Raw genomic sequence first — 144,179 nt, forward strand, 5'->3', positions numbered from 1 at the left:
AAAATGCTGCTACACAATGCCAGAGCATTTAAATAAAACAGAAGATTGCAGGGGGTGAGGGAGGGAAGTCTTGAGAATTCTCCAAAGGCAGTTTAAATCCACAAAAAAAAAAAAAGGCGTGTGTGATGGACGTTTTTTGAACAGTGTTATCAAGAAGTTGAAGGAACCACACAATAATATTTTGCCAAGCTACAAAAAACCAACAGACTCGTGTAATTACTCAGTTTCCAGAGATGAACAGATGGCACTAGTAACAGAAATGGAAAAGGCAATAGCTGAAATGAAAGCAGAGGAAGTTGACGCAAACTCTACCAAAGAGCAGAGACGCGCACAAACCTGATGAACAAGCTTGTACGCAAGCACAAGTCACAAATCAAACAGGGGCAGAGACGATACACTGAGGAGAAAGGGGCAAGCAACATGGAAAATACACCAGCACTCAGTCAATAGCAAACGTACAAAATGCAAAATGAACACAAGAAGAAAATCGGTGATGTTGTGTAGAAAACTTGATGGAAAAACCTTATACATTGAATCGTGTCAAGGGTTTCAGAAACAAATACACCTGTCAGTGACTTCGAGATTTCTCACATAAGACATTAATGAAACACAAAAATAAAAAGCAAAGGTTTGTCAGTCCCAAGTAAAAAATAAGACAGCAGTAAATGAACAGGAAATCAGAAGCCAAAGAGAGAAAAATCAATGCTTTTTTTCCATGCTGAAGTCTGTACTAAATAGTGCAAATTAAAACTGTACAATAAGATGAGACTGGGATCCTTATTAGAAACAACAGTTAGACACATGAAAAGATATAAAGATTGAAATTTCACACGGGGAGGAAAAGTCACAGCTTCCAACTAAAAAGAAGAGCATAGATTCACTTGCACTAAACTTAAAAGCATACAACAAGTAAATATAAAATTGAGTAAAAACAGGATATTTATGAGTCATTCACAAGTTCTTAAGTGACACATTTGTTTATCACTGACCCTGAAAAAGTAAAAATGATGCTGCAGATATCCATCCTTAGCATTATCAGTGCAATAATCATTAGGATTTTAAACTATCTGGTGTTTTCTCAAAGACCTCAATTATGTTCACCACCTTAGACAACAAATGGAATAAGCTTCTACAGGATACTGCCTTAGCACGCTGTAACTAGAATGTTGATAGGAGTTGGAAGCCAGCTACCACGTCCTGAAAAATAAAGTGGTGAATGAAAAGCAATCAGCATACAGCATAAGATCAGCCAGGAAGAGCAGAAGTACCACTCCAGCAAAAGGCAATGAGCTGCAGGATTGCACACCAGCTTCATTATCAACAGATGGTCAAGAAATACTTGGAAAGAACATCTTAAAACAAATGTCTGCTTCACAGAATTCTAGAAAAAAATTTTAAGAGTAGGTAGAAACTAGTAGCAAAGGATAATAGCCAGTGACGAGAGGCTTCCCCCCACCCCCCTTAGTTGATTAGTGGGTTGTGGGAGTTTTGGCGTGTAATTTTTTGGTTTGTTTTGAACAAAAAATATCACAATCAAAACAGGTACTTCATCAAAATGACTGAGAGGTAGCTAGCTAACTGCTGAGGCAGAGTGGCCTTGCTATATGTGAAAACACATCAACTGAACGTTGAACTCACAATCAAATGGAAAGTGCCAGCCCAATTGAGAGTTTTAAGGCAGGCACTAGAAGGAAACAGGAAAATAAAGCAGAGGTATCCAAGTGCTTGTATTTGTTATTCTGTCAGGCTGCCCCGGCGGGGGGAAGAATTCTTCTCTGGGCCCATAAAGACAAGAACCACAGAGACAAGCTGAACCAGCTTGAAGGCGTAACTTAAAAGGTAAAGTGGATCATCGAGAACAAAATTGTTGTCAAAATTCAGAGCCACCGTCAGAGAGAAGGCTATTTCTGAAAAGCCAGAATTGCCAAACTCAGCCAAGTATACTGGGGTGAGTGGTCATGATACTTGCAGAGGTTAAGCTAAGTGGCAAAGAGATAATGACAGCTCATAGCACTAGCAGCAGGTCATGGAACAAAGCTGAAATGGGATTTTGCTGCAAAACTACAAGGATCTACCTCTCTATAACATGAAACAATATTCAAAATTGAGATTTTTAGGGTATTGCTGGTCCCAGAGAAATCATTACAGAAAGAAAAAAATAAAGAGAAAAAAAACCTAACAGCATTTCAGCAGAACAGTATCACAAACTGGCTATTGTCTTGCAGTGAGTTTGTAGAAATATGTGCAGATCACATTACCACCGTATCACCATCACATAAGGAGGAAAACCAAATCTTCTATTAAATTCCCAAAGAATGCATTTTTAAAATTGAAAGGAAAAAAGTGCACTTTTGGGTTGAGAAACTCTCCCTCAATAACATTAATGCCAAACTATTTCAACACGTGATATCAAGACAAGCATGTATTATCTATGGAGCTCACTGGCTCCAGCATGTCTACAGACAGAGACAACAGTAGGATTGATCACTCATTCAGAAGAAAGATGATTGCAAAGTGCCCAAGAAGTCCAGGCCTGCTAGAAATACAAAGACTTTGTCAGCATCAATCTTTCTCGCTGGGAGAAATTGCTACATACACGGAAGAGCTTATTTCTAATTTCCCTTCAGTGTAGAAGGACTGAGCACATTAGGGCTCAAACCATTAGTTTGGAGAGTGCTGTGTTTCTTTCAGGTTAGAGATAATTTTGTATTGACAAATACATAAAGAAGTCAGCTAATCTACCCTTGCACAATGTTACTTGGTTTTAAATTTAGTCTCAAACAAATGTGACAGAGGGACAAGTTATGCAGTCTCCCCGTACAGGGTGCTACGATCTTAAAGAAACTGGAAACAACTTTCAGGACATTTTAGCTGGTGAGGACAGGGCATGTGCAAGAAGAAACAGGACCAGGACACTGCACTCTTGTGTCTCACTCCTGTCTCACACAGAACAAGAGGGAACTGAAAGAGTCTATGGGATAACTTATCTGCTTGAAATGCTTTTAGCCACAAGAGTCCAAGCTGGTTTTCCCTGGAATTTACTCTGCTCATTTGGGAGCATTTTCTGTCATGGACATGAGTGTGTGAAGGTACATGAGAAGGGAAACGGTTCCTGATTTTGGTCTGCTCTGAATCCTGCTCTTTTACGCAGGCTGCTGCCTATACCTCCACACCATTGTCCAGGAGTTACGGTAACCTCCATGTCAAGGGACCAAGAGCATAAAATGGTTTAAGGAGAAAATAATTCTAATTGTTTTTCCTTTCTATTTGAACAAGCTTTCTGGTACTATATAATTTATACTTACTATCAAAATATCATTGGACAACCTTAACCCAGTCCTTGGTAATGTTGTTATTACTGCAAGGCAGTGTTTCAGTCAGTCTTGTATAATGCATTAAAATCCATGCAACTTAATTTTTTTTTCTCCCTCTCAGCCTGATCCAAAATGTGTTAAACCAATAGAAGAATGCCAGGGATGTTGCAAAGGCTCAATCTCGACATATTGCATGTGCAACCATAGTGCAGCTGAACTGTATCACAGCTGCATCACCACAGGAGGGTACATGAAGAAGCAGCCATACTTTCTGGAGATATTCCAGGCACAGATACTTTTGGGAAAATAGGCCTGTCAAACTGGTATCTGATTGGAATCTGGGAAGCCGCAAGAGAAATACTCTATGAGTATAGCTCAACAGGACATGGGACTCTACGGATTCATTTTCCACCTCTGCCCCACCCTTGAACTTCACAAAACTTAAGTTTTAGCTTCTCTCCCTATGAACTGCTCAACAAGGCTAAAAGGAATTTAACAGCCAGCAACTGAAATTAATCATCATTAAGCTGTCAGCAATACAATCCAAAAGAGATGTTATTAAAAATGTTAGAAATATTTAGACAAGAGTCAAAAAGCCAGTTCTTGAGTCTATTGGATGTCAATATACTGCTTCGGAGTCCAAAGCAGCATTACAAACATCCAACACTGAGCTTAGTGATGCCACTTTTAATAAGTTAATTAAAGAAATATTAAATTCCTATTCATAAAATCTTCCTTCTTCCAGAATGGACATTGATTAATTAATTCTCAATAAATAAAAGATCAACAGCTTTTATTCTGTGATAAATCCTTCAGCTGCAATGTGTTTGCACTCTCCTGTACTATCCACTGCATTTCCTCCAGCTGCTATGAGCTATTAGTAATGTTTCCAGAATGAAAACATGGAACTGTTCCTGTTTCCTTCCAAACACCAGAACTGACAAAAATGAAACAGAGAGTGACATTGCCAACAGTTGCTACCTGATCCCATCATCATTGCTGATAATGTGTACAAATAATAATGCAAGGCATAACTCAATCCTACTCCTACTTGAGTTAACCTTATTTTTCCTTTGACTGAAGTGGGAGGAGACTCTTCACATGCCAATACAGTCCCTAAACAGAGCAGATGTCTCTACAATTCTCATTTCTCATCTGTAACTTCACGGGAAGGGGGGGAAACACGGCATGACACAAAACAAAAAAAACCCAAAGAACAGGTCATGAACCCAAAAAACCAAGTCACGATCCATATATCATAGTTTAGTGAACGTCTGGCCATGATAAGCAGTGCGCAGTTGTTTACAGGACCATGTTAAACAGCAGAGTGTGTAAGTCTGTTATTTCCACATAGCCACATGCCTACCACATAATTTGGGGCTGATCATGATTCTTCCAAGCAAAAAGCTTGTGAAGCAGTAGACTAAAGCAGCTAAGTTTTACAGAGAACTATTCTGCCAAAACATTTGATTTTTCAAAATATTCCTTGGCTTTGTAGCCAGAGACTACTAAAGCAAACAGCCTTACAGTCCTTCAGGAGAACCCAGTTAGACAAAGCTGGAAAACCTACAAAGAAGCAGTGGTAAGTATAAATGTGATAAAGCAAAACATTGATTTCTAGTCCACTAAATTGCTCCTTTCAAAGGCATCCATCTCCTTACATTGGCTACACAGGGAGATTAAGTTCCTGTGCTTTCCTTACCTAAAAATACCTGATGTAGAAATCCTCTTTTCAGGGCTCCTTATCTGCAGTATACCCATCTTACAATAGTACCGATAAGAAGTCCTACTCAAAGCAGTTTGCCTTCAATAGCTCATAAATTAATTTCCTTTCCTATTTAACATTCAACACATTTTGTGCTAACAAAGCTTTAAGAGCTTGCTCACTTCCATATTTCTGTCCCTGCAGTAAGGCTTCTGAGAATCTGGGCAAGACCTCACTGCAAGCACAGAATCACAGGAATTGCAATACATATTTTATAAGGTTATACAATTAATGACATGGTAACCTGCTTTGAACTATTGTTTAAGGATAATTCTGACCACGTTGACTTTCCCTATCCACAACTCCTTTAAGAAAAGCTGAGAAGGACATATAATGCAGATTTGCGGGGAGGTGCTGAACAGAGAAACCTCCTTTCCCACTCATGAAACAGCTGAAACAAGCAAGCAAAGTCACCAGCAGTAAGTGAACTCCGACAGCTTTCCCCTAACTAACATCTTACTAACACAGAAACATGGAGGCAAGTAGGTCCTGAGGCCTCAGATAAATACCACCAGTAAAGACCCCTTTGATACATCAGTGGTGTCCCATCCAAACCGTGGGGAAGGAAAAGGCAAGACGGTACATCCCCTAAATGGAGAGAAATGGGAACACTCTCCTGAGGAAATGAAAAGGGAGTCAGATGGACTAAGACTAACGGTATTAGTTATATTCTACTTATTTGTTCTACTGGTGCATGTCCCCAAATTTAGGACTATTCCCCTTCAAAGATCCCACTGTTTGAATGCAGCCTCTGAGCACTCAAACTGGAAAGCTTGCCCCTTAAAAGTTCCTAGACAGTCCAAAGGCACATTTACTTTTCCTTTGGTGAGATAACTAGTTTGCCAAGAGGGACCCCTAGACTACAGACGTGGGTGTTGTGACTGCCAATACCATGTGAGAGAAAGGCAGCAGAAGGCAGCAGAAGACAGCCCTATGCTGACCACTGGCAAAACAAGGTGAAACAAAGAGGCTAGAGGCCTCAGTTCTTGCTTCGATGCAAGCGATGCATTTTTATTACCCAGCTTACAATAAAAATAAGAAGAAAAAAAAATCAAAAACGAATCTCCGCAAAGGTCACAGCAGTGTTCAACACACTTGGAAACAGAAGACAAATGAGAGGTTCACCTTGAGGTTCCCAGATGACGGGGCAGAGCACACCCTCAGCCAGGCTGCAGATGACACAAAGCCGGGAGGAGCGGCTGATACGCCAGAGGGTTGTGCTTCCATCCAGATGGTCCTCGACGGGCTGGAGAAACGGGCTGAGAGGAACCTCAGGAAGGTCAACACAGGGAAGTGCAAAGTCCTGCCCCTGGGAAGGGACAACCCCAGGCACCAGGACAGGCTGGGGGCTGACGGGACTGGAAAGCAGCTTGGCAGAAAAGGACCTGGGGATGCTGGTGGAGTCCAGGCTGAACACGAGCCAGCAATGCGCCCCTGTAGGGAAGAAGGCTGATGGGCTCTTGGGCTGCATTAGAAAGTGTTGCCAGGAGGTCGAGGAAGGCGATCCTTGCCCTTTACTCAGCACTGGTGAGGCCACACCTGGAGTGCTGGGTCCAGTTCTGGGCTCCTCAGTACAAGAGAGACATGGACAGACTGGAGGGTCTCCAGCCAAGGGCCCTCCAACCTCAAGCACTCTGTGATTCTGCAGTTTTACTCAATACCATTGCAACAGCAGGAGGAGCGGCAGCTATCAGTATATCACAAACAACAGCATTGTGATACTACCTGTGGTGGCTCTAAGGCTGCTCATTACCCTCAAATGGCATTTCTAATTGTGGCTCAGCTTACAGCAGGTGAAGATCTCAACTAGAAATTTCATGGCAGGTTTCTGTGTCTGCACATGTGTGTATGCCCATGTCTACAAGCGTGCACATGCTTATGCATGAAAATAATGTAACTGAGATACAGCAACAAGTACTACACAAACAAGAACAGGAAAAAAATATTTATTATCAAGCTAATACTGACAAGAGAAAAATATTTGGTTGTTATATGTTCAAAACCAGAAAAAAAAGTCCTTGTAACTTGCACTTCTAACTCCCTTTTGTGCTTAGCCCAAGTTGCCACAGATGCATCTCAGCAAGGTCAGGGGCAGATCATGAAATCTGCACCAAAAGCTACTGCACAGGCACAGAAATACCCAAGCATTCTGCAAGGTGTGAAAGTATTAGTAGAGACGTATCTATGGGAATTGTAACACACTGTAAAAAGTGACTTCATGTTGTAAAAAAGTTTGCACCAGGACAGTAGTTACCTTTATTTTACAATGGACTTAAAACCTTTGTCAATACTACGCCTTCAGCTATTGCTTGTAGCCCCTTCAGAACAAGAACAAACAGGTATTACCAAACCACTGGCAGCCCAGAGGAGCATGCTCTGGCAGCAGAGGTGCTCCCTTCAGAAAGAGGGTCAGAGAAAGAGAGGAACAAGTCCTGGTTGAAAGGAATTTCTATATAGCTGATCCCAGAAAAGCTACAGGCTCTACATGGGGCAGGAACAGGCAACTGGAAGAACTTCCAGATTCTCCTTCAGGACATGACCATAAATTTACTGCTTAACCTTAGACTAACCAACTTATTACTTGAGTGTTGATAGTCACCACCTGGAAGTTGGATAACAGTTCACAGTTATCGTACCTCACAAATATAGTGAGGCTTAATTGTCAACATTTGCAAAGCGCAGAAAGTTCAGATGAAAAGGTTCACTACCACTCAGTACGTACAGATGGAGAGAAGAGATAACACGTTAACTCTATTTGCTGAAGTGGTGCAATATAATTCAATTCTACAACTGCAAACAAATCGAATGAAGAGTTACAGCTATGCACACGTGCATGCACACACACTCTCCTTCAGCCCTGACGCTATCAGCTATTTGTGCAATACAAAGATGTGATCCTGAAAACCCCGCTGTGTTCATAGACTCAATTCCACCTTTGCAGTATGCATGAACGTGGGCAGTGCATCTTGTAAACATCTTGAAATACACACAGTGGGAAAAAGACTAAGATTCTGCTTATTTCTCCCTTCTATTGCAATAAAGGCAGCATATAGAAGGTGGGATAAACAAAAGTATCTGTATATGTGCACAGAGAAAACACAAGACAACTTTACACTTAATACATTCTTCGTATTTTTTTTCTTTTTGCTATGTATCACCTGTTGTTCCAGGTGTTGTGTCACCAGATGGCACGACCACAGTTCTCGCAACGAAGTGCTGTGCTGTCATCAGTGACATTTAGCAGAAGTGCTAAGGTCCCCTTCAGAACAAACCTGTAACATTAGACAAAAAATAGCCCCAGAAGCTCAGTCACACTGCAAGGCAGTCACAGCTGATGAATCACAATGACTGGAGAGTGCTGAGCAGGAGCAGGTAGCTAGTATTTCCCCGTGCACCTCTCATGACCTCTTCACCTACCGTACAGGGATTCTAGTCAGGCTCACGTAGCAGATATAGCTGCTGTGCTTAAAGCAAAGGGCACCTGGCATCCTCCCACCTCGAACCGCATAACCTATGAGACAGGCAGCTATTTCCTTGTAGTCAGGGTTCACTGGCTGACAAACATACGTGATATATTCCTGCAGAATTACAGGACAGTGAAATGACTAGACGAAGAAGATTCATCTTCTACTTTAATGGCACTTCACTCTGAGGAGACAGAGATCTATAAATGGTTTACCACTGTGGGAAATTAGTTGAGAATCCAGCCTCAGGTGTTGCATTCTCCGTATCTTCCTGGAATAAACTTTTAAGGGATAGGAAGGAAAAAAAAAAAGGCAAGAAATATTAAAGTATTGAGAACAATTAAAAAAGCTTTTGGGTCAATTTTCCCTGCTTACTTTCTTATTTGAGAATGTTTCATGAAAATGATGATTTTTTTTATTAGGAGAGGAGAGAGCACTGACTCTTAGGTTTCCCCCAGCTGTTCATTATTACTTGAGAGCAAATGCAGTGGGCCTGTGTAGCTTCAAAATGCCTACAGTTCTTGTTTCATACATAAAAGAAATATTTTGAGATTACTCTATAGTTACCCAAAGCATTGATTATATATAGACAGCACATAAAAGTATACTAACTTTGTGTAAATCAAGATTTTATGGTTTATTGCATTTGTTTACAATTTTTGTGGGGGATTTTTTGGTGTAGCTTGACCTGAAACCATTAGACATATCTACATAGGTTTTTTTCAAGATTCTTTTATCACACAGTGATCAATTCTCTACATTCATTTTCTGTACTCTCTCAATTCCAGTTTTCCAGAGTTCATGAGTATTGACACTACTGAAAAAGTACAAGTTCAAACACACCTATACAAACAGACAAACTAGACGGAATATTGCAGATAAGGCTACTTTTTTTTTTTCTTTTTATATATATATAAATTTGTTTAAACCAGGCACAGAGAACTTTGGAACACACAATACTGAAAGCCACCTATGATAATCTTTGAAGGTTAGGTGTTTGCAAATTCCACAGTCAAGCATTCATCCCTATAGCTTTAACAATAAATACACAGATCTTTTATTTCCTCAGCACTTCAAGTGAATTGTACCTTAAACACAGTGGTTCTAAAACTGTACCATATTTACCAGAATAAGACTATAGCTAATTAAGTGCCACCACGTTCTATTCAACTGTGTGCTTTACTTCACAACAGAGCTGACTGCTCAAAGGCCGGTCTCACAACAGTGAAAAAACATGCACAACTGAACTGAGAGCAGGCAATGGCAGGGCACTTAGGTACAGCATAGAGGTTCATCGTGGAACATGACAATAAGAAGTACTGGCCGTAACAATCAGAGAACCAGCACTTGCACACATAACTTAAGGAAAACTGCATTATCAAACTGTACTTTTACATGAAGTTCAAGCACAAACTTTTTCCAATATTCCCAATCTGCCAAAAAGCTCTGAAAAACATACCCCCCCACCAACTTTAAAGATGTATAATTCTGCACATTCAATTCCACATTAAATCACAAAATAAGCACTCGCTTTTCAGCCACCTGTGAATTTAAGGAAAAACCCTCGCAAATTAAGATTAGCAAATGCACTTCCAATCTACAGCTTCATGTAACATTACTAATAATATGTCTTGTTAAAGAAATTCTCTCAAAACATACATACAATATAGACTGTGGGTAAATGACACAGTGAACACATTATTTCCATTCTTTCTAACAAATACCTAGTGATTATGTGCAGGCTTTTAATGCTGATGTTAAAAGTTACATGATTCCTGTTCTTCCAGTCCTGTTTTACTTGTATCAAGAATTAGAACTTCTGAAGTGCACATACAACATGGACTGTGAAGAGTACGAATTAGTGCTTGTTCCACATAGGTGCTGCTATAGGTCCCTGTGGAGCCCTTTCAACAGTCACAAATTCATCAGGGTTGTCAAAAGCTTCATAGTGGATTAATAAATCTTGAATAGCACACTCCTCAATCTATAAGGAAAAAAGAACATGTATGTCAGTGTCAGATCTACGTTTACACCACTAGCACGGTTATGAACTGGCATGCATCTTGAATGCATGTCTGCTACAGACCTCCTAATCAGAAAGTACTAGTAGATGAGGCCTTCTTCAGACAACTTGAAGAAACCTCATGTTTGCAGGCCTTGCTCCTCATGGGGACCTTAAGCCACCCTGATATCTGCTCAAAAGACAACACAGCAGGGCACAAGCACTCCGGGAGGTTTGCATTGGTGAAAACTTCCTAACACAGATGACCAAGGAGCTGATGAAGGGAGACACTCTACTGTATCTCATACTTACAAGTAAAGAAGGACTGGTCAGGGATAAGAAGGCTGAGGTCAGCCTTGGCTGCAATGACCACGAGATGGAGCTCGGGATCCCGAGAGATGGGCACAAGACAAACAGCAGGATAACAACCTGGGACTTCAGAAGAGAAGACTACAATCTGTTCAGGGATCTGCTTGGAAAAATTCATGGGATATGGCCCTGGAAAGAAGAGGGGTCCAGGACAGCTGATTGATTTTAAGGATCACCTCCTCCAAGCTCAAGAATGATCCATGCCAATGAGCAGGAAGCCAAGCAAGAGTGGCAGGAGGTCTGCATGGACAAAAAAAGAGCTCCTCCAAAAACTCAAACAAAAAGGAAGCATGCAAGAGGTGGAAGCAGAGAAAGGTGACCTAGAAGGAAAACACAGACACTGTCTGAGCACACGGGAACAGAATTAGGAAAGTCATAGCCTGCCTGGAGTTGGATCTGGCAAGGGACATGAAGGCCAACAAGAAAAGCTTCTACAGCAGGAAAAAGATGACGTGGGCCCACTACTGAATGACAGAGGACATGGAGAAGGCTGGGGAACTAACAGACTTCCCTGTCTTGGTCTTTAGTGGTAAGATCAGCCTTCAGCAATCCCAGGCCCCTGAGATCAGAACTAGCCAATATGACTGCAAGCCCACTCTCAAAGAAATCTGAAAGGTTGTGGTGATAAGGGTTGGTTCCCGAGGACTGGAAGGAAGCAAATGTCATTCCTACCTTCAAGAAATGCAAGGAAGATCTGGGTGACTACTTATCAGTCACCCTCATCTTGATCCCTAGGAAAGTGGTAGAGCTTAGGTACAGACTAAGAGCTTAAGCAGACAAGCTTAAGTACAGACAATATAAATCAACAGTGAGACAGACTGAAAACTGAATAAACTAGTGATCTCAAAGGGTTGTGATAAGTGGCACAAAGTACAGCTAGAGGCCAGTCACTAGCACCAATACTGAGATGGAGACTAGGGCCAGTACTGTTTAACATCTTCATCAATTACCCACATGATGGGACGGAGTGCACCCTCAGCAAGGTTGCAGACAATACAAAATTGGAAGGAGTGGCTGATATGCCAGATGGTGGCACTGCCACTCAGAGGGACCCAGACACGCTGGAGAAACAGGCTATGAGGAACATCATGAAGTTCAACAAAGGGAAATGCAGCATCCAGCTCCTGGGAAGAATAACCACAAGAACCAGTACATACTGGGGGCCAACAGGCTGGAAAGCAGCTTAGCATAAAAGGTTCTGGGGTCCGGGTGGACAAGTTGACTATTAGCCAGCAAGGTGCTCATGTGGCAAAGAAGGGTGACAGCCTCCTGTGCTCTACGAGGGACAGCATTGCCAGCAGATTGAGACAGGTCATCCTTTTGTTCAGCACTGGTGAGATGCATTTGGAGTGCTGGGTCCACTTCTGGACTCCCCAGTGCAAGAGAGACATGGACATATTGGAGACAGTCCAGTGAAGGGACACAAAAACGATTAAGAACTTGGAGCACCTGACACACTAGGAGACGCTGAGCACACTGTAGTTTAGCATGGAGAAGAGAAGGCTTAGGGAGATCTTATCAAAGTGTATAAATATCTGATGGGAGAGCATAAAGATGACTGAGCCATGCTCTTCTCAGTGGTGCCCAGTGACAGGAGAAGAGGCAATGGGCACAGACTGAAGTAACAGAAAACTGCATTTAAATATAAAAATCTTTTTTACTATGAGAGCGGTTAGACACTGGAACAGGTTTCCCAGAGAGGCCATGGAGCGTCCATCCTTGCAGATATTCAAAAGCTGCCTGGACACAGCTTTGACCAACCTGCTCTAACTGACCTTGCTCTAAGCAGGGGTTTGGATTATACAATTTCCAGAGGTTCCTTCCAACCATTCTCTGATGCTGTGAACGCATTAATCATGGACTCAGTAGTCAATTCGACTTTAATATAGGCCTACCTTATCAAACAGCAACGTGAAGTTATTATTAAATGATATTTAATATAATTATGTAAATGATACTGTGTACCAATATATAATTAAACCTAAAAACTGATCTCTGAAACAGCCATTAGAAACTCCTTGTGTTACTTCACAGGTGCAGTAACTTAGCACTTTACCTGGATCAAAGCCAAAGGTTTTTCTCTGCTCCTAATAAGAGCAGCTTCTTGCTGGAGCTCTTCCTCTACAATAGCTGAAAACATGACAGGTGCTATCACTGGAGAGCTAGTTGGTGATCCTACTAACCAAGGACTGCAAAAAATCCAAATGACATTATGAGGCAACATCAAGAACAAGGTCACCACAACACACAGAAAACAAGCTCCAGAATCTAAGCCACTGTCAAACCTACTTATGACTCTCCAGCTGTGAGGAATCCAGAACGTGGTCTTCCAGACCTGGGCTGCTTCTAGTGGTGCTCCTGGAAAAAGATAGGAAAGGAGAGTGAAAGTCACTGACAGAGCATTCTCCTGCATCATGCTGTGAAGTACAAATTTACAGCAGGCAATTACAAATGTGTAGGGTTTTTCCAGACGAAAGGTATTAGGATGTAATGCTGAATTTGTTTTTAAGCATGATACTATGACTAGAGACACTGATGCTCATTTCTGACTACCAGAAGTTAATGGATTTTCAGCTTGGGCATTAATTCTGGCATTTCCTAACATTTGAGCCTTTGAACAAAGGTGCTTTTTTTAAAAAAAACAAGGGTTTTTTACATGTAAAATAGTCAGCTGAGTTATGCACTAACAGCATTGACTATAAATGTTTGCAATTAATATGAAAAGACTATGGCTCCAAAATAAAAAAAAAACAAACAACTGTCCTGTATTCAAATTAAGCATTTCACGTAGAAGAACCAGTGCTACAATAGCACTAGTAAATTATTTCCTCAAGTGTAAGCCCAGAAATTACAGGCTTTCAGCACATATCCCTGCAACCACCTCCCATATTAATAATAGCATAAAACTAGAACTAATCGAATTGAAAAAAAAAATCCTGAAATATCAATAGACTTCCCAACAGGAAGATATTTTATTCAGCTGCAAAATGTTAACCTCTCAACAAAAAGAGGTCACATTTGGTATATTGTATGCCTTAAGAGACAAGTATATTTGTCAGAAAGATCCTCCATCAGTAGGAAGAGATAGACCTATTCTTGTCATTTAATACCTACCTTTGGCAACTTTTGTAATTTCCAGAACTCTAAAAAAGTGTTACAGCATGCATTGTAAAAAAACTGTTAAGGGTGTTGGTATTTCAATAAATCAGTCTCAATTTTCCTTAAGGCTTTGGTAATCCTCTGTAAGTGGCCACAAACTCTTGGAAAAGAGGAAAAATGTATAGAAAGCTAAGAGTATTCCAGTAACTGCTAAGTTCTCTGCCTGGAATATTTTCCCCAGAACACAATTCCAAGAACAACAAGAACCATGATTCCTACCACTAAGCAATGAGGGCAAGATCTCAAAAAATCTTAAGTGCAACATCCATCATCCAAAATGGCATTTAAATGAACCATGCCCAGCTTTTTGTCCCAAAACATAATTTTGCCCACCAAACAGCCAACTACTCAAAGAACAGAATGAACACAAATTTAACTGCTCAAGGAAAAATATATACATATCTGCAGCAACAACTGTCAGGGCATAAGACTGGACTTCAAAAGAGGCTTTCTACAGTGTCACTCCCTTGAATCAAACCCAGCAGATAGGCCTTCTGCCAGGTCATATTGTTTCTGTGTTTCTACTGGGAAAGCACAATTCATGTTAGTCAAGACAATCCTTCCCCTCCATTTTCAGTAATGGTGATCGTATCAGTCATTAACAGGACAGCCAGTCGTAGACTGTATGGAGAGGAACCCAAAAAGGTGTGGTACTCTCCAAACTGGACGTTTCTGGGTAACTGCTATTCCAGAGCTTTGAAAGAGCTGACACAAGAAACAACAGCTCCATGGCAAGAGTGGTCAAATCTGCTGTACCCTTCTCCAGATTGAGCATCTATACAGCTGCAGTTCCTTTATTTTGACCTCACTAATATGCAATGCTTTTTCCATAGGTGTTGAAGAACAGTTAGAAATGGAAAAAGAGTAGAAAATTGGTATCTTGTAAAATTTTTTTCTCTTTTGTCTTTGGTAAAAGAAAACCAATGGCAGGTTAGAGGATCCTATTTTATTTAAGAAAGGTATTGGGTCATGCCAGATAAGTGTGATAAACAAATATGGGAATTCTGTAAGACATTGAGTCAAGAGCCACATAACCTTTTTTTTTTTTTTTTTTAAACAAGTTTCTCATACCTCTCCTTCCTAGCTAATTCCTTACTCACTTTACATCTGGGTTAATCATTATTTTAGAGAATAAGTTAACTAAAAGAAATATAACTAAGTTAACATCGGTGGACACAATAAGCAGCAAAGCTCAGACCAGTAGACAATATTAAGAGATGCTATTAATTTAGCAAAGGATAAAAATGAACAGTATGACTCTCAGCAAGGCCACAGGTGGATGGGGAGAGGGTGGGAGGCTGCCATTCAGAAGGCCCTCAAGAGGCTAGAGAAATAGGCAACCAAGAACTCATGAATTTCAAAGGCAAGCGCAAAGTCCTGCATTTGGAAGAGAATAGCCCCATGCAGCAGTACAGGCCAGGGGCTGACTGGCTAGAAAGCAGCTCCGCAGAGAAGGACCTGCGGAGTCCTGGCTGGCAGCAAGTCAAAGATGAATCGGCATGTGCCCTCGCAACAAAGGTGGCCAGCTGCTTACTGGGCTGTACTAACAAGAGCGTAGCCAGGCAGTCAAAGGAAATTATATTTCCCCTTTATGCTGTATTTGTTAGTCTAGGTACAGAGTATCATACCCAGTTATGGGCTCCTCAATACAAGGAGGATGCTGTCAGGCTGGAACAAGTCCAGTGGAGGACCACCAATATTAGAGGCTAGAGCACGCGACAGCAAGAACTGTGTTTTGTTAATCCTAAAGGAAGGCGGCAAAAGGGAGATCTCATTGCTGTCTTCAACTACCTAACTGGAGGGCAGAGAAAAGATGCAGCAAGGATCTTCTTAGATGTGCACAGTGATAGAATAAGAGGTAACATACAAAAGCTGCAAAATAGGAAATTCCGGTTAGATATAAGGAGAAAAATAAAATCCCACTATGGGGATGATCATACACTGGAACACTTTGCCCAGAAAGGTGGGGGTATCTTTATACTTGGAAGCAGTCACAATTCAACTGGACCAGGCCCTGAGCCACATAATGTAGTTTGACTTATTTTGATCAGGAGCCTGAAGTGGAGACTCTAAATTATTCTATGATTTCAACAGCAGGGGACTACTTTTTAGCTGAAGTCCAGATAAATCAGTATCGTGGTTGAACCCCAGCTAGCAACTAAGCACCACACAGTCGCTTGTTCACTCCCCAGCAGCGGTATGGGAGAGAGAATCAGAAGGGTAAAAATGATAAAACTCATGGGTTGAGATAGATAAAGACAGTTTCATAGGTAAAGCAGAAGCCGCACACACAAGCAAAGCAAACCAAGGCATCCATTCCCCCCTTCCCACGGGCAGGCAGGTGTTCAGCCATCTCCAGGACAGCAGGGCTCCATCACGCCGAACGGGGACTTGGGAAGACAAACGCCATCACTCCCAGCGTCCCCCCTTCCTTCTTCTTCCCCAGCTTTATGTGCCGAGCATGACGTCCTGTGGTCTGGGATATCCCTCGGTCAGTCGGGGTCGGCTGTCCCGGCTGTGTCCCCTCCAGTTCCTTGTGCCCCCCCAGCCTCCTCGCTGGTGGGGTGGGGTGAGGAGCAGAACAGCCCTTGGCTCTGGGTAAGCACTGCTCAGCAGGGACCAAAACAGCCCTGGGTTATCAGCACTGTTTCCAGCACAAATCCAAACCACAGCCCCATGCTAGCTACTATGAAGAAAGTTAACTCTATCCCAGCTCAAACCAGCACAATCAGCTTCCAGCTTTTACTGTACTTAAGATAACAACATAATAAAAAGCAAGAAAGAACCAGAGAAAAGGAAGGAAGGAGAAGAGAAGATGAAAGAATTTTTTTGTTTGCTGGTTTGTTTAATTAAGAGCATGTTTGTACAACTTACTAAATGCCTTTATTCTGGTGTTATCTCTCAAATTTATCTCTTTTTCCACTTGCTTTAATAATGCTCACCTTCCTGTACATTTGACAATAACGAACACCTATCCAGCCCATTTGACAGCTACACTCTTCTTCCCACTCACAATCCAAAGAACTCACAATACTGTTATAAATGAATCCAAGTAGACTGTTATACTTAACAAACCTGTTTCAGTACAGATAAAAGTTCTTTCCAGAGTAAGACTTCTAAACAAACAAACCAACCAACCAAAAAACCCAAACAACGAGCAAAAAAAACACAACAGAAACTTCCAAAAACTGGAATTAATAGTTCCAGTGTCACAGCACACTCTAGTGATCAATTAAAAGATAAGTCTAAATACCTGTGGTCACTTCCCTCAATTTAAATGTGGCTTTAAAATGTAGGAAGCAGTTCAGTTATTTTGAAGCTGTTTGTACATATGTACATCTGTGTTTCTCACTAGCAAGACACTCAGTCCAGATATTAAATCAACTGCAGATATTTCAACATGCTAGATTAATTCCTCAGCTGGCATCAAAATAACTAGGAGAAATGAAACAGACGGGAAATGGGAAGCTAGCATATACAGAAAAATGGGAAAAAAGCCTTAAAAATATAGAACTTGGAAACCTGGAAGTCTTGAAAATTAAAGACTGATGCAGAGACATAAGTGGTTCTGTATGGAAACAAACCAGCCAAGTATCACCAGTACTGAACCAACCTGATTAATTCAGTTGGCTGAACTTGCCGTGACTCCTGCACAGCCACCAAGATGTCCCAGCACTCAGCTCCCCAGTGTTTCTTGAGGATTTGTTCATTTGAAGCCAGTTCAGGTCCGGTGCCTCCCTGATCTAATGACTGCTCTCAGAAAAGGAACACAAAGCCTGGTCTCCTGCAGAACCTCTTGGGTTTTGCTGTACCATGTGAATCATGTACTACTTATTAGCTCATTATTAGCCATGCCAGAACTAGGCCATTCCCACGCGAACCCACAAAGACTTGTTTCCACTAAGACTCCTCACTGCTCCCTGGAGTAACACAGTGAAGACAACCCAGGCTGCCACAACAAAGTTAAGTCATGTCAGGCCTATGTTTTTAGCTTGGACTATGAGCTACACATGCACAGCTGCACAGCATAACTCCCAAGGCTGAGCTGTCCCTGGAAACAACGCAGCCCCATCCACATAGCCCAGCTTTTGGGCTGATCTGCCTCTGGACTGAATCTAGTTCACATCTCCACATTCATGACGTGGTTCATCTACAGAAAATTTCTGGGTTGCATAAATTAGAAGGTGACAGCATATGGAAGAGTGTTTATGCAACCAGCAAAAACCCTCATCCAGACACTTAAGAAAATTGTCAGTTTAATTACCGCACAGTTTATCCAAAATAAAAAAGACAATGCAGGAACAGTAGCCATGCAAGTATCATCAGTGTCCCATCAGTGAATCTGACATCAGCTGATGAGGGTTACTTAAGATCTACGCATATGCAATTTCCTTTCCTTAAAAAGGAAGGGGTAAGGGTGTGGATAATTAATCGTCACAGAAATAGCCCTTGAATGCCGCAGGCAAAAATCAGAGCCTACTGTGACAGGAACTGTGCAGTCAAAGGATAAAATTACCTCAAACTAGAAACTCAACTCCTAACTTTCAGATGGATGAACTAGTCACCTAGACTCTTTACATCTAATAGAAATAAGCATCTTCAGACACAGTTCAAAACAACCTGAAATAGCTCTGGAAGTGCCATCTTTTCCAACTGATTATCGTCAATCTAGTCATCTAGGCTCCCACTAGCTTAATGTATCATTTTGAGACAGCTAACATATTAGGCCTGGACTCAGCTCAAATAATCCACTTTGAGAGCATGCAGACTGGCCAGACTGCACAGACTAGACAGAGCAATGCAAAAGGAAAAGAAATTACTTTATGAAGATCACAGAGCAGGTGTGACAAAGCTAATAACAGCATCCAGTGCAAATTCCCTTATCACCAGCCCTTGCTGTCTCCCATATGATGAAGAGCTTTATTATTTCACTAGCAACAAAATTAACAATACCTGTTTTTCTGCAGAGTTGTGCTTCATGTCCCTACATCTCCACCCACCACAATAATTTCAGCTTTATCCCCCTGTTCCTGAAGAATGCCCACCCGTCGCACACACACTCTCCAAATCCCTCCTCCTCTCTCCTCCAACACCACCCCACACATGATGTTCCTGTATTTCTACCCTCATTTTGTTCTTCATCTACCAATAGGACACGTACTACTTTGGTCCTAGGGAAACTCCAGTATCTACACAAGCTGAGCAACCAAGAGGGAGGTGCAGCAGAACTTTCTTTTCCTTAGGGAGGGGACAGTTTTTGGAGGGGGATGGAACAGGCTGTGCCCTTGCCAGGGAGGCCACTGCCCGGCCAGCCCTGCTGTCACCCTCGGCTGTCCTGCTACCGTGGGGCAGCTGGCCCGCGCTGCTTCCAGACGGTGGGTAGGAAAGTCTGTAAGGTTTTCAGGCTCTCTGTCTCGTAAACGTATTTGAAGTTGATAGTATTCAAAGTTGCTGATGATAGGGGGAAGAGATGCAGGTGGGCGGGCAGCTCAATCATACAGACCTTCAGGAATAAGGCTGAGATTTCTTTCCTCAGCTTAGACAGGTATTTTAACCCAAAACAGAGGGTTTACTGCAGGTAGCAAGAGGATGCGTGGCTAAAACAATCTGACCAAAGAGCAATACTATCTAATAACTAGACATAAAATTCACGTGCACCTCAGAACAAGTTAGTTTTGTCCTTGGAATTGTAGTCCCACAGTAATTAAAATACACAGACATAACCAATGCATCAATATTTCAGTAAGCCCTCTTAAACCATGAAAAATTGCACCTAAACAATTAAGTCAGCTTATAAGAAAACTCAGATCAGGAAATGCCAGAACTGTGTTTGAATAAACTGATTTTATCCACTCAGTGGTTACACAGAAATACTCCTAAGCAAACTGTTTCATACATGTCACATCTGAATGCTAAAGAATATCTAATTTCTACAGAAGTTAGAGAATATAGGTTTATCACTTTTATACATACATACATGAATGTACACACACACACACATATATTTTGTTTGGAGCCTGAAGTGTTTGTGTCTATATATATACACACGTACGCACGTGCCCATATATACAGATGCAAACACTCTGAACCTCAAACAAAATATAAGCAGTGACATTAAACTGCTTTAGTCTTTAAGCTGCCTATTCATAATAGGATTTTATGAATGAAATGCTCTTAACAGAATTATTAAAGAATGCTTACAGGATTTTTTTTTAAATGACAATTTCATCCTTTATCATTTTAGCAGAGTTTAAACAGGTTATTGTGGTTCTTGTATAATGGTTGATCAATTAGGAAAAGACTACTCTCTTACCTTATGGTGTTTTGGACTGACGAATCCTCAGTTCCTTTATATCCAGCTCTTTTGATACCAGTACCAGGTGAATTACTTGCACTCATACATTTTTCTTCTTCCATTACAAGATCACGGAATGACTTTGGCAAAGCAGAATGTAATGAAGATGACCTTTAAAAAAAAAAAAAAGGGGGGGGGGGGGAACCCAACTCATTTTATACTTGCACTTTCCAAGACTCCATATTGTTCCATGATTCAGATAGCAAAGAGGGCCTTTTCAGTTATTAAAAATAAAAATACAATATTACATAGCTTTTGCATCTCACCATTACACCTCCTAGACCCCATTCACTAAAATGAGTCAAATAGGTAAAGATCAGAAAATAAATACCTAAATACAAGCCAGTAGTATGGAAATTTTATTAGAAGGAAAAACAAAACCCCCAACCTTATTTTCACAGACACCTTATCTTAGACGACCTGTACCTTTTCTAACAGTATTATTCCTTGAAAAATATTCTCATAAATCACACAATGCTTTAGTACTTTCATTCTAATACTGTTAGTTTACCACCATGAAAGTCAAGTATAGCTGATCTTCTTTCCCAAGATATTGAATGAGTTACTCATACCTGCTGGAGGCTCTATAAATCATTTAATCCACAGTAAAACTCATAAAACTGATATGCTTCGTTTTCTTTTAGTTGCCCAAGTATAATGTGCACTGTTACTGAACTAGAGTCTGCATATTATCTTTCAAAAATAAACAAGTATGAAAATCAAAAAAAACCAAGTATGAAAATATAGCAATTTAGCATCATAGCTATTCTGAACACTTTCTCATCCAAAAGCCTTTTTATTTAAAGAATTCAAGGCAGTTACATTAGTCTTTCCCTTATCCATCAAGACTTTGGAATTAATTCTTCATACATTCACTTACATTTAACTTTACTAAGCACAGTAGTCCCACTCATCGTCAAATATACAAAATACATATTCGAAGAATAGCTCTGCTCATTATCTACTCAAAGAAATAAGAGAATAATTATAAACACTACTGAAGTAAAACAAGCTTTCTACACAACGCTAATTGTTTGTGCAGCTACCATAACAGAAGCATCTGAAACCAAAGACTTTCAAACTACATCTATGCTGTATACAACTTAAGATAACAAATGTGAGGGACTTAAAGCATTACAACATAGTATCTGAAATCTTACAACAAAAGCATCTGAAAGTTATATATGATGTCTGAATGCCATGCAAGACCACCTGAGCTTAAGTTTGGAAGGTTTTTTGTTGTTTTGGGTTTCGTTTTTTTTTTTTCTTGGTTTGTTTTGTTTTGTTTTTTAATACTGCATGAGCAGTGTAGAAGGCATAGAAAGCAGAATGGGAACCTCCAGGTGCAGGGCCTCAGAGTCATTTTGCACATCCTCTGTTTCTACTACCAGCTGGCAGACAAGAGTCTGGGCAAGTGTTTGACCAGAACTTCCCCAAACTTACTATACCAAGTAGGCAAATGGTTCCCTTGGGATCTGCTGTCACAGAAGCTTCTTTTAACAGTTTAAGTAGCCTACCCATTTTCATGATAATTCTGTACTGCAATCAGATCCACTTGCAATACAGCACCAAAAAAAAAAAAAAAAAAAAAAATAAAAAAATCCCCAAAACCCCAAAACAACCTCCCCCAAAAACCCAACCCTGCATCATTCTCAGCTTGTGAACCTATCCAAAACAATTACCGGTATCTTAAAATGGTTTGGCTTAAACTGGTACAAATTTTCCCAACAGCAACAACTCTAAATTTCAGCATGTCCTGCCTGAAACACTGTCATTTCTATCTAATTTGTAGCATTAGAAAAGACTAACTTATACATCTTTTTTTAAAAAAGTGGAATATGACTACGTTCCTCTAAGCTGTAACTGCAAAACATCAAAGCATGAAGTTCCAAAACAGCTGTTAATGTTTCAGTATAAGCTGGAATACTGACAGACTGACAACCTAGACATTGAAATACACAACTGTTAATTTTTAAGAGAGATTTCAAATTCCTTTATGCCTCCACTCTTGAAAAGCCATAGGCTCGCCTGAGCTTCAAAAAAAAAAAAAAAAAAAAGCCAAAACAAATAACAAAAACCATCCCCCTCCCTTGAACAAACTAGATTTGGACAACTAATAAAATTAACACCTAGCTTCTTGCATGACATACTCTCAAAGTATTACTAGTGTGATTCCCCTCCACTCCCCTTCTAATTTCCACTTTTCTTCGAAGGAGGAAACATAGGTTCATTCTCCCCAAAACTATGAAAGTGGGGGTTTCTTTTGGTAGAAAAGGTAGGACGTTGTGTATGATAAGACTCTGTCTTTTAGTCAACCAAAAAAGAGCCAGAAGGTCCCACACCCTTCTGGCAACTGTGCTTATTGCACATCCAAGATGAATATCTTATTTCATTGGAACACACATTCTAAGGCTTTGACTATATTGCACGTGTGGAAAGCTCAATCTATTGCCAAATGCACTCTAACAGTCCATTGTGAATTTACGGAATATAACTTTGCAAATATAGTATTAGAGCAGATGAGTAACACTTAACCATTCTACCTTACATACAAAAATACTTCGAACAACTAGCAGGGGCAATCAAATAATTGATGGCTTGCCTAAAGCAGCTTAAAGTTTATTCAACAAATGCTCTCTTCCAACAGCTAGGCATACTTTCAAATATTCATATACCCCCACTGGTTCTTTGCTTGAACTCTTGAGCTACCGGCATTTTCCAGATCGGCAGCCAGAGGAACACTGCAGAGGAACGTACAGAATCATGCATGGTGACCACATGAGCATTAGATTGGATTCCATCCTCCTGAAGTATATCCTGGCCTTTTTGCTTAAGATGGTTTGTGTAACACAGTAGAGCCCAGCTACTTTCAAAAACTGTTTAATCAGAACCTTAAGAGCACAATGTATTTTCTGGAGACAGTTAGCTAAGCATATTCAAAAAATCAGTCCATACTTGCTTTTTAAATGCAAGGAACAGGTCGTAGGCAGTTGCTAGTTTAAAATTAAACAGCACCAATAGGTAAAGAGTTATCTATCAGAGAATAGATGAATAGCATGAATAGTCAAACTATTCAGATGTCAGATCAAGGAAGTTATGCCCCATATTTTTATATGCCTTTTATCATATAAGAGCTTCTCTTAATACCTTACTTCCTGTATTAACAAGTCAGTCATTCAACTAGAGGCATCTAGCTTGTGTGCTTCAGTCAGCCAGTACAAGTACTTCTAAAGAGTCATTTATCTTACAGTAAAGAATAGGACTTCAGGAACTAACAAAAACCTCTTCTGAAGAAGCCCAGATAACTAGGTAAGCTACACAATGTCCTTCAAAACCTACTTCAGGCTTTGCCGTATCTAAAAGTTGTGTATGAAGGGGAGAAGGGAAAGCCCAGGCTGGAGAAAGATAGATGCCCTATACAAATATCCTCCTGTGAAGGAGTTCTCATAGCCCCTTCCCTTGATACCCAAAGTCTGTCAGAGAAAAATATATAAAACTGCAGCTTAGAAAATGCCTAGTAAAACAAAAAAGGAAATTAACTGATGATATTTAAGATGACTGGTTGAAAATACCCATGAAATGCCTACACCAGTAATCATTAGCATCAGCCCAAGCCACGGCATGGCACATACGGGGAAGTTCCTTTGAAGACTCCAGAGAAGACCTCCTTGTGACCACTGCTCACAGAAAGGCCCCTGACTTTGCTGGGTGCCTGAGGAAAAGGAGTGACTCACACAGGCCCCGGTCCACCTCATTAGCAGCACCCCTGGCCAGCTGCTGCTGCTTACCCACATCAGCAAGGACACCCCTCTGAGTCACCCATCGGGTAATGCACAAGAGCATGGCTTCCCTGGTGCTCTCACACTGAGTCACTGATGGGTAAAAAGGTGGTGGGTTTGTAACAACGTGTACATTAGTATGTGAATAAGTGTGATATGTTTATGTAAGACTGTGTACATTGTCATTGTAGATGTTAGGTTACATATTGTTTATGCATAATTATAACATTCATAGTAAGATTAAAAACAGTAGATGGATTTTTTTTTTTGTTATTTAACATAATAAAGGATAGCATAAATCAGTATTTCCTGTATCGGTCACCATCTAATTTCACCTTCGGTTTCTTCCAGTACATTTAAAGCCTCAGAGCTGTAATTGCCCTGTGACACCTCTATTAGCTAAGCCAAATAACAAACTTGCTGCCTGACCTGCAGTATCAGCTGTATAAAGCAGGTAGCGTGTTCTTTGGAGCATTTGAGAGGATCAGAGTTAAGGATTCTGAAATTCATCCACTCATTAGAATTCAGAAGACAAATCTTGCAAACCTTGTTTCTCCTTTTGTGAAGGTCCCAATTACAGTTCGGAGGTCAGGTAGAGTCTGAATCCTTAGGTGCAAAGCAACTCATTCTATTTCCTCTTTAAGGCAAAATTGTGGGCTTTGCTCAGTGTTGTATCAGAATAGCTTTTGGGGGCTGGAGGAGTAAAGGAGACCCCACATTTTGGTATCAGGTGTACGTGGTTGAAAACAAATTGAGAAAACAGATATTTAAGTCCTGCTTGTATAAATCAAAACAAAAGAATTCAACCTTTTCTTAGATTCACTTGAAATATTGTGTGCTGGATATTTTTAAAACTAGGTGATCTTAGGCAGTTCATTTTTGTAAATAACTACTGTAGTAACATACCTCTATAGCTTGTAAGCTGGACACTAGAAATACATGGCATGTAACTTTTTTTTAGTTGTAATCAACCCAATCAGCAGACGCCTACCGAGAAGATTCTTGTCCCTACTTTCACTAACCCTTGGAGTAATCCCAGCCATCACTGTCAGAATCACTACTTGAAGAACACATCATGCCACACTACCTTGAATTCACCAAGCAACTGCCCATTTCAGATCAGACTGACATGATCCTTGACAGGCCCTGTAAAATACTAAAGCCCTTTAACCATAAAGCTGAATGTACTGCATAGTGTCCACTAGAGAAGCAAAGCTTGTTCTGGTGTCATGACTGGCAATAGAATACCATTTTAGGATCAATTGTTATCTGATTTAAAATAGATGATTTGGGGATGATTACAACATACTCTCACAGTTTTTCCCATAAGTTACTGACAAATATTTTGAACACCAGCTCTATTTTACCATTGTTACATTCTGGGATATTACCATTATTACTATAAACTAAAATAATAGCATACCAACAGACCTATCTCAAAAAAATCTAAAGGCACTTCAAACTCAAGGTGCTGATCATAACAGCTTCCATCCAAAAAAGAAAGATGAAATCACAGATACATGAAATGGAGCAGAGAAGCAAGCAGTTCTAGATTATTACCCTAAACCTTTTGACACAGAACGCCTCTCAGGAAGCAACTGCTGCCAGAAAGCAGCCCACCTTTTCCTCAGCCAGCTAGTGATGTGATTTTTTTTTCCTCTCTATACACTCATTAAATAGCTAACAGGCTACATGTCTTGTTTTGAACTTACAGGAGCATAGCGGAAAGGCAAAGATTCCAGCAGATGCTTACTGCTCTTATTTCTGAAAGGAGCAACCAATTCATATAAAGGATCAAAGGAAAGAGAGCCAAAAGATACAGCTCTAATTGTGGAAAATCAACCTATCCTTTGAAAGACAGACTCCTGTTTTACTTTGAAATCTACCCAACACAGAAGGAAAACTGCTACAATAGCATCTAAAACAGCTAAATTGTCTAAAAAAGACTTCATTTAAAATAGAATAACTGTGGTGGGTATGCAGCAAGCTTTGCTCCCACTGAAACACAAACAGGTAAGCTCTAGACAGAGGAGATGGACTCACAGTTCTTCTAGGGTACCCATACAGAAACAAGCTGCAATAAAAGGCTAGACCTTCTTGAACAGGGAAAGGGGGAGGACTGCCCAACATTTACCTCAAGTGAAGAGCATGCACATAGGTATCTATTCTGTAGTAAACAAACACATTAAATTTACACAGCTTGCAACTTCTACAGTTATGCCTTTATGCTTTCATCCAATACCAACTGTAAATGTGAAGAGCAAAGCATGAATTGGGCTAGCACCTCATTACATTCATTGTTGTAAACCTAGTTCATTGACCAGATGATAAACCATTTTTCCATTCAATGCGGTGATATTAACTTGAACATTTAAATTGCATGTAATCAGCATTAAAAGTCATTTTAAACCCATTATGCATCCTTCCACCATAAGAATTCTTAGCAGCATCCATCACTCCCTCCAGCTCCTAGACATGGAGATAACTCTGTTATCTATAATTTTGGTCAACTGTGCTCTACTCCAAAGTCATTCCCCTCCCTGTTAGGAAGGGCTAACGTTTTTCTTTACATTTTTGACAGAGAAAAAACAGCATTAATAATGGTTTTCAATAACCTCTTCCTGACTAAGTTTCAGAGCTTGTGCTCAGCCTTCTTTTTCTATGCTTCACTTTGATACCATCTGCAAATACCACATCACACACAGGCAAGAACCAGATGGGATGCAGTCTTCTGACACACTATAGCAAAATTTCAAAGAACTGGTAGACTGCAACCACTGCATTTCCCTGCTCCCTTTGAATTTCTAGATTACTATCAAATGTAGATAGAAATAGTTCGATGCTAGTCTTTTTAATGAACAGAACCTAGGCCATTTTTATTTAAGAAACTGCTTCTAAGAGACTATCCAATGTAAAAACCCTCCAAAGAAAAAGAAGTGATATTTGATTTGTAACATACCATGCATTCCCTAGTTTTGCAACTTTTGTAGGTGGAGGCGGTGTGGTTATTAGTGTAGCAGACTCCGTGCTGCTAATTACTGATCCATTATCTTTTGCTGCCAGGGCAATCATTTTTCTTTGCTTCTGAGAAAGCTTGATTCCATGAGACACCATTCTGCTGTGAAGTGATATTGCAGAGAGAAGATGCAAGATCAGTGTCCTTTGAGATGACTCGCCTTTAATCTTCCAAATTAAACTAAGAAATACTTCTTTCCTTGATCAAAATACTTTGTCTAGAGTGCCAAAAGCGGAGTATAGGTGGGGGGGGGGGGGAGTGGTCAGATGGCTAGGGAGCAAAAGGAGGATCAATGAATATCAAGAGTGACAAAAAGAAAAGCATCATAAAACTATTCTTTCCATAGATGTCTACAAACGAAAACATGCAGAGTAGGAATCAAGCCTCTAAAAAGAGATGGACTACCACCAGATGAAGACTATTTTCTAATTTTGTGACTTTTTAGAGACTGTTAGAAGCTTAGCTCCCTTAAATCAAAAATATTGATGCATAAAAAACGTATACAACAGCATATAGCCATTTTTTCTATTTGTAATAACTTGTTTTCTAAGTTATCGGATTCCTCAGCTTTGGCTGTTTTGTTCACGGCTTCTGAATCTAGCTAGCCAGCAACCTTTTACTAGGCTCCGGGACTACTGTCCTAGCTCTCTTTTACAAGAATGCCACACTTCAAAGGTCATGAAAGTCACCTCCAGTTTTCTTCCCATACCTTGCCAGTTAAGAAACACTAGGTTTAATCCACTGCCTCCTGAAAAAGTACATTTATCTCCCTGTGTCTTTGGGATGCTTCTCCGAGCAAGAGCCACCCTTGCTTCTGTCTGAGGAAAAATTGTTAATATCAACACATGGGTGCTGGGGATGTTCAGAGAATGCGAGACAAGAAACAAACTTCAGGTTCAATTACAGTAGTGGTCCACAAGTAATTTCTGAAGTGCTAGGGACAAGAATTAATTCTTTTTGGTTGTAAATTGGAAAGCTCAGCAGAGCAGGCCACTGATTTAAGATACTCATTTACTAGCTCTTTAGTTCACATTTCAACAGCTAAGACATGCTTTTGCAGCAGTGGACCAAACAAGACTACAGTAAAATGAAGGGATAAATTTTGTACGCTGGCAGAAAAACACCATAATGAACTGAACTAAACAAAGCTGTTCGAAAACAAATAGGACAACTTCTCTCCTGCTTTTTTTAAACTCTGAACTGCCTGAACCACTAAGTAAATTCATAATAGCCTGGTCTATCACACTTTTCTTTTATAGATTTTGGTTTTTTACCAACCCTGAATTTGCCTTTGGCATGGTTCCACATTTCTGCATACTTTCTTCAATTTCCATGATGGTTCTTAGATCCATAGCAGGAGGGCTGGCAGGGCTAAATGAAAAATAAAAAGTTACCTTACAAGGCACTCATTTTTACTTACATTCCACAGCTCCAGCCTTCACTGAAATCCTCTAAATCATACATAAGGTTGGTAACCGGATGTATAATTTATGTCTGTTTCCTCAATTATGGCAAACCTCAAATAGAATGTTTCTGACAAAACTTTTATAAATATATACATAATTAAGAGAACACTATAAAAATACTTTTCAAGACTCATTATACTATGAAACAAAAAGATGTGAACTATGATTACTTTAAAAAAATTAGATACCTAAATCCAGGATACTTATTTAGTAGTCAACTGCTCATGCTAAGTGTTAGAGAGGCATTGCTCACAGCTCTTTCATGAAGGTTGAATTAGATCTTCCTTTGAAGAACAGGATTAAAATTATTTCACATGGCAAACAGAACACTCTTTGCAAAGTTAGAGCTCTATACAAATACCAGTAACATTCTCAAACTTTAGGAATCAGTTTTGTTTTCATAAATGACCTAATTTTAAACTTCCACAGAAATGAACATGAATTAAATCCAGACATTTCCAGGCTTTACATAAAAACTATAAATTAAAACCTGTGTACTTACAAGGCATTTGCAAATTAAGCTGTTACAACTACATTCAAGGACAGGTTTTGAAATAAAATATAAGCAGCACTCTGTCCTGGTTTCAGCCGGGATGGAGTTAACTGTCTTCCTAGTAGCTGGTACAGTGCTATGTTTTGAGTTCAGTATGTGAAGAATGTTGATAACACTGATGTTTTCAGTTGTTGCTCAGTAGTGTTTAGACTATAGTCAAGGATTTTCAGCTTCTCATGCCCAGCCAGGGCACCTGACCCAAACTGGCCAACGGTGTATTCCATACCATGTGACGTCCCATCTAGTTTAGGAACTGGGAAGGGGGGGGAGGCAGTTTTTTTTGGCCGCTCGGGGACTGGCTGGGTGTCGGTCGGCGGGTGGTGAGCAATTGCCCTGTGCATCATTTGTACATTTCAATCCTTTTATTACTTACTGTTGTCATTTTATTAGTGTTATCATTATCATTATTAGTTTCTTCTTTTCTGTTCTATTAAACCATTCTTATCTCAACCCAGGAGTTTTACTTCTTTTCCTGATTTTCTCCCCCATCCCACTGGATGGGGGGGAAGTGAGTGAGCGGCTGCGTGGTGCTTAGTTGCTGGCTGGGGTTAAACCACGACAACTCCCTCTGTCTCTCCCCACATAAACCCAACTACCATAGACAAACTAGTGAATTAACCCCTGGCAGGTCACATCAAACCCTGTCGTCACTTCTCCTCCACAGTAGTTCAACCAAATACACTACAGTATCAATCCTTTAAACATTCTACATAACAGTGCTGCCTGCTTTCTCCTGACATAGCAGCAATACTAGAAAAAGTAAAGAAAGAGTACAAGGGAAACCCATAAAGGCACAGTGACATAATGACAGAGTCCTATGGTTTTATTTGTTCCCCTTCCATGTAATCCTCTAAAAAATATTCAAAAAGAACTCTAAGATAACAGGTGAAGATGGAGCTTCTTCCAACTAGTCTATAGACCAAAGAGTTGGTTATGGGATGTGTTACCCTCTCTGCATAGACTTGGCTTGCGCAAATACATAGTGAGACAAAACACAGATTCCTAATGGACCTTGCTCACCAAACAATATACTTCAGAGCTCCAACTTTTAATTTCTACAGCTGTATCACCTGTATTAACAAAGCCCATCAGCCACAAACCAATAGAGCCTGGGAAGATTGTGGGAACTTATTGCTATATGATTCCCTAAATCCTTAAACTCTTCTCTATTCAACCTTTAACAACTCTCTCAGACAGGACACCAGGCAAGACAGAACTTCAGTCTATCACAGTACTGCTCCTTTTTCATATGCAGATACGGCTACAGATAAAAATTAATAATAATTTTTTTATTACTGTATAAGTTAAACCTGTGGTGTTGATTTGCACAGACCATTTAAGTCTCCAGGCATGCCTTAAAAATGTCCAAGTACAATGGTGCTTCTAACAGCTTCAAGCATGGTCTGATTCCACTAAAAACTACCACATATTCTGGTAGCACTTTAAAAAAAAAAACCCTAAAAAAAAATAAATCTATCTAGCAATTACTTTTCTTAAAGAATAATTAAAAAATGTACCAGTTTTATTAAATAGCAAAATCTTAAATTCACGTATCAGGTAATGTGTGATAATTTTGAAGAGCAGATAACTTTTTAGCCTGAATAGAACATTACCAGCATTCACTACCAAGTGATTGTTAAGTTAGGTAGGCACCACAACAATTACTCCACCTGAAACTGGTTGCTACCCAATTGGGAGAGCTTGCAGAGTTGTTTTTGGCACTGGGAATGGACTGTGGAACAGACTGTGTCAATGCTGATGATGCCTTGTATGACTTCATCATCTCCTTGTTAGGTTGAGAGGGTTTCATACCCTGACTGCATGCTTTGTCCTTTATCTAAGAAAAAGACAGAAAAATGTAGAGTAAATATTCTCACATTTTTTCCACTTAGAAAAAAAAGAGTGATGCTACAAGCAACTTGAATGACACATGTAAGTGAAAAGATTTTAAAGGATACCTCAGAACAGCAATAATGTAGTGAATCCCTGATCAGTCTGCTGCTATTTGTACCTTTTTTTTTTTCCTCCTCACTTCACACTTTACCCTGAATCATTTAAGTCCAAATATTCATCTTGATATTGGAAAAGTCACTCCAAGATGTTCACTTCTAAAGCTTTAACACTTAACATACGCATGATTCTCTCAAATTTATTTCTCTTTGCCAGTTATGGCTCAATTATCCTGGACCGTACTTCTGTCCAACTACAATAGTTGAAGAACAGCAGGATTTTCCTGGAGTTTTTTTGGCTTCTGTTTTTGTTTTTTGGCTCTGAACTTCAGATTTGCTTTGCGTTTTAAATGAAGTAGATGGAGACCTTACGTAATTACTCTTTCAATTTGAAATTTTCTGGACACTACAGTGTACAAAAATTTTCATTATGGTACCACATGAATAAATTACCCTTAGAAGATGTAATAAGCAATATTCATTTTTGTTTGCTTTATCAGACAAATGTTGTCTACACCATTTTAAGGACAACAGCTTCTCAGAAACACTCCAAAATACAAACTCTGATTTTGATGGGCTAGATAAACACAAACGAATAAATTGATAGGAACAAATAAATCCAACCTCAGTCCTCTCTGGATGAAATCCTTTTGTGAAGTCAGGGGACTGCAAGTCTCTGGGGCTACCCACTCCTGCATAACTACCTTCAGAGTCAGATGTTAAGAGTTCTGGAAGTGATTCTACAGAGTTAGTTTTATGCAGTTTTACTGAGCCTAAGAAATAAGAAAAGAGTAGAACTATTAAATCATGAGAGCTGGACTAAACGATGCTTAAAAAAGCATCACTCTATATGATGAATACAAAATAATCAGAAGTTTACCTAGTCCAGTATACTAGACTGTAGTAAGTATAAGCAAATTTAAGACTACCTTAAATACTTTTTCAAAATAAGATTACTCCCAGTTTTCTTTCTCTGTCTCACAATATACAGTTTTGTGAAGTAACACTGAGATTTTTGTATTGAAAATGAAGGCTTCTACCACCTTTTCAGTAAACAGTGACTAACTTATTTTTTCTATTCCAGAAAAAAAACAAAACCAAAAACACACCTTAGCAGAATGTTCCACTTATTAAAACCACATGGGAAAGTGTCCGTTAATTTTATTTCATAAAATACATGCTTTTACAGAATCTGAACTTTGGGCACAAGTTTAATATGACAAAGATCCCTTCAAACAAAACTTAATCTTAAGAATCCACTATTCAAATTCAGCTATGGTGTTCACTAGAAAAGAAATAATCTTTGCAAGATATCCTTATTGAAGTATAGGCATCTCATTGCATTGCATATTAATGTTCTGTTTTGATACCTGAAAGGAACCTCTTTCCCACTGACCTGTAGAGGCTGGACTCTGAATAATATCTGATAGATTATATCCTCCAGAGCTGTCAGACCGTTTTCGTGGCTTCTTTTTTGCCTTAGTTTTTGCTCTTTTGAAAAGGGCTTCCCTATTAAAAACAAAACAACAAAAAAAACCAAAACACCCAAGATGGATTAAAGCCAAAGAAATTGAACCTCAGAACTATCAGTGTCAATGTCAAGTTTTTCAGTCAGCAGCAGCAGCAGCTATACTTCAAGCAGTAATACCTGGTCCCACCAGCTGTCACTAGCTGCTTGTTCCTGCTCTGCTTATGCACTGGCACAACTATTTAGTAAACTAATTGGGGGGGGGGGCGCGACACACAATCTAGGAGGAAAAGTTCTTTTCAATCTAGATCTAGTCTCTGGTCTAGTACACTGCACAAAGACTTCTGCTGAGACAGTGGAACATACAGCAGCTGCATAGGCTGGCACTGCCACCTAGGTGAGATTAAACCTGCTACACATCACAGCAATTGACATAAAGCAAACTACACTCAAGTCTCCACATTCTTCTCTCTTGATTTCTCCTAAATTTGTGAAGTTCAATAAAGTCTACAGTTGGTCTCACTTTTCCTCAACACAAATACTGTCACCAACATAATACTACTTCTACAATAAAGCAGGTATATGGTCATGTCACCAAAATGTCACATGTTCCTATATATGATATTAGGAAGAGTGGAATCAAATAAAAGGCATCTTTCATTTTAATAAAACTATTAGAAATTCAGAATTATTTCAAAAAGCCTCTTTGAGAAGCTTTTCGTGGAATAACTATATACATACTTATGCATTCCTGCATCAATACTGTAACCTTACGATGCTTGAGGGTTTTTTTAATCCTTGGATTGCCCTACACCCTAAAGGCTATCGTCTAGCCTTTAAAAACACTGAAAGGCTTGAAGTCTAATACCAAATAGCCTCTCCATTCCCCTGATCTACATGTACCAGTTCATTTACCACAACTTTTCTTGACACAAGTGGTCAGAACGGTACACAATACCACAGGTGAGGTCTAATCTGCACAGTGACATCTTATTTCATTATTTGGAGGAATGTTAACAAGTCATCCTATCAAATTAGCTTTTCATAGTTGTGATGTCATAGTCAATTTCTCCAGTTTAAAAACTGTACCAAAAAAAGCAGTTTAATTTTATTATTTGCTCTTCAGAGAGAAGCAGCATATTAAGTTAGTCTGGTAAGACTTTACAGATTGAGAGCAATAGCTCTCACCTCTATGTTTTCAGAACAAACATTCAAAGACAGAATAACAGAAGTCCACAAAACCATGAAGGCTGAACTACCTGATCTACAGTTGTTTGGATCACATTTTCTAACACCTCTTAAACACAGGTTTTGTTATTCTACAGCCACACAATAGCCACTTTAAACTGACAGATTAAAAACTCATGCTACAAAACTTCGTATTTTGCATGACAATTCTGTTAATATTAAGAAATTTAGATTATCACAATTTTTCCAGACAGATCTATAGTACCTTAAAGTCTGTTTTTTAATCTTTTGATTTCTTCTAATTCAGTGAAGTTCAATGAACTCCACAGTTGGTCTCATACATACACAGATACTCTCATCACATGCACAACTGCCAAACATTACTGTGAATGCTTGTTTTGCTACCTTTACTCACATGCTACTTACATACTGAAAAAAGTGCTCCACTGCAGTTCTGTAACATTTTAAAATACTTAAGGGAACTGGTAACAGTCTTTGAAATCTCCATTTCTCCTATTTCTTAATATTTGCATTCTGCACCCAAAGAGAGTCAGGCACCATCCAAAGGGTGATAAATACCATATACAGCTCACCTAGTAGAAAATGCTGATGAAAAATAGATACTTACTGAGAATTTTGTTCTGTATTCATTTCTTCCCTTAAAAAGACAAAGTTCTCTCCATCTTCAGGCTCAAAAGAACTTATGTCAGGACCATCTGGATATGGTGTAATTACTCTCCTGACCATGGCTGGAATCTGTAGTTGTAAAAGATGTTACACTAAGTTTCTCTTAAGTTGTATGCTAGCAAACATATGATCTCTTGTAAAAAGATCAAAACTGACTGTCATTTAAAACACTTTTACAGATCAAGTAATTAACTATTTAACCAACTTACAAACTTAAGTTACATCTTTAAGCAAAACAGAAGGAGAATTTAGCTGCCTATAACTCCTGACAAGAAAATGCGTACAGGTTTTACAAAAACTACTGTACAGTTAAAGAATACTGCATTATAATGTGCCTTGGTTTTCCCCTTTCCATTAAAGTTCAACTTTCACATTATCTTTCTTACTGCTTTTAAGATCTATATGATCACCCTGAACTTTACACTGAAGAAACCTAATTTACTTTCTTCTAAGTAACATACTCTCTTTTCCATAGGTTTTTCTTATGTTTTTCATGCAACAATTGTTAATTACAGAACATTAATACATTTAATATGTATAATTAATTAATTTAAAGGACACAATACTGTTGCAGCAGTGGATAGTGAATAATGAAATATGAGCTCACTAATAGCAGCAGCTAACCTTAGCTTTTAAGTCAGATGTTTCACATTCAGCCTGTCATCTACAGACCCTGCAGGTATGTATTTATTACTCCTCTGTTCTCATTTTAAACCTAATCAGCTTACACTCAAGTTGTACAACTTACCATTTTCCTGTAATAAACAGAAAGATCCTTTACAACTTCATCACTTAAGACATCCAGAGTCCTTAAAAAAAAAAATAAAAACAAATAGATTTATCTTACCAGCTTAAAAAAAAACAAACAAACCCATCACATTAATGAAAAATTCAAATGAACATTTTAGATGAATCTCACATACAGGCATTACTGCCTATTCACGGTGGTCCCAGAGTCAGAAGGAAGAAAACAAACACAAAATATAAACTAGTCAATGCCCTTGGTAAGGCAGGATTAAACCCACAACCTTTCCAGACAGCCTACCTTTACTTAAGGCCACAGCCAATACAGACCTATATAGTTAAGTTATCGTGAACTGGTCATTAGTTTATCTATTTCTAAATACTTTCAAGTCTTCTTGACATACATCTAACACTCCAAGTCTATGCAAATTCTTCTATAAAACTCAGCCACAACATTCCTTGACATTGACATTTATGCCAAAAAATAATAGTACAGCAACAAACTTTATTCAACAGAACTATCTTGCCCGTGTGAGCAGCTCTCCTTGCACAAAGCTGTCACAGATAGAAGTTCTATCTGTCTCAGGTGTCTCAGATTGAAAGTCTTGCTACCCAGTAATGACATTTTCAGATTTTCACTAAAATGCAGATAGTGTCTTAAGTGTAGTAAGATGTTTCATGTCCTTTCCAGGCTTAAGATGAAGCAAACCTGAATTCAGAATAATACTTAAGACAATGTTAGGAGATTTTTACTCTTCTCTCCAAAGTCAAAGGTTAAAATGTTTATACTTTATAAGGAAAGAGGAAAATTGCTAATATGAATGAATCCCTGTATCTGTGGTACAAGCAGAGCAGTTGTGTGACAGAGCAATGAAGTTCTGGCATTCTGAACTGGTTCAGACCTCTAAAAACTTATGTAGGTAAAAGGAAGCATGATAAAAATGCTAGGAGTGGACAGAGTGTACCAATAACAGAGATGCAGGGGCTTTTGGTTGGTTGGGTTTTGGGTGTGGTTTTTTAAAGTCTTTGCTGGAAAAGAAGTTTAATCAGTGCTGATAAGGCTTGCTCTGAGAAGATGACCTGTACTCTGGAAGCAACTTGAAGCCCTGTCCAAAAACATCAAGAGAAGAAAGGCCAGAGAACATCTTCAACTTCTTAGAACCCTAGCTGCATCATTGTGGAAAGCAAGGGTAATTAATTAATTTGTTCAGCCCTCACTGCAGACATGTAAAGCAAAGAGACTACCAGCAGGCAGGCCCATCCTCTTTAGAAAATGCACCAGCTATAATAAACCTACTTAAAATAAATTCAATTTGCATAGTAACTATGATGCTTAAAAAAAACAAAAAACAAGAAAAAAAAAAAGAGGAAAGAAAAAAAAGCAACCAACAAAAAAACCACAGCTGTTTTATATATCTTCAAAAACAATTAAAAAAAAAAAAAGAATGAACAAGATTAGGCCTAATGTCAAAGCCCACCGAAGCCAAGAGAGGTTTTTCCCCTTAATTCAGGCTCTTTGCGCCAGATTGTAACATAGAGTTTTGTACTATAGAACTGGTACAGTATGTACAGTTATTTAAGTAGTTTCTCCCTGTTTGTCAAAAACAAGTCTCCCTTTAAACTAGCAGCATTCAGTTGCATTTTAACATTTAACTGCTCATATTAGTTCTTCCAACCCTTTTGCCTTTTTGGGATGTTTGAATTCCTCCTTACCTTGCTTCAAGCAAAGCTGCCATATTGAGTCCTATGAACTGCAAGCAGGACAGTTTTAACTGTTCAGCATTATACATTGCTGAGAACTCCAACAGCTCGGCAGCATTCTTTAAAGTAACTGCAAAGAAGAAACAGAACAAACCAAATTGGACAATGTGCTGCAATATCATGCAGCAGTTTTTAAGACTTATTGCACAGCATGATCTAGTTATTGAAACATATCATATACTTCTCCATTCCTGGAAAAAATGCTAACGCTCAAATAGCCACAAACTAAAGCAAGCTCCACATAACTCTGTAGGAGCTTGAATGCAACGGCTGCTTCACAAAAATAGAAAGGCCCTACCTACAAACGTATCAGTTTCAATATATTGAAACTCAGCAGTCCAAATCAAAGGGGAAAAAGAAAAATAATAAGTTTCATATACAGCAGAAACAGTTCTTAAAGCTCCAAATGTTCCTTTAGCAGGGAGAAAGATTAAAAAAAAAAAAAAGGTGGTGAAGCAGCAGTGGGCAGGGGAGAGAGAGAGAGAAAAATGGAAGTCACTATGAAATGCCAAGGAAAAATTGTATGCTAACTTCTTGTATCAAGCTAAGCAACAATACTTAGTGTTTTCTAGAAGAGGCAGATCTTCATAGCCATATAGAAATAGCACTGTGCCAAACAAACAGCAGAAGAACTAGTAGAACTAAATACAAGGACAGAAATAGAAACACAGAATTCATTTTACCACGTTTTAAACACAAGAAGTTTACATTCCATGAAATAAAGGTTTTATAAAAGTTTGGTTTCTTTGTTGTAGTGGGTTTGGATTTTTTTTTTTCTTTTTGCTTTTTGCTTTATTTACTTTTTTTTTCCTTCTATTAAAGAGCATGAGAGGAAGACAATGATGCATAAGGAATGAAAGATCATGCTAATCTAGAACATCACCCAAACTAAAGAAGCAACTGTTAACAGCTATGCAATGAACAGCAAAAGGTAATCAGAGCGAAGGAATATAAGCAAATAATTCTGTGCTGAAACAGGCAAGAACATTAACATCTAAAAAAAGCAATTTTTATTCTCTAATGCTTTATAATACAAGCAGAACAACTCACGTTTTTCTGCAATGGCTACTTCACAGATTTCTTTGAGTCTGGATATAAGAAGTTGGTCTGCTACCACAAGAACATTACATATGAATTCCACATTTTGAGAATCTGGAAAACAAAGCATCATGTAAACACTGTGGGCAAGTCAAAAGCAACTATAACACATACAGATTCAATGAAAATTTACCAAAGGACAAATGTAATGTCTTTGCAAATTTTGATAGGATTTTCACAGCACAAGGAATAGCTTAGAAGAGCACAAACAGTCATTTTTTTGAAGGAAGAGAAGGAGGGAAAAGGAAAACTGCAGTTTGACAAACTAAAGAAAAGGTACAAAAAGACCTGAGCTATCACCTCAAAATCTAAAGCAAGAGTTACAAAAAATTAGATTTTCTACATAGAACTTCAACACAAACATATTAAGTATTGAATTTCTATTTTAAAAATATAAAAATTGCAGGAGCTACAGTTGAGTTGAAAATATATTAATGGCACCTTTTATCGCAAGAGCTTCATCTGTATACAGGTAATCTACAATTATCTGTAGTATGTCAGAATGGATTGGCATTTCCAGAGCTGAACAACAAGAAGCCTAAAAGGCAAAAGGATTAAAAAAAAAAAAAAGCTGACTACTTGGAATAAAATACAAAATTAAGAGAGCAATTATGTTTAGCAAATGACTTAGACTGAGGGTCACATTTTCAAAGTTAAACAATTATTTAAGCATTTGCACAAAATCTGTTCAAGTTCTTCAATTAAGAATTGATTGTAGCAGAGCAATTAAAATCTACCCAAACTTCTGAATACATATCCATGAAATAGTTCAGTGTTTCATTAGTTTGACCATCTTCTCTAACAATCCTCCTTGATTATAACACTTTATCCACAATTGTCTGAAAGTAGAATGACAGGAATCCCCTATGCAAGTACTGAACTGCTTTCCTTTCAAGGTAAAAGATGGAGTGAAATCACAAGTTCTCATGCAAGAATAAAATGAAAGTAGCCATTACTGTTAATCCCTCAGAAAACAAGGTCCTCAGCAAATCCTCCACTTGAAGAACCTTCTTAACCATTAAGGCAAAGCTTTTGTATGAGCAAACATTAGCCATTAAACCATGTAATTGTCACCATTTGTGTTCACGCAACATCACTGCTTAACAACTTTGGTTTATTTCAGGTGGTAGTGAAGCAAAGCTTTATACAAAAACATTTCTTTTGCTTTAGAACATGCTGCTGGTACTAACGTATTTCCTGTCTAAAGTTTGATAACCTCTTACAGAGATTAAGACTTTTATACAACATCTAGAGCATTCGATTCACAAAATATTTACTTATGAATTTAGGATGGTTTAGATTTACCTAAGAAATAATAGATAGCTTTCAAACTATACACAACTGATATAGAAATCAACTACACAAATGGACATTCAACACCAAAAAAAAAAAAAAAAAAAATCTCACTTGTCTCTCAGTGTTTTGGATATGTTTCCTCAGGGATGACTGAGGAAAAGGCAGCACAGTAACTTAGAGAACAGGTGAAGTTCTGTTACACAGCAGAAGAGAACTGCCAGTACTTTGTCAGGTTCTTAGATGTACATACTGCCAAAAAGCTATGAAAGTTGAGAAAACTCTTGCACACTGCTTCAGCTTTCAATCTCTGAAAAATGCTTCTCCATCTACACCTTTCCTCTCTTTCAACAAGCATTATCAATAGTATTCAGATACTTAAACAGAGCCATTTTGTGAAATTACTGTGTCCAGGAACAACCAGGGCATTGACATACAGCTAGCAAATGGAAACCAAGACAAATAAAAGATCTACACCTTTTGAAGCAGCAGCTGGTAAGTGGAATAGTCCTTGCTATCCTCTATTTCATTAACAGTAAAAGTCAACTAGAGATTCTACACATAGACTCTTGATTCTGCTGTATCTTTGACACAGTACATATGAAAAGCTATTCCATATTGAATACTATTTAAATTGTAAGATCTTTTACAGAAAGAAAATGAAAATTCATCCAAAGCAGTATCCCATAAGAACAGTCCAGCAGCTTTTATAAATCCATGAACTAGCTCAAAATAAACCTTTAAAACAAAAGTAATACTTTAATTTCATTTGATATACATTATGACATTTATTGCTCATTTAATATACAATCTCAATAGTCCAAATATAGAGTAACCAAAATGTGGATTTTTTTTTTTTTCTCGCAAACAGGATCCAAGCTTCCAGCCTTTCCTTTTCCCCAGTATTTAGGAAATGTTATTCTAGGAAAAACTGAAAAGCTGTCACTTATTTGATGCAACAAAACATGCCACCACACATGTTTATTGGCAAGCTTACCTCAATCCATGAGCTGCTTAACATGCTGTGAAAATAATCTGTAAAGAAAGGCATTTCAGTTCAAGATGCAAGAAAATTTCAGTTAAAAAAGACAGTATGACTCATATTTTATATATATATATAAAAATACACACACATACCAAGTCTTGCACAAAGTACACACTTATGACACGGGAATTCCTTTCCATCTAAAGATTTCAGGGTCACATCGCAGAGGTACGAACTAGAAGATATTTAATAGGATCAGAACTGTGACTATTCAGAAGAGCTACAAGTTGTAAACTCTACAAATTACATGCTTACTTTAGCAAGTTAGGATTTATCCTTTAAAATAAAACACACCTGAACTTTAATAATATCATATAAAATGAACCTAAAAGTACAGGCACAATAGTTTCAAGAGAGACATTTTTTGCTCAAAGTTGAGCGCTCAAAATTCCATACGAAGTACTTCCTTCAAAACACAGTCAATTACTGTTTCAAAATTGCTATGACCAAATAAATTAATTATGGCTAATTTTAGTCAGTCTTAAATGGTCTATGTTAGTTAGTTATTTCTTTTACATTAGTAGCTACTATAAGCTTTGACAACGCATTTTAAGAGTGAAGTAATCCAAATTCTTCGAAAAAGCTACTCTTATGCAATGTAGCTTTTACTACATAAGTAGTATTCAAGCCTTTGGGTATAAATAACCCAATCACACCAATGGAATTAAAAAACAAACATCACTGATAAAAACATAAGGAATTTTTCTGTTGAAAGATATTCCAGAGATTTTCTTAATTAGATAAAATTTTATACATTTGCTTATTTCCAATCCACAGAGTCTTATTGTCACAGAAAGCATATATACAAAAGTCATACTGCTTTTGACTGGATTACCCACAATACTTCTCTTGGCATTAGTATTCTACGACACTGTTAATCCACAGAACATGTTAATGTACAGCAAAAAGCAGCAAAAATATACCATACATAATCTATCCCAGAATACTACTTCATAGATCAGTCTGTAAGCATCTACAGAGAACTGCCAAACATGAGTTACTGTGAAAGAGACAAGTGTACCCCAGAAGTTAAAATACAGCTGATCAACCTTAGCCTACACGTAACAGATAAAGAGATGACATAAAAGGAAGATGGTGGGGGTAGAGGAAGCTTGATTTAAAAAGTTTACCATTTCTTCTGATTTAACTTTGGTTTGTTCCCATTCTTCTTGTTGACAACATTAATTTTTCCATTTTCTAACCTGACTCCATCCAACCTGCAAATCATTAACACTAGTAATAAGTAATACCATTCGTATACAGTTCAAACCATTAAGAAGAACAGTTTCACAAAGTAACAGCACTTCAGTGGGCTCGTATTGTGAATATGAAAAAGGATCTAAATCATTCATCACAGAAAACTAGAAAGGGCCAGTTGTTCCTTAAGTCTTCACTGCAGATGTAAAATGTAACTGACATTCTTTCCACATCTTAGCTATCTTATTTATTATCTTAGATGAAAGCTATACTGCTATAGTAAAGGCCAAAGTCCAACACCAGAGGGTCAAAAATCTAGGACTTAACTGACTGGTAGCAGTATATACATCTGAGCAAAAACAGTGGTTTGGAAGATATGGATGTTTCAGTACAGGCTTCTTTAGCACCCTAATTCATCAAGGAGGCTTGTGAATGGGATGGTAAAGACACAGGAGTGCTGCTGGTGGATTACAAACCAATGTGCTTTCAAAGGGAAAGTGCTCTAGCATGGAGATTTTACTTGGGAACTCAATTTTAGCAGCAGTTTCACATCTTTGCTGATTAACTTTGGCATTTGCAAAAAACACAGTGAAGAAAACTGCCCTGAAAAAGCTCACTCCCTCCTTTGAAAGGAAAAGACAAAAGCAGAAAAAAAAAAACAAAAAAAACACACGCAACCCAGTAATACAGTTCTACAGAGACATTTGGTCTCAATTCCATTAGTTTCACCACATAACATTAAAAATGCATCAGTTACACAAGAATTTAACTTTGCTTTGTGTTGTTTTACACTACTGTCCACTGCCTATAGAAAAACTGTAGACTATGGACCACAGACTAGAAATTCACAGGACTAAAACTCAATTAGATCAGCTGTCTCTAACAAAGCAAGTATGATGTTTTATGACAGTCATTCTGGAAAGTCAGATGATTTACATCAGATAAGTCTCAGAGAGCTCATGCCTTAAAAGATGCACAGGACAGATGTTTTAAATACAAATGTCCAAGAGGTTCTAGGACACAGTAAGGGCCAACAGCACATTTCCATCATATAGAAGCCTATTGAAAAATGATGCTTTACGTACATAATCATACTAAGAAAGTCTGCTTCTGATATATCGAGAAGGTCATACATGCTATCTCTTAGTGAAGAGCATCAGAACAAACTGATGTTGCTTTAAAGAGATGACATGGTGTGTGCTGTAAGCTTTTATACTTACAAACAATAAAACAAGAAAAAAAGGCAAACTTATCAACCCCAAATAGCCTTCTACTTTAATATCACCTAAAGTTAGACCACCTTAGATAAAAACACTCCGTGAAGAGCTTGCCAGAATATAAATGCATTTCCTTTCACCTACCTTCCACTTAAATTGCTGAGTCCAAACTTCTTTGCAGCACTCTGCAACATTTTTATGAGGTTAGCTTCTTCACCAGAAACTTTGCCTTTTTTAGATTTGCTCTTCTGTTTTTCATTTATAACTTGCACTTGATTATTTCTATAAATCTCATATGCAGACTTTCCATTAACATTTTCATCAAAACTCATTTTGCTCAGGTTAGAAATTAAAGTATCTTGATATTCTTCTGATTTTCCTTTATGCAGGATTTTTGGTTTATAACCATGAGTCAAAAGATCACAAGTATCAGTGTATATGAACTGCAGAAGGTATGCGAACAGATCTGGATGAACTTTCTCTATTACATAAAGATCACATCCAACAGCATCTTCGTCTTTACGGTAGATGTCTGGAGCGTCTAGCTGGTTGTCACTGGAAACAAACAGCTTCTTGAAGAAGTCAGAGCGTACAGCCAAGATGTATTTGTGCACGGGGTAAGTTCTTGTGCCAATCTGAAAAGTCACATCATGGATGCTGTCCATTTCATCTGTTTCATCTAACAGTTTGCCAAAATCCTCTCCAAAACTTGATAATGACACACTTGGAATTTCATAGAGACTAGAACAAAATGAAATCCATCAAAAAAAACCACTATTTACAAGCTCCACAAAATTTTACACAGTATGTTTAATGAAGAGGATGAGGTTGTTTCCATTGGGTTTGTTTGGGTTTTTTCTTACATTGCTGGACTACTCAACATTTCTTGTCCTATTCTTTATAAAAAGAACTAATAATATGGTACTTAGGCAATTAAACCATATATGTAAGATCTGTCTAGCTTCAGAATATAAAATATAGTATTTTGTCTTTATAATGTAGCCAATAAATATGTATTATCAGAACTATCTTATCTTCATCTTATTTTTCCAACAAGAAAACACAGAAATGTTTGCTGTATTTCATATTACAATCCAAAGCAGTAAGGAAAAAAAGCTAATATTTACTTATCAGATATATTGGAAACCATTATGAGAGCGCAAGGAACATGGTTCAGCGCTCTACTTACTCATTTTACCTGAAACGTTTTTTCCAAAGAAAGAAAGATCCAGTTTTCACTTTTATTTGAAAGCTGATTATTGGTGATCACCAAAGGGGTGAATTTCCACAGTATTTAGAGCTCAGAGTGTGTTAAGAAATACAGCGCAAATGCTTGCATTAAACACTTTAGATAAAACATCAACACTATCTATACTAATTATGCAAATATATAAGCTGAGGTCTTTGGGTAACTTCAACACAGTGTTTACTAACAAGTGCTATTCTCTAGCAGTATGGAAAACCACATTTACTGTGTCTCCTGTATGAGCCAAAAAATGGTTTTGAAAAGCAGAATGATTTAATTGCAATCACACACAAAAAAAAGAGAAAAATTACAGTTGTTGGTATTTTAAATATACCTTGTTTTAGGATCTGACTGTAAAACAGCAAAATTGCAACCATTAGGATCAGTGGCAATACTAACAGCTCGGTGGACAAAAGTAAGCTTCTGAAGTCGAATTCTTTCATACACACTGTTTGTATCATGTTCACAAGACACATCACATGAAGAATTCTGAAGGTTTGATACAAGTTCTGCTAAAACAAAAAAAAGATTGGAAAAAAAACCCCCAAAACACAGAAAGGTCCAGCTAATTAAAATGCAACTGATACAACAAAACAGCAAGATTTATGATTTCTCTAAGTCCATTGATGGAGTCACTGAGTCACTGAATAAGGCTAAATTATGCTGAAGATTTCAGCTCACTTAACTGAAATGCAGGAAGATGTTTTAACAATAAGACTTTACATTACATATAGGAGAGTTTTTATCCAGAACTTCTTGTGGAAGTGTTTTGCCACTTCATGTAAGGGAAAACACTCCATCTAACATTCAATGCGACCTCTTGTGGAATAAAACAAGCTGTGCATCAGTGTACAGCAGTGCAACATTGTTTGCTTTTCCTGTCATATCAATTACAGCAGATACAATACAATTGCCTTCAGACTTCATATTATATCAGTTTAAATTATACTCAAACTAATAAAATACTATTGAAAAAATGTGATATTCTCTGAATACTGGATTATTTTTCAAGAACTGGATAACTGAATACATACACACCGTTCACCACATTCATTAAAACCTTTCAAAAAAAACGGCTCTCATTCATTACAAATCAGTGATTAACATCAATTAGACAGATGTGTAGAATAAAAGGAAGTAGCAACAGAGTAAAACTAGTATTCAACTCTGGATTGAGCAACAGAGGAAAGATTTTTGCTGTGAAAGAATGCAAAAATGGACTGATACAACTAAAGATGGAATCTCAGTATCAAAGGAAGTAGAACTGCAATGTAAAGCTATAAAGTTCAAATACATTCCAGGTTGGAAGTAAATCCGTTTCTATCCATAGAGTTTTAAGACCCCTACATTAACAGGGCTGACAGTTTCAATTAAAATCTTGTCCTATAGTAGACAGGTATCTTCCTTGCAGAAAAACAATCAGTTGGGACCTACTCTCAGCAATATGAGCCAAGTTAATAAGGTGGAAATTGCTCTGGACCCTGTATTATGCCCAGATAAGGGTCTGGGAAACATAAGGTTTCACAGACTTAGCAGCACAAGCAAGTACATGCTCATTCTTTTATTCAATGCCAGTCTCTTAGGACTGGTCATCTAATATGTGACAAGATCACTACACAGGACCCTTGTACTACTATTACTCTTCAGAAGTACTTTTCTTCCTGGAAGTCTCCACCTGAAGGATAACTGAAGGCTGCAAACTAAGTAAATCTTAGCATTACTGAGGAAAGAGAACAGCAGTGGTCAATGCTACCAGCCGTCAGCCACAGAGGAAAGAACGAACTCACCACATAATACTGTTAGACACTGTAAAGAGTCGATTAAACTTTTATATTGATTTGAAGTACTTAAAAACCATTAAGAAATCACAGCTAACCTTTCTTTTCTGAGATTTTTTTCCCTTCTTCTAGCCACTTCCCTGTAAAGGCTTCACCATCCTGCGTGACAAACATTATTTCGTTCCCATTTAAAGCAACGTCGGACATGAAGACTTGCCGGCCATACACCCAACGACACTGCTTCATGGAGTTGTTAGATGACTTCCAGCAAAACACCTATAATACCATTTTTTCAGAGAAAAATATCATATAAATATCATATAAAAGCAGTTACATAGTACACCCTACTTTTTTAAAACACAAGAACATGCCATCTCGAAGTTGCATATAAAAGGAGAAAGATATTCTTCAAAATTATATCCTAAAGTATTACGAGCATCTGTTACACAGAAACCCACAAGTAAAACAGGGAAAATCTATCATGATATCAAGATCCATTTGCCCATAGAGGGCATTTGAAAAGCTTCTCTGAATATTCTAATATCTTCACAGCAGTCATCTATAGGAGAGTTTTTACTGACATTTCAATAAGGACAGCAAAAGGTGTCATCAAGAAAAGAAACAAGTTTAATCTAGTTCTTAATTTACAGATATGTCCAGCCAGTTTGCTTATAAATCAGGTAAAATTCAAAACTAGCACACCAAATATTTAAACCATTTTCTGTTAATTGTTTGACAAAAATCTCAAGTTTCTCTGTACCAGCTAAGGCTTTGGAATGGAGATTATGACCAAACACAAACTTCAAAACATTCAACAGAAATGTGAAGAACTGCATGCACAGCAGGACTCCAACAAGGTATACTGCAGACATCTGAAAAAAGTGAGCACGAAGCAACAATCCCACACAAGGTAAAGCCAAGATGTGGCATTAGTGGTGCTGAAGTTGGGCTTTTGTCTTCTCCATGGAAGAACCTGCACAGGTCTGTTAACACCTACATAAGGAAGGGACAAAAGAATTCGTGTAGCCTATTTCCTTTTCCCTCTCAGCCCTACAGAATCACAGAATGGTTGAGGTTGGAAGGGACCTCTGGAGGTTATCTAGTTCAACCCCCTGCTCAAGCAGGGCCACCCAAAGACAGTTGCCCAGGACCATGTCCAGAGAGCTTCGGAATATCTCCAAGGATGGAGGCTCCACAACCTCCATGGGCAACCTGTGAAAGTGCCCAATCACGCTCACAGTGAAAAAGTGCTTCCTGATATTCTGACAGAGCCTCCTTTCTTTCCTTTGTGCCCATTGCCTCTGGTTCTGCTGCCATGGGGCACCACTGAAAAGAGCCTGGCTCCATTTTCTTTACATCTTCCCATCAAGTATATATATACATCGATAAGACCCTCCTTAAGCCTTCTCTTTTCTAGGCTAAACAGTACCCACAAAGAAAGTACAATCAAGCCAGACCAGTAAGCATTGATTCAGGAAACAGAAGTATTAAGATCCCATCCCTCTCCTTACTCAATAATTTATAATGCCTAAAAGCACTAAAGATCCCAGCATTTGCCAGTATTCAGCATGGAAAGATATGAAATGTAGGTTGACACAGTTCCACTGATGCAGGAAGACAAAAGTAGTTTCTTACTGCTAAAGCAGTGTCACAAAGATGTTGAAAGAGCACTATCAATATTACAGATGCTAGAGGCTAAACCTCACATCAAGAAATACTGAACCGGAAGTTTATAATCTCCGAGACAACTAATGACCTAATAAACAGGTAAGATCATCCCAAAACATAATTAAGTTAAATGCAAGGAAAGAAAAGGAAATACCCACACTGCTCCCTATTTTGATATACAAGCTCAGTTTTTAACACTCTTTAAGGCAGTATTTCAGTAACAAAACCTTTCTGTAAACACCACTAGATGGCACTGAAGGTTTAGATTTCCCAGTGATCGGATCTGGAAAAGGCTGGTGTTTTGACAGGTCCTATAAACTGTTACTCTATGAAAGAATGAGGGAAGAAAACAATAAATCCAGCACAGTATTCCAGCTGTAAGAAAACACAGTGTCTACATTTAACTATAAATACTAAATCATTCACCAGGTTTAGCTGCAACTTTCCAACAATAAAAGGGACATCTCATCTACAGAACAGCTGCTTTTCACCAAAGGCTCTAAAAATTCAAGTTCAGAGACTACGTCTGAGACTACTTGCAAAGGGTGTAAAGGTGACTGGGTAGATGGGGTGAGTGGAGAGACAGGGGGCAAAAAAAAAAAAAAAAAACAACACAAAACACCAGACCATGTACACTATATAACCACTTATGTATGTGAAAACAAAGTTTACACATTCACTGAAAAGCCATTAGATGTTCACAGATTTAAAAATAAACTACTGTACATTACTTCCATATTCTTCGCATAGCCCTTTAAAAATAATAATACTAAAAAAAAATCACTATCAGCTATATAGAAATGAACTGGGTATTTTCTATGCACGATTTTGTCCTGTCTTATGTTTAAAGTTTGATTAATCAGTATGTAGCTTGCTATATAATTACGATTTCTAGAGACACAACTTACTCTTCCAGCTTCATCCAGCGCTAGAATGCAAATCTTCTGACCACCATTTTCTTTAAGATGCTGGGTATCTACCTTATATTCCAAATATCCCCCATTAACAAGAACTTTTTTAAGGTTCAGCTGTCTGGAAGAACACAAAAGGTTATATTAGTATTTCTTCATTGTGTACTTATGTTGCTTCTATGACAGAGTTACCTTTTTCATTTAGAGAAGCAGTAAAAAAATATAGTTGAGGTAGTGACACTGAAAAATTACTTAAGTTTAGTTTCTCCCCACTGGTATTACTAACATAACTGCTAATAAAATACTATTAGTAGATTGTAATTTTTGCTTTGCTTTTAAGTCACATCATATCCACAGGTTCTTCATAAAATTCTGTAAGTGAAAACCAGTATATGATTTAGCTTTGATCTTCAGCATTACAAAAATTATAGTTGTATAAATTTCCTTTAGGTGTTTGTATTAGAAGACCTATCCTATCCCAGTAGGCCATTTCTCAGGTTTTTGGCGGGGTTTGTTTTTTACCTGATCAAAACCATACACATTATCTCTTTTTAGTTTCTTAGTATAAGAGCGCAGTACATAGTATTAAATTTCTCCAAGTGCCAGCACCTTCATTTACAACCATGTAGAAGTAGTATAAAATAATCATTAAACTATAACCTGTCAATAAATAGTTAGAATTTGAAGTGAAGCTGAAAAGCTAACTGGGAGTTAGCTGGGGAAAAATGCTCATTACCTCTTCTAATCTGTTATTGCAAACTAAGTAAGAGAGAATGGGATCAAATAATTTCCTAAATTTACGAGTCACAGGCCCAGTTTCTTCAACAGGTTTTACATCCAGGTGTTAGCATATGGTCCAGATGATGTCACAAGGTCCCCCTTGCAACCTAAATTACCCTCTATAGCATATTAGATCCACACATTAATTATGAAATTCAGACCCCAAATTACTGATTCAAAATCATAACAACATAACTAAATAGAATAGCAGATCTTTAACACCTCTACCAAGATGCATTTATACAAGTTCAGGCTAAGAGAGGAACAAAAAATACCAGTTTCAATATTTTTAAACCTATGGCACAAAATATTTCCTCTTAGTATGTTTTTTTTAAATATCTTTGGTAAAGAGCGAGTGGCACCTTACCCTCATCTAATAACAAAAACAAATAAACAAACAAACAAAAAAGCCACCATTTATATGAAAGAACTGCAAATGAAGAAAACTCAGGAGCACTCTATTCTCTCTACTTTATGCACAAAAATCTTTAAAACAGCTTGCAGGTATAAGTCTACAGTGAAATCTTCACCTATCGTACTTCATGACAAATTAGGAAAGTAACACATACTTGGAAGCCATCTTTTTGCACTGATAGTCTGCAAGTAAATAAATATCTCCTCTTTCAGTAACGCATACTGTAGCGCCATCACTTGCAGAGACCAAGGACACAGAGATATCTTTGTGGTGTAGAGCAGAAACTTGGCGAGGTGCAGTTACGCATTTTTCTCCATTAGGATCCAGCAGATAACCTAGAAAATACAACACACCCCAAAAACATTATTTGCCATTCCACACATTGTACATTTAAAGGACACTTTGCTACACTACTTTGAAGAACCTTTAAATTCTAAAAGATATTTTAGGTAGTTAGATAATACATCTTCAAAATAATTAGATAAGAGACCCACCACACATACTTGTTAGTTCACCACAAACACGAGAAAACATTCAATATTTGATACACAAAATATGACACAAGGCATATTCTACAGGGAAAACTATTTAATGCTGTTAGACTCTGTAGTGGTACTGCTTTTGATCCCAAAGAAAGAACATTTGGTCATAGTACAGTTCAAGACACTAGAAATACTATCACACTGGCATAAATATAGATTATTTCAGCCACTGGAAGATACCAAACAGGCTTGTCATAAAAATTACTCTAAGCGCACGTAAGCATGAAGGCAGGCAGCTATGTGAAACAACAGAGAAGGCTGGAGCTGTAATGTAAGGTCTCTGAAAACATATTTTAAAAAATAAATAAATAAATAATCAGGCCATTGCTGCTCTGCAGCATCAAGAAACCTAACACAAAGAATCTCATACATAACATAACCCTGCTCTGTGTGCATTCGTATCTGCATAACAGAGTGGATCAGGGCACAAATATCCAGAACACGCAGCAGAGCTACCTCTAAAGCTGGAAGCAACTCTGTCATATCACAGTGTAGTGCTATGCCCAAACATCTTAAAGAGGCAAGGTTTATTACCACAGGTCTGTCATAGTGCCCAGCTGACACAACTATACAGCTTACCATCCAATTACTGGCTCTGTATGGTACTGCACTGGGCCATGTGCACACCAGAATAATCTCAACACCACAAGCAACCACAAAAACAACTTATGTGATGGGTACATGTAAAAAAGACCAAAAACAAACAAAATATTCACTAGTAAGATACTTCTCTGACAAAGACAAGTTTTTTCACATACCTTTGCAATCTTAAATAGGAACACAAAAAAGTGTCTGAACCTGATGCCAGAACTGATGCAGATTAACTGTAAGTATCAGAGCTAGCTAACAGTTTTGTTTGCACACAGATACAGAACTGCGGAAATGCAAATCCAAACCAACATTGCAATACCTGTTTATCAAAAAAGACAAAAGCAATTAAAATATCCCATTCATACAACAAATCAAGAAGTTCACTAGTTGGCAATACATTTTTATTAGGTTCTTTCTTGACTTCAGAATAATACTGAGTTAAGTGAAGATTCTGGTAATGGCGTTGTTGAAAAAATTCTAGATGTGGGCAAGCATTTCAGTTTACAAAGTTAGTATGGAAAAAGTTATCAGTAGCATCTTTACAGCTCCTGGTGAAAGGACATAGGCAAGAGAGCTGAATGCTAGTTTGTAATTTATTCAGGGCAGTACTAGCCAGACTGCTGGAAGGAGACAAGCATGCCTTGGGGTAATTTGCAACACAAACAGCACATTCTGTTTCCTGAAAGTCTTCAGTAGCAGGACCACACAAGATACATGGAAGGCAAAAGAATTACAGAGTTCAAATAACAGAGCTAAGCCTGACTAGCTCCCATCAACTCAAAATGTGAAAGTGACTGGCGGTAATGAAAAAATATTCTTCAAAAGAAGTGTGAAGGGATAATGTCATCAGACTGAGTTTTTTTAAAAAAAAACAACCAAAAACCACAAAAAAAACCCAAAAACCACAAAAAAAACCCAAAAACCACAAAAAAAACCCAAAAACCACAAAAAAACCCCAAAAAACACAAAAAAAAACCCAAAAAACACAAAACAAAAACAAAAAAAAAACAAAAAAAAACCCCAAAAAAAACCAAACAAAAAAAAAACAGAGAGAGAGAAGAGAAAGCTTTAACCAGGCTTCTGTTGTAAGAAGCAGATGACAGCTTTAGTACGAGTAACATCTTTTAATGGCTGGGTTTTACTTTCAGAACACTTCTACCTTACCTAGTTGGCCGCCATTCAGCCCCATGGTATACACTGCTTCCTTAGTCCATAGCACTGTATGGAATCTGCCTGCAGCCACTCCAATCACCATTCTACCTTTCAGGTTTTTTGCCTGAACCTAAGCACAAACCCAAAGTACATCTTAATATTAAGCAGCAACAGGTGAATTTCACATGTACAAACTTCTGACAACATTTAACTCCTAAAGTCATTAAGGATGAAGCACTGCTATCAATCCACATACAGTCTATTAAGACAGGATTATTTCAGAAGTTTGTCAAGTGGTGCATTATTGCACTAGTGACAAAAAGAAGTAAAATTTTTACATTATCTAATCAGAACTAGAATCAAATCTTCTTAAGCTGTCTTCATAGGTAAGATGTTGAACAAGACTGCACAGGACATGTGTAAGACAGCCAAAGAAGATTCAGGTGCTGCAAAAGTGTCAGCTGAAAAGTTTCAGCTTGGAAGTCCTAATGCCCTAAACACACTGCAGAACACTATACTACTAATTCCACCAAATTTAACTTGATTTTCCAGATCAAGATGATGAAGATCAAAGCAAATACTGCTGTCATTACACTACTGAAGAGCATCCCATTGTACCCCAAAATGCTATCCTGTTGCACTTTGGCCAATTATTCTTTCCTACTTTTATAACACTGGTAGTACAATGTTGTTCTACTCCACATGAAGCTTCCTTTCAATAAAAGGTAATGTAACTCTTTCATAAATTAGAAAAAGTTACGAGATTGAGCATAGAAATACAGTCAAGTTGCTGATGCCCATACCCTCTCTTCCCTGTCGCTGTTTTTCCCAAAGCATTATGACTCCAGAATCAACAGTGTTTCCAGCAAAGGACACAACTATCAAACCCTGAGATCCATCATCCAGTGATTCAAAAGGAATAAAGAGCATGAATCTCAAGTAACACATACCTATTACTTTTAAGTCATTTCAGCTACAGAACAATTTGGGGAAGAAAAGGCTTTTGGCTATTGTACCTTGTATCATACCTAGCACTACAAACTTTGGTACAGTTCAGGTTACAAACTAAGATGTTTATCAGGACACAGTTAAGTATTTAAGATTGAGATGTATAACAACACAGAATCAAGATTTTATCTGAGCTCACATTTGACTTTATTGTCCTGAAAAAGTTTTAAAGTTATTTCCACAATCTTCACATTTTACTTTGTTACACAAAAAAAAAAAAAAAAAAAAAAAAAAAACCACAAACCAAAATAAAAACCAACGATGCATTGACTGATGTTATTTTTACCTGTCTAGGAACACTGCAGTTAGGAGGAGGAGGAAGAATACCCAACTGATGGAAAGTATTTAAACCAAATGTGTAAACATATCCATCTTCTGTTAGAACAACAGTATGATCCTTAGCTGCAGCTATCTGGGAGCACTGATGGCTAGCTAAGCCTTCCACAAGTCTTGGAACCTGAACAAGAAAAAAATATATTGATATAAAAATATACTGGTTTGATATTAGCCAATGACCATCTATGAAACTAAAGTTACACCAACAGAAAGTCATGACCAAATACTGATCTAGAGATGAAAATGCATTTGAACATACAATACACTCATTAACATAACTACCACATCCAATGCAGTAAGATAAACTACGTTCATTTGAAATGCGTTCTCTGCTATCAGGGGAGATGATTTTTAAACTACCTGCTCTGAAATTAGGTTGGAAACTATATCTTCAGGACAGCTGGACAAACATTAACTATTACCTCTTTTGTTTTTCTTTTTAAATTACCACAAGCAATAAAGATTTCTCCCTCCAAAACCCAGGATAATCCTAAGAAAATTCCACAGAATAAGGAAACAGTTCTGTATCTTTGACTCTTCATGCACTCTAATGTAAGTTCTCCTTTGTTTAACTGGATAACATCCCAATTTCAAAACAGCAATTTGCAAAAAAATTCTGATTTCACAGAACCACATTTTTTATAAAAAAGCATTAAGAATTGAGCTCCAGTCTTCACTATAACATCCAGCAACATAATACCAAGTTCTACCAGATACTTGATATTAGAAATTTTAAAAAATTATTGTGCTGCAACCTAAATGCACACTACCAGGTAGAGTGCACAGGATAAGATACTAAAGTCTAAGAATTGTATTGTCATCATACCTTAGTCTTCCCAAATTTCGTTTCTGCATATTGCAACAACGTACTATTCCAATGAAAATGATAGGCGAGTTTTCACTTAATAGCTGTGCAAGTCTAGTCAGAAGCAACCCTACCATCACTTTTCATGCCACTACAGCTCCACGGTACTGCTGTTTCCTTTGTGCCAGGCTTGACACTCATCAGACGGCATCACAAACATATTTAAGAAGCCAGCCCAGCCAAACAACATTTATTTCCACTTATCTGGTATCAGCTAGCCTTTAAAACAAGTCAGCCATAACACAGAAGTTTGACCACAGTATCTAGCTATCTTAGATTAAAATATATTTAAATGTACATTCTTCTGCTCTCTGCCACCTCACTAGTAGTACTGGAGAGGATTTTTTCTGTTATTTGTTGAGGAGCAAGGGGGTTTGTTTGAAATCAACAGCAAACTCATTTTGAAAGTACACTCACAGAAATTCTAATTCACTTTTTAGACTTGCTGTTTGAAATAAAAGAAACATCATGCTAGACTACACGAGATAGCATAAGACAGCATACCAGGCATGTTTGTTCATCACCATGACCCAAGCGTCCTCCTTGTCCATGCCCACATGTATAAACTTGACCTTTGTGGGAAAGGAACACAGAGTGGAATTTGCAGAGTACCACCTGAAAGAAAAAGGGAAAAAAAGGGGTAGGGAGGAGGCACTACAGGACAAATGAATTTTCTTGGATAATCTGAAAACACCTGCCAAACCTACATCATAAAGAAGTTCAGCTTTAATAAAGATCTGTTCGTAAAAATATGAGTAAGATACTAGCATTAAAGCACAGGTCTGCCAAATCAAGACACAAGGAACACAAAATATTTCCTTTAAATTTATTCTGTACTGCTTTAACCTACCTGAAGAGACCTACAGTTTGTATTTATTAAAATAAGTTCAAGCATGGCCCTACAGCCTAACAGAAGCTCAAAAGATTGAGTTTTAAGGGCAACAACACTGCCTCAGAAAAGCTGAAGGAAACATGTTAAAAGACTGCAGCACAGATTGTCTGCCCTGAATGCTTGTTCAAGTGGTACTTTAAACTTTCAAACTTTCTTAAACTGAAGTCCCAAGAAGTTATCAGGGACAAAACTACTGCTACAGAAGCATGCTTAACAGCACATGCTGCTTTCAACATAAGAAGAATTTTAATTCAACATGTATCAAGCAGATTCATTGCCCCACTTCCATTCAGTATGGGAGTTGCACAGGAACTCAGAAACTCTGAACTTATTTAATGATATACCAGCCATATATACAAGGTAAACCATATTTAAAAAAAAAAAAAAAATTTCTCCCCACCAAAATAGAGAACCACAATTTCACTGAGGGTGATTGGGGCGGGGCAAGAGCAGAAAGCAGCAAAAGTATAATACAGCAGGCCTACTCTAGTACTCCTTAGCTGCTCTAAGCTGCTTGCCAGATCAATGGAAACTGCTTGCTGAGAAATAACTAGGAAGAAAGAAAAAGAGATGGGGCAGGGAGGAGGGAACAAAACACCAAAACCAAACACAACAGAAAAAAAACACAGACCCAACTTTTTTCTTCCATGCAAATTTTCACAACTTGGTAACGTCTTCGATACTTCTTCCCCCTCACACACCCCTCCCAAGTTCACCGAGAAAGGGGCCTATGTAATACATTAGGAATACCTGTTTGATATACACGCCATTCCGAGGAAAAAGGTCCACCAATTCAGGATGATGTTTACCCTGTTGACCACCATGACCCAAAGTAAAATTTATATTGTTTCCCCAGGTGTAGACTTCTGTGGGATCTGCAATGAAAAAAATTCCCTCTGCAGCTTGTAAATTTACCAGTCTTGTGCATACTGACTTTGAAAAGCAACTCCTGCTGTTTCTATTTAAAATTTTAAGAGGAAAGCTGTTTTTTTACCTAAAACTGAACTTTAAAAATATTAATTCTTATGAGCAGTAAGGTGCTATGACAAAATATTTTAACAATAATGTACAGATGATCAACATTACTTATACATATTTTCCGGTTGCGGAAAATGCAAACATTCCTCAGCAGCAGATTTACTCGCTATGCTTTCAGAAGACAACTACTACTACCACCTTAGGTTATACATGCTTTGCTTCAATTTAGTAGCATTTCCCAAAAAACATTATGCTGTCATGTACGAAAACCATAAACACTTTCAAATCAGAGATGTGGCCAAAAACTAACACTTCATATTTTTTAAATAACCTCTCAGTTACAGTGATAATCTGAACATCATTTTCTGATGAGTAAAAAACTGAAATCAATGTATATTTGATCATGTTGCACCAATATTAAAAAGATTAAAGCATTTTAACATATTTTGCAAGATAAAATTAGAAATAGCCAAAACTCAGTATCTGTGTAACCAAAATTACTTAAAATGACTGGAAATAAGCTGAAAAGAACATGTTTCACTGTACAACAAGACTGAACTTGGGGACATGGAGAAAAGGAGAAAGAAAGGGCGTAAAAAAGTATAAAACAGCACAAAAATAAATAAATCTACTAGAAAAACTACTCCCCTGTCAAAGAAAAACTTGTGTGCTCAGAGTTATTCTTACATACTCATTTCCTGTTTGGAGAAATAGTATTTAGAGTGACTGTAACTAGCTTGTATCAAGCTACCTTGTCTAAAAAATATTTTGAAGATTAAGGAACATACTCTCTCTCTTCACAAAAGACACAGAAGTGATGTAAACTACTCTATCAAATTCAAAGACATTGAAGTCTCTCTGGCAACTTGAATTGAGATAAAAGAGAAAAATGACAGAGTAACTGAGGTTGAAAGGCACCTCTGGAGACCATCTAGTCCAACACCTCTGCTAAAGCGGGGTCAGCTAGAGAAGGTTACCCAGGATGATGTTCTCTCAGGTTTTGAGTATCTCCAAGGATGGAGTGTCCAAAAATTCTTTGAGTTACCTATTATATCACTTGCTTTTTTTTTTTTTTTTTAAACCTCTAAGTCAGTCATTATTCCTTCATTTTTGCTACACATGCATCCTGTGCCTACTACCAACATTCTGCACCTGCTGTCTTATGATATTAGTGACCCCCTGTCTTCAGAAATCTCATGACTTACACAGTCCTAATCAGATACAGAAAACATTGTCTGCACTGGTACATACATTAATAGACTGTTGAAACAAATCTCCTTGTAAAATACAATTTAAGCTATTTGATTTCCTACCAGTTTTCTTGAACACCACGTGGATTGGCCTATCTTTCATCACAAGATCCAGGGCTGATAAGCCTTCTTTATCTTGAATGTACAGACTAACGCCATGCTGAAAGAGAAGGAGAGGAGTGGAATAGAAGAACAGAAGTTAATTTTAACTCCTAACAAATCTTTAAATGAAGTTTAATATTGATAAAAGAAAATCTTCAGATTCAAGTAGACTGTAAGCAAATCTCAAAAAAACAGTGCAATTCTGTTCAGCCACGCATACATCATGTTGATTTATTAACTGGGATTTTATTGTATGAATACTGATTGAGTAATAAGATGTAATCAGTGAAACACAAAGGAAACACACTTGAAGATAAAGCACTGCCATCTAGGAAGTGCAAGTATTTACCAAAAATGCATTTACCAGCTTTGAAGAACACATTTTCTTACATTGGCATATTTACAGAAACAGTTTTGACAAGCTGGAGAAGTGAGAAAAATTTAAAAAAATCTACTATGGCTTTGAAAACAAACAGGGAACAGTGGTTCACAGTTGCTGAGAAAAGGCAAGAGGACGTGAACAGACAGACAAGACAGCAGCAGGGAAGCTTCAGAAACATGGAGTATTAACAGGTCATTCCTTTAGAACTCAGAGAGATGTAGATATTCTCTGTAAATACTGTTTTCTCAATACAAAAAAGTGCTGCTACACCAGCATTGGTTTTAAAGAAGTCACATGTCATCAGTCACATCCCTGAAGTGAAGAACTGCAGATATCCCCAAGCAGAACCTAATGCATAATACAGCTGTACCCACATATCGCAGCTCTTGACTAATATAAAGGAAAACCGTAGAGAATATCACACTTAAGAGGTAAACACATGAAATACAAAAATCAAGGGAGCACAATTCATTCAAGCATGACAGAAGGACAGCTAGCCACATCTGCAGTAGGGATTTTAACCCACAACTTCATTTGGAAAAACACTAGCCAGAAGAACAACAACATACATTCTCCAAATTATAAAGGCAACCGTACTAGCAACAGTGTTGATACTAATTCACTATATGACAGAAAGACTGACCTATTTTTATGATTTAACAGGTAGCTGGATATTCTTCTCTTTGACAGTTGTGTAACTCATTTACAAGCAGAACAGAGGCTGCAGTGATATTCACATGGTCCGAATTTGTAAAAACAAAACCCAATTGCTGAGTGGCAAAACTTGTAGTCAGGTACAATCTGAGAATAAGTCATAACTGCCTCCAGCCCACAACAGAAGTCTGTCATCCACACTAGCTGAGTACCCCAGAGGTAGATTCTGGGCCCAGTACTGTTTAACAATTTCAGTGATGACCAGACGACAGGACAGAGTACACCCTCAGCAAAGCTGATAATGAAACAAGTCCAGGAGGAGCAGCTGATAAGCCAGAGGGTTGTGCTGCCATTCAGAGGGACCTTGACAGGCTGGAGCAATGGGCTGAGAGGAACCTCATGACGTTCAACAAAGGGAAATTCAAATCCTGGCCCTGGAGAGGAATAACCCAGCGTACCAACACAGCTGGAGGCCAACTGGCTGGAAAGCAGCTTGGCAGAAAAGGACCTGGGGCTCCTGGTGGACAAGCAGTTGACCACAAGCCATTAATGTGTCCTCACAGCTAAGAGCCGTGAAAGCATCCAGGGCTGCTGTGGGAGTGTTGCCAGCAGGCATTACTCAGCACTGGCAAGCCACAGCTGGAGAGCTGGGTTCAGGTCTGAACTCCCCAGTACAAGACAGACATGGACATACAGGTGCAAGTCCACCAAAAGACCATGAAAATAATGACTGAGGCATCTGACATAATAAGTAGAGGCTGCGAACTGGGATGCTTAGCTTAGAGAAGGTTGAGGGGGGAGGGGGGAGAGTCTTACCAACATGTATAATACATACCTGATAGGAGGTAAGGGGTGGGGATCGCAGTGATATCCAGTGGCAGGACAAGTGGTAATGCACACAAATTGAAATATAAGAAATTCTGTTTAAACCTAAACCCCATTTTTACTGCACTGGTATTAAAACATTGGAACCGAGATGTCTTGAGTCGCTGTTCAAAATCCAACTCGACAGCCCTAGGCAACATGCTCTAGCTGACCTTGCTCGAGCATGGGGGTTGGACTAGACAACTTTCAGAGATCTCTTTCTAGCTCAGCTATTTCGTAATTCTACTCTATAATCCCTTCCTGTTGTTGCTCTAATACTTTAAGAACATATCCTTTTTATAAGGCAGTACAGCAGAAAGACTTCAGTTAAGGAACTGGGAGGCAGAGCACTCTCCGTGAGTGGTTTCATTCTGCTTCTTAGAAGAAAATCAGCAGAGCTAGCTATCAGAAAAATCTCACTCATTTATGCAACTGACAGAAAATACGACTGGGGAAACCTGTACAGGCCTCCTGCAAGCAAATATCAAAGATACAGACATATACACACACACTAGAAGACCGATTACTTTTTCATACATCACATACACAGTTTCTAGTTTTATAGAGAACAGAATCATGTGCAATTCTCATACAAACACCTACTTTTGTTAAGTTTAATGAAAACCTCCTCACTATGAAAGGGTACAGCACATGAAATATATATTTAACAGTTATCAGACCTTTAAGAATTAAAAAAATACTGGATCCACAACCATTTTTCTTAAAATCTTGTTGAAAGCAGAGAGTTTTATATTTACAAATGGTTAGTCACTGCAATTTAAAAAGGCTGAACTCAAAATGGAAAATTCTCTGCCTTAAAAGGTTTGCTTTTAAGTAACCCTGAATCACAAACATTTCATTTTCTCATGTGGTTAAAGGGACGCTGAACATCTCAACCATATGTAGCTCTTCCCTTTGCTGTACTTGGACAGGAGGAACAGAAGGAAGAGCAAACAAAAATATACACAACTTGCTAAGTGGTAGGGAAGAAACACCAATTGCAAGAAAGGAACAAGGGGAACTGAGCAAAAGCCCTGGTTAAAATATGAATGAAATGGGGATTTGCTTAATAAAATGCTCCATATCTTGAAGTGCTTATCTCTCCAATGTAAGATTCATTTCTAATTATAACTCCACTTAAGCTTTCATTATTTTATGTTCTCTAAAAACACTAATTGGTATAATTACCTAAGAGTCTATTTTTAGAGTATCTTTAGTCTGATCACTTTCCACTTTTAAGATCCTGACCCTGATACCATCCACACAAACCAGTCTTCAGAGAAGACCACAATTCATCAGGGATCTTACTCAGTGCTGATTTCTGCACAGGCAAAGGCAGACATCTTTTATGAACACAGAGACAACCTTCAAGTAAATCAATGCACTGTGACCTAAACACAGTATTAAGACAACCCTCAACAGGCTTTCAGTCAAGTTTAAAAACCCACTTTTGCATAACCAATACAACTCTAAAAATTGTAGATACTGAAGAAAACTACAGTTGCAAATCACTTACCTTCAGTAATGACAAAACACAATCAATGTATCCATAAAATATACTTCTGTGCAAAGCTGTCCACCCAGATTCTTTGTCTTTTGCCAAGAGATCTACTCCTTTGGTCTCAGCCAACCAGTCTAGCACACCTTTTTTGCCACAAGACGAAGCAAGATGTATAACGTTTCTACCAAAGGCATCCTTTATAGTTGCAGCATTGTAGCAGTAAGAAGAGAGAAAGGCCTTGATCTGGCCTTCACTTCCTCTGGTTACTACAGAAATAACATCCAAAGCATGCTGTAGAGATCGACACTTCGAAGTGCAGTCTGGCATGAGAGAACTCATCTTCACTTCTAAAGCTGCTCCTCTCCTTAAGGGGAACAACCCTTAAGTGTATCAAGGCACTCCAATTCAGTACACAACACAGTGCCTTAAAAAATTTGTAATTCCAAGGATGTAAATCCAGTTTTATTGAGCTGCCATTAGAAATCTTTGTACTGCTGTTTGGCACTTGATCCAAATAAATATTTATAAATATATATTTTTAGAAGTCTTATTTCACCATCTTATATAACAAATATTCTTGTCCATAGAAAATTCCAAAAGTGAACTACCTCAAGTGTGCAGAGGGGGATTCCCCCTCCACACTACCTTATTCTTCTAAAACTCCATAATTGCAAGGGAGACCTGAAAGAGAACAAACCAAAATAGATTAGTAAACAAAAATTCTGTTCCCCAGCAACCGTACCAATTTAAAGGCATATCAAACTAGCGCTTGCAAGTACATGAACAACGTGGCAAGAGTTAACTGACCTGCCCCATACCATCTGAGCTTATACTCAGGCATTGAGTCAGTTTAAAAACCCATGACTCCCTTCCACACCCCAGCCTCCAAAGGCAGCTCCTCCCTTTCCTTGACATAAATCTTTGAGGTTATGTGGTGAACTGGATCCAAAAAATCATATGAAGAAAAAAAAAGCTTGCTTTCCCAGCCTTAGCATCCTTAGGACCCTGATAGTTTATTGTCTAATTATATCACTACTTTGTGATCAGAACAAGAACTGAACTAAAAGACTGCTGGGGAAGAAAAACAAAACAAAACAAAAAAAACACCCAAGCAAACAAACAAACAAAAAAACCCACAAAACCACCCACCAAGAAATCCCCACAGCTGTTGAGTACACCTTGGCTAACTTGGCTGACAGTAGCTTTGTCAGTCACACCTAGAAGGAGGGAGGGACCACCACAGTTTCCCTCAGCCACTGCCAAAAAGGATTACACCTCCCTTTCTCTTCCCTGGCCTGAATGCCTACCCATCTCCCTACTAAGTCTCTTCTGCAGAATCAACATGAAGGCTCCTCTCCACCACTCCTGGAGCTGCTGACAAAGGTGAGAGGAAGGATGGCAACAGAGCGAAGCAAAGCAACTTGTACAAGAAATGTGAATTCAGGATGTTAGCACTCATGCAGGGGTAAGGTGTAAAGCTCCTGAAATAGGCAGGAAGAAGCAAAGGTCTAGGTTGGAAAGGGTAAGGGAGGAAGAAGAGGGAAAAGGAAGCAAAGTTACAATATCTTTTCATGAGAAGATATTCATAGTCTGGGGCATACAGTCTTTCTGCTTATCTGTGCATACTTATCTTCAGCATATCCATCTTTCTCTAGCATCCACTTTCTCAAAGTAAAGAAGACCTAACAGAAGCACTCATCTAGCCCTTTAGACGCGTGCAGTTATATTTAAAAGGGTTACAGTACACGAAGCGCAGACTGCAGTGTAAAAATCACATATAAACCCATCTAAAACAGAAAAAGTGAACTATATACATCACTGATACACTCCCTAATTTAATGTGAACTACTATTCAGTCCAAAAAACCTTCACACTTCAATCTTTCAAGCATAAGTTGCAAATCAAGTGAAGTAGTAATCAGTCACGTGTTACACTCCTTGATGTTTCTGCTTGCTATGCACACCATAGTTTAAAGTTGTTCTACCCATGAGTAAAATATTCCAAAAGAAGCTGGATACTGCCATCCCAAAAGCTGAATAAATAAAACTAAAAATGTTAATAAATCATTAGGGGGCAGGGGGAGGGGGAGACGACACAACAAACAACAAAACAAACAAACACACACACACAAAAAAACCCCACCCTGCTATCTTTCCAGCTCAGCAGTCATTACAAATGTGCACACTCCACTCCTTGGCCTCCACCCCCCCCCTCAAAAAAGCCTGTTGAGGTTAGCTTCCATTGCTTTTCAGGCACTGAATGTATAACCATATTCTGTTAATGTCTCTATCTGCAAAGACATGTCAGGGAAAGATGATTTTGTTTGGAAAAGAAAACAGAAATCCCCATCCTCCTCCTATTTCAAGAATTATCACCAAGATTGCCACCAAGCTGAAAGCAATCAGTTTAGAGCAAACATTAGTAATGGCATCTAAACTTTCAAGAAAAAAAAACATTTCTAACTCAAGAGTATTCATTTAAACATCTCACAACAAAGTCTTCAACACTTCCTTTTCCACATCATTCAGAAGGGATTAAATACTTGGAATGGAAATCTACAGAACAGAAGTTTTTCAGTATGTACCTTCAAAACAACTTCAAACAGCAAGCAAATGAAGAAAATGAAAAAAGTAGGTTTTATTTGCTACAATTTAGTCCCTCATCCCTGACCAGAAGTAACATTCAGAAATATTTCAGAGACCAAAATTGACCACAACTGTTTAGCTCACATTTGTCACAGCAAGCTTCAGTTCACTCTACAGGCCATTTTACAACCAACTTACAAACTTCTGCAGTAAAACAAGAAATTTAACATATAATTGTGTGGATTCTTCTCCTTTCACCTTCTCTAAAGTCTCAAACTATAAAGAAAAGTGAATCACTGTCACAAGCTTGAAAAAAAGCTCTAGTTTCAAGAACACAGCCTGACTTGCTGCTCCAAGGAATCAAAGTGTGACAGGTCACTGCTATCAGCAGATTCAAGATTGCCAGTGCATCAAACACCCTTCTAAATAGCAATCATTTTTAAAAAAATAGTTGGAGATCTACATGAAAAACATCAGAAGTGCTATTATCCTCAAACCAATTTGTCACATTTCATCAATATGCCACTAGGCAATAAAATTATGTTGTGGACGAAGTATGAATTTTACACTTTGTAAAGCACACCTTAGATATAATTCATTGTTAAGACATTGCTGTTAGTGCTACAAAGAAAGAAAAGTAAAAATAAAAAGAACATAAAGAAAAATTACTCAAGGAAGTCATTAAATAAAAGTCATAAATAAATCTGTTAGGTAAACTAGTATGAAATGGCACCACCACCCAAGGAAGCAGTCCTGCCGTGCCCCCATGCCATACCTTCCCTTGTGGAGGTACACACCTATTTAAGACACTGAATTGCATGAGAAAATGAGTCAGAAGAAATTAAATCCTGGTTCCAAAGAAACTTGTGCCATTACAAGAAAGGAACAGAGAGGCCAGAGAAAAACTTCTTTATACCACCTGAGCTCTAGCCTCACCAAACACCAAAATACTGTGAACAACAAACCACACGTTAAAAGAATAAAGTCTGCTACTTTATAGATATACAACCCTGCCTACCTCACACTAACTCCATCATGGTGACATTTACTGCAGCTATGTGAAAACTGACTCTGCCGAATTATTTCTTCGCAAGTCATTCTAACCCAACCCTCCTTTACTATAAACATTACAACACTAGATACTATATTAGTACATTGATATATACACCTTGAGTTTCGAGACAGAAGGCTGTAGATCAAGTTTTCACCCCTCCACATTAAAGACTGGCACACCAGTAACACATGCTATCACATTATTACAATATCTGAAAAGGGTTAATAATCAGATCTGACTATTTTTAAATACAAAGGAGGTCCTTAAGTGAAACCTTAAAACTTTAAAATTGTGAATTGATGCTCATGTCTGTGTGAAAACCTTTATGCTTATTTCTAGTATATGGAGTCCCAGCTGAAAGATCAGCACCTAAAATAAGCACTAAACAGGAACAGCACCAGCACTTTTTAAACTGTGAATTGAAATGTCTAGAATACAGTGCCCTTCTGATTTTATTTGCAGCTTTTTTTTGCAGCTATTTCTGTAGGCTTCTCAGCACTAATGGTATTCATGTTATAATACCAGTGTCTTCCTAATGCTGTAATTATTAAAAGACATAAATAGCTAAATAATATTATAATCTCTCAAACATTTTTATGATACAATAGGTATCATTTGGAATTCAAATTCTTTTTAAAATTGATTCCTAATTAATATTTTCATTATAGAAAAAAGTGACAAAAAATGGAGGAATTGGAGCAGCATTCAGAGTATCCCAAAGATGTTTTATTTCAGCAGCAAGCAGATTTCTAAATTTTCCCTTAGAGACATGAGCTACTTATTATACATGTTCACAGCCCAGGAAAATTTAAAAGATTACAACCAACTTGGAAGCAATTCCTAAGTAGCAAGACAGTGTTTGTGGCATCTTGCCTCCTGGAAGTGAGTAGGTAGAGCCCTCCCACTCAGCTCTTCCCCTCAGAGTAAAAGGGAACTAAATAATGGTTTCTATTTTCCATATAAAGAAGCCTAGAGTTTTCCTTGTGAATCCTAATATGCCTCCTTAAAAAAAAACAAAAAACAAAAAAACAAACAAACCAACAGTGTAAACAATATGGCTTTTCAGAAGATGCAAAATTCATTTCCTCTTCCTTTTGATAGCAAGTTGCTAAATGAAGAGAGTTATTACTGGCAATACCATACATTTCCGGAAGGCTAAGTCCATCCTTATAAGGGTATTGTGAGTTCTTAAAGATTTCCAGGGTCTAGCGCAAGGGGGCTTGTTTTTTAAACAAGCATGCTGACATTTAATAATATTCTCCAAGTTGATCCATTCACACTTGTTTCATAACATTACAAAAGACCTGTAACCATAACAGCGTGGAAATCCTGAAAATATTTGTACCCAAAACAAACTTCACCATGCAGACTACTTGATTAGTAAGCTAATAAAAAATAATAATATAATAAAAAAACACAAATCTAAAGCTTACAGAATTAAAGCCATTGGAAGTTGCTACCACATTACTGATTTTCTGGGATTTTTTGTTGGCTGTAGTCTTACCTAAAGGCAACTTTCACTAATACATATTAAAGTAGTAGTTTAGACTCTGACATTGAAGCTGGGTAGTAATATAATAAACGTAGCACTGGCATTAAGCAACATATCCTCAAAGGAAACACAGATGAATTCCCAGATAAAGAACAGCAAACACACCCTTCAGCTATAAGCAGCACATTGTCCAAGGCTTTAAAGAACAGCTAGACTACTAATATCTACTCAGAAGACTACATATCTGCAGAGAGTTTGACTTGTTCAGAAACTCCCTGCACATTAGTCCAGGCTTTTCAACCCCTTGAACCATGTTATTTGAATACACAATATATTTGGGGGGGGGGGGGGGGGTATGATTGAATATACAAGGGAAAAAAAAGGGTAAAATCTAAGCCATGCAGCAGCTTAAAGTGGTTTGGCAGTCAGAAATTCCCAGAGCCTTTTAAAAAAATAGTTTCTTCTTGACTATATTACAGGAGCACTGCAATACAAGGAACAGAAAGCAGGGGTTCTGCTCTTCTCAATACACAAAACATCAGGCAGAGGGCTGCCTCTAGTTCAGATATCAAGTTTTAACAGAAGTAGGTAAATAGAAGAAAACTTTGGAAAGAGCAACTAAGATTCAGAAGGTTTACAAAACAACACATGAGTACAGGCTGAGCAAATTGGATCTATTTTCTCCTTCACCTGTAGTTTCTACAGACCACCCAGAGCCTCTGAATAAGGCAGCTACTACATAAAGAAGAAAAATCAAAACACTAGTCCATTTTACCCCTGACAATGGGATAAGTAGTCATTTGTTCAAATTTCCTAAAAGATTAAGATTGTATGTCAGGAAGCACCTTCAAATGATAAACTGAACGCTAGACTCTCAAAATGGGCTAGACAAGCAACCCTTTCAAGTTTTAAATAAACGTGACCTGCCTAGAAATAAAGCTATGGAGGAAAACAAACTTGCTTTAAAAAACACCACGTTCCACCATGCCCAATATGTCCCCTGGGCCATGGCAGATCCAAGCTGCTTCATTTACTGCACAGGGCCCTCTGTGCCACAGCTTGGCACAGGTACGCCCCTGGTGCAGGCAATCTTTAGAGGTCCTCCCCAGACTTTCTACAACTACTGCCTTCACAGCAACAACAGCATAATCCTTATCAGGATGAGACATTCAGTGATCCAGCAACTCTAATCCATTTGTTCCTAACAGTGCTAACAAGCACTACCAATTAAAGGCAGACACATCTGTCAAAAAAACACCAAAGTACCATTGGTAGCTAAATTCAGCTACAATGCGTCAGAGCAGATCTATTAGTCAGGAATCATAGTACATAAACAGTAAACTATGAAATACTGTGCTTGGCTTACCTAGAAATAGTCAAAACTACTTACATTTAATAACCTAACACTGTCCAAAAAATTAAAACATAAAGTGGTATAGACAAAAGTACCAGTGAGTGCAGTTACAGGCATTTCCATGATACACTGGGATCTTGGTCTAGATTTTATTATTGAAACACCTAACCCGAAGATAAGTCAAGAGCAATGATCCACGAATGTGTTCTAGAATTTCAGCACACTTAACACTGTACCTGATAAATACATGAAGTCTTAGGAAAAGCTGACTTTTCTGAATGAGCTCTGAACTTTCAGTACAGTACTATTAAGAAGTACCCACATCTGATGTTGTTGGGAAACTATTTTTTTTTTTTGTAAACCGCAAATTGTGGTCAGTTTCCATGAAGACAGACAACTACACTGACCACGTCAGCAAAAAAACAAGAGGCCGATTTCAGAGATCAGGTTGTTGGCCCCTAAGAAGACTGCACAGAAATATCCTTTTAAGCTAACTACGAGATTTCAGCTCTCTGGTGCTTACGCTGCTGCTCAAAGCCAGCAACGCTGTGAGCTGCTACCAAAAGCCACAGACAAGTATCACCAAGAAGGCCAGAAACACGACAGGCTTCCCGGGAATCTCCAGCTAAGGAAACCTGGCAGAGGCTGCTGCCAGTGTCGAGGGGGGGGAAGGTCTGAAGCGTTCCAAAGAGCCAGCCACAGGCCAGGGGCACACGGGGGCGGGGAAGCTGACCATTTTAACTCCCTCTACTCATGTCCACGTAGCCGGGAAGCGACGAGCGACAGAAAAGACTTATCAAAAGAGGCGGCCGAGCCACTCTTCTTCCGCCTCGAAACCGGTCCCCTCCCATCCTACGTGGCCGGCTGCCCTTTACCCTCCCTGGCTCTCCTGCCTGGGGCTCTCCCCATTCCTACAGCCGCCCACCGCTGCCGTCCGGTCCCGTCCCGTCCCCTCCGCGGGGCCAGCCGTGACACTGCCCTTCCCCCAGGCCCGGCTCCCCCTCCGGACACATCAGCAGGTCGCGGCCCGCCCCTCACCAGTCGCTAGATGAATGGACTCAGGCGGGCAGGGCGGGACGGGCGCTGGGCAGCGCGGGAGCTCATCCTCAGTGACACCGGGGCAGGGGCAGGGCCAGGCCGCTGCGGCTACCGCGACACCTCAGGCGGCGACGGCCGATGCCAGCGGCTCACGGCGGGGCGCAGGGACAGCAGCCGCCGCACCCCCGAAGAAGCAAGCAGCCGATTGGCCGCGGCGCCGCCGCACCTCGCACGCCGATTGGCTGCCACTGCCGCCTCGGCTCCGCCCCCCCACGGCGGAGCCCGGATTGACTGACAGGCTGGGTCAGGTGGCTAAAGGGGTGCAGGGGGCGGGGCGAGCCTGGTGGGCGTGGCCTGGCATGACGGGCTGTCCCGCGGCGTGCGAGGGTTAAATCAAAATGGCCGCCGCAGGTGGGAGGTGGCGGCCACGCACGTCGTGTCGTGGGCGAGGAAAGGGGCTGGAAATAATGGGGAGGGGGCAGGCGAAGCGGAGAGAGCTGAGGTGTTTCAGTGCCCTTTTCTGTCAGTCTTCACGAGGGGAGCAGCGTGGGCAGCGGTGAAGAAGTAGGGTGGGTTTCTGGCAAGACAACACCTCCAGGAGGACTCGAAAGCAAATAGTTGAACAGCCAGCCTGCCGGTCTCTAGAAAATAACGAAGTGACAGAAAGCATCGAGAAGGCTGTCTCGAGGCAGATCGTCTTAAGCCAATGTAATTGCTCTCTCTGGCAGAGCAAGTGGCCTCATTTATAAGATACAGCTTGATTTTTGTGAGGCTTTTGACACCAGCTCAGCAGGCAGTCTCGTAAGCAAACTTGGTACGTGCACAGGATTTGAACAACTGCCCTTGTAAAATAATTATATAGGGTTCACTTAATGTGTGTTTCAAGTAAACTCCATGAGGGCTCAATTCAATTCTACTTTTTAATTAATGTCTTGGATCATGTGATAGGTGGTACAGATGACAGATTAATCTGGAACAGGATTAGAGTGCAGCATTTTGGGGTGGGAAGCTAGGAGCCAAGAGAAGCAGTACCTACCATAAAATACAGAGTAAAAAAAATCATACATCACTTTTTCCAAAATACGGAAACACACTAGTGATGTGTTAACAGTAATGCCAATGGCCATGGTTTCTATGTGTTTCTTTAAAGCCAGTTTTATCCCCTGTGTGGTGCAAGCATTGAAAGACTTAAAAACAACCTAACTTTTTAAACCACAAAACATTTGAAGTTGAAAAAAGTTATGTGTGTTCTTCAGCAGCAGTTCACTTTGGGGAAGACTGAGTAGAAGTTGTATGTAGGTGAATCTCAGGCATTTTTACCCATGCCATCTGACCGAGTTAATGTGACTTGTGCAATCTGCTTTCTGTATTTTACTGTATAAATGTTTGGTTTGCCAGCAGTCATTCACCATTGTAACTAACCCTGCCTGCTATGTGAAATTGATTTATGCGTTATTTTCCTGGTGATAGCTTCTCTTTGCTTTAGTCATAAGCATACCTCAGAGGTGGCCTTGCTCCAAGTATGCTGCCAGCTGGCCTAAGAACAGTAATGACCATCTGGGGAGATAAGGGGGTCCAAATACAGCTGAAGTCAGTCATAAACAATACTTTGTTTTACAATAGTGAATTCAAGTGAATAGCTGGGACAGGCATCCTTTGGAGAGGTAAAGAGCACAGTGGAAAAATTAAGAGGCTTAAAGTAGAACAAGGCCCAAGACAACATGAACAGATTCTATATGAGCAAAATAATTTCTAAGAAGATGGACAGCCCCTCAGGTCTCTCATAGAAAAATACTACTGTAAAGAATAGAAAACTACAGCAAGGGACACAGAAAAGTTGGAAAATAATACTGAGTCATGAATAGCACCTGATGGAGTCCAAGTCAGCCAAAACCTTGACAGAATGACCAAAAACTTTTAGCAATGGGTTTCTATGCAAGGGTTTGATCTCCTTTACAGGACTTCTAATATTTTCATGGAGAAATAAAACATTAACTACTTCACCTATTGCTTATTGTTCAGGCCTTTCTAATTGTTCCCAGCTCTAAGTGAGTAATAGAAATTCCTGCTATCTTGTGCTGCCTCTGCAAAAGCAGCAAACTAACTAATACCATTCACAGAATCAGGATGATACAGTTTGATTTGCAGAGATACGTTGAAGTAATAACGTAACATTATAAAGCCTCTGTTTAAACTACTGGGTTTGGTTTGGGTTTTTTTTTTTTACCAGTGGAAAATGACAACATTGATGCAGAAAGATATACAATTTTAAACCTTTCAGAAGAAATTACAGGCAGTGGAGATGAAAAGCCAGTAATGAGTCACTGAAGAGTCTTTTTTAATTGGGTAGTCCAACAGCCAGATTTGTGAGTTCCTGAAGCATGTAGTACACGCCTGACAGTTAGGAGCTGTTCATCGGGGTTTTTTCAGTCTGTGGTGAAAAGGTCTGAATTATCACAAATAAACATGTAATTATCTTATAGGAAGAAAAATGTGTCTCTGCTGTTGTAGCAGCTGTAGCAGCTCTAGACTTTCAGTCAAAAATCCCTCAAAAAATGGAAAGAGCAGCACTTAAAAAGGAAAACCAGTATACTTAGCCATCTTCAGAATTTGAGGAGGAACATCAATTTTGAGAAGATTAATTAGCCTACAGAGTGTATTTTTTGCCTTAGTATGCATCTCAGTTCATTGACTGTTGGAGGGTTATAGATTGACTGTGCTCCAAATGTGTATACTCATTTAAGGTTAGGGGAGATAAATCTAGGCTGTAGGGAGGACATTACCCCATTAGGCAGCTTTCTGGCAACCTGTGGATCCTATCCATCCATCCAGAATAGTCTGCAGAAATATTGAGGTAAAGTTCCATGCCTTGTCTGCTGCACCAGACTTACGCTTATGGAGGAATTAGAGGAGAAGATGTAAGCGACAGTAAGGAAAAAATGTACTCTGCAATTTATGCCATCACTATAATGATTTTGTAACAGATTTCTGAAATTGATTCTGAATGTTGAAAAAAGATGGTAATTACTTTTATCAGCCAGTAATCAAAAAGTTCAGTCTATGTATCAAAAATGCAAATATTTAATTTTTTCCTTTTCAGCTATACTCTGTCGAGTGACAGATTTCCCCCTTCACATTTCTATTTATGTGCCTTAGCTGGCCTAATTATTACCAGTGTCCTCTGGAGTCTTGAGTAATAATTCTTATTGGCAGCAGTAATACTCTCTGCTGAAGAAAAAATTAATCAGCTCCAGTCTTACCTTCTGCTGATACTAAATAAGTTCCTCATGATCTTTCTCTTTTATGAACTTGAAAAAAAGATTATAAAATACTGGGAAATTTTTATTACAGAACTAATAGAGGAAGATTCAGTGTAACACCTCTTAGCAGGGAAGTCTTGCAAGAAACCCAGACTACTAGGCTTGCAAGAAACCCAGACTACTATTTATTTATCAGATAGACACAAAGAAGCATTTTTATACCAGTAAACTGTCTCCAAATTTATTAAAAGTGTGTGCATCTTGCTATAAGAAAGCCTATCCTCTTACTCAGAGAGGCAGGGTTACTAAATTCCATATACAAATACCATTTGAGAAAAGTGTTGAGAAGTCCAAGGATCAAATAGCACGGAAAGGAGGATGGTGAAGTATGGGGACTCCCTGAAGTCTGCTCTATCGACTTGAGAGTTCCCCTGTGAAGGTAAAGGAGGAAATGGAGATGCGGTGAGCACCCAGGAGCTTTCACTCAACAAACCATGGCTTCAGCAAAGCAGGTTCTTCATCTCGCAAGACTGAGAACACTTCCATGTAGCCATGTCATGTCAGATAGTCTGACATCTCTTCCTTAACTCGTAAGATTTCCAACGTGTCTCATTAGACCTTGGGAGCATTTCTGCCTGAGGTGTATTTTCTGTTACTATAGTAATCCAGATATCCAAAAAGGATAGTTTGTCAACGGTGATATGAGGTGTATGTGATGAGAACAGGGTTGCTGCTGACAGTTCGGTCCTGCTGCGCTCGCTCTGGGTGGCAGAGGGTGCCGACCTGCTGCCACGGGCCACGCAAAGTGCCGTGGGTCAGGATACACTTCACAGCACTGGGCACAGTGGGACGCAGCCTGTCTCTCCGAGTCTGCTAGTGTGCTCTCTGCAGGAGTTCATGGCCCAGCTGAAGTGATGCCTGGGGACCTGGAGTGTCTTGCTCCAGCTGTGTGACCCAGGGATGCCAGGAGCAGCTGGAGTCACCACTCCTGTCCATCTCTGCAGTGACCCACCACTGTTGTGGGAGGTGTCAGTTCCCAAAATGGGATAGCCCCGCATTAAATGGTGTGTTGGCAAAGATACCATGGCATTCCCTTTACATCACCTCCAGACAGGTCTCCTCTGGCCTTACCTTACTTCTTTCTAGGTCTTCTCTGGGTCTTAAAAACCTCTCTTGAGGTTTTTTTTAATCTTCCGAACACTGATTTCAGAGTGTTTGGGAGATAAAAAAAACTCAAGAGAATAAAAACTCCACAGCTACTACACACACCTTTGCACTTACCTTGCAGTGCCATCTACAGTCTAAAAACTCTGCTGACTCTCAGATGACACCACAGTATTGTTTGGTTAACAGCTCACAGGCTTAGCAAAGTAATTCTACAAGAAAAACTATAGCACCACAGTTTTTTTCACATGCGGAGCTTATCGAGCGCAGGCTCAGGACTCAAGGTAGTTCTCTTGAGCTAGTCTCAGCTGGGCCAGTGTCTCGCTGAATATTGTGTCAGGCAGTGGGGAGAATATTCATCCTTCCTCATCCCCAGCATGGTCTGTTTCCATGCAGAATCAAAATAAGCTCTACTAGGACTGCTGGAAATGGGAATTTAGCTTACCTGTTTTAAATTGTCCCTTGTATGAACCTGTTTCTGATCATTGACTCCCCTGCAAAATAGGGAGGGAATAGGGCTATCTAAAGTGTGTTGAAACCTATGAATGAAAGGCTGTATAAGAAACGGTAAATATTTCAGTACTTAAAATTTGAGATTCAGTTTGTTTTAGTGTATGAAATTACAAATGAAGATGCAAGTGAAACTATAAAAGGTACGAGTCTCTTTTTCTACAATTTTTAAAATAAAGATATGCCAAATTGTGGGGGAAAAAAAACCTTAAAAACTAAAAAGGTTCTTTTTTTCCTCTCAAGTAATTCCAATCTACCCAGCTATCGTTCAGGCCCACTTTAAAAAGATCATGCATATGTATTTTGTATTCCAGACAGAATATATCAGGAAATGTATGGAATATTTTTTTTAAAAGAAAAGCTTTATGGATTTTTGATTAATAGCTTTCAACATTAATTTTAGCAACTTTAATACATCTGTCTGAGTTTCTGCTAAGGTTTCTAATAGCAAAAGCCAAGCAGCAGCATATCTATGAACTGCCATTCTAATGGGCATAAATACTATTTTTCTATGACCTCTCACCATAGAACTGTGGTTATGGCCTTTAAGGATACTGAAGATTTATGAGCATTTTTCTATTATAAAAAAATTGCATCTTCATATGTTATTCAAAATTTATTGAAAATAAAATTAGGTGTAGTGATTAGCAGTTGTGATGGAAATGACCATTTGTATGACTTTTTCTGGTTTCACAAAGAGGATGCATGATATTTGATGGATTTCATACACTCACTGATTTGTAAGTTTTGATAAAGTAATCCCAAGTTTGATGTAATTGTTTCTGATTAATTATTTAAATTTTTTTACTTCTAGGTATGAATTCTGAAGTGGACTTCTGTCTCCTCTACCAGCATTGGTTGCTGCAGTGTGAACACCCAATATCATACTGCAGGTACAAAGGAGTGTTTTGATAGAACTGTAGGCCAAAAGATCATAAATGCCTGTGAGGCAGCATGGATTGAACAACAGTAGTATGAAAACCACCCAGCTCTCTTCTGCTTGCTTTCCCAAATGGACAGTAAATTCAGTGACCTGGTTCTAGGGCCTGAGACTAAGACCTCCAAAAAAGGGAGCCCAAGGAATACAACTGTAATGTATCTCACTGCACTCATAGTTGTATCTCCTTTTTGTAAGTTTGCTCTCAAGAATCAAGCCAGCTCCTATATTTATATTCATTCTAAACTCTTCAGTGCTGCTGGGTAACCATGTGTGCTGTCTATAGGTATGCTCCTTTCTCCTCTTCTGACTGAGAGGGTACATCTCTTGCTGCCAGATGATGAATCAAGATGATGATCCACATCTTCATGACTGGTAGGCTGTATTTTTGCAATATAGTGAACACACCAGAGCACAGTAACACAAACATAAGCAAAGTGAAGCTATTTGGAAAACAGAAAAAGGAAAAAAAAAAAGTGATTTTTTTTTCCTGTCTTTTTTAAAATATGCCAGTGGTTGAATAGTTCCTATTAGCTCTGCTGACTGAGACAACATTCTCCACTCACTATACCAGTTCCCCACAAAGCACAAATTCATAGTTCTTATACTGATGTAGTTTGACTTTCTGTGTCAGAGTAGCTTAAAGAACACTTCTTTCTTAGAAGATACCAATGTCCCTTTATGGTTTCACTACACAGGCAATATTTTTATGTGTGCAAAGGGCACATCTTTCATAGCAACTGAACTAAAAGCATAGACCTCTTCCCCCAGAGCAACATGGATGGCGTCATCATCTCCTGTGCAAACTGCTAGAAGTACTCTCTCATCTGTTCTGGATGGAAAAAGTCTTCAAGTCGCCTGCAGGGAGGCCTCCCAAAAAAGTACAAATCTGTGGATCAGTCATTAATCAGTGTGTAAAAGACGGTGCTGGCTAGCTGTCTAGCTCAGCTCAGCTGCTTCTACTGCTCTCAAGGGCTTCGTACGTATTTTGCCACTAGATGACACTGTCGAGACACATTTGTTCTCCTTTTAGCCTGCTTCAAAGGTATTCAGGAAAACGAAATTAAAAGCCGGCAAGATATATTTCTTAGCAGCATTTTGGAAAGTCTTATTCTTAAAACATGAGGGGAAAATACAATTGAAGAAGCTAAAATTTCTAGCGAATATGGTATAGTTTACTGAAGTAGAACCAGGGAAAAATTCTTTTCAGACTACTGCAAGTAAATGAGTTCATTTTGTATTTAGCTGTTTTAAATAGTTATGGTACCATTCAGAGAGAGGGTGAATTTCTTTCACCTAATCGCAAGCCTATTCAAATATTATAGAATCAAAATTAGGGAGACAAGGTGGTGTGTGAGATTTCTATTTAATTTGGCCAGGAAAAAATATAGAATATATGCTTTCCTCACTCAGCTGAGAAACCTCTATTCCTTCTCACATGAAAGACAGCTAGTAACCAACAGCCAGGAGAAAAAGGAGCCCATAAGATGGACCTTTCTTCCCTCTTGTTTTCCCAATAAGGAAGAAAATAAGAAGTCTCCCATTACCCTGAAGGTATTGTGTAGAGTAGGAAGACTCCATCCAGCTATTTGATTGGGACTACAGCAAATTTGCAATCCTATTTCTAGACCTTGAAAACTGAAATAATCCTTAGTCGTGTGCAGTTCTCCTTCTGATGCAGAATGTGTCCACATGCTCCCACATTTTTTGGTCTGGTGGTTATCTGAACAGCTATCCTTCTGCTAAATATTGCTTAGCTGCTGCCAAGATACCTGCAGGCAGCAGGACCATTTCCAGGCTCGGGCGGGCTAGCAGAACAGGGACACCAACCTGAACTGCCAACTTAGAAACAGTGACACTGCTGTAATTCTGATGCCATTTTGAGCAAACATGAGACTGTTTTAATTTGGCATAATTTGGAAGGGAAATAAAAGAACTTGTGCTCAGAATCTGTAAGTGGCAATTCAGTGAATGTTCAGTACTTCTAAAAATGAAATAAAACCTGTAATATTTGAAATGCAAAAAGATGTTGAAAATGCAGAGATGTTCATTCATTCTTCATTTTTAAAAGTCTCTTTTTAACATGGATATACATCTTCCCTAGCTGTTGCTGTTTGGGAGTTTGGTCAGCAGTAAATTGCTTCCAGAAAATGTGGCTGCTACTTCTTGAAAAACAGTCTTATCAGCTTGATGCTTTTTAAAATCTTTTTTAAACAGAATAAACCCGTGAGGGCAGATTACATACAGGATTGGATTAAGCTTTTACCAAGCCAGTAAATATTTGCTCAGGTCAGTGAAGATATTGTAGACCCACATCACTAGAAGTGATGTGGATTTCAAACACGCTCCTCTTTTTAACCCAAATCAAACCAGATCTTGTTTCCAGCAGAGTGTCACAAACCTGCTTGAGCACAACTGAGCAAACTGCAGCACAGACATGGGAATGAATGTCTAGGGCAGAGGATAGGATGGAGAGGCAGGAATTTTGTGGGCCAGCTCTACCAACAAAGAAAACATTGAGGACTACACCATAGTCTGTTACACAGCTCACAGCACCCTTCTGACACCTTTCTTTTCAGCACTAACACTGGAATACCAGCATAATACTGCCCAGACCACAAATGGATGTTTTAGCAGAGGTATGTAACGTTTTCCAGGTAAGTGGTAAAATACTTTAAAATCCCTATGAGAGCCAGGAAGCTCCAAGTCGACTCACCATACTGATCCTATTTCAGCTGCTTCACATAATGACAGTGTAAATGTAATAGGGACCACCAGGAGTACAGACTCCTTGTCCTGCAAAATAGTAGAGAAAAATATTAGGTAAGAAAAAACCACAGATGAAAATGTTTTTTTAAAAAAAGAAAGACCAGAGGCAACTCACTGCTTTAAGTGCTGGGTATCAGTTCACCCACTGATGACGTGGTTAAGAAAACCCCAGGGGCCTGCCCTGCTCTATGGCTGGGGCAGTGGGATCCCTGGCTGTGAAATTCTGCCTGTCCCAGGGGAGCCCCTGCCACTCCAGCCCTCAGCCCCACTGTGCCCTGACATTTGCTTTATCTTGAGGAAGGGCTTGGGGAAGGTAGGAAGAGCTATTTTGCCACTTTTTATTCCCCACTAATGGTCGTTTCTCTCTAAACATACCCATTTGTTTGCCAGGTACTCTTCTTCACTCCCTCAGCTCTATTTTTATAGAAAATAGTAGGAAGAAAGAAATAAAGATCATTTTTCATGCCAAAGCTCATTAAGCAAATTTGGTTCAGCTCCCAAAAAAAGAGAAAAGGAAAGGAAAAAAGTAACTCAGGAGCCTGTTTTTCCCCTTACTTCAGTAGCATCCTTAATGAGCTGACCTGTGAGAAATTATTTTTGTCTACCTTTTAGTTGCCTCAGTAAAGAGTTTGCAGCAATGTCTCACCTCAGCATTGTCTTTATGTCTTGGTTCAGCTATATGGCAGCACAACAAAACCTTTATTATGTTCTTACCAGTACAGGCACATTTTATACTAAGTGGCATTATGCTATCCTTCTACTAAAGCACATAAAAACAAGGCTGGGGCAAAAGATACTCAGAGGTGGTATTCTGAGATTAGAAACCCATTAAGGAATTTTCAGGTGATTGGTGTTGCACAGCTGTGAAAGGATTGAGACACAACACAAAATTTTTGTAATAAACAGGTCCAAATAGATGGGGTTTAACAATATCATGTAGTCAATGTGATGATTCACTGGTTACTCTGTAGGACATTGCTGTTACAAGCCCTCCTCAGGGTCCTTTTCTTTCTGCAGCCTGCTTTTATATAACTTAAAGCTTTGTGCTCAGCCTTTTTCAGCCTGAGCAAATTACAGCCAGCTTTTTCTCAACTCCTTCCAACAAAGAGCTCTGTATTACCAGTACAGGCAGTATCCTTGCACAACCGCATTTTCCCTGTCCTCACACATAGCCTAACACCAAAGCTGGCATAGCTTTATGCAAAGGACAGGCTGGAGGGGAAGAAAATAACAGAAAACTTCTTTTATAAAGGCAGCTTCTGAAAAGTAAGAAGCTTAATCTGTCTGCTCTGGTCTCTTAAGGAGTATCTCCCTTTAACAGCTAGTAAATCTCTGATCTGGGACTCAGCTGCTCCTCACATAAAAATGGCATATGCCGCTGAACCTTCAGATGCCTCAGCACCTACAGATATTTTTAACTCATAAGCACTTACAAAAAGTCATGTCCAGATGGTATAAGACTTAAACATAGTTTCTCTCTCTCCCTGGGGCTTGATTATCTCCTATCTTGCTCTTTACATTGCTTGTACTGCTTGTACCTTCTAATTTATATCTCTGTAAAGCATTGCCATTTTGGTAAGGTGACACTATACACACACCTGTAAGTGGCTGCACAGGATATAAAGCAGGAGAAGATTAGGTCTGTGGTTCCAATCTGTCCTGCAGAAGGAAAAAACAATCTAGAGAGAAAAGGAGAATAGGAATTACCAGCTGCCTAGGACAGCAGAAGATAAACAAAACTATTATTCTCCCATCAGTCAAGGAAGCACAAAAAAAAATTATGCGGTGAACTCAGACACTTCATCTAGGATTGCTTTTCTTAGATCCCAAAATGTGGGTATGTAATGAAAGAAAGTCCATAAAAATGTTTTCAGGAGTTTTTCCTGAAAGCATATAAACCATTGTCATCCTGTTACCTTCAACAGTGCTCGGTCACTCTAACAAACAGCAGTGATTCATTCTATAGCATGCTTACATAGCACTTATCAGTATTTACCTATGAACAGCAAGCACAGCTATGCCTATAACAATATAGCTGAAACACTAGGCATCTGCCTCATACACCTGAAAAACTGGTAGGGAGATAATTTCTTCTCTCAACGCAAGAGAAAATACTCACAGCGCATCTCTTATGCTGCAAAAGAAGTACTGAAAAGATTCATGCTTCTGAATAAGGAAGCCAGGCTATCAACAGCTGCCTGTGCCGCTTGTGCGAGGAGAGGGGGAAGTGTTCCTTTGCTGTCCTTTGCCTCCTGGGGGACATGACAACCTCCCCATAAGACTACAGCTGCTGGAAAAAGTTCAGGTCTGTGACTCTGTAATGTGTTTAATTGGTCTTTTTTACCAATATGTGTACTAAAATCATGCAGCAGTAGGTATTTACAGTGTTTGTGCATAGTTCAGACATACACATATACAGCTTATAATATAATCATATACACGAGTGCTAGTCAGACTTTCTACAGGCAGCGAAACAAACAGGGCTGGCTCAAAGTACTACAGCTATGAATCCTCCACAAGCCATTTTACCTTGGAATACTTTTCTGTTTCCCATTAGGTCTATCCCCTATGCCCCATTATATCAACATTTTAATTCTCTAAAGTAAGATAAACACATAAATTCCAATACTCCTTATGAAGGATTTAGATAAAAATGAAAGAAGGAAAAAAAAATTACATAAGGTTATAACTGTCAGCTTGTTCAAAATGTAAGTTTTGAAGCTATCCTGTGAGAAATGCTGATAATAACAAAAACTGATTCAGCTGTGTTCATAAATCTGTTGATTACTGTGAAACACCAATATTTAATGCATCTGTTACGCTGTCTAGAGGTTGCTCTTTAGGGTGAGTTAAAGAAAAGCATTGGACATCTCCAGGATGCTCTACACATCATCACAGAAGCTTTTTAACAGATGAAGAGCTACTTTGTCCATAAGGGGAGTATCAGAGAGCCATGAAAGTTGCAGACACATTTAGGATACCAAAGTACCAAAAAGGAATACCGTCAGTAATAAAACAGTGTGACTAAGCAGTGCAATCTGGTGAATAGCTTTAATCAGGCTCCCAGAAAAGTCCAGAAATGGAAGGGAGAAACTAGTAAGGGACAGGAATGGGTTAAAAGAGCTCAGCACTAACTCTGAATAGAAATCAGTGCCTTCCAGAGGAATAAAGCAGGATAATTTAAAAAAAAAAAAAAAAAAAAAAAAAAAACACAACAAAAAAAAAACAAAAAAACCCAAACCAAAACAAAAAAACCCAAAGAGTACCCGTAGACCTTTCTCATTCATTACCTGTTTTCCTAAAGTAAAATTTTCTCGTGGGGAGAGAAATAAGCACTGCGTTATCCCAAGTATCTAGATTTCTGTTACTCTTACACTGAATAACAGGCAAGTAGAAATATCTTAGTTGATACAAATGAAAGTACAGGGCTGATCTTCCTGTCTCTGTATAGACAGTGCCCAGTTTAGAGTGCAGCTCACTTCATGGTACTCAGCTAGGAACTGAAATGTAACATGGAGTTGTTTGTAGAATCAGCATTGAAATTTAGTCAAGCAGTTTCTGTAATTCTAAATCCATTCTGACCCAGCAGAGTTATTGCCTTTCTATAATTGTGTCTATTGTAACTGTAATAGCAGCCATATCTGAGGTTGGAGAAATGCTACTTTAGCAAAAAAAAGAACATGATAAAAAATGCCTCATCAAAAGTGGAAAATGTTGAAAGATATTAACTTTTCAAAAAGCAACAGTAAACAAGTCATTTAAGCCGTCAAAATAATCCTTTTCCTTATTTTTACATTATTGTGTTTATACAAAGACCATCTTGTAAACAGAATAATATATTCCATAATTTGCATTTAACATTCCACCTGAAATAGTTTCCACCCATTGCAACAAAAGCAGGCTTTTTACTTCTGCTCCACACAACGCATCTCTGGGATTCTCAGGCTGCCAGGTATTTTAGATGACACACTTATACCAAAAAAAGAAAAAATTTTACTCCATTCCTATAAAAATAGTGGGTCTCAGCATATTAACACAGTCAAAGCAATCTGGTATGCAAAAGAAATGAAAATGGCTACAGCAGGTCGATAAAGAACAAACAGTATAGGAAACAAAAGAAGCCAATATAAATGATAAATTTTGAATAAAATGAAAAGTTCTGGTTGACTTAAAACTTACAGAGTGTGATCACCTCATTCATTGCCAAAGCTATCTGACAGTATGTGGAACAGTCCAATGTAACTTACAGATAGGAAAAAACAACATTTCCATGTTACACATCAGAACCAGTTTCAGGTAGGCAGATGTCACTGCCAGTGAGGAAATGGTTAGTACAAAAAAAGGAACCTGTGTAGTGGCTGAGGTTACAGCCTAAGATATCCACATGCAAAGGCTTTCTGCTATGGTTCTCCTCACTTCCACATAGGATGGAGGTATATACATGGTCCCATGCTCATTTACACAGAGGTGGCATAGCTCCATGAGAAAGTAGTTTTGTACTAATCCAAAAATATAAATGAGCCTGATTGTATAAATATAAAACAGGTTAGTTCTCCAAAACCAGAAATGTTTTATTACTGCAGGTAAACAAGCCAACCACTGAGATACAGAAAGGCAATTGTAGGCTTAACAAACCAAAAATACTCCTCAAAATTCACTTGACATCTTTGCTTAAAAAAAAGTTTCAGTCTTTAGCAAACATAATTTAAACAAAGAAAAGATGATTTGTTCAAATCTACTCCAAGCTTTGAGGTAAGGTTATCTTTTTAATTAACTGAATGAAAAACTAGTTCTCTTCTCCATCAAACTAAAGACCTCTGCTATACACAATTAACACGTGCCTAGACATATTTAGCAATCTTTTATTCTGAAGCTCAACATTTGACCTTTTCACACACTCAGTATTGCTTTCTACAAATTATCTTTATTTTTAGATTAAATAATTAGAGCACTTCTTTTCTTTTTTTTTTTTTTTCTCCAGGATGAAGCTGCCATTAAAAAGTAATTATGGGATACATTCTCCCCATTCATGTTTCACTATTAAAGGCATTGCCTGAACAATGAGTAAACCTTCTTTAAGACTACATTTGGCAAGGTAAGACATGAGAGTTAATAAGTGTAACCTGATTTACATCTTTTTTTTTCCTTGTAGACTGAATAGTAAAATTTAGGCAACAACAAGAACTGCTAATTCCATTTTTTCCCCTATTTCCAATATTTTGATATTATACATAGAACCTTCATTTTTCAGTAGTGCTATTCGACTCATCAGTAGTCTGCAAACAGTATAAATTTACCTTGTAGAGGCACCAACTGTGAGTATTGGGGACGAGAATATCTCTGTAACCAAGAAATAGCTAAAAGTCCTAAAAAGTGCCCTGACTTGAGAATTTAGTTACTTACAGTGAATAAATTAAATGCCTGGAACCACAACAAGATTAGCATTTGCTAAAGTGGAGGTTTTTTTCTGAATGAAGGAATTCATCTTCACACTGAATCAGAATCTGAATTCACATGCTGATGGATTATTCATTAGCCTATTATCAATTAACCTGAAGGAAACAAACAAAGGCCTTAACTGAGAAAGAAATAATAAGAAGAGTTAATATGCTTTTGAGAAAGCTGAGAAAGATTTGAGGTAACAAAATGATTGTTCTAGCTTTCGTGTTCCATATTTCTACCAGTGTAAACTCGTAAAACTATAAAACCTCGGAATTACTTCATCCTATCTGAATTGGAAAACTATTTAATTCTGAGCCTGCAACATAAGTGGTTGTGTAATCAGATGAAAACATTTCTACAGAGCTTCTGCTCCCATTAAAAACATCTGCAGGGTGTCACATTACCTGTGGCTCTCACGACTTTACAGCATTGTCTGTCTCATGCACACCTTGGTTAAAATGCCAGTCCTAGCCTTTCTTGAGAGTTTTTCCACATATCTTTTCCTTCTTTGCTTACACAGGCTCATCTTCTACATTGATCAACACTTCTTAAAAATAATCACACACCATCCAGGGCAAAAATATTAAGTAAGGAATGTTCTATCAGCAGGCACCATACAGCCGGGGTTTATTTGGGTTTTTCAAAGAGATTTAGGAGACCCCTAATGAAGTGCTAAGAGTTAAGGCAAAGCATAAGTTTCAAGTGATCCATCTGATTTTGGGGAACTGTCATTGCCTACCAAGTCACTAAAATCTTTGGCTCATGAAACTGTGGCTAATTGTCCTGGCAGTCATCCTCTGCTCCTGGAAGGTGGTAATATGCTCTCACTGAAAAGGAGTGTGATTTTATGAGCATCCTTGAAAATGACAAACCCTTTGTTCAGCCTGAAAGATAAAAGTAATTAAAGGCACCTCTATGTGGGCATAAAAGACAAGTCAAGCTGTGATCTGAGAAATGTTCATGGGACAGACGGCACATACAGAAGCTCAGGAGTCAGTTATGGCCATGCAGGTCTCTGTATGTGAAGAAACAGAAGAAGGAGTTGAACGTCCTGGTGGGAATCTGAGAGGCACTCAGAGCTTTCAGGGGATGCAAGAGATGGATGCCACATTATGGTTGTCAAATTGCCCAAGGAGCTATGTTCTTCTCAGGCAGTCTGTGAAACCTCAGATTTAGTCAATGGGGCTGACAAAGGGTTGCAAGCTGTATTTGATCACTGTCAAAAATTCACTAAAACAGACAGGACTTGTCCAGAAAGGTCCATGATGACATGGTCAAGATTTTTTCTCTTTGCTGTAATGAAGAAAGATTTTTGGCTCTGTTGATCATGAGTGATGTTAATGACACTGATTCCAGAAGACCCAAGTTTGATTCTCTGTCTGCTTCTGAAGCCTTTTATTAACTTTAGATAGGAGAAAGGAAATTTTTGAATGATGCTAAGTACCTGCAAAATCATAGAGATGTATGCATGAAAAGACATGTCCCATGGAAGTGATGGATATGCTCAGGAAATATCAGTGTATGACTGTATCTTAAGTATTTTCCAAAGCATACATCTGGTATGCGTGCCTAAAGATCAGCTGAAAATCAGCTTGTCATTTATTTTCCAAAACCATGTTCTTCATCACCTTTCAATCATGTTTGCCCTCAAAAAGTAAGGGGCAGGGAGAGGGTACAGAGCATCTGAGAATGTCCATTAATGTGTTGATGTGTGCATTATTGTCCCAAGTGCCAATATTCCCTTTACAAATTACATAGCAGGCATACTTTTTGGTAGGTTTGCTAGAATATGGGTACAATTTTCAAAAACATCAAAAAGACATAGAAACTGGGAAACTTGGGACTTCTTCATATCAGTCACTTCTGAAGACAAAACTTAGAAGAGCCTTTATGTTTACTGCAGATTTCACTGTAAGGCTAGAAATACCTGGATTTTCTCAGAGCAGGTTAACTGAGATACTTGTAGCTCTAGCCACAGCCACAAAGAACAGCATCTGGCAGTGTGTGCATTATATAGTTAGTTTTCCATTGAGTGGCTCCACCGGGTTTGAGGTATGCTAACATACTATTTCCTGAAGGAAGAGCAGAAGAATACAGGCTTTTGAAACAGTTCTAGCCAGCGCTAGAGCTCCTAGCAGCATTAAATGAAATCTTGTCCAAAGCCAGTCTTTTTTCTCTTGTATTTTTCCAGCTATTGAATTTGCCTTTGTTCTCTTGCGACTCTGAACTGTGACTTGGCAATGTGAGATTGGCAAAGTGAAGGCATTTTTCAAACTGATACTAGATGCTGGACAAAATGCCAGCTGACTGGAGATTCAGCTGTCATGGCACATATAAAAGCTACCTCTACTTTATGTAAAAGCAATAGATGATTATCTTTGAAATACTTCTTGACTTTCAGTTGAAAACACAGTGAAGAACAAATGAATGCATCCTGCCCTTTTTTTTCTATCTCATCTGCTTGTTTCCTGGCTTGTAGCAGTTCTGTAAAGGTACATGAGTTTGCAGTTTGTCTAAGTATGCTGGAAATAACAAGTTGACTGTAAGGAATAAATTAAATACTGAAAGTGCAAAAAAGTGAGCAAGCTACTTTTCTGTCACTGTAGAATGGTAAAATTTTAAAAAAGTTTTACTTGCAGCCTCAAAATTGCCAAGGTATTATGCAGTTCTTATTCACTGGAACAGGAATACATAAATGTAACAAGCCATGCCCCTGTATTTTTGCAAATACTAAAAATTGCCTTTTTCTCATTAAAATTACTACTAAATACTGAAACTGTTTTCCATTCAAGAAAGCACTCACAGCCTAGTATCATTTAGCCCAGCTTAAATGTACCCAAGACGTCCACACCCAGTGTGATCAGTTCCCAGTTATGGTAATAACTACCATCAGCAAATTTATATTAGAAGCAATAAAACATATCCAGCACTGAAAATTTCAGAGGGATTTTTTTTCCAGTATGATCTAAAGATGATTAAACCATCTTAACAACTGCCTTCTGGCTGTTTTCCCTGGCACCACATTAATTTTAAAATGTCATGTTTATTTACTTAGTATCAGCATCCTGAAGTTCAGAATATTTTAACCTAGTTGTAAAAGAAACAACTTTTGCCAGCCTGGATCTAATTTAATGTCATAAATCTCTTCAAGCAGAAAAACCTCAGCAAGAACACCTTTATTACGTTGTCTTGCATCACCTCCTTTGGACACTCGGTCAGGCTGGCAGTTGTGACACTGCCAGCTATTCCCCACTCTGCTGTGTTTCAAGTGATGGATCTGTCTGGGGGGTTTTGTTGTTCCAATATTACATAACAAAAATATTTTAATTCTGCCTTTCGAAAAAGCATGTAACTTGTAGAATCAGATTTCTTCCACTTAGGGGAACCCCTATATTGGTGTGCTTATATTGCCTTGAGGTTATCAGCAACTGGAAGCTGTTTTTTCAGTTATTTTTTCTACCTTGTTTTTCCTTTTACCTTTTTGGGGTATGAATAATAGGGAAAAGGACATGGGGACCAAAAGCCTTAGTCTGTGCTGTAGGCTGTGACTGTTCTGTCCCAAATGCGAGTCAGAGAAGTCTCCATTAGTTTCTGCTCTCCTCAATCCCCATGAAATAAATTGCAGGTATACATGATTCACCCTGAAACTAGTAGGACCCTTCAATGTGCTCCATGTCCATACCGCATTTCCGTGGAGGTCATCTGCACCTGGAAAAGGGAAAGAGCTTCAGAAAGCCATTTTACCCCCTTCAAGGCATTTTTGCTCTGTGAATAGGGCACAAGGAGGCCTTAATAAAACAAAGAAACAAGCCAACAACTTCATCTGCAAGACTTTGCAGGACCTATACTGTGCAAGTGTGTCTTTAAGAGTATATTCAACAACATCAAGCATACACTGTGGTGCTGAAGTGCATTACAAATATATAAAAATGTAAAATTAACGTGTTTAGCATTAGGGCATCTGTTGAATTTTAAGGTAGGAAGTTTTGAATTCCTTAATAAATATTTTAATAAATACTTGTTAATAAATAAATTCAGATGACCAGAGAATTTCATAACTACAATTGATCAAAAAAAATTTCTCCCAGAAAAATATTCAAATACTTTTCCTTGTCACTTGTTACTTATATTGTAGGGAAAGATAGATCAAAAATAGATTTTTAAAAAATGTTTTTCATTTCTCCTTATGTTCAGAAATTACAAATTTAAATATTTAAAATTTTGCCCCCTTCATTCTCATGTCTCTCCCTCTGTTTGGCCACAGAGTGTAAGTGATTTAATTAGGTCTGCTGCTTCATTTCCATCTTTTCCATTCTTTTGGCCTCCTATGACTGAAATCTTTCAGAGCTAGAAAATGAAAAGAGATGCTGTAAACTTTTAACCATTTTACTTTTTTTAATAAACACACAAAATATTAAGGATGCATAATTTTGGTTTGAAATTTCAGGTTAAAAGAGAATAATATTTCAACAAAGGGAGACTCTTTCGATGGCAAAAATCTTTCAAGAGCTAACAGTGCTCATGTTCATGGTACTGAAGTTTTTCTAGCTCTTGCTTGGGAAGTCCCTCAGCCACAAATCACTGCAGGTTGGGAAAAAATATTGGGGAGTTCATGTTTGTATGGAACTTAATGTCTTTCTTCAGCAACCTGTACTGGACACCATAAGAGACAAAATGCTGGACTAGGTGGACTTTTGCTCCAATGCCATAACAAGACTTTGGCTCTTGTTCTGGCACTGAAGTTCTTTCCAGTTTATATTCAGGAATAATAAACCTAATGGGGCAGACCTCAAAACATTTATGACATCAAACTGATAATTATAACAGACTTTATAAAGTAAAATGCATGTAATACCCATAAAGGATACTAAAATAGTTCGGTAAGCCTAGTAGCATTAACTTTCAATGGCTAGCTGGTGATGACACACACCATGCTCCATTGTTGCATTAAATCCTTAAAACTAGCATATTTTTAAGCATGCAAACTTGGACAGAGAAAACTGAGGTATTTTGATCCTGACATTAATTTTATTAGAAAGAGACTGCCAGAACAGACTCCTCTTCTACATATAATTGCAGAGGACCTTGTGATTCTTGGCCATGATGTCACAGCAACAGAGAAAGGAAAAAATAAGGACATGCATTCCTTTCAAAACACTGAAGCACTCCATTAACTCCCTTTGCTTTTCCATCTCTCACCATAGTGGACTTATAGGTAGATAGTGGACTTCCAAGGGATACAAAGATTGGACCTGAGTGAGAGGTTCTTGTATTGAAGCAGTAGTGAGAAATTCCATTAAACTCCTAAGTGTTGACAACCATGACATAAAAGAAAACGACTCCCAAAGCTGCAAGAAGTGGTCAGGAAAAGTCAAAGATTTGCCTTTCATACATACTGATAGACATACACCCACCTACCACTGTGGTCTTTAAGACTCTTTTCATGCATGGCAGTAATACAAGTATGTATTAGAGTCATGTCTTCACTAGTCTATTCAACTGATTACAGCACAGGGAACCTAGAAGTACTTTCTTTAACTAGGTATGGTAAACTACCAGTAATACAGTACTAAGGAGACAGTTCTAATGTAGGCAAGCTTATTTTTTATGTAAAGCAGACATTTTTCTTTTCTGCATTTTATCTCATCATCTCTACCCACCTTGAATTACTATAACTAAGTTCCCCTCTTCACTCACTTTTACAGTCTGCTTTGAAACAGAGGTATCTTCTGTACCCTTTTGCTTGGGCAAGGCTTTGCCCAAACTTTTTGAAGTTAATTTAGTCTTTCCACATAAGTCAGTGTACATCTAGCATCCAAATCACTTTTACTGCTCTTTTCTTTTTCTCTTCTTTCTTTTTTGTAATTTTTTTCTAGTCGTAGGATGCCAGAACGGAATGCAGTATTTCAGGTGTAGTCACCGGAGCTAACAGGGAGAGAATGTATCATCTTCCTTCTTTGCTGACAGAATGTGCAACCCCCACAAAAAAAATCACTGTCCTCCTTGTTCCTCCCACCCCCTTCCCATTTCTAAATATGCATTCTTTTCAAAACACCTGGGATGTAGTAACCCAGAAAGATGCAAAGACTCAAGATAAAGCAGGAGAAGGCTGGGAAGGCAAAGCAAAAGAGGAACAGTTCAGTAGAGGAGGACTATATAAACCTACATGTGTCACAGTGGTCAAAAGCGGGTAACAAAGGATCAGTGATTATGGAGGAAAAGAAGCAGGGAACTGATTCACCAGGCTTTTTAATCTTGTGTGTTCAGTCATGCTTGTAACTAAGTGGAGGCAAATCCTAACCAGGCAGTGAGGTTGCATTTTACATCTGCTTTGTCAGATCGTAAACAACGGCACAACGTGTAAGACACTGGAGAATCAAACCCCATATGTTCTCAAATCTGCTGAGCCTTTTATAAGCCTTTTTTTTCAAATGGGGAATTCAACAAATTCAACTCTTCCCTACAAAGACTTTCAGTTTCAACAGATGAATATGTTTTCATGAAAAAGGCTTTACATGGAAATACTCCCAACTTGCAGACCTCTGTGGTTAGAGCTCCCACAGCCCTGCGTGCCTAAGCCAGCCACTCTAACCCAGCGGGGAAGCAGGGCAAACCGGGAAACACCCTTGGCACCGTGAGCGGCTGCAAAACCTCGGCACGGCACAGCCTGTGGAGTGAGGAACGAGTGGGACTGTCATCTGAAGTGTGAGGAACACATTGGCCCAGATTCCCTGCAGATCTGGGTTTCTGCTTTTCAGAGCCAGGAGGGAAAGCAACGGGTTTCAGCTCTCCCTGCCTTCCCCCACTGGAGCTAGGTGACTGCCCTAACCTATGCCATCTCTTAAAAGTCCCCTACAAACCATGAGCAGATGCGAACTGGAACCCAGCACCTCGATCCAAACCGGTGTCTTCCTCACACGCTGTAACCAAGACAAAATTGCAAGTTGGCCCAATAAACAGGATTTTGGGTTCGCGTCCACTGAGAGTGACTGTGTGCAGCAAGGCGGGTCACCATGGCACGGAGCAACCCTAATCCAACAGATAATGCGCTCTGCCGACTTCCCAGCATTGCCATCAGACTTCGAGATTGCTGCTCCTTGAAAGGACATCCCAAGTGGACACGAACAACATACAAGCTTGCCAGCTGAAGCCTGCTCATATGAACTGCCCTGCGGTGAGAATCAGAGGAATAAGGAGTAATCAGAAGGCAGGTCCTTTTGGTCCTTCAAGAAGGACTAAAATCAGAAGGCTTATTTTGCAGAAGGAAGAGTTTTACTGGCTGTAGTGATTTACTCTAAGTAGAATTTACATGGAACTTAGCCTAGGTCATAGAACTGATCTTTACTTTCTTAAAATTAAAATAATGAAAAAAAATACTGTTTTAAAATCCATATAGCAATCTATCAAAGGTAGCTTGAAAGTAAAATATATGCATCATTCCTGAGTAAGGAAAGAATAAAAACAGGATTGAAAGTTTAACCTGACCTGTTTAAGCATGTTAAATTCTCAGTTATATGGTGATGAACTTGTAAGTGGTTATTCAACGTGGCTCCTGTCACAGATACTCTATGTGTCAGAGCTGGAGTACAGACAGAGGGATGCGCACACAGGGGCAGCATCTGGAATACAGCAGGTCCTCTTCCCAAGTCTTTTTTCCTGGTGTATCCTTGACCCCAGTTCTGGTCGCCAGCTTCGCTGGAGGAAGTCACCATCTTTTCTTTCTCATTTGAGTAATAGGTTTTAACAATAAACCACTACCGGGAAACAGGGGGAGCAGGTGAAGAGTCTGTCTTCACCGTTTCACTGGTTTTTAGTGTTGCTTATATTCAGGTGGGATCACTTTGTCTCCTAGCATCACTTCAATCTCCACCTAAGCCATGCAGGAGCCCCCAGAACTTACAACAGTGCATTATTACAGATACTCAGTTAACATATTTTTAAAGACCCCCCCAAAAAGGTTACTTTTAGCTAAAATCTTTTTCTGTTAGTACTGGGAAAGTTTAATATGTTTCTGTGGTATTAAAAATCAATATTCCTTGTATTAGACTGACTTTTGATATTTCAATATAAAATGGATAGCACACAGGAAAATGCAAACCTGGTCTTATCTTGTATAGCAATTAATGTCCGCATGATTTCCATGTAGATGCATAGATAATAATAGGATTTATCCTGCATTCATCATATAGACACTGAAAACAAGAAGAGACCAGCAGATCATTTGAACAGGGTGTTTTTGTGTATGGAACAAAGTGCTAAGTTAAAAAAAAAAATTACTTGAAGATTTGTCTTCTGTATTACTTCAATTTGTAAAAAAATTAAAAACTGTCACATAAGTTTATAATGCACCTAAAAAGAAAACCAGAACATGAATCTTTATGGGTGTAAGCATGTGAATGCTGAATAAGACATTCAAACAAGAATTCAAGGCAGCATTTGGTTGCCTAAGTATTTTTATGGCACCATTTTAAGAATTCTGATGGTGTTTCTTCAAATGAAGCCAAGTCCCGAGAGTAACAGAAGGTGTCCTTTGGAGGACCTGCTGGATCTCTCCATGTGAGGAAGCAGATGGAACTTGCAGCTTGTTCTTCCACTTTTGTGGGAAGATATTTTTGGTAAAAGAAAAGAATTCTGGTCTCTGCGCTATTGCTCACTTGGTGTATAATCTTTAGCACATCATAAATACCCTTCCAAGGCCACTTCCTGTGAAGTGCTGAGTATCTTCATGCAATATTGAGACAATGCAGAAACACTTCACAGAAGAAACATAAATTTCCCTGTCAGTAAAGAAAAAAAAAAATTTAAAAAAGATGAAAGCTATTGTATGGAGTCCTACTCCACACTATTCCAACTCCTTGGACATCAGCTGGAGTCAGGCCGCTCAGAATCTCTTAAAAGGCACCCAGCATTGTTCGGTATCTGGCCAAGGGGCTTTGTGAAGATTATTTAGGATGGGATCCATCTCAATTAACTTAATTAACAGCCTTAAATTTCAGTGTCTAATATAATCTTCCAGGTTTTCCAAAGAACAGTGAAGTGACACAAGCACCTACAAATGCCACTTTATTCCTTGCTAAGGTGAGAGCCTTAAAAGGGGTACAGCAACTCCAGAAATGTCAAGCAGTTTAGTTATCACAGGTTGTCCCTATGACTCTCTGCCTTCCTTTAGGTAGGTGTCACATTTTCACTTTGGGGGAGCTGAAATACTGGAGTACTGATTTCCAAAAGCAAGCAGTTCTCATCACTGTCACATGAAGCAAGGTTTAACTTCTGGAGGAGGACGGTCAAAGGTTTCTTCATGATTCCAGACAACCAGCACGTCACCCAGCCTCAGCCTGGAGCAGCAGAACCACCGAGAGACTGAAGCATTGCCTCAGCCCCTCCTTAACATGAGCTTCTCAGTCAACCCGTAGGAATAGCAGCCACAGGAACAGTTTCCTTATGGTAAATTCTCTTCCAGTTTGAGTCCTTTAGCCAAGGCGATGTATTTTCAAATACTGTATTTTAACTCAGTCGGAAGTTTTGCATACACTTTATGCAAAAAACTATGAGATGAGATTCTATGGGCTGTGCAATGCAAATTCACAAATCAATCAATCGTAATAGCCAAAACTGACCTGAAAATACATCAGGGTTTTTTTTTCTTCATTTTCCTAGTACAGAGTATAAACACATCCAGGAAATCCACTCAGTATAAGTTTATTCACCAGAAAGTACCATTTTGGTTTTGGAGTATACCTCTGAGAAAAGCTGTTTTACTTAAAACAAGAAGAGAAGAGAGCAGATTAACAAGTGTTTTTCTTCCTCTTGCAAGCTTACGCAGGTTTAGCAGGTGCAATTTACTGGAATAACAGGAAACAATAGGAAAATATTTATTATTTTATTATTTGCATTACTGCAGCACATTCAAGCACCTGTCAGGGAGCACTCCACAAACACAAAACAAAACCATGTTCCCTGCCCCAAAAGCTAACCTGCTGTGCAGGGCAAGAGGCACAGACCCATCTAAAGAGTCATGGAGAGCCAGGAGCTACTAGGACAACTTTGGTCAGCACGACGAGCAGATCAGTGTAATTGCTCTTAATTGTATTATTCCATTAAAAATGACATAGTATCTAAACATTTTGTAAATGGCTATGGGTATGCTCAATAAGTATTTTTTCTGTTATTTATCTCAGATTTTTTGTTAATATTTTCAGTTATCTAGTTTTAAAAGCTGTCTCCCTTTGGAAAGTACCTCTTATTGGTCATGGAATTTCATTGCTGTCTAGTGGGCCAATTTTGAGGCTTGTTTTTTTTTTACTTTTCCAAAGAATTTGAACAGACTAGGAGAACATGTCTTTCTCTTACAAAATGCAGGGTATCTTTACCTATCTACTTTTCTAAGCATTATACTAAACCAGGCATGTTAAAATACGTTTTAACAAACTAAAAACTCTTGCAGTGTAGCATCACTGTTTTTCTAACTCAACATCAAAGCAGTAACTTCCCAAACTTCTGGAACTGCTTGCGAGTCCAAGATCTCACTTGTATCACTATTACTTCAGCCACTCCATATTTCCTTTTCTCCATACTCTTCATGTAAAGAGCATGCTGGTCTATCAGCTGGGCAGCCCCTGCCTGACACCCCAGCCCCAGACTTTTCTGCACCATAATACCACTGTTAGGCCAGAGAGGAGAGAACAATCCTACAGAAATCAATGTTTCAGCTCATTATTCTGGGGCCAGTTTTCTCCAGACTTCATACTGGATTCATCTGTTCATTTCCCTCATGGCTTTTGACAGCTGTAAAATTTCTGCTGACTTTACAAAAAAACCCAAAAAGAACCTAGTTGATCAGAAAAGCAGAAGGAGCGTGACTCTGACATACAGGGAGAAGGAAATCTTCGGTAAGCAGTCATCGGAAGGGTAAGGAAAGCCCAAAGGAGTCACAGACCCAAAGTGCTCGCATTCACGTTGCTGAAACTGTGGTTATTTGAATATACTGGTACGCCTTCTGCATTAATTGGATGTTATTTAACTATCTCAGTCACTTCATAGGGACCAGTGGCCCAATACAGCCCCCATGATAGCTCCCACCATTCGCCTCTTCCTCAAATACCCGCTCCGTGGAGTAACCCAAGCAAGTTACTCATCTACAAAACAGCATTTGTACCGTCCCTATTGTTTGGCCATGCCTGGGCTATTCTGGGACAGCCACAGCGGCTGAGGCTGGTAAGTATTTTACATACAGATAGATATTCAGGCTTTTTCCTCACCATAATGAAGTTTAAATCTCAGCCTTAAGCTGTCGATTTGCTCCTTTTATTTTTTTTAAACGATTATTATTATTTATTTTAGGACCTCTGAAGATCCCGGCGGTTTGGTTGGTTTTTTTTTTTTCCTTTACTTTTGGAGCTTGTTCGGTCTATTTCGTTGCTGGCGTTGCTCCCCCTCTCTCCTCCCCGAAACACTTTCCCTGGACAGACGGGTCGAGGCAGCGGCCGGGAAATTCCCAATCCCGCCGGCCCGAGAAAACTCCCATCGGGAAAACTGCGGACATCGGGGAAAACTGCGGACAACGGCACCCGGCAGCCAGGCTCCGGCCCGACCCCCCACCACTTCCCCCCTCGGGGCGAGCACAGGTACGGGCCTGCCGGGGCGGGGAAGGGGCACGGGGCTCTGGCATCGCTCCCTGCCGCCGCCGGCTCTCCCTTCGCGGGGCGGCCGGGAGTCGCTCCGTGCCGCCGCGCTGAGGGGAGCGGCTCCGCTCGGCGGCAAGGTGAGCCTCCGGTAGCACCACCTGGGCCGGGGGTGGTGGTGGGGGGGAGCGGACCCTCCCGGCGGGTTCCCGGGCCGCTGCCGCCCGGCGGCGACGGCGGAGCTGGGTCGCTGGAGCCGGCGGGAGGGAGCCGGGCGGGGCGCGGGAGGTAGCGGGGCCGCCCCTCGGGGCAGGCGCGGCCGGTAGCTCCCCCCCCGGCCGGGGCGGCGGTTGGTTTCTCCTGTCAGCGGAGGCAGGGCCAGGCGCGGCGAGGGTGGGCGCGGAGGTGGCCGCGGGGCCGGGGGTAGTCGGAGGCGGCGGTTGGCTCCGGCGGAGTTTGGTCCGGACGCGGCTGGAGGTGAGCGACGGGGACCGGGAGCGGGACGGGACTCGGCTCCGAGGAGGGTCTTGCGGGCGGGGAGTTTGCACCGGTCGCGGAGCGCAGAGCCCCGGGGAGCTGCGGGACTCGGGGCGGGGGGCGGCGGGCTAGACCCTTCCCTCCTCTCCGCGCTCCGCCAGCGGAGCCGCCGGCCGGGTGGGTGGGCGGGTGGGAAGGCGGCGGCGGCGGCGTGAGCTGGAAGCGGGGGGAAAAAACTTGTTCTTCCCTCGGGGCCGCGGCCGCCGGGTCCCTCCACGTGTGGGGGGCGAGGCGCCGCGCCGCGCCGCGCCGGGGGAAGGCGGGTGGGCGCGGGCGAGCGGAGCCGAGCCGCGCCGCTGCCCTCTCCCTTTCCTCCCCTGCCGCAGGTCTCGCTGCGGGAAGCGGAGCGGAGCCAGCCCCGGAGGGGAAGCGCCTGCCCCCGGAGAAGGGGCCGCCCGGAGCGGGCAGCGCCCCGGCCGGGAACCGCCGCCCTCCGCCTCGCCTCGCCTCGCCGCCCGAGAGCCGAAGGCGCCCGGAGGGGGGAAAGTTATACGCGGGGCCGGGCCGGGCGCGATGCCGGGTCGCGGCGCGCTGTGCCTGGGGCTGCTGCTGCACGTCCTGCTGGGCTGCGGCTCGGTGCAGCAGCCCGGCGGCTGCCCGGCCCCCTGCGAGTGCTCGGAGCCGGCCAAGACGGTGAAGTGCGTGAACAGGAACCTGACGGCGGTGCCGCCCGACCTGCCGCCCTACGTCCGCAACCTCTTCATCACCGGCAACCGCCTGGCCCGCCTGCCGGCCGGCGCCTTCCCCGCCCAGCGCCTGCCCGACCTCAGCGCCCTCAACCTCAGCGGCAACCACCTGCGGGCCGTGGAGGCCGGCGCCCTGGCGGCCCTGCCCGCCCTGCGGCAGCTGGACCTCAGCGGCAACCCCCTGGTCTCCCTCAGCCCGCAGGCCTTCGGGGAGGGCGGCAGCCCGCTGGAGGAGCTGGCCCTCCGCGGGGCCCTGCGCGACCGCGGCGTCCTCCTCAGCCTGGGCGCCATGTTGCAGGCCGGGGCCCTGCGCAACCTCAGCCGCCTGGAGCTGGCCGACAACGGGCTGCTGCTGCTGCCCGCCGGCGCCTTCGCGGCCCTGCTGGCCCTGCGGCAGCTGGACCTGGGCGACAGCTCGCTGGTGGGGCTGCGAAACGCCTCCTCGCAGGCGCCCGGCCAGCTGCAGGGCCTCAACCTCAGCGACGACTCCCTGGGCCTGCTGAGGAACGGCACCCCGGCCCAGCTGCGCGGAGGCCCGCCCGCCCTCCGGCGCGTCGGCCCGGGCCGCAACGCCTGGCTCTGCGACTGCGCCGTCGAGGACCTGGTGGCCTGGCTCAAGGAGGGCGACCGGGCGGAGGGCAGAGAAGCCCTGGCCTGCGCCTACCCCGACAAGGTGCTGGGCAAAGCCCTGCTGAAGATCAACGGCTCGGACCTGAACTGCTCCGTGCCTGTAGACCTGCCTTCCCAGCTACAGACTTCGTACGTCTTCCTGGGGATAGTCTTGGCTCTCATCGGGGCCATTTTCCTCCTGGTTTTGTACTTGAACCGAAAAGGCATCAAAAAGTGGATGCACAACATCAGGGATGCCTGTAGGGATCACATGGAGGGCTACCACTACCGCTACGAGATCAACGCAGACCCCCGGTTAACGAACCTCAGCTCCAACTCGGACGTCTGACGAAGCGCCGCCGATGCGGGGCCGCGCGCGGTAGCTGTGCATGAAGAGTAGACTTAACGCTTTACCCTCACACTTGCTCCCCTCTCCCTGGAGAAATCTCAGACATGCTTGAAACTCGAGGGGGATACGCCTCCCTGTGATATCAAGCTCATTTTTGTTTTGAGACGCTGGGCAGCTGCGCATGGCGGTGGGCTGTATGTAGGAAACGAGCTGCTGCTTCTTTTCCTCCGTACCTGTCTGTACTCCTGGGAAATTGTTTTCAAGATCTCAAAAGAAAAAAAGGGTCCTCTCTGATGCTCCAAAGGCACCAGAGTTTATAAAAAAATTACCGATGCAGACACCATTCAACAAAAGCTGCCTCAACTTTTTGGGAAAAAAAAAAAGAAAATGTTCTGTTCGTCTGTGCCAGTTTTGATCTTGTATATCCGAATTGTGATGACAACGATTCCATTTCATAGACTACCTTGAGATTTAAAAAAACAAAGAAACTCCTTTTAACAACTCCTCTGTTACAAAGAAGGAGATCGAACAGTGAGCATGCACAAATACTTTATAGTTTTACATGTTAGGAAACTTACGACCTCAGTAAGTCTCTTACTATTTTGTAAAGTTATTTTTGATTGCAGTTTACGTGAAAAAAGAGGGGTTTTATACAAGCTGCAACTAAACTCCAGCTGAACTGTTAAATTCAATAAACAGTCTTACAAGAACTGTTGTGTTGAAGTTTGCTGTTTGATGAGAGATGTATGGACATCTAAGATTGTGGATAGCTTTACAGTCTCTGAAGTAATAGCCCTGCAGTAGTAATCTGAATAAAATTTTACACAGATGTGTAGGTTAGAGACATAGATGTTTGACGATGTGGTGCAATATGCTAGGAGAAGTACACTGATCAACCACGAGAGCAGTTTCACTTGGCACAAAACCCCCAGTCTGCTCTCTCAAGACAACTGCAAAACGTCGAGACAGATGCTAGGGTCCACCTTGCTGGGAAGGTACAAACTGACAGAATTTTCATAAGGTCTTCTCTACAAAATTAAAAAGAAAATAATTCAAATTAAATTGTGGAGTTTGTAAGCTAAAGAAAATTTTACCTGAATGGAATTGTTTATTATAACAAAAAACATACTTTCATGTCCTGAACTAAATTAAATGCAGCTCAGTCGTGTAGTCGGCGAGCTTCAGGCTTGTAAATCAATGCAGCACTTATTAAATTGCTTACTGTTTCATTTTAAGCTCTATGTACTCCTGAAGTTCTGTAGTGATCTACATCGAGTAACTTGATGGAACTTTACATTTATCTTAAAGCTTATAACAGGTGCATTTCAATATTGTGTGTTACTCATGCTTATTACTTGCTCGGGAATGCATTTTCTTGTAAATAGATAAGGCATGCAAAGAAAAACTTCAAAAATGCATCATGTAATATGCAACTCTGAATACATATGAAAAGGTTAGCAAGAACCTTCCAAAGACCACCAATAATTAATGCACTTTTCCTAATCCATTTATAGATTCTTAATGAAAAAAATACACCAGCTGTAGAAGCGTGATGTGAATTGGTATCTATCCGTATATCTGTGGAGCTTTTTCCATGGTTCCTGTTACTTGAAGCTCTTGAGCATCTCTAAAATTTTATGAATTACTGGCTAATTCCCTTTGCTTTTGAAAGTGACAGTTTTCTCATAGATATACACCTTTGGTAAGAGCTCATAAATATAAAATAGTCCTTAAAGTATCAGAAGAAATATAATCTATTTTGGGCATCGGTATTATTCAAATGCTTATTTCTCTCCTTGCAACTTAGACAAAGCAAGTAGCACAAGTTGGTTCAGACTAATTTTCTATTGCTTTAAATTGGCTTTATTTAATAGCAGTGATTTTTTTTTAATGTGGTTTTGTAACTTTGCCCTCAAAAGTAAAAAAAGGAATTAATATTACGTACAATTAATGGTTTGATAAATCAGTGTATTTTACAATTAAAGTAACTTAAGTGACAGCCTGTTTCTCCTGCTGTAATTTAAATGTATGAGCAATATCTGATTAACAGCATATCAATTAAGTTTGTGGATTCTTAAAAAGCAGACTGCTGGTCTGAATGTTAGCTGCACATATTTTAGGAACAGTGTAAAAACCCCGGTGTGAATAACTATTACTGTGCAACTATGCAAACTGTTCATACTTGGTATACATAAGATAGTTCATGTAAGAAGCAAGAATTTACAACAGCTATGCAGTGTGCTTTGTCGTATTGGTCATTTCAGAGATTACCAACTTACACTTATTTGTACAGTGCCAAGAGGAATAGAGTGTCACCCTTGCTTAAGATGCTCCTGTAATATAATAGATAAAACATGTACAAACCAAGCCATTTCTTGGGCAATTTCCTGGTTTTTGGTAACAGATACTTTAAAGTAACTACAGTAAAAGCAATTATCCGTGATGTGTTAATGTAACAGCCATGCATTTATAGAGCTGCTGTGTAAGGATAGGCAATGACTTTTTTTGCAGTCTTTCAACAATGGACTGAGTATTCGTATAGTGAGCAAGTGTAACTGTTGTACTACACCTATTATTCTAAAGATTATTATTACTATTTTTGTATTGTAGAAAGTCAATGTAATAGAATTTTATTAGAGACCTGGTGACGCCTACTTTAAAATAATTTTTGCCATTTGCTTACGTGTGTATTTATTAGGATGTAACAGTTAGCATGTGTCAGTGTTGTGTTGAATAACGTTCTCCTACAGTGTTTGACCAACAGTGAATGCTTTGGTGTTTTGTACGATGCATTATTTGATCTTGAATCCCCTTCCATAAACAGTGCTTGAAATTTGTTTTCCTTTCCTTTTACAAAATAGTTAACAGTGGTACTCAGAAGACATTGAAAAAGTAGCTCCCAAAGTGCTTCAGAACTTGGTTAAAAACTATACATGTAAAATAGCATTAGTTTAAGGGTTCTTCTGAAGCACGTTTTATAATCTTACTCTGCTTTGGCACCTGAAATTCCAACTGATTACTATTTCCAGAGCAGCTTAATTAGCAAGGCTGTTTTATTCATTCATTCTTCAATAAAACACCTGCAGTACTAAATGCCTCTAAAATGTGTTTTGTATACATAAACCCCCAAAGTTCTGCATGACATGGTTGCCATTGATGTTTCATAGAAAACATCTAGACTAAAGTAGTGGGCAAATCTTCAGGGAAGGCTGCGCAGCTAAGAAGCAGCAAGGATGGTTTGTCCGAACTTCAACTGCTTTCTTAAAACTAGTTTTAGTTGTAATAAGCTTAACATTTTCTTAGAAGAATAGCACAAGGAATTGACATAGTTTTAATATATTTTCCTAAAGTACTTTGGATAAGCGCTGTTGCCAGGTAAGAAACAGAAAATTCCCCAAATCTTTCTTTATCCAAGGTAGCTTTATATTAGATCATCCGACATATTTTTTTCTCTCGGCAAACCATAATATTACCAATAATTTTGACCTCCAAAAAGTGATTTCAAGTTTTGCACAACTGCTTTAAATCTTTTCATTCAGGGTAATTTACCTTTTAAGCACTGGTGACAATCCCCAGTGACATGCCAGCTAGCGAAGCAGTCTGTTCAGACCTGTATGCGGTTGTTGACTGAGATGTCACTGAAGACAGGCATGGCAAAATATTCAAAATAGGACTGCGCTAGGATCCCAACTCTCATTATTCTACCAGCATTTTCCCTGTGGTATACTCTGCTCTTTATGCATCTGCATAATTTCTTCTTCGCCTCATTTTCTCAAGAAATCCATTAAAAGGAGTATCATGAATCTGTACAGGTAGAGAAATCAGTCCAACTGCACCTGTATTTTGAGGTTTAGCGTCTTCATTTCCCTTTAAGCCTTAACATGAAAAAGAGCCTTTGTCAAAGTAGACAGAATGAAAATTTGATACACACTTTTTCTTTCTCTTCAGCAGCTGAATGTTCAAGAAGAACCATTCATTCTCAGCATATGATGAAGGAAAATAGCATTTGGTAAGAAAAACATTTTGGTTTCAAGCTTCCAAATGACATTTATATTCTGTGAGAGAAGGGAGAAGGAGATATTGTTTTGTAGCGGGTCAGCACTGGAAATCACAATGCTAGCAATAGGAACAATTGCTGATTAATTCTGTTAAGTTCTGGTCATGTTTTATGGATACAGCTCTAATTTCTTCCTGTTGCTATAAATGGAAACATTCTGCTAACAAGCAGAGTCACGTCCTATAATATTTGTAATGCAGGTGTTTCCACTGAAATTTTTGTGGGATATAATAGAAGATTGAATTTAATTCAGCGCCTGCTGATTTAATAATGACTAGATCAGGCCCATAACTTAATGCTCCATTTTTGCAAACATGCTGCATACTAGTTGCAAGGACCTTGGCTTGGAATCAGTCAATGAAAGCCCACCAAGGAAGAGAGAAAGCAGTCCGTTGGGGAGTGTAACATTTATTAGATATTTCACACATGCCTAAAAAAGAGACATAAACCATGTGGGAGCAGAGGATCCTTTGCTGATAGAGAAGTACGTGTACTCTGCTAGCTTCCCGAGTCAATACAGCAGTAGCAGAAAAGTGGTGCTTTGTACCAATACAGTAAACCTAACAGCACTCCTGTCCCATCTTGGAAAAAAAAAAAGCACCAAGCTTTAAGAATACAGGTTTGCAGTGTAAGTATGTCTTTAAAAAGGGCTTTTGCTTTCTCGACGGTGTTACAATTTCTGTGTTGATACATCCTTGGAAAACCTTGCTATGCCAGAAGTCATCTGTCGCATAGGCAAAGCTTGAAATCAGGTCTTGCATTCCCAATGTTAGCTAAATAGAAAAAGGGAACTATTAAGAAAATTAAAATGGTACTTTAGACAGTGCATTCGTGTTGCAGTTAATAATTTAATACTTGCAATTATTTATATTTTTCAAAGTATTCACTAGATAGCTTTTCCTTTCTGATGATAGACTAACAGAATAACAGATTTGTGTTTTCCAGTAATTATGCATGAAAGCATCTGAATAAATTAGCAATGTTGTTTGAGTACATACAGTGATGAAAATGTTAGAAATCTTGTGTTCTAGAATGTTTCACTATTCTAGAAATTTTAGATGTGCAAGAAACTGCTGTAACTTTTTCAGACTGAAGTTTTGTTTCTTAATTAAAAATTATTCTTGAAGAAAAACACAATAAAATATTTACCAGATTGCTTATAAATGTTTTATGTTCACCCTGTTGATTTTATTACTGTAAATCCTTACAGATATTGAGGTCTTTGCTAAAGGTGTAGTTGTGTTCTTTTTAACTCAAAATGATGATTGTGCTGTGAAAAAGCAAATTCCGTCTAGGTAACCTGATTAATTTCTTTAGAAGGAAATTTGGTCAGTGAATATAAGGGATTGTGTTTTAATAGTTCTCATTAGTTTGGACATAATTTGATAGCTTTTTGGTTTTTAATATAGGCAGTATTGATTTTCAAGTTAGGTGCCGATTCTCAATTTAACAGTAATGGAGTTTCACATTCTTAATGACTAGATAAAACTGTGTGTTTTAAAGTCTTCAAATACATATTTACATAGTGAAATATAGAGGCGCTTTTATGGAAATAAAGGAAATAGTTCCTTTCTTACTGTGAAGGAACTATTAAAGAAAAGTACTGCTGAAACAGAGAATGAAGGGTGAACTCCAGAGAAAAAAGCATACTGATGGCAAGCTCTTTTATTCTTACATCTTTTTTAATGCAGATGTTTAGATTGGAAGTTCAAAGGGAAGGATGACATTTCATCTTCTCATAGATGCTAGTGCAGACGTCTGAAATTTTAATAGGATGGAGTAATTTGGGGGGGGCTGTCCCAGGAGCATAGCTGATAACTTGGTTAGTCTTGGGTCTAAGTTGTTTGCTATTACTGTTTTTTTCACATTCTTAGGGCACCTAACACAGAACGATGTTTAGCTTTACATGTGACGGATCAATTTGTCCTAGATTTTATCTTAGGACTGATCTGTCTTAGTATCTGTCCACAGGCTACTTCACATATTCCATTTGTTCTAGTAGAAATTTTATGTGTGGCAGAGCCCAGGGTAACTTTACATGAAATCATGGGCATTTATATAATAAAGAACTCATTTGTCAAATTGACATTATCAAATGTCAAATAGACATTTTAACAGAATGTAGTGTATACTTCATGCTGGCAATGTAAAAGCATCAAGTAACAGTAGTGAAATATTAAAATATGAAAAAAATACCATTTTTGCAAGAATGCTGTAAGCAGTCATGAACTGACATGACTTTGGGGCATTTGAACAAATGAAGCTTGTTTTGAAGAGGAAAAAGAAGCACTTACTACATCGACAGTTTTCTTCTTCAGGTAGGTGTCTTCATTCATTCTACTTAACAGTTTGTGAACAAACAATAACTGAATCCTACAGATAGTTATAGATTTGAATCCATTTAAGTCAGTGGCTTTACTCCAGCGCTTTTATGTTTCCATATTTTCAGGAGTGGGTGCTTTTGTTAGCCTGGAGGGGACTGAGAGAGCTCTTAAACAACAGAAAACAAGCATTTTTATTTTACATGTACATATATGCGTTTTACACACACACACACACACACACGAGACCTAAGTGCCTAAATGGAGCAAGTATGCCTCTGAGAAGCACATGTCTTAAGACATGCTTCAGGTTGCTGCACACCTAGTGTGGCCATTAGCAGCAAGGTAACACAAATTGGTGCTGTGTGGCCAAGATTTTCCAAAGCGGCCACAATTTGGGGTTCTGCTTTCAAAGTAGCTTAAAAGGGCTTCATTTTCAAAAGTTGCTGAGCACCTTTTGGAAAATTACACTGTTTTTCTTTCAAGGTGAATTGAACTATATGTGGAAAAAACAATTTTCAGTGTGAAAAGGCACGTGTCTGGTATATACTTCAGAGACAATATAAATACTTGTAAGAGCTTTTGAAATTCCCCAGTCTTTGCTCTCTCTGTCGTTTCTCAGATTCATTGAGATCTCTGTAACACCATCTATGCAGAATATCCTTCTTCTTCTCCAGCTCACTTATTTAATCATCCCTAATCCAGATGCCTTTTTTTCCATCACCTTTGTACTGTGACCAAGCATGATTGCTTCACAGTGGTAAGCAAAGATAGAATTCCTATGAAACAAGTCATGCATAAAATCAAATGTTGAATGTTTATCACTGAGCATATTAATTAATAAGGTTATATCTGTTCTTAGACTTTCATTCAGGTTTTCCCTTCTCCTGTTTTGTCCCTTTCTGTTTAGTTTTCCAGCATACCAGAAAGCTTCTGTGGTAGCCAGAGGAACTCTCTTGATTCCAATTTCCAGTAATGGCAAAGGAGATCTTATTTGAGATGATAGTCTAGAAAAAAATTTGCAGAAACAGTGCTCGAACTTTTCTGACAGGATAGTAAAATGTCACTGAAAATAGGTCTGCTGACATATTCTTCATTTGTCAGAAACACTACATATGCAGAAAGAACTGGAATGCTGAATTTGTGATACTGATACATATGCTGCTTAACGAGTCTGGGAGATTTCTATTACAATAGCTTATGGTACGTCTGCTCCGATTGCTCCTCCCTGCAGCCCTGCACACACCCCAATATGCTTGAAAAGGACTCAGATGAGTTTAGGACATGCATTCAGCAGATTGTGGTAATTTTTTTTAGATTATTAATCATATATGAAGGCCCTTATTTTGGGGCACATAAAGAAATACATTCTAGTACTTGTAATTTTTAACTCAGAAACAAACTAGCTGGCATACGCCTGGTTTCATAACTTATCTGTAAATACAAAAAAAATGCTCTGAATTTGAATTTGCAAGGAACAGATGCCTTTCAGCAAGCTTGAGTGTAAATTCAGCAGGATTTCCAATTTAATCCAGGAAATGATGACACTGAAATTTATTGCAAGCAGAGGAATGACTTGTTCTTCATCGTAGTTATACGGGCTATGCCTTTTCCATGAAGCAGTACAAGGTGTTTTATCTCTTAGGTTTCCAGGGAGACAGTCACAATCCAGTAGGGGTTACTGTTGTTCTTAATAAAGCTCTCTAGATTTTGTAGTTTTAGCAATTTTTCAGATCAAAATCGCAGAGATAGCAGATAGGATTTGATAAATGACACTGAGTAACGTGAATTGATGTGACCTATTTCAAACACACAGATGATGCTGTGGTGCACCAGCTTAGAGTAGATGGTACTGGTGCTTTCACCAGCTAGAATCGTTGTTTTAACTGGCAGGAGAAGACTCCAAACTGAGTTTTAGTCACTGTAGAGCCACTATACAAACTGTCCTTATGATTTAGCAGTTGCTATAGAACATAGGATATCCAAAAGGTTTTGGATTTGGTGTGAAGCACCACCTCTACCACAGCAATTCTAGGTTTGTTCATCTATTAGTTGTGTAATAGTTCACAGAAAACTCTATGTCTCCTCTGTGGTTTAGAAGGAAAATTGGAACAAACAACAACTGGTTAATGTAAATCAAATGAAGAGGCAAAAATCTTCTTTGTCAGAATAATAATAGTTACCAATCTCATTATAGATGAGAATTCAAGAAATTTTGATCACAGAAATATATTGGCTTCACATATTTCTTATCATACTTTCAACACTGTTGTTATACATTATACACTGTAAACACAGAAATTTTCAGAGGCAGTGTTCAGTGCAAAGAGACCAATGAATACTATAGAAATGCTACTGAGGACCCTCCCAATCTCATTTTCCATAATTCTGCCGTGCGAAGCGGAGAAGTAGAAAAGGGAAGATCTTTGACAGAACAAACTGTTTAAGAAAGAAATGTGGTAGAGCCAAAAATCTGCTGTAATGATAGTCCTTTTTGCTCTCATGGAAGAAGGACGTGGCAGTGTTACTGATGCTGAAGTAGAGGAAGGTAAGGTTTCTTTCAAAAGTTTCAGATTATTTAGGTTTATTCAGGGTTTTGCGTTGTTGGAGCCACAGCTAATTCATGCATCAACATTTAATCTAGGTCACCAGAAAAAATCAATGCCAGAATATGCTATACATTTTCTTCCCATAGTTTTTACACTGCACTCTGTGCCTTTCAGTAATGCATGAAGTACTTGTTCTCTCCTTCCCTCCCGAGGGAAGCGTGTACACTGGCTGAGGGACAGTGTATGCACCGTCCTGCCATATGTTTCTGAGGGAAGTCATAAGCAAGGTAAAGCACCTTGTACTTAAAGCAGAAGGTTGATTAACTTTGTGATATTCCCTAATTCCTTGACGAATAAGTTCCTTTGGAAAGCCTGCTGCTTGGAGAAAGTTTTGTCTCCTGTTTAAAAAGCCTTTTGTCTGCTTTGGGAGAAAATGTTAGGTACATTCTTCTCCTCTTTAATATAGTCCTAAATGTTCATCTTTCCAACAGAATATAATAGTCTTAAATTTTGCATCAGGAAGTAGAACATAAGCTGTGTATAAATTTGGGAGCATGATGAAATCTATAGCAAAATTATTGTTTAGAAACGGTGAAAAAATAAGGAGAAGAGATCCTACCAATTAAGTAAGTTGTTAAAGTACATCACAGTAAATAGACTCCCTCCATAAGCACCCTGCTTAAGCTTACACCATTGCAGACATCCCCACTGCTCCCAGTAACAGGAGCAACACCCCAAGCAGAAAGCCCAGTGTTATAGTATAGTTAGCTCTCGGGGCAAAGTGTTTCAATGGCAAAATGAGGTTTGCACTTCTGGATTGGGTCCGTTCTGTGAGTTTGCTACCATATTGATTTTTGCGAGAGGTCAGACCATATGCAAAGCTCTCAAAGGTGGGTGTCCTAATAGCCTGTGGAGTGGTCTCTCCTCCCTCCTCTCCCAACCTGCCAAATCCTTATCTCAGGGTGCAGAAGACAAGAACTCTCTAACCTGAAGCTGCCAGTCAGCTATGTCTCCCCCTCATTTCACTGCAGGTACGGTTGTATTGCACACGGAGGGTTTATTCCTGACTGTAGTTTCAGTTTATGGAGGCACATGGTACTGCTGTAGCCTGCGTCACCCTCGCTGAGCAGTGTCCCACCCTCCAGCTAAAAGGACATGAATTTTATCCTCTTACCTTCCTGGACACACACAATATTTGCACCTCAGGGTTGGTTTTAATGTCTTTTCTGCATCAGCCAAAATGTAACATGTGCTGATATGAGCTTTGCAATTTAAGGGCATGAGGAATACAAGGTAAACTGGAGATGTGCACGCAGCTTAGTCGTCTTGTGAATTGCTCTCACAACCTTTAAAAGACAAGGGGAAACATGCCCATACCCTTTTGTTCTCCACCTCATAATGACACAAATAAATAAAATTCATTTTATACATTTTCAATTTGTATATGTATGTGTGTATAGATAGAGATGCACATTTATGTAATTTATGTAATACATTTTAAAATTCTTACAGATTTTGTATATGTACAAAAACTTCCTATATAGGTGGGATTGGACATGCAGTTCTTGCTGGAAACTAATATTTCAGTTTTACCTCATGTGCAGGCTTTTACAAATAATGCTAATTAAAAGCTATTTATATTGTGGTCACTTTTTTTTAGATAAAAGAAATAGAGTCTAATGTTGTAGAACTAATTATTGCAGTAAGTTTTCCAATAAACACTTGATAACAGGAATGATAGCGCAGGTTAGCATTGCAATTTTTAGCATCTATTAAGTCTTGTGAGTAGCTTTAGAATCCATAACTTGTGAAACAGTGAGACAGAAGCTTATCCTGGGTGAATAGTTTACCACAAAATACTCCCTTGCCTTCACTTTGTTTTTATTGCTTCTTCAGCACAAGGATGCTGCCAATATTTTGACACTTTTTTTTTCTCCTTAAAATCTGTGTACCTCTGTCTCTGGTAGTATGCCTTCAGAGAAGAAGAGCAAGGGACTGGGATATTCTTGAATTTTCTTGTCAAAACACCTGCAGGATAATTACCAAGAGACAATACAATTTGGCAGCGGGAAGGTGGGTGTTTATGCTTTGGGAGAGGGCGTTGGTATGGGTAATGTGTTGTTCAGGTTTCGCGTCCTGCTCCTGGAACGTGAAAGGGTCTCCGTCTTCAAATGCAATTGGGGATCGAGGGCACCTCTGTGAAAGGTGACTTAAGACCCCGCGTTGCTTTTGTCCTGGATTGCCGGTTTGCTGGGCTGTAAAGGAGAGAGGTCTCTGCGTCACGCCAGCGCCTCGCAACTCTCCGGAGCCATTGGAGAGGAGGAGGCAGTGTCGGACGTCGGGCCACGGCTTCTGGCCTTCCAGCATCTGGGGTCATGGCTGGCAAAGGAACAATTTTGGATGTTGGAGGGTGTCTCCACACTGCCAGTGATCCTTTTGTGGCCAGTTATCCTGGCTTTGTGGCTGTTTTGTACAGACAAAGTGGCATAAACCAGACTGATTACAGGGGAGGACTAGAGCTCCATCCTTATTCCAAAATCACAAAAACGCCTGGCCTGTGGTGTGACCGGGAGGACTCCAACAAGGAGAACAGGAGCTTCAGAGGTGTTTCCTTGAGCCCTGGGGATAAATCATTCTTGGCAGAGACAATTTAGAGTTGCTCGGGGAGGCAGAGCTCTAGCGGTGACAGGGAAAGTGTTCTGTGGTGTAATTTTTACTAGGCGCTCCTGGGAGCTCTCGTTAGCCCATCAGCTGCAAGTTTCCTGGTAGCACGAAGTACTAACAGATAGGACTGCCTTTGAAAAAGGGAGGAAAAAGGCACCATGCTTACCCTGATTTCCTTTGCAGCTTTGTTTTTACTAGTGGGTACCACAAGGTAGGACTTGTGAGTACTGCAAACATGAGGAGTTTGTGGCGGTCAGATGATAACTTTGTGACTCAACGGTAGAGTATTGAGAAGTAGGAAAAGGTAGATGTTCTGCATACATTAGGGACAATGTTTTTAGAAACATGCTGTTATCTTTTATGGTGACCTGTTTGGAGCAGGGAGTAGCTTTGTTCTGTATTTCCACATTGCCTGGCACATTGGGTTGCTGTGCTCTTGTCAGGAGCATCCAAACGCTACTGCAAAATAAATACTGGTAGTGCTGTGCGGACCGATAGGCCACACTTTCTTTGTTAGCTCCCCAGTAACACTTACTGCTTTAACAGCACCAATGCTTTTGGAATAGTGTGACAAATCCCCCAAACACCTGAGCCTCCTCCTTCAATACTTAGCATGGAGTAAATAGCACCTTCTGGGCACAAAGTACTCAATGTTATAATAGGGCTCTGCCAGGAAGGAGATTTTGAAATGAGATAAGTTGAGACAGGCCTAAGAATTCTTCTTCAGACAGCTAAATGCGGCATGCTAAACTGGGGTAAAGCCTCCAGTTTAATGCAGAGATACCCAAGTTGGCTTTAAACGCATTGCTTTGTGTACAAGAAGTGTAGCTGTGGCAATACAGAACTCTTTGCAAGAGAATTTATTCTGCCAGAGAGACTGCCTCTTTCAAGAGTAACGACAACAGAACTCTGGTACAAAAATAATTTAAAAAAAAAATAATCCTATTTAGTGACCAAGAATGAGGTTGTGAAAAGACTGCGGTAAAAGAGGATGAAAGCATCCCAGATGCTTTAGATTGTGCCAGAAGTAGGCTTTCTGCTGGAATCCATGCACCTCGGAACAGCGTCTGCCCCTGCCCAAGGCTCCTTGTCGAAGTCCAGCCCAGCCGTGCCATCGTTCCTGGGGACGTTCAGGTGTGCCCAGTCCCTCAGCCAGCACAGCACCTGTGCTCATAGCCAACTCCCCGTGGAGGAGGACAGCAGCGAAGCGGGTCGCGAGCTTTCTTTTAATAAATAAATTGATAAATAGATCTGTGCAAGAGACTTTGCGGAAACCTCTGAGGGATGCTCTGGCTCAGTAAGTCTTAAGGGCTGTGGCTAGTTTGCTTTGAAGTATTTGTATCAAAGTAACATAAACACTGTACTGCTGCTCTTTCATTTATTTTCTTTCACATGCTTCCAAATGTGCTAATTTTATGCAAAGATGTCTGTTAGCTGTAACAAATATTTATCCTCTACAGGAGCTGAGCTCTTTTGAGTACACAGCAGCAATTGTAAGCAGGCATTTGAGCGAGGCAGGTGTGCAGCTGCTCCATTCCTCCCTTTTTTTTCCAGCTGGCCACCTTACTTTACCCTCCTCAAAAGAGCTGAACTTCCCAAGGTCCGGTTCTGTGTATGGAAGTGTAATAGGCTTCAGTGGAAGCTCTGCGTGAAGTATCTCAAGGTAGCTGAGAGCTCAGAAAGGTATATCCAATACTTAAAGCAGGTGATTTCTCTGAGCAAACTATTCATATTCCTTGCCAGCAAAATAAGCTCATCCTGAACTTCGGAGCAATTCAAGCACAAGGTAATGCCTTGGTTCTATAAGTAAAAGAGCCTTAACACACAGCAGCAGGAGGCAGAGGATGGTTTTCCTGAGCCTTTTGTGTTGTGTCTTGTAAAATTTGAATCCGCTCCCAAGGAAAACAACTAGACGTGTTTTCTTTGGACACTGCGCCTCGATTATCTTGAAATAGCTCAAGTACATTCTGCTTATGATCATGTCACATCAATGATACTTTTTAATTCGTGAAGGGGGAGGAAGGCTTGGAGAGAGCAGGTGATTCACTTATATTACTTTCTGTTCTGTGAGAGCAGATCGTAATTTGTCTCATAATTCTTCTGACTCATCACTAGAAAAGATGTTTAATACAATGAGCTGCTAAACTGAATTGTTAATACTTTCTTAGTAAAATGAGATTACTATACTCCTCTAATAGTGTGATTTATGTCAGATTTTTAGACTTTCATATCATCCAAAGGTCCCAGTAAGTCCTAAGGCTCATCCTGCACTACAGCTAAACATCCTTAAAAATTCTTTCACTGAGGTGAATATGATTTGCTCATCAAATTATGACAGAAATTTGCTTTCCCTATATGTGTTTCAAATTTATATGTCAGATATATATAATTATACACACACACCCCCCTTTAGGAAAGACAAATAATTCCAGGGCATTGTGACTTAGGGGACAAATAATGCAGTTTGGGGATGTTTTTACCTTTGGCTCAGGAAGTAGGCAAACTGAAATTCAAGTGACTACGGCCCTCTGCTTGCCAAGTTCTTCTCTTGGAAAATTCATCTTTGTGTCTTGAGTCTTGCCCCAAGTTTGCCCCTATAGACACATCTTTTTTGCTGCCTTTTGGAGGAAGAGGCTTAAGGGGGAGGGCTGTGCTGTGGGATCTTGTAGAGCAGAGGCGAAGGAAGGAACGGTTGGAGAATGCTCACAGTTTTTTAAGGTCATAAGGACATCAGCTTCCTAAATGCCTGAAGCCAAATGACTTTGCCTGGTCCATATGCAGATCTGCCAGTTAAACCCATGAAGTGAGATAATGGTTGGACTGTGATGGTGCTCAATCGCAGACTGGCTCCATGTGCCCTCTGGGGCTTGGAAAAACATGGCTTGTCCCTTCTGAAGACTCTCTTTAGGTAAGAATTTCTGTTCTTTCGCCTGCAGAGAAGGGAGCATTTGGGTCAGTCCAATAGCTCCAGTGAGCTGCCAGATCACACACTTGACAGTATGTGGACTTTGGTAGTGGGAAGTCTTCACTGAGGACTGTCCCAGCGTTCCTGTAGCCCATATGTGTACTTTATTGCTCTGCACTGTCAGAGCAGCCTCTCGGGGCATTCCCAGAGCAGAAGTGTAGAACAAATAGCAATTTCAGTTCCAAAATTCTATACAAAAACCTTTCTTAAGTGGTGAAATAGGTGATGGACAGGAGCCATCAGTTCACTTTCTTCTGGGTGTACCACCCTATGGAAAAATTTAATTTTATGTTGTGGCACAGATGCTGTTAAGAAGCCAATGACCACCTTGGTAATCAGCATGGTTTTCTGTATAGTTATTTAGTAACACCTCAAGTTGTCGTTCTTCATGAAAATGATCACACCAGTTCCAAGTTGTTTGTTTCATCCAGTGAAAAGATGTTTTTACAAAGCTACGTGAACAGAACTTCATGCTGTAATATACAGTTCATGTTTCATTACAGTGTATTCTCATTGAGTTTTTCACTGGTAGCATTTGCAAAATACTTATTAAATGAAACTGTAAAGGCTGTATTTTTATTTATATAAATATGAAACTGTTATTACTCATCTATATATATTTTTTTGTACAAGGTTTGTTCATTAAACCAAACCTTATTAAAGAAATGATATTGCAAAATGCGATAAATTTCTCCATCCCTTTTCATCAACAAGAGCTGCCTATAGTCTGGTGACCTAAGCCTGTTGACGCAAGTCGGAGCTCAACATTTCATGCAGTAATACAACCACAATATGTAGTTCCACAACTCCTTTTAAGCTCCTGCATAATTAGCTTCCATGAATTAGTTAATGAATTAGCTTTCATTAATACCTCACCTCTACAGTTACAGAGGTCACCTTCAAATGCAGACAGGAGTTTCCGAGCAGTAATTCTAAGAGATGGGAACTGTCCTCATTACTAGCTGTAGATGTTAACTCTGAAGCTTAACAAAGACTATTAAAATTTGAACAGTAATATCAAATTACTTTTTACCTGTCAGTTTCAGAGCAGTGAAAGTTCTCCCTACCATGATCACAGCTGCATCCAAGATGTATTTAAAACCATTCAGTTTCTTACTGACTGCCACGGGTGGCAAATATCATTGCCAAAATCTGTGCCAGTCCTCTACAATGTAATTGGTTTTTTTGATAATAAAAATATCAGCACGGAGTCTAATGCAGCAAAAGCGAGAAGGAATGGGATCTGGAGGCTGTGCTGCACAGTTAGGTCTCACGTGAGGTGGAGAGCTGCCTATTGGGATCACATGGAGCCAGGCAAGGGCAGCCCTGGCTTTTCCAGAGGGAACCGTTAGGCTGACACAGGAGATGAGTCCTCTGCCACACGTGCTTCCAGTTGTGTGGCGGGCATCACTCCTAAACTCACTATGCTTGCTCGGAGTTCTCTTTTTGCTGAAGTAAGAGCTGTGGTGTCAGTCCCAGTGGAGCCAGAGGTAGAATGTTAAAAAGAAAAAAAAAAGTGAAGAAAAATTTAAAAAATAATTTTCTTCTAATACCTGACCAATGCATAATGTGCTTGGCTATTTTGGTGTAAAGCTACTAGGATTTTTGTGTCTGTAAAGAGAGAGGGTGAAAGACAGACCTTCGGGGAGAAGAAGAGGCTTGCTAGTTTATAAAATTGTTTCTTTTAAAAATACAATAACCATAGAAAAAGACCCTTAGGATAGAAATGGGAGTTCTCTGTAAAGACTCTTCATGCTGATCAGCAGTGACAAGCTGTAAAAAAAAATACTGGTGACAGAAAGATCACTTCATTTGCAAATATAATAGTCTCTAAGAGAGGTGTTCAAACAGCCAAAGACATTATTCTCCTTGCCCCTCATTACTGCGTGGTTAGTTTAAGGGACATTGTGATCGTGCAGACAGTAAATGAGGAAGCAGGTAACTAACCTACAGCACTTTGAAAGTTGTGTATTGAAGACTTGGCCTCCCGGGGAAACAGCATAATACCCTGAGATGCAATATAAAACATTTATAACCTCCCTTTTAAAAGGCTTCCAGAGGGGAAGTTTCAGCTTTTCCATTTTGTTGCAGAATGCTTCACTGGAAGAAATACGCTGTGAAGAAAGGGGCAAGCAGAGGCAGTTAGCAGTAATTATCATGCTTTAGAGCTTTTTGTTAGCAACTTTCTTGGTCATTTCTACAAATGAAAATATTTCAAAGCGATAAAATATGTAGACACAGTCATTCCCATTTAAAACATTTTTAAAACTTCATCATACTCAGCTGTCTCTGAGTTTCAAGCTGAGTAGTGCAACCACCAGACAGACAAAGCTTCGTGTTTCAAGTGTAGAGCCTAGTGATGTATAAACAAGCAGTTAGAACATCTGATATACCTTTGTAGCCATGAAAAGGTCTGTTTGCATTTATTTGCCGGTAAAATCTGTATTTAAACAGTTAAATAACCTACACAGTACATGCATTTCCTCACTTGGTACAGAAATCTGTGACACATGACAGGACGTCCACTTCATTTAATTTTTCTAGGAAAAGTTAATCAGCTCTAGTAACATAGCGTAAAGTAAAAAAAAGCCTAATAGAAAATGGAATTATTTTCATTTAGTTCCAACTCTTAATCTGGCATCCTGAGGAGAGAATTTCATGTCCCATCCAAATTTATGCTGAGTTTTACCATCTGAAGACACGTATTTAAAAGGACTAGTTTTAAAAGAGAAATCCCATTTTAATTACATTTTAATCCACCCACAGAGATGCTGCATTTTATTGATTTGATTAGCCGACGGCTGTTCCTCTTGTGTACTCACAAATGCAAATTTTTGAGTATCATTGGGCAATTCCAGTTATGCAAGTCAAATACGTAGACACATACATTGAACAGAGCAGAAACCAGAAAATCCTTCCTCTGCCTCCAGCCTCGCTCATTCTTTCTAAGAACAATTTATCATTACTCTGAGCCACCTTTGTGCATCCTACCTCCACGGGGAGAAGGGTCACAACAAGGAGACGGTCTAACTGCCACTTGTCTCCGTTTTGTACCAGAAATCATTTTTAATGAGCACGTTCACTCGTTTCAGGGCAGTCCCCACCATATCGCATTGCTCTGAGCCAGAACACCTGGGAGTCTTCCGTAAGGTTGTGTGCGTTGCGAGGAGACCAAAAATAGGCCCGTGAAAGACCCCATGATTAATTGCTAGCTGGCGTGAGTCACCTTTGAAACATGAACTGGTGTGCTCCGTTATTCTGTTTGCAGCGTTTGTATGAGAAAGTTCAGTAAACTTGGCTATAAACATTTATGACCGGTTTGAATGTGAACAAAAGAAGTGAGTTCGTGTGTTTCCTGGCACAGGTGGTGATGGAAACTAAGAGCATGTAGTACTCCAAGTGCAAAAACCCACAGAACTTTATTTAGTGTGACCTGTCACTGTCCCCCTGCACATTTCTAACAAGGCAGTGGCATTGGCCGGTGCACGGCACAGGGAACTGCTTCAGCTTAAAAAAATAACATAGAGGGTATTTTTTATATTCATAAACACAAACTATGGTACTAGGTGCTGCTGGGAATTTAAGTCAGAAAAATCTCAACAAAAAGTTAGAAAGATTTAATTCTGCTCTCCCCATCATGTAGGCTGAAGACCCACCGTTCCCCATCCACCCTTTAATTCTGGGTCCTTTTATACCCAGAAGTCCACCTTTAATTTCCGCCCCCAAGCTTGCAGATGCCAGCACAGGGTTGGTTCAGACGGTGTAACAGCGGGAATACCCGGTCCCAGTCCAGAGGAGCCCTACTGCCAGTGCCACAGCAGAGACTGACTGGTGCTGGTGCAATGGTGGGATATTTCCTGTACAATATTAGTCTCACTCTTTTGGTACCACACAGAGCCAATTTGCCCTGTAGCATGAATTTTCCTTTTACGCCCTCCAAAGCTCTTCTGTACTCATCAGAGGAGTGAGGCGAGCCTACTGCTGGAGCGTAAGGCCTGTATATTGTGTTTCTTAGGAAAAATGAAAAAAAAAATATGGTATTTGTCTTTCCTGTGAAGTAAAGTGCGTTTTATTAACATCTCTTACAGTTAGGCCCAGGCAGTAGTCTTCAAAAACAGGGTAAATGTCTCTTCCTGATGACATTGGTCATTTCCCAGCAGTGACAGAAATGCCCAAGGAAAGATTTGCTGTGGTGGCTGAGCAGCACGTGGTACAGGAAACCTTAACATTAGGCAGTGCTTCTGCTCCATCTCAGACTAAATAAATCTAGCAGAGATGCAAACAAGCGTGATTTTACCCTGCCCACACTTCTAACTGAAGAAATGGAGTTTGGCGACCTTACGTCTCTTCTCCAGAGTCTCTGAACTTGGATGTGATACTGCAGTCCCTTTCAATAAAAAGTGGCCTGGCAGTAGAGGAAATTCAGAGCGTCTTAGGGCAGCCCTGGTCTTCACTTACTGCACTATTTTTTTTGTTGAGTAATGAGTTCCCTTCCACTGGTTATTTTGAATGTATTTCAATATTAATCTGTTTTATATAAGGTAAAGTACTGCATTCCTCAAAAGAACCAAGAAGAGCAGCAAAGTAGTTGTGTTGGATACTGGGGCGAGCGAAATCACAAACTCAGATTCATAATGAGAAATTTATTGCTACCTGATAATGGCTCACTGTCTCCTCACTTAGTCTGAGGATTACAATCTAGCTACCCTTTTCCTTTGGTCTTTTGAACAGCCTATTTATTCAAAGACTAACTGTTTCAAATAAGATATCAAAGCAAAGATAAAGCAGCCATAGGAGAAAAGTTACAATACAACTAATATAAGTCTGAAAAAGCAAGAGCGAAAAAAAAATACTTTGCTGGGAGTTCAATAATATGGATTAAAAAACTTGATCCTTCTAAGCTTGAAGATATTATTGCATCTGCGATAATTTTGTACAATCTTTAAGTCATCCATGTATTAAATTTTAGGGTGGAGACGTTAAAGGAGGGTAGACCTGAGGGAATTCTTCAGGTTGCTCTGGGAATTTGAGAGAGAACATCCGAACTCCTCTGGGAGCCTAATGCTCTGTAATAAATGTAATTGCTGAATTATTCATCAAAAGAGCATATACTCTCATAAATGGTAAGCAACACTTGAGGAAGTGACCGGAAGACTATTTTCTAGGAAGCCTGGAGAGCGATGCTCAGAATTTCATTGTTTGAACTGACGTAGATGTAGCTGCTCTGATTCAGTAGCCTTAGGACAACACACTCAACTCCAAGTGCTTTCCTGCACTCGTGTGGGCTATATCCTCTATCCCCTGTGCTCAGAGATGGGTGACGTGTAGCAAATACCACCCTGTCTCATTTTTCTAGCCAAAGAGCAGCATTCGGAACAAGCAGCCTGCTCCACAATGCCAGTAGGCATTGCACCAAGGCAATGGACCACACCAAGCGGGGCGATGCTTCGCAGCAGGTTCCTCCAACGCGGCTGCAGATGGCCGATTTGTGAGCCGTCAGCCCAGCGAGGCGAGCTCCTGCCAGTCGGCTGAGCCCTGGTGTCTTGCCGGAGCACCTGCAGGAAGGCAGCGAGAGCCAGGAACCGCTGCTTCGCCCAGAGCTGTGGATAGGTGGGATGTTACCCAAAGGGAAGCGACAGCTTCCAGCCTTCAATCTGGTTCTTCACTTCTTTTTACCCTCCTTCGTGCATTTTCCAGCTCTAACCGAGAACTGCTATCTAGAGAGCCAGGGCCCTGGCTGCTGTGTTGAAGAAAATGTCAAATCCTGAACGTGATGCCTCTTTCTGCAGGTATTGAGAAATGCCTAAAATCAATACTGTGGTCCTGAAAAACATTTCAATGTTTTACTTGTGTTTCAAAGATGGGAATAGGAGTACTGGGGCTTGTGGTGATATGCAAGAAAAGGGAAGAAGTGTGGGATAGTGGTATCCAGATCCATCTCCAGAAGGCAGGGCAGCAGTTATTTTTACTTGCCTTGAGATTGTGACATGGGATAAGGTCATCTTGTTTCTAACATCTAAAGAAACAGAGGGGAGAGACCAGAGCAGACATGCCAAAGAAACTACAATATCCACATGAGGAACTGCACGCGTTGCTGGAGATGTGCATAACTAATCTCTTACAGCAAGTAAGTGGTGGGAAAGAGGTGACCGGAGGCACCATATCTTAGATTATTCTCTTTCTAGAAGGTAATTGCCTATAATACCAGAAGAAATATATCACAGGAAGTAATGGTGAAGAGCTGTTTAGTTGTCTGATTAATTATTTTAATAATGAACAACCTTTCGTAGATTATTCTGAGAATCCAGCAAAACTGCCTCTAAGTTGCCCATTGGCAATCAAAAAAAAGAAAAGGCAATCTCTACTCCATTTCTATGAGTCTTTTTTGCAGTGATTTTGCCTGCCTTTCTATGCAGGCAGTGCACCGAGAAGGGAGGTGGGAGCTCATATTTCTTCAACCACTTGTGGCATCCTTGTTATCCACCGGCTATTCTAGACTTCCCATCATATCACCAGGGATGGACACCTTCAGAGTACAGCCTCCTCGTGAAAACATCCAGCTTATGCTTGTGGCTATATATATATATATTTGTATATATATATGTACACACATCTATCTATAGATATAGATATACATCTCTAATTGTATTACATTTAGGAACATACAGGAATTCCATTTTCTTTGCTTCTGTCCTGTCTGGTTGTCCTTTGGTCCCACATTACAATGATTTCCACAGAGCAACTGGAAGGTCTGTGCTGTAGTGCATGGGAAAGGTGCATGTATAGTACGGTGCCAATGGTACACATGACACTGCCCAGGTGTGCAAATCCCAGTGCTTGCTGGGATGATGTTACAAGACTGTCGTGAATGAATGGAGTGAAATTTGGTGTGATTTACACCCAAATGCTCTGGCCTGGAGTAGTATGGGATTACATGGTCTGTTCATGGGTTTTCTTTTAGAAAGAACTAACTGGTTTGCTTCAGAAATGAGCTCAGAATTTAAAAAAAAAAAGACATGCACACACACTCTCTTAAAAAACAAAAAAACAAACCAGCAAAAACCCTCTAGTTTATATGTAGTGTGGTGCAAGGGTCCAGGAATGAACTGAGGAGCTAAGTGATTTAACAGCTCAGCATTCCTCACATGCCTCTCCATCTTCAGCCCCCTTTGAAGCAGAGATCCCACAGAGTGACTGATTGAGGGTGGGTTTTGGGAACAGAAACCCCCGCTACAGCAGCTTCTGACTCTGAATGCCACAGTTTGTTTCAGTGCTTAACAAATGACATACGCATGACATACACTAAAAATGATCAATGGTCTCAGCGAGGCAGGGAAGCCTGAAACGCAAGCCTTGCATCCTTCAATGCGAAGAAGCAGCACAGGTTCGCTCTGCTCTGGAGGGGGAGGAAGGGGAAATTTCTCCACTTATTGGGACTCCTGCTGTCCTTTGTAGGACAATTCCTCCGGAGTAGGTATCTGAAATACAGAAACATAATTCTCGATTCTGTAAGCTGTGCGAAGGAGCAGCGCTTCTGGTGCTAAAATCATGTAGTGCGCCGTCCCAGAGCAGCAGACACCCGTACCGCGTCCCAGGACGTGCCGGCTCTGAGTCCCAGCGTGTGGTAGAGACGGTGGAGAGCTCAAGAGCTTCGGAGAGACCCGGGAAGGGATGCAAGGTGCCCGGGGCCGTGAAAGAAGGGACATGAGGCGGCCTGATGCCGCAGCTGATGAAGAGCTGGGTGTCCTCCCTAGGCTTCCCCACCAATTCTATGCAAACCCCATCACGCTGGGTGTTCACCACCGCGATACACAGCTCAGGGCGCAGCTCTGCCTCTGGCTCACGTTCCAGCCTCTGCCCGCTGCAGCGGAGGTAGGAGTTCGCCCAACATCAGGGCTGAGCGCTGTGCCTGCAGCCACCTGCCAGGACGGAAGGTTTGGGGTGTGGAAATCCTCAGCAAAGCTACATTTTTCTGCACCTCCGAGTCAGACACCTGAGCTCCAAAAAGGAGAGATGCTCTCCTTCCCTGTTTTCTTATCAGGTGGGTTTTTCTGCTCAGCATGTAAGCCATTTTCAAACACTACTTTGAAGTCCTTCACTGCCTCACTAGGTTTCCTCCTGCAGCGAAGCAAGGAGATAGTTACTTAGTTCTGCTTCCCAGGCAAGGGTTGTTGGCTCCTTCTCTGTATTCTTAGTTTAGGCAAAGGTAGAGCTTTTGAGCGCCTCAAACCATTTTCTTCTTTCTCACAGCCAGTAAGAAAGAGGGTTTTTTCCCCTTCTCCAATGTTCCTATGCGTTTGTGATGGCTTGAGTCCCAGGTTACGCTCTTCCAAATACACAGTAGGAAGAAAAATCAGCCCCTTGAAGAAACTGCCTACTTTGCACCAGAAGGTAGCATTTTAACACCAAGCTATGCAGCATCTACTTACAGTTTGCAAATTTAATTCACCAAATGATTCACCAAAGCATGTGCATGGTCATTTTTTTTTTTTTTAGGAACAAAAAATAGACTGATTTCACTGCAAAATCAAATACAAGAATAAAAAAAAATTGACAAAAAATAGCGTTCTAATTCAGATTAGCATCCACATACAAAGCATATACAGTTTCAATTAAAGTTTTTTTTTCCTTTGACCAAAAAAGATGGTGATCCATCTGTTATTTTGTTTATTTTTTAATGTAATAGACGTAAAAGCCGTCTTCAAAGAAATGAGGTAATGTCCATTAATAATTTACTTTCAACAGCTATAATATTTAAAGGTAATCATCCACTGGGCCATTTATTAGCCCTGACAGAGTGAATACAGTGTCAGATATCATTGAAAGGCCTGGAGGATTAAGGCACCAACCCTGCAAACTCTGACACGCTTGCCAGTCAAACTAGTCTCCAGGATATAGTTAAACCAGGTCATAACCCTTTGCTTGAAGTAAATGCATTTAAGTCTCTTCATGCTTTGGATCGTTGTCTCTCTGGCTGCAGGGAAAGTGTGAGAGTTAGCTCAGCACTGGAGGAAGAATTTTAAATAAATGTAATATACCGGTTTTTTTCTTGATACATCATATAACAGATAACTGATAGCCTGTATCATTTGTCTATAAAACTGTAATTATATACTCTGTAAAGTATTGTAAAAACCGGAACTAAAAAAAAAAAAAAAAATTAGACTGATGGGCTCTTTCAATGGGGTTAGGAATTTCAGTAAGCAGATACCCCTCAGCGATTCCTTTAAATCCTTCAGTGATGTGCAGGAAATAAAAAAACTTTTGCTTCGGATACTTGAATCATATTTGCTTACATAAAACCCCCATCTTTTCTTCCTGGTGTTCTGGTTTAAAGAGCATCATAAAATCAGATCTTGCTGCTATTGCATCACAATGCATTTTATTCCTTCAATAACTATGATGTCTGTGATTTTCTGTGCATCCAAGCAAGAAAAAAACCCAACTCACCAACATTGTTTTTTCCGTAATTTAACACCTTGTCATATTGGGCTAACCAATAATATATTACGATTAGAAGCAACGCCGCTAAAGGGGGAGAAAAATGAAAGACTGAGTATTAAATCTGATCCACGCGTCCAAATCAATGTTGCTGCCTCATGTAGCACATACTATTTTATTGGCATTAACCGCCCCTTTCTCTGATCTGCCGTATCGAACCACGCACTAGTTGACAAGTGCACATTAGTCACATTTAACATCCTTTGTCCTGGAAGAGCAAACAGGACGATAATTGGGTTGGGCTGTGTTTGGCGACGAGCCCCGTCCATGACCGCGCTCGGCCAACGTCTCCTCCGAGCTGCCCGTGCCGTGGTGCCCGTCCGCTTCCCGAGGGGACCAAACAGCCCGGCAGCGGCGGCAGCGACACCGTCCCCGACCCAACAACACCCAAACGGCAACAACCCAGCCCGCAGGAGGAGAGCTGTCACCCCTCTCCTGCCCCGCTGGTGTTTCACGAAGTGTCCCCGCAGCTCCCCGTGGAGCCGTCTCTGCCACGGGACGGCTTTATCTTCCCTCTGCAGCCACCAGCTCCCCGCTCCCTCCCTGGAGGGGGAGAAGTCGGGGCAGCTCCTGCCGGCGGCACGACAGCCGCTTTATTGCCGCCTCGACGCTGGAGCAGAGCCGCGGAAGCTTCTTCGAAATGAAAAACGAAACTTTTCTGAGCAAAGCGGGGAAAAAACAGTCGTGTTCTTTGCTGCAGCAGAGCGTGGAGTGCAAACCGTGGCCCGCGGTGATGCGCTGCGCAGGTAGAGCGAGCCTGAATGCCTCCAGCTCAGGCATGCAGCAAGCTGGGCTTCTCTTGCTTAGGCTACGCTTAGCCTAAACTCATCCACTTAATGGTTAAAATGTGCATATTTAGTCCCAGCAAATCCTTTCTACCCTGGAAGTAAGATCTCAGTAAGTTTTTCTTGCTGATTTTCACACTCTTCCCAAAGAATCTGATTTCTCTTTTTCCTCTGGATCTAATTTACATTTATCTCAGAGCTACAACTTCTCATAGGCAATAAGCATTCTTTGCTTCCTCACAAACCACAGTTTCCATGGGCTCTGCTGGACCTGAAAGAAAGTATGGATAGTATCTGAAATTCAAGAAGAAGTGAAAAGAGAGTAAGGGAACATTTGTTTTTATTCATTTTTTTGTAGAAAATCAATAATGTCAGATTATGACAGAAAGACCAGTATTATGAACTAATAAAACCCAGCCAGTTATTACATGGCAGTTGCTGAAGGCAATTAATGTGCCAGGTACCTTCTCATAATATTTTAAATAAATGAGCCTATTAATCGAATATAAAGAAACTTTTGCACACTGCAACTGATTCAAGTTTTATTGTGCTGCCATGAAGACCAGAAATGCCTTAAAATTCAGTGCAAAAATTGCTGAAAATGAATACAACTCCCTAAGTTTTACCATGAAAGTTGAAGGAGTGTTTAGCACTATCCGAAACTGGCAGATTGGTGTATTGCAGTACTTCAGAGGTCCTGTTTCCAGAGGCGGACTCCCAGGTGGATTCTCAGCTGTCTAATAATGTAGCAGAGTTGCAGCCTTTTCCTCAGTGGAGGAACTGATTTGGGTATTTCATAGGGGGAAAAGGAGCCAGGGAGAAGTAGTTTGTAGGCGTGTAATACCTTTGAGATCTGTACCCTTTTGGTCAAATATAGCTGACATATGAACAATTATAAAGCAAGACCTGAAAAACAGAACATGTAAGCCCAACTTCCTTCGGAAAGTAAGCTATAAAGGCAGAATGGACAAATTCAGCTTTTTTGCCTTCCTTGTACGCTTAGAAAAGCAAGCTCACACTAACCAACCAAAACCAGAAAAAGCAGCTAGAATGGCTGGTAGAGGGTGGCAGGAAAAAAAAAGTACACAAATTATGTAAAATTAACAAAACATTAGCCCTTACTGTCACTCTTTTATCCCAGCAGTTTAAGCCAAATAACATTATTTTCAATAACAGAAGCAGAGATTTCAGGACAGAAGAGGAATTCCTTCAATAAAGGCAAAGGTTGAAAGGCCAAGACGTTACTACTGTGCTTCTATGTGAGAAGGAAAAACTTCAACAGAAAAACAATTAGTCAAATTTATCTTTGGTGGGGTTCTCAGGTAATTCCATTGACCCCAACAGAATTATATCCCTCAGCCAAGGATGTTTTCTGATTTTTAGTAAAAGTGCAGAATACAGAGAGATTCATTGTCTCTGCCTCTGGGTTCCTGCAGTGGGAGCCCAATTTAGCCACCAGTTTGAGACCGTGCCTAATTGCACTCAACATTAGTTGTATTTTCAAGTCCTTTGCTGAGACTGGACTTGGGTGTGTTTCAGTTTTTAGTGAGGTGGCCATTGTGCCGGTAGGAGATAGAGAATTACTATGTAGACTTAACAGCTGTTTTCAAACATGTTTCCAAATTTGTAGCTTGGTTCACATGTCGAGCTGTTATCAGATTGCTGTGCCGAGCAGAATCAGTACAGCGTGCTTTAAATATCCAGACTGAGACAGCTACAGAAAGTGATCAGCAAATGGCATGAAGCAGATGTGCAGTAGCTATAGAAACCACAGCTTACACAAAACAAATAAGCATGGACCATTACCTACAATTTGGTTTACGTTCCTTCAACTGCGTCATAACATCTGTTGTAAGGAACCTTGTAGGGAGCGCTGACAAAATACGTCGAACACAAATACTGCTGAACAAAGAATAAAGCGATTTCAGACTTAGTGGTGCTAAAAGGGTATTTAAATGTACTAATAAAGAAACTAATGAGGGATGCTGCTGGTGCCAAAGCAAAACACTGGAGAAAATTAGCTATAGCAACCTGCCTGTGGAGAAACACGCATTACATCACATTGGCCCAGGCTATAGCAAGACAGTGTTGTAATTGCTTTAAGCATCAATTTAAAAAACCCAAACTGTTAAGAAGTTGGCACTATTTTTATTACTTGATGGCATAAAACTGTCACCCTTGAAGATTTTGGGTTTTCCCCCAAAAATCTGACTCTCACTTCAAAAGTAGATTTGAAATAAGTGGATTTGAAGCGAGGATTGGATTTCAGCCAACAGCAGCGACCACAAACTTCTTTGCCTCTTTCTGGGCCTCCAAGCATCCATCAAGAAAATATCTGTTTTGTTTCAAGCAAGAAAAATTGAAAAAACATAAGAAAGAGATATAAAAGCAGACATCAGAAGTAATGAGGTATTATGTCTCTATCCTAAGGCACAAATTAAATTCTCCCAGCTCAGCCCCTTGGGTTGTCTTTGCTTTAATTGTAGATCAGGTGGGCTGGTGCCCTGGAGAGCACTCTGGTGTCAGGAAGGTGCTTTCAGACCTAAAGTCAAGATGCTGAGTTTGAACGGTAGTTAAGTGCATGAGAAAGCAAAGAGAAAAGTGATTTGGGAGCCAATACTGCGGGTGGTCGTGAGGCTTTCTCCACAGACAGGGTCTCAGCCTTTCTCAAGAAAGAGTGAGAGGTGGGAATAGCCGCTGGTCAGCAGTGACACTGAGCCCCTAGTCTGAAAAATGCTCTAATTCCTCCCTGGAAAAGTATGTTGCTCCTGTATTTGGAAAAGAGGTTTGGCTGACTCTGTGCCATTAACTACAGTCAACCGCTGTTAGCCTCTGTGCCCAGCTTCGAAGAGGATCCTTTACAGAGGCTCAAAAGGAAAGCTAGGAGGGATGAGCAGCCATAGGCACTCTAAATCATGGACTCTTCACACTTCAACCAGCAAAACAAGAAATGAATATCAGGGGATTATCTAGTTTCATAGAGTCATAGAATAGTTTAGGTTGCAAAAGACCTTTAAGACCACTGGGTCTTAAGACCTCTAAATGAGTATTCCTGCTCTTTCTAGCTCCAGACAGTATGCCCTCAGTCTGTCAATAGCCCATATACTAACCTAAGACGAAATAGAATTTTCCACGATTTGAGACTAGGAGATATTCCCCATGACTGCAACAAAGTTTAGGTTTTCCCAGATCATTTCACAAGTATACTGGGAACAGAGGTAGGAGTGACCACTCAATACATTGTGCTGCCAGTATGCAAGATGCAAAGAAAAGAAATTATCTCCTTCAAGGAGCATGGGGCCTCTTTTTCCTAGAATCATCACCTGTAATAGTTGTTACCAACCTGTCTTTTTGTTCAGTGGGGTATTCTGCACTAACAGCCTCAAATATGGCATCTGAAGATTTGCTTGATGTGTGGAAAGCAGGTGTATGTCAGGTTAGAAGCATGGCATGTGGGGCATTTTATTTTCCGCAAGGATTGTTCAATAATATTCCTCAAATAAGTCACTGAATGCCTTTAATGATATTTTTTCCATACATTATTCATTTTTTCATTACTTTCACATCTCATAGAAGAAAAATTTTCCCCAAAAGTTTAAATAAAATATTTGCAATTTAGTTCGGTTCATTATTCGTTGAGCTCCAGCTTGCACTTCTTCATAAACACAGTTCATAAAAAACAAGAGTTTGAGAAGAAGAAGGTGGGAAGTGATAGAAGAGACACAGAATGGAACTAAAGAAAAAAATCCCATAGATTTTTGTGGTTTACCACCTGGAACGTAGCACTCGGAAGGGGAATGACATGAGTTTGTGAACAAATATTGAGTGTGCAGCAGAAGGGAATGACGGAGAACACTCCCAGGGCTGCCACTAGAGAGGGAGTTGTATGTGCCTCTCCGACAGAGCAGGACATGCTGAACTATGCAGCCTTGCTAATCCTTTTCAAATTATTTGGTATTGGTTTTGTACCAGCTTGTATTCATTTCTGGCGAGTGGCTGGAAAAGGTCACTCGTGCATTGTGAAGAACCAGGGAGCATCTGAGCACAGCCTGCCACCAGAATTTAATGAGATGACCCAGTCTGTGCATCTACTTGTAACATGTCACAGCAATGATAATGAAGCATATGTATTATCCTTTTTTTTTTTCTTTTTCCCTTGATAGATATAGGAGTTAAAAATGGGATAGATAAGCTAATAGAAAGAAGAGGAAGGAAAGCTAATAGTTCATCCCATGTTTCCCATTCCGTAACAAGGTGTCATTTTCAAGGTATCTTGTCTCTGGTTATCTGAATGCATACGCTGAATCACTGACCTGCTGGGAATTTAACAAGTGAAATCCAAGTTTAAACTGTGGCTGCAAGCCCAGTTTCCATATTTTCCCAAGGGTGGGCTGTCAGCTCTTACTATATATAATACTTTTCACATTACAAGTGTTGCATTAGGCCTAATGCATCTTCCTTGCCTGAAACCTGTCTAATTGGTGTTGACTAGAAAGTTCCACGTGAAAATCTGTGGTGAACAAGTTAGAGGGAAAAGATGTTAAAAACAAACAGAAAATTGCTTAAACTATATTTTACATTATTTATTATGGAACTTTAAAAATATGCCAGGAGACAAAACGGTGATCGTTGGCTAGCCAGTCCTGAACAGGAGTCTCCAGAGTAGGAATCACAGAGTTGTTGTCCAACCTCCCTGCTCAAGCAGGGTCACCTAGAGCAGGTTTGCGCAGGGTCACGTCCCCTCAGGTTTTTGAGTACCTCCAAGGATGGAGACTTCACAACCTACCTAGGCAACCTGTTCCAGTGTTTGACCATCCTCACAGTAATAAAAAAAGTTTTCTTACATTTAAATAGAATTTCCTGTATTTCACTTTGTGCCCATTGTCTGTCCTGTCACTGGGCACCACTGAAAAAAACCCTGGCTCTGTAAGTTTTAATGCCTCCCATAAGGTATTTATACACATTGTTAAGATCCCCTTGAGCCTTCTCTTTTCCAGGCTGAACAGACCCAGCTCTTTCAGCCTCTCTTTGCGTGTCTGATGCTCCAGGCCCTTCACCATCTTCATGGCCCTTCTCTGGACTCTCTCCAGTATGTCCATGTCTTGTGCTGGGGAGCCCAGAACTGGACCCAGCTCTCCAGATGTATCTCACTATTGGAATTACTGCTTCTAATGCAATCCAGGAGGCTGTTGGCCATCCTTGCTGTGAGGATGCATTAGTGGCTCATGGTCAACTGGTTGTCCACCAGGACCCCCGGGTTTTTTTAGGCCAAGGTGCCTTCAAGCCAGTTGTCCCCAGCTTGTATTCATACACAGGGTTATTCCTCCCCAGGGGCAGGACTTTTGCTTTTGACCTTGTTGAACTTCATGAGATTCTTCTCAGCCCATTTCTCCAGCCTGTTAAGGTCCCTCTGCATGGCAGCACAACTCTAAACTAAGAGGCAGTTTCTCAAGGCGTCAAGCCTGTAACTCCTACTTAGCTTTTGAGAGGGAGCTAAAAGCCTAAGTAGTTGGGTGGATCTGGTGTCATGCAGAATCTTCCCAAACAGGTTGACAGGGAAAGTCATCCCAGTCATTTGAAGATGCGGTTAGGATGTGGGAGATCCAGGCTGAAGAACCTGCTCTGCTTCACTCATAAGAAATGGCTTTAAGCTTTGAAGTAGGCTCCTCCTGGAGCTGTTTCAGGTAGCCTATTGTCACAGGTGTCCTTTATCCCAAATGAACAAATTAGTCACTCAGTTTTCACTAATTCTTCTACAGTTGTATCAATATCCTTTTAACTTCCATTTTTTTCTCAGAAGAGCCATGAGCATGGCAGTTCACACCCTTTAGACTCAGTCTGACTTTGTAGAAGATTCTTGTCTGAGGCAGGTGATCGTTTCAACATTTATGTTTTGTGTCTACCTAGAAACAAGAGAGAACTACTGAGTGTATATTCACCTGGAGGTAGAGCCTCTCAAAGTTTTTCTATACCTGCTCTTTATTCCTTATTGTAGCCCAAAACTCAACCACCAGAAGCAGGTGCAATCAAAGTAGGTTTTTTTTAATAATATAAAGAGGATCAGATAAGCACTGAAAAAGCCAAAATTCCTCAGTGTGTGCAACACAGAAAGGATCTATCTAATTAAAAAAAAAATAATCTGCTTTTCTCCTCAGAGAGTGACATTTTCTCAGGAAAACACCATCTAGCATGCCAGCTGCGTTAGAGATACTACCCATTATCACTAGTATGCAATATTTTTGTCCTCCCACCTGACATTGAGTCTGGCAGAGAAAAAAAAATGCTTAATGGGCAGAGAGAGACCAATTCTAGTTAAAAAAAATTGCCTGTAAAAAATCAAATAAAAAGGGGGAACAAATTTTCATTTCCATGACAATAGTTCTTTAAAAAATACAACCATGTAAAAATGTGGAAGTGGATATGAAATACCTGAAATAAATCAGTTGGCCCTACGTAGTTCTGTATGCCAGTTAGTCCTGTGTAGGGAACTGGAAAGTCAGCATATTTAGACAGAGTGGTAATTATTTCTTATCAGTTTAAATCCAAGTTCTGTTTAAATCAGCTATCTGGATTTTCTAGGCTCTACTTTATAGTCCTTTCCTCCAAGAACCTCAGGGAACCTGGGGCTTAATTGACATTGCTTTGGAAGTGGACTTCATAGTGGTGTTCATTATCTGTGCTTTAACATCTTTAACAATCATTTTGCAGAGAAATCTGCAAAATTTGCTCTACCAAAAAGGATTTCCTTTATGTAAAGTTGTTCTTCATGTAGCCTACTGCAGACTTTCATATCCTTGACTTCACTGTCATTGTTTGCTTTCTCAATACTTTACGTATTATTAGAGCAGCTAGTAACTCAGTGCATTTGTAACAATTAATTTGGAGTTGATTTAAATGAGTTTGCAAAGAGAATCACAGACTGCTGTTGCCTCCACTGCTGATTTTTAAACTAGAAGCTAGCAGCACTACAGATTTATGGTCTTATCAATTGTTCCATGCTGTTACCTTCATAGGTCCTGCTGATGATGGTAACGTAGACACGGATACTCAGGAAAAATACATGAAAAGGTAGAATAGATTTCACATAACTCTACACTTAGCTTAGAGTTTTCAGCCTTTTGAAGGAAAACTTGTTAATTTCAGACTATAAATGGTAGAAGAAAGAAGCTTCTGAAATCCATTTGTATATTTCTAGGAAATTTTGTAATATCTATTGGCATATGAGATATGCTATTACTCAAAGAAAAACAATATTTAAAAAGTACTTGTCTGTGGAAAGAAGTAGAATTACTTTCTGGAGATACAGGCACTCAGTGTATCATCCTGAACTCATCTGGAGTTCATTCTGTTCTGCTTCTCACTAATTTGCATATTTCCTGTGGAAGATTTATGGTTTCAACACATTTACAGGCCAGAAAAGTTAAGCCAGTGTGTTCTGTTACACATACCTTATGCATTTTCAGTCTGTTTTCCCAAGGGAATGCAGCTTACGTGATCTTGCTGTCTCTGTCCATCCATCTATTGTGTGCCGACCACAAGCCCGACTGACAGAAATGTAAAATATCAATGACAAATAATTTTCTACAAATTTCATGAAAGTCTGTGTCCAGGAAGATGAGAGAGATCTAAATTTATGTCCTATGCTGAGGGAAAGGTTGCAGAGTGAGTCTAACAGCAATTGCCAGCAAGCTGGTCAGAATAAATTTGTCATGTGCATTGGCTGGCTGATGGGTTGGCACATGTGCAACTCCAACCCATGCACAGCCCCTTGCCTAGCCACAGACAAAGGGACATGACCAAGACATAGGCATATCACGAACGTGGAAAGATGGGCCATTTGGGGTCCCCTCTGTGCCCAACGGAAGAGGGAAAATGGAGATAACGCAGGGGAACCTGGGCAATGACCCGAGGGGATGGCTGGTGGGTTATCATGGCAGGGGGTAAGGAAGGCACCGGGTTACTGCTGTGAAGAATTGAAGCAATGTAGAAAACAAATCCCTATGATGGCATCTGCATTAATTTCACAGGTTCTGAGGCAATTTGTTTGCTAGGAATAACAATGGGAATTAGTCTTGTGTTTGCTGTTTTAATATGACATTCTTGAGTGTGTTAGGGCAGTAGAGGCAGAATCCTAGACTATTGGGTCTATTAGCATTAATTTTGCTGAAGGACTTGAAATGCTGAGATTGGAACGAATATTAGATTCAAGCCTCTTGAGGGGAAGTAGAGCCATGTTTGAAAATGTATTTTATACGCACTATTTATTTATTATACTGTAGTTTCTCAGACACATTTCCTCCCACAGTCACTGTTGAAAAAAACCCAAACAAACAACAGAATTACATTTAGTATTTTACAGAAAAAGAAATGGGAGCAAGATCTGTAGATAGTGTATTGTTCTGGAACCTTAGTGACTGAAAAGATCTAATACCCCTATTAAAAACAGCAAACAAAGAGTGATTGATTATATTAAGCCAAATAACTTGTGTTCTGCTAAAGTATATCTTCCATCCAGACATAATTTGAAGTTATCTAAAAATTAAGAATCTGCTACCAACCCTGGTAATTTGTTTCTCATTGATTACAAATAATGAATGTTCTTAATTTCTCATTTGTATTTAACAAGCCTGAGCTTACAGCCATTAGTTATTTTTATCACAGAATCATAGAATTGTTTAGGTTGGAAAAGACCTTTAAGATCATTGAGTCCAACTGTTAACCTAGCACTGCCAAGTCCACCACTAAACCATGTCTCTAAGTGCCACATCTACATGTCTTTTAAATACCTCCAGGGGTGGTGACTCCACCACTTCCCTGGGCAGCCTGTTCCAATGCTTGACAACCCTTTTGGCGAAGAAATTTTTCCTAATATCCAATCTAAACCTCCCCTGGTGCAACTTGAGGCCATTTCCTCTCATCCTATCACTTGTTACTTAACAGAAGAGACCAGCACCCACCTCGCTATAACCCCCTTTCAGGTAGTTGTCGGGAGCGATCAGGTCTGAGACTGAGGGTCTCCTTTTCTCCAGACTAAACAGCCCCAGCTCCCTCAGCCGCTCCTCACAGGACTTGTTCTCCAGGCCCCTCACCAGCTCGGTTGCCCTTCTCTGGACACGCTCCAGCCCCTCCATGTCTTTCCTGTAGTGAGGGGCCCAAAACTGAACACAGGACTCGAGGGGCGGCCTCACCGGTGCCCAGTACAGAGGGACAACCACCTCCCTGCTCCTGCTGGCCACACCATTTCTGACACAGGCCAGGATGCCGTTGGCCTTCTCGCCCACCTGGGCACACTGCTGGCTCATATCCAGCCGGCTGTCGACCAGCACCCCCAGCTCCTTTTCCAGCCACTCCTCCCCAAGCCTGTAGCGCTGCATGGGGTTGTTGTGACCCAAGGGCATGTCCAGATCATTGATAAAGATATTAAAGAGAACTGGCCGCAATACTGAGCCCTGGGGAGCACCACTTGTGAGCGGCCACCAGCTGGATTTAACTCAATTCACCACAACTCTTTGGCCTGGGCCATCCAGCCAGTTTTTTACCCAGCAATGTGTACGCCCACCCAAGCCATGAGCAGCCAGTTTCTCCAGGAGAATGTTGTGGGAAACAGTGTCAAAGGCGTTACTAAAGTCTAGGTAGACAACATGCACAGCCTTTCCCTCATCCCCTAAGTGGGTCACCTTGTCGTAGAAGGAGATCAGGTCAGTCAAGCAGGACCTGCCTTTCATGAACCCACGCTGACTGGGCCTGATCACCTGGTTGGTTTTGCCTGTTAAGTTAAAGAACCTTTTAGGGCCTGTATTTTATCTCCTCAAAATACACTGTAATCATTTCGCTTCCAAGTTTTCTTTTGATAAACTAAACAGATTGAGTCTGTAACTACAACTCCCTTGCTCTTAAATAATTTCATGGCCCTATTCTGACCAGCCTCTAACTTTTCAACATCCTGTAAGCAAACTATAAGCAGTATATGTGGGACCCATCTCACCAGACAGCAAACCTCTAAAAGTTTCCCTGTATAATCACTGTCTGCTACCAGACAATTCACCTCAACTCAGCTTGCCTATCTATTTCTGGATGAGATGATAAATCTTTTCTAAGCTAGTGCTGATTAACCCCAGTCTGTTATTTCTGCGTTGGGCTCACCAATACACTGAGGTAAAACTACATCCTACTTCGATTCATGACTTCTTTGCTTGCATAGCCAAAGGCTGCTTTAATCCTTTCTGCTCCAGCACCATTCTGGAATTTCACACTGAATTGTCTATTCACTCTGTCCCCTAAATCCTCTTCAGACTTTTGTATTCAGGATTCAGTACCTGACCATATGACTTTTCTTCGGTCAGATTATCAAGTTAGCTACCATCATCTGAAGGGTTTTCAAAAGATTTAGCTGTATTGTGGCATTGACCTGTGTAACAGGTATATGTGCCACTCACAAAACCAGATGCAAAATAGATTGCTGCAACAAAGTCTGAGTCCAAAAGTAGCTAATGACAGGTTATTCCCAAACATGAGGTAGCATGAGCTCTCCAATATGCCACGCTTTGTCCTTTCATTTCCGTCACACCTTCCAACTGCTTCATTCCTTGGATGAAGACTAAGAGAGTTAAGCTGTTCCTACTGCTGTCTCTATCCAGCTCTGGAGCAAAATAGTAATATTTCATGTTAGCTCTATAAACTAATATTTTTAAACAGCTTCTGCAGCTCTTGTGGGAGTTGCCAAAACCAGAACACTCCCAAGTAGAGGAACAAGGAGTAGAATTTATCTGCCTACATCCCTTACTACACCTGTAACTCATGTAGTCAGGTATCTATATTATTTCAGTTCCTCATGTTACTTGAGAGAGTGCTGGCTTACAGCCATCCAAAAAAAAAATTTTTCCACTTTTCCTACTGCTATTCCTCTTAAAATATACTCCGTGTCTATTATAACCTAGGACTCAACTGAAAGCCAGGATCTTGATTCTTTAGTCTGGTACACTCATGAGCACTGTCAGCCCATATACTGCTGTGATACAGCTTTTTACCTGACTTAGGCACAAGAATAGTCAAGGAATCCCTTAGGCTACGCTTCTTAAGAAAGTAAGTAGATATCCTTGCCCAAGGTTATGTGTTTTTGTTCCTTGTAGTGTGTAAAGAAGAGAAGGCTGTAAAATCAAGTTGTCAAAACAATATTCAAAACCGTACAGTTTATACATATCACAAACGTAGGTGTATATTCTTGCTTCTCATTGATCCAGATAGTCACGAAGGTTTGTCTTTATTTATCTGTAACCTGTACTAAGACAAGTTTTACTACCTCTTATATACACATATGGTAAACCCAGACACGGGTGGTGAACAGAGGCAGGCACCCACTTATGTTGGGGGGCACTTAGAAAAATTAGCTCATTGACTTCACTGTACATAGGTAGATGTACTCTGCTGCAGAAGAAACCTCAATGAGAGTGAAAATGCATGTGAGATCTGGGAAGGTGAGAATCTGCTTTTACTGACATTTGAAAAAGATATGACTTCATCAGACCTGAAATAAGGCCGTAATATGAAGTGTTTTTCTTTTTAAGCACCTGGTAGCACTTGTGTAATAGAAAGTCTGTCAGCCTTTTCAATATGAAACTATAAACACTTGATAAAACAAGACCTAGGAGCTCAAATAGTGTACACAGTGTCAAGCTGGAAAGCCTAGCTAGTTTTTCTCCTATTGGGACAGTAAGTAAATAAAAGACTCAATTTTTTTTTTACCTTTTTGAGTTGCTCTGGAAGCAGTTGTCTCTCTATAAAAGAAGAACAGGGACAATTAATTTGTTTCCTTATGACAGGAAAACTAATCCTTAAAACTGCTAATTCTTTTTTAAAAATATATTTAATATACAACCATACTGCTGTAGTTTAAATGAATCCTGTGCAACACTTTTTTTGACTGTGCCATTTTCCTCTTTTATTTAATATTCTTAATTGCTTTAAAATGGCATGGTTTCTTCTGTCTCTCGAGACATTATTTGGCATGTGAAAAACATGAACACTAGGTCATTTCGAAGCGACATCTCCTTGCTTGTTGTTGGCTCTCCTCTAGGTGCTCATCTCCCCTCCTGCTCCACACCATGCTGCTGCTCAGTCAGTGCCCAAGGTACCCTCGAGCCTTAGCCCTAATAATGCTGAGGCCCTACTAGATGCAATAGTAAATATGCAGAAGCTTAACATTTGCATCTGATTAGCACACTCCAATCAGCACTAGTAACATTACTGACAGGAACAACCAGTAGGGATTTTGGGCAGGTCGTGATGAAAAACATGTAGTTCTAGGGAAAAAGCATGACAAAAATCCTCCTCCTCCTCGTCATCTTCATCCTCGACACCTGCTGCATTGGAGACAGTCCCCACGGATCAGCTGCGACCTCACCGCTGCTCTTCATGGCTGGGCGCTGGGAAGAGTTTTTCCTGTTCCCTTCCTTTCTTTCTTCTGTTTCTTCAGTTTTCCCACAACTTAATTTGTACCTTTAAAATCAACATATCCCATTATCTACAGATGCCACTAATTAATCATTGTGCATGTGGACCAGCCTCAGCATCCTCCACGCAGCTATCTCTCTCAGTATCCTGTCTTTGACAGCAACCATTAGTGAATGCCAAGAGAAGAGTGTAACAACTTAATAAGCCTGTAGCAATGTTTCTCCAGAATACCTTCCTAGGCCAAAAAATTTGTGGTTTAGGAACTTTCCTGAGCCAGAAATTCTCAAGTGATATGTTTGCAATTAGGAGTCCTTGCTGGATTTTTCTGCCACAAATTTGTCCCATTCCTTTTTAGGCCCATGCAACCTTTTAGCACCTCCAACACATGTTGGCAAGGAATTCCACATCCCACTGCACTGTGTGCATGACACCTTTCTGATTTGTTTCAACTGCAATTTTCCAGCTCCACCTGGTGCCCCTCATTCTTGCATTCCAAGGGACCATAAACAATAGTTTCCAGCCTTCTCCATGCCCCTCCATGCTCAGCATGACCTCTTGGTTCTTTCTTTTGCAGGCTGCAAAGCCCCAGCCATGCAAGACTGGAGGTGCATGGCTTGTGGAAGAAGAGGGAGGGGAGTGGGGGAGTTGTGCTCAAGTCATACCATTAATGGGCATGTTTCTGAAGGGCTGGGGGATTTTACAAACAGAACAAGGTTCAGCTTTTTAGGCTAGGATCTGAAAAGTTCAGTCTACCCCAGCATAGTGCAGGACCATACAAAACAACATGATGAATATCATACTGCTATGCACAGGACAGCGAGTAGGTGTACATGGACATTCATGGAAATGCACATGGTGGGATTTAAATGTTCATTATCTCCTTTCCCAACTTACTGAGAAACCCAGTTTCATTTCCAAGAATAAGGTACAAGGCACTAGAAATTAGATTTGGCTAGCAGAGACCTCTATAAACTGCTTCCAGCTCAGAGGATCTATCAACTGAAAATTCAGAGAGTACAAACAGTATTCTTCCAAATATATAAATTGTTCATGTCTGGCTTGCAAGACAGACACAATATTGAGAGCACTGGCATGAGCATCTGCACATGTAAATTCTTGATATGTATCTGTAAAGGAGGCAATGTACACAGAAGTGTGTCATTTTGATGAGGGGACCTTGCCTAGATAGGAAAGGAAGATTGCCTGTGTCAGAAGACTGTCACTTGCACACAGCTCCAAACTGAAAAGTGTATTGTATTTTCATCTGTAGTTACATAAAGAACTCTAAACAAGCCAAACTCTCCAGCAAGAAAGAAAGCTCTTCCCTGGAAAAAGAAAAGAGATTTTTTTAAAAAATAATTATAAATAGACTGTAAAATGTAATTTTTGTCATGGCATAGTGGCTGAACAATAAAAGGTGACTAACTTGCATTATAACATCTCATAATTGCATCTCAAATGTTTTAAGTGTGAGACTTGAACAACAGATGAGTTAAAATGCAAGTTTGCTTCTAATTTGGCTTTTGTTGGTTTAAGCCTGCCTTGTAGCAGCCCTTAAATCTATATTTTCTGGTTTAATTAACAAAAGACATATCACCTTCTACATCATGGCAAAATTAGTTTTGCAAACTGCAGTTATAAGTAGTTTTGTTAAGTTTGTACCACATCTCATGAATAAAAATAGCACACACTGCATACTGAGCTCTGCAAACTGGCAAAAAGTAGAAACAGGCAAAGGAACATTTATTGTCATTTAGTCTTGTCAAAGCAAAATGGATTAAAGCCTTGTCCAGAGAAGGTCAACAGATAGTCAGCATCCGATGGCTCTCAGAATCAAGCCCTTACACTTTCGCCAAGTTGCTAGATATTTCAATCAAGGGGATTTACACACTGATGAGCAGCTGAATATAAACACTCTCTCTCTTAGTCTCCCTTGTGCAGTAAACAGATCCCAGGAGTATGCATGTATTTAAAAATTGGTGTACTAAGCAGATCCCACAAACAACAAGCAAATGGAAAATGTTTGGTTAAGATATGCAGCACTGACTTTTGCTGGGTGATGGACTAATGCTTCCATGTCCGCTCACCTCTTACATTGCCTCAGATCTTTAGCTGGCCCCGATTCTCAATCTGAACTATGTATCCAGATCATCAAAAAAGACATCTCATCCTACATGTCTTAACTGATGTGCAAACCAACTAGCACCAAGCTACAAATCAACCTCTTCCTTGGCCTTTCCTTTGTGGACTTCCAAAATGGAGACAGAGAGCTGGAGAACAAATGGCAAAACTGAAAGTGTATTCCACTGTGAGAGTCATTGCTCAGGTAACAGGTTTCTACCTGGAATTAGCACCCAATGGTCACAAGCACTCTGGTTTTTCCCTCCTGGTGGACTGAATGTAGTGCTTTTCACAGGTTTTGTCCTTCCAACAAATGGAGGTTACAGCAGTTTGAGAACCACAGAGGAGAAAACAGAAAAGCCATCACAAAAACCTGAGAGCCAACAGTTTATATGAGCAATTGCTTAAGTCACTGAGATGCTCTCTGTATGCATTTCTAATGCACTCATTACCATAATAGCACCAAAACAATTTCTTTTCTTCCTTTCTTTTTACTGTTACAGAAATAATTTATTTAAAATAGGAGCTACATCAGCCAATTTCATATAAGATATTACCCCTGCTTACAAATGTTACCTATTTGGGCAAGCAAGATCTGTAATTTAGAAAAGATTGATCTTCAGAGGATCACAGCTCCAACCACAACATTACTACATACAGAAGAACAAAACCCAGCTATTTTCTGCAATGAGGAGCTGTACCCTATGGCAGATCAGCTCAACATGCGTTAACTGAAACTCCAGAATAAACATTTTCTAAGGTTTCCACAAAGATGAATATTTTGAACTAGTACTGTATGTCCAGATCACCTCTTTCTGACTTGGTGCAGGAAAAGTATTTTCCTACCAAGATGGGATACATGCCTAGTGAGAAAGGAAGAATATACTTTGTCTTTAAAATATAGCTGGGCTAAGGAAATTAAGCCTAGTTTAAAATATCATAAAAGCAGTCCCTGATTGTTAAAATACACTCAGAGAGACAGAGTGGGAAGGCATTTCAAGTGAGTTGCCTTATGATTCTCTTCTCTGCTCAGTCTACTCAATACTTTCATTTACATAGAGCTGTAAAATGGTTAATGACAAGCTATAGGGGTGGCAAAAGCTGTGGAAGATCAGACCAAATTTTAAAATGATCTGGTGATGTAGTTGTCCAGAATCAAGAAGATTAATTTAGCCTGTCTTTGCCTCACATGCAATGTGAAGGGTTTATTCCTGGCAAGCTATTACGGAACAAATCAATGGGGATAACAATCAGCCAGACAGCTGTGTGTTGGTGAAAGAGGAGGGCTTATAGGGGTCACAAACTGGTACGGATGCAGCAATCTAGTGCTGCAGAAGGAAGACAACTTTCATTCTGGGAAGCATTACAGAAATGGGGTGTGCTATAAGACAGAGAAGATATTTCTTCTGTCATGAGGAGTGCTGGTGAAGGGTTACCTGGAGCACTGCATCCAGACCTGGATTCTGCACTTGAAGATAAGTCAGAGAAAATAAAAGGAAATGTGAGCAGTAAGAGCAGTAAGAGGTCTGGAAAAGAAAATCTACAGAGGAAAAAAAAAAAGAAGACAAGGGTTGTTCAGCTTAGAAAGCGACGACTGAGAAAGAAACAGAAATCTTCCATCTTCACAAAGATTGTTATAAGTTGTTCTTGCTAACTTCACTGTATGTAGGGCAGATACCAGGGAAGACTTCTTAGTGAAGAGGGTAGAGAGAGGGTAGTACGGTGACGCTGGGAGATTATGAAATCTCTATCAGTGCAGGACGCTCAGGTTACGTCAATATTGGCAATTCAGCAATACTACAACATAGGCCCGGGCACTCAGTCGTCCTCCCTGCAAAACCACCAGTTGTTCTGGGTCCATCAGCACTCCCCAAACAGTTCCTGGGTGTGAGCTGGCAGTTCACATGGGCCAGGACCACTTCCAACAGACAGGCTCAATGGGAGCATCCTTCACAGCAAGGTAGGAGAGCTTCAAAGTGTATTTCCCTGGGCCATTTGGTCTCGGGATCAAAGAACTGTGCTAGGCACATTTAATGTATTAGTACTGCAGTCCACCAGTAAAAGTCTGTGGGAAGGTAAACCCATCTCCACAGCACAAGGGGTTAGGAAATACTGTAATGCCTTCTCTAGCCCTATGTGCTTGCAGTCCTGTGTTACGTTTACTAATGACCTCTGCTGGAATATGCAGAAAACTTTGGGCTACAGTACAATCCCAGTTAAATCCATTCTTCAGGATCCTTATAAAGAGGCAGTGAGGCTGACCTTAAAGCAAACAACACAAAGAGAAAAAAAGCTTTTTTCCCCTTCCCTGAGTGGTTTGTCTTGGAGATAACTCAGTAGAAATAGAAAAAGCAGTCTAATATAAATCAAGTCCAACATCTCAGCTGGAGATAAACAACTTTTATCAACTAGAAGATGCAGAACTCAATTTATTGTTATATGGCATCACAGGAACAAGCATTAGCAAACAGTGCAAGTATATTGCCCTTCATCATTTAGGAATTCAGAGGGGGCTGGAGGCTCCATGCTGCAGCACGGCTCTCAGACAGCCTCTCTGCACCAGCTGTGGGCCTAACTTTATCATGCTTTACAAACAAAGAAAATGTCTATAACGCAGTCACTGCTCCAACTGTGCTGTGATTGATAGCAGCTTAGCTACAGCAGCAAGGAACTCAGCGTGGGCTACAGATCCTCCCGAAAGGGGTGGCTTGCTCAGTCTGCATAAGCACAGCGTTGCCCCAGCTGGATTCCTGCTGTTGTGCAAGGCAGTTAGCCTAAACCCAGCCTCGACAGGTCTTTGCTGCAACTCCAGTGTAGGTACGGCCAAAGAAGTGTCTCAGATGGCTGGTTGAGCTGTTGGGAAACAGTCTCTGTGGTTCCTACACAGCTTTCTTCATGAAGGCTCAGCATCAAGAGGCACCTCTCGTATATACACCAGGAAATATTTCAGCATGAAGTCAAGATTTCATTGGAAACTCCTCACTACCACCACCCTTCCCGCACACACCAAAGTCCTACATCATTTCTCCCATCACATCTTGGCATCCTATTCTTCTGGGACGTAGTAGAAAGGGTGAGAAGATGTAGCCACGCAGGTGTCAGGAAGGTGTCATCAGGTGACTCAGAAAGTGGACAACAGGCTTACGAACCTGTCCACTAATAATGAGCAAAAAAAGAAATCTTCAACTTGCTGTGAGAAAAGGAGCAGAATGCTGAGTGGCAAGGGCCAGCGTATCAAAATGGGGAAATCTTGTGGAAAGTGAGTATTTTCCTCCTGTGACCTTCCTTCCCCTGCTCCTTGCCATATTCATAGTGGGGCTCAGGTCAGGCACATTCAGTTAAGATACCTAGTCTGACTGATAAAAAAGTACAGATGAAGGCAGTAGATTTAGTGAAGAAAAAAACCAGATGATGAAGAGCCCCAAATTCTTGAAATCTAGCAGTAGCAGGAGAGTAATAAAGATAGTTCAGTAAAATGTATTTTGTGAACCCAGGATACAGTTTAAAAATAAAGAGGAGACAATCTGAGTTACTCAGAGCAAAGCAGCTTTAAAATAAACCTAGGTATTCAAATCTGCTTCTGAGGAGGAAGATGACTTTGAGGAATGCTTGAAGGACCTTACCCACTGTCAAGCCTCAGTCTATTCCCTTGCAATGCCACACCATTTGGTCTAAGTCACCTGAGAGAAAAAAACTGGTGGGTGTATAATTTTTTTCCTATTCCTCCCGGGCAGTCTGCTGCATAGCTTGAAATCTGTATTTTTGTAGCAAATAATTAAATACATTGACCCCCTCGAGCCCCAGCATATAGGAGGAACACACAGTACACTGCAGGACTGTTAAGTCACCTCTGAGTCATCACATCTAGACCCCTGCTATCTGCAGCAATCACGCCACATAAACCAATTCATAAATCTATCTTGTTCCATATTAAAAATGCTGTGGACGTTTGCCCAATTTCTAAGCCTTTTTAAGCTCTATTCTGAAAGATGGAAACTTTCTTCAAAGTCGCATCTTAAATTTATTCACAGACAGCTGTACCCTTCGGTTTTGTGGCATGGGGACCCTTTATCTTAGCTCTTCACTCTGTCCAGCACTAACCCCCAGCTCCAGTCTGCACAAAACCAGCCTTTCTAGCCCCATCCAAATTTTGCTTTGCCAGAGTGAGCAAGCCAAGCTCTTTCCAGTCTCCCCCAAGATGACAGAAAGTCTCTGACCCTCTGAGTGACATTTCTCTGCACTTACGGCAGCTGGAATCCACTGTTTCATTGTTTTCTTTTAAACTGGGTGACCAGAGTTGCCATCAGTTTTCCAGAGATACTGTAACAGCAGTTTGTACAATGGGTTAATACTTGCTTATCTGCAATAGAAATATTTAATCGGGTAGGTTTTAGCCTTGTATTTACTTTCTTCATTACAGTATCTCACTGAATGTGATTCACCATCACTTGCATGTTTCTTCTTCTCTCCTTTGATAAATATCTAGGTTATAATGGTAGTTATTGCTATTAGTCCCTATTAAATTTTCTCCCACTTCTGTAATTCCAATCTAAAGGTTCAGCCAAGATCCTTTTATTTGATATTCAAATCCTCATTTGCAATGATGATACTGCTAACCTTTTCATTAGCAGCAGTTTTCATTACCACACAATTTCCTTTTCCCACTGAATTCATTTATAAAAACACTAAATACTCAAACTTAATCATATATGATGTATTTTTAAATCCGAGATGTAATATTGCATTTTCATGTTTAAAAACAGATATCCTAGGTAGTTACAGTACAATCCAGCATACCTTAAACTGTCTTATTCTATTTTTCACTTGCCGCTGTATCTGATTATTTTAATAAATATCTTGCTTTCTGATACATGGAGGCTTTGTGAATGACAGCAGCACGTAAACCTTCATTTTGAAAAAAACTGAGGAAGTTCAGTAACTTCACAAACCTTTCTACCCTAGATTGATTTGGGGATATTTTTAGTCTGCTGTATTGAACTGTTCAGTAGCAACAGAGTTACTGTTTTATTGGGGTTTTATTTATAAATGTAGAACCAAGCACAACCTTTATCATAAGCAAGCTGCTATCTTAATAAAAAAATGACCTGAAGCTTGCTTATGGTCTGAGCTTTGCCTTTATGCCTGAGGTTAGGTACCTAGACCTGTATTTAGATCCCTAAATAAGAGTGGCCTGAAGCACCGTATAACTCCAACGGCTGTTGATGTGACTGCAGGTCCCAGTTATTAGGTTTCCTGTCCTTTCACAGGACAGGAAGATTTCATTTTGGCGAGAGCTGAAGATTGCCGGTGTTTCCATGCTCTGTGGCTCCTTGCAAATCATTTTCTCGCTCTCTCCTTTTCATTCTCTTTTGGAGATGGGTTAGGCAAGAGGGCGACGGTGTTTTAATGCCCAGTGCCGTGACGACAGGCAGACAGCTATGGGCTGTTCTGAGGCTGGATGATTCATGTCCACGGAACAGAACAAGGCTAGAGACAGCACGTTGCCCTCAAAATTAAACCTCTATTGGCACACCCCAAACCGGTGCAGAATGAGAAAGACCGAAGTGCTTGCTCATGTCTCTGCCTTCTCTAAGGTCATAAGGGTTTGCCTGATTATGTTGGATTCGTTTCAGTTTGTGTTTAACAGCTGAGATGTGCTAGGCTTTCAGAGCTCCATATTTTAAAACACTTCCCTGCTCTGTCCCCAGAAAAACCTCCGAGACATCCTTTTTCAAGCAGGACTGTAAACATGGGGATCTCATCCCATAAGATTAGCTTCCAGCCAAACCAGAAGCTAGCCTGGGACTTCAGAGCTAACGAGCAGCCTCTGTGAGTTTCTTGTGCTAATTTGCTCTTTCTGTTTTGAGCAGCATTTTAAGACTAAGCTCAGCCAGAGTCTGGTGGGTGGTGGGAACAGCAACACGCTCTTTCCGCTCTTTGTTTCAAGGTGCCCCAAATCTGCTGACTAAAAATTTCCTTGCGAGGTACTTCGGGTATCACTCTAAAGTAGAAATAGCAAAGTTTAGGAGCGTATAGAAAGTTAAAGTGGCAGCAGAAATCAGTGGGCTGCATGTGGAAGTAAACTTCCTATCAATGATTGTGTGCATCACTGAAGGGGTGTCCAGAGCCAGGTGGAGAAAAGAGAAAACAGTGTAAATGGCAGGAAAGGGGAAAGAGAGGCTGGAAGAGATACACAGTGAAACCCTGGAAGATTAGCGCTCTGTTATGAAGAATCCAGTGACTCTCAAATGAAGAGTCTCCACAGCCATAATCAAAGTACACCCTTAGCCTCCCCTGTCCTTGCTAGATTAAGCTAGCAATTGTGAGCAGCCGGACGGCAAGCCAGTAGGAATCCCCCGGCAATGCACTGGAATAAAATCGGTCAAACGGTTTTGGAGGCAAGTACCACAAACAATGCACCCGATGGTGTGCACACTGGGATGGCCAAGGCCTGCCCCGAGCACTCCCGAACTTGGGAGAGCCCTGGGAACTGGAAAAGCCCGAAGACCTGGGGGAGCTCTGCGTTGCAGCCATACGAAGGACAGAAGGAAACGAGAGGCAAGAAAATCTTACCTGCCGTTTCCCGTTATGATTGTCCTGCACGGGCTGCACTGAGCACACCACATCTAAGTCTCAGCACTAAAAAAGAACAAGGGTAGGAAAAGATAGGGGAAGGTTGCATTTCTCAGTAAAAAGAGAAGAAAGTCACAGCTGACAAGAAGACTCTCTGCAGTGTGAAGTATATTTTTCAGTACCTTACATGTCCAAATGTTGACAATCTATCATCAGCCATGGACAGCATTCTCAGATTGTGCTGCTCAGAGCCTAATTTTCACCAGCAAATCTCACCTCTGCTAGCTGCTTTCAGTGGCGTCTGCGTTGGGAGGAATAAAAAGCTCTGCAGAGAAGCATTATTTTAGGTTTATGCTATTCTCACAGGAATATCCTTTTTCTTTTTCAATTACAAAATAAATAGCTTTATGAAGCTTTTAACTAAAACTAACTTTAGAAAAGAGGGAAAAGTATACACACACACACACAGACAAGTATGTATATATTTTATTTGTCTTGGCTTGAGGTTTTCAGTCGTGCATATTAGGATATATTATGGCTGACTAATAGACTAAAACTCAGAATATTGAACAGAAATAATTTTGTCTGTATGTCAAAGGTATGAGCCTGTAAATTTAATTACAGAAACAGTGAAGGTTTATACAAGCAGTAAAAGACTAACAAAACAATAACATGCTGAAAAGCCCCAAATTTCTCCAGCAAAATCATGATGTCAGACTTTCTCAGTGTGCGTATCTATGTACCACGTCTTGTTTGCTTTATTCAGACTGAATTTGTAACTGCTTGCTTACAAAGTAATGCAAACACCAAGTAAATTAGACCATCAGGATTTTACCGTATGACTCTGTGGTGTTATGACAAATCTAAAACTAAATGCACCCTACCTGGTGCTTTTCTTTTTTTTTTTTTTTTGCTTTTTTGTTTTTTTTTGGCTTCTCCCTGGTCTGCCTAACTGCGAACAGCAATGCCACGTATTTGGTGCCGCTGCAATGCCCTCTTGGACAGCTTCCCGCTGCCGGGGCCCCGACACATCCTCTTCTGCCCCGGCGCTGATCTGCGAGGACGCAGCTCAGCCAAGAGCCATGGTGCTGGTCCCTCAGCACTGTGGTGACGCAGCCCCTTTGCTTTCAAATCAGAGCTGACCCGCTAGTGCTGCCTCTGAAAAGAGAAGTATGTGCATCTCGCATGCTGTCGTGTCTCTTCCCACCTTCCCACTGCCCACGGGGCTGGGCGAGGGCAGGAGTTTGCTTGGGCACCGGTGAAGTAACGGCACTGGAGACCTCGGTCTTGGCTGAGCCTCTGTGTGTTGCTGGAATACAAAGATTGACAAGCAGTATACCCAAAAGCTATGCCAACAGCTCTGGTTTCTGGCTAGTTAGGTTTGATGCTTTGCTATGAAACAAGCACGTGTCATTTATGCATGCTATTTAGTACACAGACCTATAAAAACCACAGAGGTTACTGGGCAGGCCCTGGGCATTCACTGTTTCAGCTGGTGAGTAGGATCTGGTCCAGAACTAAAACCCAGGGAAGAGTGTGAAATCAAAGTCACATAGCCATGTGTCACCTTACAGGAGAGGTTTGGACATGAGCACAACTAAGATGTATCAGGAGCTTATCATAAATATTTATGTAGTGTTGCAGAAATGCCAGGTGTCTTACAATGAGCAAAGTGTGCCAAACGAAGAGCCTTTGAAGAGCTAACCTCCAAACGGTGTAAACCAGAACAAAACTACCTCTGGAGCTGGGATATGGCACCTGTCTCCCTGAAGTGGAAATTAGCACAGCAGGCAGGATAAGTCCGTGTACTAGAATCTCATGGGTATGTTAGAAACTACCTGGATTTACCATATCAGTGCCTTGCCCAGTGCCCACTGGAAAGCCAGGCTTTGGATCCAGGGCAGCAAGTCAGAAACAAGATCAGCTTCATAAAGAGATGGGGTTGAACTCATTTTTGTTCAGCATTTTCCAGGTGAAGATTT

General features: G+C 40.1%; 2 protein-coding genes across 5 annotated transcripts; one reads left to right on the plus strand and one right to left on the minus strand.

Moving 5' to 3' along the window:
- Positions 1 to 5,945: 5,945 nt before the first annotated feature.
- On the minus strand, positions 5,946 to 68,500 carry IBTK (inhibitor of Bruton tyrosine kinase). Of its 4 annotated transcripts, none has more exons than XM_075046499.1 (29): positions 68,328 to 68,500; positions 60,820 to 61,485; positions 57,365 to 57,461; positions 55,824 to 55,948; positions 54,686 to 54,796; positions 53,267 to 53,437; positions 51,985 to 52,102; positions 49,842 to 50,022; positions 48,490 to 48,613; positions 46,012 to 46,189; positions 44,470 to 44,647; positions 43,034 to 43,630; positions 41,606 to 41,692; positions 40,568 to 40,650; positions 40,428 to 40,465; positions 38,579 to 38,675; positions 38,090 to 38,191; positions 36,992 to 37,109; positions 35,283 to 35,343; positions 34,476 to 34,603; positions 32,588 to 32,700; positions 31,816 to 31,964; positions 30,913 to 31,079; positions 28,502 to 28,594; positions 27,167 to 27,322; positions 20,387 to 20,539; positions 13,204 to 13,272; positions 12,971 to 13,103; positions 5,946 to 10,527 (listed from the first exon to the last, which is right to left on the minus strand). In XM_075046499.1, the coding sequence occupies exons 2-29, from the start codon at positions 61,141 to 61,143 to the stop codon at positions 10,402 to 10,404; spliced, it is 4,077 nt and encodes a 1,358-aa protein (XP_074902600.1). In that variant the 5' UTR covers positions 61,144 to 61,485; positions 68,328 to 68,500; the 3' UTR covers positions 5,946 to 10,401. The 4 variants fall into 4 exon arrangements, with proteins under 4 accessions (XP_074902600.1, XP_074902598.1, XP_074902599.1 ...); XM_075046497.1 differs by having other exon boundaries at positions 5,947 to 10,527; positions 27,167 to 27,325; XM_075046498.1 differs by having other exon boundaries at positions 5,949 to 10,527; positions 27,167 to 27,325; positions 44,470 to 44,644.
- A 26,580-nt stretch (positions 68,501 to 95,080) lies between these two features.
- Positions 95,081 to 97,628, plus strand: TPBG (trophoblast glycoprotein). The gene has a single exon (XM_075046357.1). The coding sequence runs from the start codon at positions 95,081 to 95,083 to the stop codon at positions 96,209 to 96,211; it is 1,131 nt and encodes a 376-aa protein (XP_074902458.1). The 3' UTR covers positions 96,212 to 97,628.
- The last annotated feature ends 46,551 nt before the right edge of the window (positions 97,629 to 144,179 follow it).

The sequence above is a fragment of the Buteo buteo genome, chromosome 15 (genome assembly GCF_964188355.1).
Source record: "Buteo buteo chromosome 15, bButBut1.hap1.1, whole genome shotgun sequence".
Lineage (NCBI taxonomy): Eukaryota > Metazoa > Chordata > Aves > Accipitriformes > Accipitridae > Buteo > Buteo buteo.

Bases quoted from the DNA above. Each gene is read 5' to 3' on its own strand.
- IBTK (XM_075046497.1), bottom strand. From the start codon at position 61,143: ATGAGTTCTCTCATGCCAGACTGCACTTCGAAGTGTCGATCTCTACAG. The intron at 35,344-36,991 runs GTAAGGAGGAAT...TTTTTTTTTAAG, and splicing joins GCAGCTTTGCTTGAAGCAAG to GACTCTGGATGTCTTAAGTG. The intron at 13,104-13,203 runs GTAGGTTTGACA...GATTTTTTGCAG, and splicing joins TCACAGCTGGAGAGTCATAA to TCCTTGGTTAGTAGGATCAC.
- TPBG (XM_075046357.1), top strand. From the start codon at position 95,081: ATGCCGGGTCGCGGCGCGCTGTGCCTGGGGCTGCTGCTGCACGTCCTG.